This window comes from Microcaecilia unicolor, chromosome 1, assembly GCF_901765095.1.
Source record: "Microcaecilia unicolor chromosome 1, aMicUni1.1, whole genome shotgun sequence".
In the NCBI taxonomy this organism is placed as follows: Eukaryota; Metazoa; Chordata; class Amphibia; order Gymnophiona; family Siphonopidae; genus Microcaecilia; species Microcaecilia unicolor.
Window position 1 is genome coordinate 57,891,489 of NC_044031.1, and position 144,179 is coordinate 58,035,667.

The window sequence follows — 144,179 nt, forward strand, 5'->3', positions numbered from 1 at the left end:
CACACCAAGGAAGCAACAAATACAAAAGCACAAAGGGCCTTCAGGGATAGGATGTCAACTCAATAGTTTATTAATCAGACCTAACTATGATCTTCCTGTGAGACTTTTGCGCTTCACGCCTTTTTGTGAGCATTCTTTGGGTACTTAAGACCCCTGATGCAGGCGAGGTTGCCGAAACATGGACTGTGTTGGGTCTGATTAATAAGCTACTGAGTTGATACCTTAACCCTGAAGGCCCATTGTGATTTTGTGTTTGTTGTTTTTTTATAACACAGTTCAAAATCAATCCCGTTACAGGAAAGCAAAAATATGACCATGTTACTCCTTTGCTGTACCAGGAACACTGGCTTCCTATCGATATGCAGGTACGGTTCATGATACTGACCTTAATCCACAAATCATTACATACCAATCAGCCTCCTATTCTGGCCCAGTACCTTTTACCTTACTCCTTTCCTTGTTCCCTCCACTCCTAGTCTGATCAAGACCTCCTGGTAGTGCCCCCTTTAAAGGAAATCTCTTTGACTACTTATCGGAGATTGATGTTCTCGGTTGCTGGCCCTTCCCTCTGGAATAGGCTTCCAGTTAGCTTGTGAAAACCACAACCTCATGTGGAATTTTAAACACTCCTTTTCCAACAGAAGTTTTGACCTGCTTTTTGATTCCCTGATTTCTAAGACCCCCCTGGCCTTCAGTTACTTGGTTGGAGTAGCTGCCTTTCAATGCACTGTCTACCTAGTGTGCATGTTTGTTTGTTTGTTTGTTTCTCCTCTGTGTGATAAGTTGGACTCTCTCTTATTTTCTTCCTCTTTCATCTTCCACTATTCTTTCCTATCTATTATTGTAGTTCTTTTTCTGATTGAGACTTTCATGTATTTTGTATTGTAAATTGCTATGATGATTTCCTCCTTAGTGGTATATCAAATAATGAACCTAAACCTGTAAGACCGTCCAAGTGAACCTGAACCTGTCTGGCCATCCAAACAATAAAAAATATTCAGGTGCTATCAGAACAAATCAATAGATCCTCATACACAGGAGTTCAGCCAGCACTCTTCGATGCACTGGCCACAACAGCTCACAGGTCCAGGATCTAAAAGCCACTTTTTTTGACAATTTTTTTTATCGCAACCTGGTCATGGTCATCAAAGATGAGTTAATTTGCTTCCAAAAACATTTCTTCACTTAAGCACCCCTTTACTAAGGGGCAGTAAAATTTGTAATTACCACAGCTTAACACAGGATGTTGCCATGGGCTAATGGAACTTTTAATGCAGCAACCATAGGGGTTGTTCCCGAGATTTCTTTACACAGGTCCCATGTTAAAAGGTCCATTAGTGTGCGGTAAGTTGTTTGAAAGTAACGTGGAAGCAGTTAGTGCCTCCTATTCAGGAGGGGGGAACTGATCCGACATTAGTGGATATTAGTGGGCTAGCACACTATGTTAACCCCAAAATGCCTTCCACACCGCTTCTCCACACACGCTCCACCCTCTACCACAAAAGCACTTAATTTGTGGTTTACCCGGTGTAACTACCAAATTATCACACAGCCCCCCTGTGTGCTAGCATACCAAGCGTTAAACTGAGCATTAAGGGGCCCTTTTACTAAAATGCGCTATAATTTGCAGTTACTGTGGCTTAACATAGGATTTTACCGCTCAGTAGTTGCAGTTGTTACCCGATACCTTTTGGGTGCGTTCCCACGTTTTTTTTTTATTGCAGGTCATGTGTTAATGTTCCCATTAGCGCATCATATCTGCTGAGAGTTAACGCGGGACCACTTATTGCCACCTATTAGCTTGCAAAGGTAAGCCTGGTTAATCAAAAAATGTATTGTTAGTCCAACAAAAAAAGGTATCATCTTATTTTATTTTCTATGTTTTGTTTTATTTCTATTTATTACCAGTAATGCATGGCAAATCTATATGCTCGACTACCCTGATCATATGAGCCTTTCTTTGCTCTCTCTCTCTCTCTCTCTGCTCTTCTTGCACAAGACACAGAGGACATCCAGCTGCAATACAAACATCATCCTTCCTACAAAACAAACAGAAGAGCAGCAGGTCTGAAATGCTTTCTTTTATTGGTTTGTATCTCACTGCCAACTTCACCTGGCATATCCATATCCATGTGGCCTTCTGCCACTGACTGCCATTGCTTTTGAACTGTAGCTCACAATAGAAACAAAAGAGCAGCATGTGTAAAAACGCTTTCTGTTATTAGTTTGTATCATGCTTCCAATTTTACTTGGCACATTTGTGCAAACTTGTGCCAGTGGCTGCTGCCACCACCGGCACCGCACATGAGACTACCTCACCTGTAAGATACTACTACTACTACTACTAACTAGCATTTCTAAAGCGCTACTAGGGTACGCAGCGCTGTACAATTTAAACATAGGACAGTCCCTGCTCAAAGAGCTTACAATCTAAAAGACAAGAGAACAATCTAAAGACAAGTGAACAATCTAGAGGACGAGTGAACAGTTAGTCTGATAGGGTGGATATATTTGGGGCATTCTATATATCTTGAGCGGTTAGGCGCCGAAGGCAGCATTGAAGAGGTGAGTTTTAAGCAGAGATTTGAACATGGGTAGGGAGGGGGCATGGCGTATGGGTAAAGGAAGATTGTTCCAGGCATAGGGTGAGGCAAGGCAGAATGAGCGGAGCCTGGAGTTGGCAGTAGTGGAGAAGGGTACTGAGAGAAGGGCTTTGTCCTGTGAGCGGAGGTTGCGGGCGGGAACATAGGGGGAGATGAGGGTGGAGAGGTAGTGAGGAGCCGCAGATTGAGTGCATTTGTAGGTAAGGAGGAGGAGCTTGAATTGTATGCGATATCTGATCGGAAGCCAATGAAGTGATTTGAGGAGAGGGGTGATATGAGTATATCGGTTTTGGCGGAATATAAGACGTGCAGCAGCGTTCTGAACGGATTGAAGGGGGGATAGGTGGCCGAGTGGGAGGCCGGTGAGGAGTAAGTTGCAGTAATCAAGGCGAGAGGTAATGAGAGCGTGGACGAGAGTTCTGGTGGTATGCTCAGAGAGGAAAGGGCGAATTTTGCTGATGTTGAAGAGGAAGAAGCGACAGGTCTTGGCAGTCTGTTGGATATGCGCAGAGAAGGAGAGGGAGGAGTCGAAGATGACTCCGAGGTTGCGGGCAGATGGGACAGGGAGGATGAGGGTGTTATCAACAGAGATAGAGAGTGGAGGAAGAGGAGAAGTGGGTTTAGGAGGAAAGACGAGGAGCTCGGTCTTGGTGAAAGTAAAAGCTGCTAATGGAAGAAGAGGTGTAGCTTAATGGGCTAATGCAGTGGGCTGAGAACCAGGGGAACAGAGTTCAATTCCCACTACAGTTCCCAGTGATCCTGGGCAAGTCATTTAATCCTCTATTGCCCTAGGTACAAAACTTGGATTGTGAGCTCACTAGGGACAGAGAAAGTACCTGTATGCAGTGTTGTGCTAGTTACTCTTCAAAAGTAATTAATTACAGTTACTTATCAGCTTCAAGTAAGTAATTAAAGTACTCATTTAGACAAGTAAGCTCTTTTGAGTGGGGACTGTCTTCTTCATGTTCAATTGTAAAGCGCTGCGTACGACTGGTAGCGCTATAGAAGTGATTTATAGTAGTAGTTTATAGTAGACAAGTAATTGGTTACTGATTACAGTTACCTGCTTACTTTAACTAATTGCTTTTCCTTTACCAGTACCATATCCAAGAATACTTAACGGTAAAAACTTTATGGTACATGAAGAGGTAAAATATGCATCTTATACACAACCTTAGTGTGAATATTGCATGACTTCTTCTCTTGATGCTTATTTCAAGGAGGTTGACCAACTTATGCCAACCACATCTTCTTTCATGTCATGTTGTGCTAGTTACTCTTCAAAAGTAATTAATTACAGTTATAGGGATGGTGAATAAATAGTTAACTACTTCATTGATTACTGCAAGAAAGTAATTAACTACAGTAAATAATTACTAGTAACTCAATATCGCATAACACTGCCTGTGTGTAATGTGTAAACAGCTTTGATTGTACCACAAAAAGGTATTGTATCAAAAATCTAATAAAAGATAAAAATCCTTGATGCGAGAACTAAATAACTTTAGTAGATTATCTGGGTTCAAGATCAATTATGACAAATCAGAATTAATGGAAATAACATATGCAAGGGGAACTGGATCCTGGGACCAGGGATTTTCCCTTCCGGCATGCTCGGGAGCACTTTAAGTATCTTGGGATTTATCTCACTCGTGGTATTTCCCAACTATATAATAACAACTATGTTCCCCTGTTCAAGCACCTCCTTAGAGACCTGGAGGATTGGCATGGTAGATGGTTGTCATGGTGGGGCCGCATAGGAATGAATATTTTACCAAGACTACTATTTTTATTTCAAACCCTCCCAATCTCAATTCCCAGGTCTGAGCTGGAGCATTTACAGCATGATATATCGGGGTTTATATGGGGGGAGGGGGGAACCGAGACTACATACAACAGCGATTTGGAGATTGGTTGAAGTGGGAGGACAGGGAGCCCAATTAAAGCTGATTTCGGCCTGAAGCCAGGAGACGCTCTCAGTAGTAGCAAATATGGATCAGGAATATGTAAGGGAATATGTTCTGGGGGCAGCTTTGTGGGCCTCCTTGTCCTCCAGGGCCTATGGTCAGCTCACAGATAACTCATTTGTGCAGCATCTTCTGGGATTTGGGAGGTCAGGACAATCTTCTTCATACGCACACGTTAGTTCAGAGCCCAGGTTCAATGCAGGATTTGAGCATCCTGTATTTAAAAGATGGGCAACCCAAGGTCTCATATGCTTCAGGGACTTTATAGATGTGGGTGAGTTGAGATCTTTTGAGGAAGTACGAGAAAAATATCCTATTCCTGAATCTGAGTTTTTTTTTACTACCTACAGGTTAAGCACAATATATCACAAAAGGAATGGTTGAGGGAGGACCCAGATGATTTTGAACATTTTGAAAACGTCTGGGCCTCTCTATCTTGTATAAGTTTATTAGGGGGCTAAATTCCAGAAATTTATATATATGAAACAATGGGAACAAGACTTTGCAGGGGAACTTATTGAGCATGAGTGGAAAGCTATATGTAGAGAAGTTAAAAAGGCTTCAATATGTGTACTTGTGAAAGAAAATGCATATAAAATATTAACACGATGGTACTACACCCCTGTAAAGCTACACACAATGTTTCCTACATCTTCCAGTATTTGCTGGCGCTGTGGTATAGAAAGGGGAACTTTTCTTCACATATGGTGGTCCTGTGATTGGCTCCAATCCTTTTGGAAGATTGTGGTTGATAGAATTGCTACACATACGGGCAAACCTTTCTCTAATGACCCAAAATGGTGTTTATTGGGTTTGGGAACCAGAAGGGGCCTGAAGTGGCACAGACGCTTTAAAAGAATGTGCTTAGCGGCGGCCAAGATGGTCATTGCTAACCATTGGAAGCGGTCAGAGGGGCCGACCGAAGCTGATTGGCTATTGAAGTTATCTGTGATTGGAGAGCTGAAAAGACTTACAGATAAGAGATTGGGACTTTATGATCAGACTTCCAACCTATGGACACGTTTTGTAGCTCTAACCCAACATTCCTAAGGACTACTACTACTTAGCATTTCTATAGCGCTACTACAAATGGGGATGGGTGGGAGTGGAAGGGAGGGAGGAGGGATCATTGTTATGGGAGAGATGGTTTAATAACCTCAGCTTATTGCATATAAGTGAGTTGGATTAAATATGCTAAGTTGTAATGAGCATATACTGTTTGTAAATTTTCCATATATTCAATAAAAAAAATTTAACGTAAAAAAAAAAAAAGATAAAACTCCAGTGCTCTTTAACAAGTTTTGTAAAGCAGTAATGGACCTTTAAGAGGACATGGGGATAGTAGGGAAAGCAGAGAGCAAGGAGGTTAATGTGAAAGGTTGGCAGCCCTATGGGGCAGGGCTGCCCAACTATTAGACAAGACTAGGTGGTAGCAAAAAAGTTTAACATTTAAAAACATAGGGGTTGATATTCAACGTGATTTAACTGGGTAGGAGAAACTGCTACCCAGTTAAATTGCCTTTGCAGGGTATGAGGGAGTGATGTAGGGGCAGGAAATACTCCCTCACTGGTGCAGTTCAACCCCCTTTCAGCAGATGGCGCTAGTCTGCCAAGGCAGAGGCTGAGGCTGATTCAGTTCAGCCACTTTTTGGCAGGTGGCACTAGACTGAACCTGAATCAGAGGGGCGGGGAACAAGTCAGGAGGAAGCTAAAAGCCCTGAGGTTACACAGTTTGGGGAGGCCCCGATACAGAGGTTTCCAGGAGGCAGCTCCAGGACTGAAGAGGACTCCGCTGTAAGCTAAGCTGCAGTACTGTAGGAAAGGATCAGGGAAGTCATGTGGATCAGAGTGTATGTGGCAAGACTATGAAGGTAGGAGAGAACCTTGAATTCTATGTAGAAAATACTTGTTTTGATGCAAGTCCAGAGGAAACCCAGGAAGAGGTTAATGGACGCTGTGTTGGGCTAGGCTGGGAGTCAGCCCTAGAGAGGGAGTGATTACAGTGATATCTGAGGAACCAAAGAGAAAATAGAGACTGCAATTGTGCTGGACTAAAACCTGTAAAGTAACAGGGGCATACATATTTCATTTTTCTTGCAACCCCTGTGTGTCTGACTGAGTTTGTGCCTAATCCAAGCCACACCCTTGACCACATTATCACTCAGGGCTGACATTTAGTGGCACTTAACTGAATAGTGCTGCTGAATATTTTTTTATTTAGATTTTGCTCACACCTTTTTCAGGAGTAGCTGAAGATGAGTTATATTCAGGCACACTGGGTATTTCCCCGTCCCTGGAGGGCTCACAATCTAAGTTTGTACCTGAGGCAATGGCAGGTTAAGTGACTTGCCCAAGATCACAAGGAACAGTAATGGGACTTGAACCAGCCACCTCTTGATTGCAAGACCAGTGCTCTAACCACTAGGCCACTCCTCCATGCCTTGCTGTGGGGTCCTTTTACTAAGCTGCAGTATAAGGGAACCGGCACTAGTGTCAGCATGTGTTTTTGATGTGCGCTGAGGCCCACCTTTACTGCAGCAGGTAAAAGGCCGTCTTTTTTCCCCTGAAAAGAAATTGCCAAGCGATAAGTGAACCACTTACTGCGCGGCCATTTCGGGAAGGAGCACTTACCGCTACCTATTGAGGTGCGGTAAGGGCTCCCGCACTAACCCGGCGGTAACTGGTCAGCAATTATCACTGGGTAAGCACTGGCGCCACAAAACTAGAAAATATTTTTGTAGCGCTGGGGGCGGGAACTACCGCTGGGCGCCTGCGGTAGCCTGGTGGTTTTTCTGGATTGGCTCACGACAAGCCTATCGCCACATGCCAACCCTTTAGTAAAAGGGCCCCTAGCTTCCTAAGCCAAAACGGGCCATGTTGTGGGCGGTCCAAGGGTGAAGTCAGGGTGGAGTAGGCACTTTTGCAGTTGAGTGGCCATATTCAGCATTTAACCGCATGAGATCACCAGACAAATTGGACCACATAAAACATAGTCCTATCTTTGTCCAGTTTAATCTATCCAGTTAAGGGCTGAATATTGGCCTTAACTGGATAAGGGCCGTCTCTCTGCACATACCCAGATATTCAATGCTTGTGCTTGGACATGGCCCAACATTGAATATTAGGGCATAAAACCAGTGTCGGCTAAAAAAAAAAAACACTAACCACCACCAGCTAAATTTTTACCTTATAATGAATTGGGAGTGGGGCAGATTAGGGGCATGAAAGTTAATGGGGGAGGGGGGTATAAGGCTGAAGGATCACCTATGGTACCCAATAGCATTGCACCAGCCCTATCTTGGGAAAATATAGGCAACTACATGGCTAGATTGTAATGGTAGAATTGACTAGAAGCTGGATCTGTCTGGCAAGCTGTAAAAGTTGTAATTGACTATTGGATTTAGTGAAAATGTAGGCATTCACATAGCCAGCAGTCTGTGCTTGGGATTTCGAAGGCCGCATGTTGCTACCTATTTAGATTGTTGCTGTAGCCTGTGTTTAGGTTTGGGAAAGGTAGATTCTGGAGGGAGGTTAGGGGCCTTAATGTGCTTTAACTTCAAAATTTAACACTCAGTAAGTGGAAAGGCCATGCACTATCTGTTGGGGTATGCCCAACAAAATGTCCTCTACAGTTACCAAACAGAAAAGTTTTTTACTACATGTTTTTTTCACAATTAGTATGAATGCACTTACCATCTCTTCATGAAGAGACGGTAAGTGCACTCATGTGACAGCATATGGTATGTACCCTGCAGTAACTGCAATTTGCAGTTGACATGCAGTTATATGCAAATTAGCACACACTGACATGCCAGGTCAGTAACTGTTACGATGCTTGTATGCTAACAGTGCATGCTAATTTGAGCTTTAACTACTTAGTGCACTTTAGTAAAAAGATGGCCGTGTGACGAACTTGTACACTCTTCTTTGTACTTGACTGTCTTGGGTAGAAGAAAGACAAAAAGACAGCCCTGGAAAAGGACCAGTCTTGCAAGTGGCAGGCAGCTGGAAGGTATCTTTATCGACGTGGACAGAAAAACTGGGCAGACTGTATGGGCTAGAAGTTCTTTGTCCACCATATTTGATCATATATGAGGCTAATATGCAACTCAGAATATCTCGTTAAAGATATCTTGATGTTCAAATAGTATAGTCAGGCCAATGAAAATCATAGTCTAAAGTGGACTGAACAAGATAATCTGGTTAAGTTTAAGGCAATAATTTTTTTAACCACACATCACTGGTTATCTTTCACCAGATAGCATTGAACATCAACAGTGTCCATTTAAAAGACAATCATGTTTCTGGCATGACTGACTCCTCCCCCAAGTTGTATCTGAGTTGTATGGATATAACTGACAAGGCGCCCTTAAGTTCAAAGGAAAGATCCGTCCTGTTAACTCCCAATATTAATATGATAAACCTTTTGAATATTGAACCCTATGCTACTTTCTGAAGTATCTGTACTGGCTAGTGACCAACACTATTTGGATGGGGATCTTGTCCCTGGTGTGGTCAGTTCATCTTGGACTAGTTTCTCCATCCCTTCACAACTTCCTTATCTCTGGTGCTATCCTTTATGTATCCTACAACTTGTCCAATGGACCCCTTACCATCATCTTGGTACAGGCAGAGTACCAGCAGTCTGGAAACAGGACATTTTAAGGCTCATTTTCAAAGCACTTAGCCTCCCAAAGTTCCATAGAAACCTATGGAACTTAGCCTCCCAAAGTGCTTTGAAAATATGCCTCTATATGTCCCATCCTAAAAAAAAAAAAGACATCCCAGACCCCCTTACTCCCTCTAATTACTGACCTATTTTGAATTTATGCTTTTTATCCAAGACACAGAAAAAGTTGTATTTTCACAACTCTTTATCACATGTAGAGCATAAGCCTATCTTCCATCCTCGTCAGGCAGGTGTTAGAACTAACCACAGAAACTATAGTAACCACTCTCCTTACTGATCGCCATTCTTCTTTAAACGAGGGCCAGATTGTTGCTCTTGTCTCTTTGGATCTGTCTTAAACTTTCGTTTGACTTGGTTGATCACTCTCTTCTCTTATTCCATCTCACTGAGATTGACCTGGGGGATAAAGTACTTACATGGTTTTAATCTTTCCTTAGAGACCGGTCATTCTCTGATTTTCATCTTCATCAAGTTCCACTCCAACTCCTCTGGTCTGCCGGGTTCCACAAGGATAATTTTTATCTCCCTTGTTATCTAACATCTTTCTGAGCCCCCTGGCCATGCTTATACAGGATTTGAGTATTAAGCTTCTCTTTTATGCTGATGATATAATTTTCTTCTATCCCATTTGCCTCTACACACTGATTTAAGATCCCTTCAAGGCTGTTTACTGCTAGTGGTGAATTATGGCTTGTTGGCTTACACGTAAGCTTCTCCAACCCTATTTGTCTCGTCATCTTTTTAAATTCCCTGTCAAACTCATGAACTCTTCTCAATATTTAGGTAGAGAGATGTGGTAGCCGTGTTAGTCCACTTTTAAAGGTAATCAATAGAAATAAAATAAAATAAGATGATACCTTTTTTATTCGACTAACAATACATTTTTGATTAGCTTTCGAAGGAAGCCCTTCTTCATCATATCAGAAATAAGCAAATGTTGGTAAAGAACAGTATATATAAGTGAAACATCAAAACATTTCAGTGACAGTCTCACAGGATGAGGGTGTGGTGGGTTAGGTGAGAGACAGGGAGATGAAATGAGATTGAAGGGGGGCAGACTCAAAAAAGATGTCAGGAAGTATTTTTTCATGGAGAGGGTGGTGGATGCTTGGAATGCCCTCCCGCGGGAGGTGGTGGAGATGAAAACGGTAACAGAATTCAAACATGCGTGGGATATGCATAAAGGAATCCTGTGCAGCAGGAATGGATCCTCAGAAGCTTAGCTGAAATTGGGTGGCGGAGCAGGTGGGAGGAAGAGGGGTTGGTGGTTGGGAGGCTAGGATAGGGGAGGGCAGACTTATACGGTCTGTACCAGAGCCGGTGATGGGAGACGGGACTGGTGGTTGGGAGGCGGGAAATACTGCTGGGCAGACTTATACGGTCTGTGCCCTGAAAAAGACAGGTACAAATTCAAGATATGAGTTTATCTTGGGCAGACTAGATGGACCATGCAGGTCTTTTTCTGCCGTCATCTACTATGTTACTATGTTACTATGTAAGGTGACAAAGCAGTAGAATTTTATGGTTTATAATAGGCTAGAAAACCCAGATCTTTGTTAAGGCCTTTATGGTGGGTGTCAAAATATTTAATCATTCTGACTTCAAAGGTCTTACGTTCCTGTATTGTCTTAAAGTTTCCTTTTAGTATTCTCACTATATAATCATCGATACAGTGTTCTGGTTTTGTAAAGTCCTGCCCCACAGAGGTGACATCCTGGTTGGCACTGGCATTTTTCATATGATGTCTATGTAAATTAATCTCTTCTTTAGCATCTGGCTTGTTTCTCCAGTATAGCACCCTTGGTCACCCTTTTTACATTGAATGAAATGTTTTATTTTATTTCTAATGATTACCAATATTTAGATATAATTGTAGATTTTGAACTCTCATTCTAGAGGCAGATTTTGGCTGCCATGAAAACTGAGTGTTCTGCCCTACGTCATATCCATTCACTTTGTGGTATTCTGAACACTTCTGCCCTCCATACCTTGGTTCATGCTTTTCTAATGTCACGAATTTATCATTGTAATACTATATACACTGGGGTGGCTCAATACCAACTTAGGTGCTTACAAACCTCACAAAATACCGCAGCACATCTTCTATGTGGTGCAAGATGTTTTGACTATTCTTCCCCCTTGTTATTTCGTCTACATTGGCATCCTGTTCATGTTCGATTTCAATTCAAAATCCTTTGCCTGACCCACAGAGCTTATTAGTCAGGAACCTCCTACACTATCCCTTACACTCCTATAAGGTCTCTGCAGTCATAAGTATTGCCATACTGGGAAAGACCAAAGGTCCATCGAGCTCACTGCAGAGGCAGCGCTGGAGCCATAGGCAGGAACAACACCCCCGGCGCCCTTTGGATGCTCACTGCTTGGTACTACCCCTGCTGTGTTGTGCTCACCTTGAGGGGCTCTTTTACAAAGGCACACTGAAAAATGGCCTGCGGTAGTGTAGACGCGTGTTTTGGGCGCGCTCAGAATAATTTTTCAGCGCACCTGTAAAAAATGCCTTTTTAAATTTTTTACCAAAAATGGACATGAAAATTGCCGCACATCCATTTTGGGTCTGAGACCTTACCGCCAGCCATTGACCTAGCGTTAAGGTCTCACACAGTAACCGGGCGGTAATGGTCTATGCGTGTAAAATGCCAATTACCACCTGTGCACCAGAAAATAAAAATATTTTCTGGCGCATGTAGCGAATGCGTGTCAAAAATGAAATTACCGCAAGGGCCATGTGGTAGCTGGGCGGTAACTCAAAGTTGACGTGCATTGGGCACGCGTAGGCACTTACGCAGCTTAGTAAAAGGGCCCCTGAATCTACTAAGCACGCTGCATTTTTCTTTCTAGCCCCATGATTATAGAATTATTTCTTCCCCCCTCTGTGTAGAAAGGTCCTTTCATAAATTTAAGGCCTCTCTAAAGACTCACTTTTTTCAGTCAGTTTTTAAACTAATGCTCTCATGTCTGTGTACTTCGTTCTCTGGGGTACTCTCCCCTCCCCTGAGTGTTACTTGTTAGTATGGCTGAATGTTTCTGTCCTATTTAAATATCTTTAAATTTTAATTTTGTAAACCGCCTTGGCCTGCTAGTCAGATTAGGTGGTATATCAAGCTTACATAATAAACATAAATAGCTTAAAGTTAATTTTAAAAATATATTATCTTTGGGGGAGGGGAGGAGTGTGATCAGTACCATTGGGAGCATTGTTTTTTTTTTTTATTTGGGGGGGGGGGGTGTGTAACTAAACTACTAGACCAATGCAAAAAATATGCCAGCGGTTTGTTTTTAAATGCTACTCTGTCACTGTGTGAGCCAATTGCACACTGACAGGGTGGCATTTAAGGTGGCAGTAATTTGCATCCTCACTTAGGGGCATGTTTACTAAGCTGCATTAGTGCCTTGGCGTGCGTTAGATGCAGGTGCGTTAAAGCTGGCATCTACGCGCGTTAAGTCACACATTAATGCCAGGGGAGGAGAAAGGGGCATTTTGTAGGCATGTCTACAAGAGGGTATTATCGCAGATGCGCGTAGGTGCATAACGCGGGTACTACCGTGTGAGGGCTTATTGCCATAAATATAGGTGGTGTTAAGGGATTTTTCACCATTAATGCGCATCAGAAACAGAAATTGCACAACTCAATGCCTCCACCTACATACCCCATCAGCCTATAAAGACACATTAACACCCATCAATCATTTCTTTCAAGGTGGCGCTCTGTGTAGCTGAAGTGTCAACAGCAGTACTACTACTACTACTACTTAACATTTCTAGAGCGCTACTAGGGTTACGCAGCGCTGTACAATTTAACAAAGAGAGACAGTCCCTGCTCAAAGAGCTTACAATCTAATAGACAAGTGAACGGTCGGTCCGATAGGGGCAGTCAAATTGGGGCAGTCTGGATTCACTGAACGGTAAGGGTTAGGTGCCGAACGCAGCATTGAAGAGGTGGGCTTTAAGCAAAGACTTGAAGACGGGCAGGGAGGGGGCTTGGCGTAAGGGTTCAGGAAGGTTGTTCCAAGCATAGGGTGAGGCGAGGCAGAATGAGCGGAGCCTGGAGTTGGCGGTGGTGGAGAAGGGTACTGAGAGGAGGGATTTATCCTGTGAACGGAGGTTACGGGCGGTTACAGTAGCAGCATTTGTTGGAGTGTTGGGGGCTCAGGCCCCAGCACAGATTCCACCACCCATTCCAGCACAGGTACAGGGGATTCCACTGCAACTGGGACAGCAGCAGCAGCGCCGGCGCCATAGGCAGAAACAACACCCCCCCGGTGCCCATGCATTTTCCCTGTCCGCACATTGCAGTGAGGGATGCGTGAGGACCATGTGGTCGCCCTGTACCAGTTGAGCTCAGCAGCTATAATGGAGTTATATGAATATCTAAGGGCCAACCCATTACAGACAGGTCCCATCCGATACCTGGTCTGACTAAGCTGTTGAGCTTCTTACCTTGCATGGCCTCCGGCAGTTTCTAAAAATCTGTGGCTGCAGTTGGTGGCGTCGGCCACTCCTCTGTCTCTCGCTGTATCCACCAGGTACTGCATGCCACGGTGCGCCGGCTTAGGGACTACATTCGTTTTCCTAGTATTAGGCAACAGTGGGAGGCTCTGGGTGACCAGTTTCAGAACATCGCAGGCCTATCACACGTGATGGGAGCAACAGATTGCTCACATATGGCCCTTGTACCACCCAGTGAAAGGGAAGCGATATATAGGAACCGCAAGCGCTTTCATTCCCTAAATGGTGTGTGATGCAAATATGCAAACCCTGAATGTGGTAGCCAGGTTCCCAGGGTTCACCCAAGATTCCTATATCCTGCGTCACTTGGTCCTGTTCCAGCAGTTCAAGTAGGGCAGGTATGCCACGGTTGGCTAATAGGTAAGTGGAACGATGATGTTTTTCAAACAAGTAGTCCTGTTATGATTTATGTACTCAGTCTGTCATGCCTGTCACGATCACTGCCCCTCCCCCCCCCCCCCCCCCCCCCCCCGATCATTGCCGCTGCTGAAATACCTTGGCTGGCGGGAATCCCAGGCCCCACCAGCAGACATCTTCTTCCTCCAGCGCTGACTGCCTGCCCCTGCGGCTGCTTTTCCTCTCAGGGCATGCTCTGTTTCAAAACCGGCGCTGTTCACAGAATTGTCTTTATAATATTTTCTATTCCGGTTTGTTCCCCATAAAGTATCTTTGAATGCAACTACTAAAAGCTTCTGAGTGAATTACTCCTTTATATATTTATAAAGTTTGATATACTGCTCTCCTTACAATGTGAGCCACAGCAGTTTACAATGCTACTTGTATCAATAGTAAGCTCCCTAGGACTGGGACCAAAGGGTGCACACACACAATAGGCTGTGACCCAGTACATAATGCAACCAAACGAAGGTCGCAATGGACCGTGCTCTGAAGTGAAAGAATTGTCATCATGTCAACATCTGGATTGTTTCGCAAAATGGGATCTATAATGCATCATCAGTTTCAAGCTCTCTCTTTCACCATGAAGGCAATGAGTGGGACTCCAGCAGTTTCATATTAGATTGGCATCAAGAATCAGCAGGCAAGAAAAATAGACACGGAAAGCAGTTTCTCTTTTCATCTGAGCTTGCAGTACAGCCTCGTCAGGGCACAGAATTGTGAAACTGTAGAAACTTTTAAGGCTTTGGCAAAGACGCTACACAAACACTTTTTAATGATCATAATCCCTTCCTATCCTGCACTTCTTCCAGATCAGGAGATAAATAGTGATTATGAATGAAGAGAGCTATTGTTTATTGGGACAGATATACTAAGGAGATTCTTGTGATTAGTGATTATGAAAAAAAAAATGGTATGCATTCTGGGGCCAATGCAGAAAGACTCGCCATGGAGCTGCGCGTGGATGTCTGAGCACTTAGCTTCTACTGCAAGAGTAATATTGTGGCATGCCAGAAGCTGGTTGTATGCAAATTTTATAAGAACAAAAGAATAGCTGGACTGGATCAGACCAATGGTCCATCTAGCCCAGTATCCTATTTCCAACAGTGGCCAATCCAGCTCACAAGTACCTGGCAGAAACCCAAACAGTAGCAATATTCCCTGATTGGCAAAGGTGAGGGGGGGGGGGGGAGGGGAGTATGTCACATGCATGTGCACAAGGTTTCGCAATAAGCATGGCTTCTTGTGCGCATGCCCAAACAAAAACTGAAAGTATCCACATACATCAGCGCTTTTTCTTCTGCGTCTACATATGAGCCTTGCAAAAATGTGTATAAGCAATTTTTGTGAGGCTCATATTTAGGTGCAGAAGAACAAGCACTAATATGTACTTTCTCTTTTGGTTTTGTTCTGACACATGCACACGTTTGCTATTTTCCATCTGTCTTTAAACCTTACAGGGGAGTCCTCCCACTTGCAAAACACAACAAAACCGGCAGTTAAATCTGAAAGACTGACAATAAATTCTTTCCATAAAACCTTCTACTTCACCCTGGACCTTAGCAGAAAAATTCTTGCATTGTGCCTGCGTCAGAAATGAGCGGCATACTCTCTGCATTGCAGGGAATACTTAAATCAGCATACATTTTAATACAGTGTGCGGCTGTGTTTTCCACAGCAGTTAACACCCATGCACAAGTCCTCTCTGCACTGCTCGGCATGTACAACCCGCTGTAATCCCACGGCTAAACCTGTAGTTGCTTTCTGCATTGGCCCATCTGTGACTTAAGTCACAGACTTATGCTGAAACCACTAAGGCATGCCAAGGCAGCTTTGTACTAATATGATATTTAGTCACACGCATAAAATTAAAGATAACCATTTATTTCATGGAATATGCAGATAAGGGTAACTCAGCACCACTGAATCTCACATGTTAAAGATATCTGAAGTCAAAACAAAAAAGGGAGAACCTCTACGTCAGGAAGACCAAACAGGAAAAAGTAGAGGCTGACCAATGGACGAATCCAACACTGGAGATTTTATGGAGAAACTAGTAAAAAAAGCCCCGTTTCTGATGCAAATGAAAAGGGGGCTAGCAAGGTTTTCTTCAGAGTGTGCATGTGGGAGTGTGTGTGTCCCTGCCCTCTGCCCTCTCTCCCTTCCCCTGTGCTGTCTGTCCCCTCTGCTTTCTGAACCCTCCCAGTCGAGTCCTTCAGTGTTAAGTTTCCTGCTGTGCTGTGTTTGTGTTACAGAGAAAGTGAGGGCGTCTGCCCTCTCTCCCCTCCCCCCTTCACTGTTACAGAGAGAGCTGTGCTGTGTTTTCCTTCACTATTTGTGTTACAGAGAGAGCGATGGCGGGGCAGACACTCATGGGGAAACCGGATATCTCTGCCACTTCACACTTCCGGCTGGAGGCTTCATTTAGAACGTTGGTGGTGCCTTTTATATATAGAGATACTTTATTGATATTGAGGGACCCAATTGTCCGTCTTTCGATGTATCACAATAACATCAGGGGTCAAATGAATAATTCGTCGCAAAGAACCTATATTCGAAATCAGCAAATAATAAACCGAAGAACTGTAATTCAGTCAGACTGATCAAAAGACATATGCCGCTTATGTTGGGCATCTATCCATCCCTGTCCACCTCCAAGCAGTGCTGCTCTTTGTTTCCCCTTTATGCACTCCTCAACAGTCAACAAACTTAACACAGACCACAAAAGCAGTTGCTTTACAAGATGTCTGGATATCTGCAGCTGAGATAACAACATAAAGTTAACCAGATAGTAGCAGAACCGGGTCCTCTACTTCTGAACTCGCTGCTGTAACCATTGGGCTACCCCGCTGCTCTGCATGAACATCTGTGTGACCATTTTATAAGATGGACGTTCTTGTGCTGCAACATAAGCATCATATCCCTAGATTTTCCTGTTCATAACTTAGGCATTTCAGTTTGTAAAATGGATGTTCATGCTGGATATTTCCAGCACATGTAACTCATAATGTGTTTGCACCTATAACTTTCTCCTTGGTGCAAAAGAAAACCAAGTAAACTGTAGAAAATTCTAGTTGAGAAAGGGAAATGGGACTTGATACATTGCCTTTCTGTGGTATTTTGCAATTACATTCAAAGCGGTTTACATATATACTGGTACTTATTTTGTACCTGGGGTAATGGAGGGTTAAGTGTCTTGCCCACAGTCACAAGGAGCTGCAGTGGGAATCAAACCCAGTTCCCCAGGATCAAAGTCTGCCGCACTAACCACTAGGCTACTCCTCCACATCTCTAAATCACTCTATTTGTTGAAATGGGCTGGCCTAACCATTAGGGTAGCATCTTCTGGGGGGGGGGGGGGGGGGGAGGAGGAGGAGAGCAGCAAACAGCAGTCACAGTCAAAGTAAAACAATAGAGATTTACTGCCACACAAACTCAAAGAACCATCAATTCATACTTCTACCTCCATGAAGAGTAGGTATTTTTCAAATAGCCCATTCACCTGGGTAAACAGCTTTTGGAAACTGACCTCACTTGTGTGTGTGATATACACACACACTTATCTCTCTGTGTGTGATTGTGATATACACACACACAAAACAAAGTTTAACTCTGAAAAGAAAGATGTCTTGGGTGGGGGGGGGGGGGGCAGATCAGAGGCCTGAAATTTAACTGATTTGGGGGGGGGGGGTGGAGAGAGGAAGCTGAAGGTTCACCTAGAGCACCCCATACCCTAGCAGTGGCCCCATCACTGAAACATCAACCAGTGGAGGAAAAAAAATCATGCTTCAACTTCTCTGTAACAATGGTACTCTCATCCACATCCATAGCCAAACATCCGTTTTGAGATTCCTCATGCAGAGGCACTTGCTGAACTAAATATTTTGTCAGGAATCTTCCAGAAATGTTAACAAAGCTATTTTTGTTTGTTTTGTTTTTAAGAATTTCCATTCCAAAGTGAAGCTCTGAAAGTTTGTTTGTATATGTAGCCCAAGGAATTAAGTGATTATGCATTCACAGAATTTTGTTCATAATTAAAAAATCAGTTCTGTAATTCCCCAGATGGCAGGCAGGGCCTTGGTGGAACACAGGCTCTGTGGCACCAATGACTTTAGGGGTGTAGAATTTAAGATGGCAGGTTGTGAGCCAAGGCAGCTGTCCTTCAGCAAAGAGGACCTCTTGCAGTCTTTCTTGCACTGCATTTAATGGTACACAGTTGGATCCTGTTCAGGGGCGTAGCCAGACACCCAAGTTTGGGTGGGCCTGGACCCAAGGTGGGTGGGCAGCACTCCGCCTTGTCCTACAAGTGATTTGGTTTCTCCCTCTCTCGCCTGCATGCCATATGGTCTTTTAAACATCCCCTCTCCCCCGTATACCTTTTAAATAGCAGCCCACCCCAGCCCACCCTTGGCTACGCCACTGCTGTGGCTCAAATTCAGGTTGAAGTTAAACAGATATTAACTGATGCTTTATTTATGGATAATATTAATGATAAAATCTACAATGTTCTTTTTGAGGAACATTCTGTTAGTCCTGTTTTTTTCATTGTGCCCAAGATTCATAAATATCTGAAGAACTTACCAAGCCATCCAAAAGTGGTGAATGTAGGCTCTGCATTAGAATCGTTATTGAAATGTTGATGGGTACTCATCAACCCTGGATGTAGGAGGGTAGAAGTCCCTCTGCATCCCTTCTTTCCACACACAAAGAAGAAGGGAAAACTGGGCTATTATTGTGAATTCCAGCGAAGGGGCCCAGCCCACGAACTCTATGGTGGCTCAAAGTAGTTCTTATTTTAGACTCTTCAGCATTAATACGGGTACTATCCAAATCTCAACGAGTTCAGGATTCTTAGCAATTAGTTATGATGGACATTTCATCCCTCAGTAACTACTTTTCTAAAATCCGGATTTAGTTCACACTTTTTCAGTAGTAGCTGAAGGTGAGGTACATTCAGGTGCACTAGCTATTTCCCTGTCCCTGGAGAGCTTACAATCAAAGGGGTCCTTTTACTATGGGCTTCTTAGCATTTATAGTGCATGCTAATTCCACTAGCACACAAGCTAAGCTTTAGTACAAGGGCTCCTAAATTTGCACCTGAGGCAATGGACTGTTAAGTGACTTGCTTAATATCACAAGGAACAGTAGTAGGATCTGAACTAGGTTTCCCTGGTTGTCAGCCCAGTGGTCTAAGCACTAGGCTACTCCTCCATTGCATTATGTCTCTAATGTTGAAAGAGATTCATCTACACATCGTAATACTGAAAACGTATTAAATTATGGACTCAGTTTAAATTTGGAGTAGATCATCTGAGTTTTGGTAGAATTTTTGATTTGGATTAATCAGCAGGATTATAATTTAAAGTCTGCAGCTCATACAACATTCAATAATATAGCACATTTGCATATTGATATTTCTAAATTGCCACATGGCTTTTGTATATGCTTCTGAAGTATATGGATAGAAATAGTCTGCTGCATTATACCAGCTTCCAACCTCAAACACTGTGAAAATTGACCTGTGAGAGATTTTTTGAGACGGAGTCATTTTTGTATACAGTGGATGATTTTGAATATTGTGGTATCTCCCGTTGGGGTGCCCCTTTCTGGCCCTAGGGATAAGGCTTTTACCCTCTGCTCTGGGGAGCCTTCCCCCACCTTTTAGGCTGCCCACAATGAGACACAAACTAAGACCAGTCAGTAAGAGGCAGGATCTTTAATATGTCTAAACTAAACAGAATCTAACAAACATAAGTATTGCCAATACTGGGACAGACCAAAGGTCCATCAAGCCCAGCATCCTGTTTCCAACAGTGGCCAATCCAGGTCACAAGTACCTGGCAAGATCCCAAAAAAGCTCAATACATTTTATGCTGCTTATCCTAGAAATAAGCAGTGGATTTTCCCCAAGTCTATTTTAATAATGACTTATGGACTTTTCTTTTAGGAAGCTAGCCAAACCTTTTATAAACCCCGCTAAGCTAACTGCTTTTACTACATTCTCTGGCAACGAATTCCGGAGTTTATTACATGTTGAGTGAAGAAATATTTTCTCTGATTCATTTTAAATTTACTACTTTGTAGCTTCATTGCGTGCCCCCTAATCCTAGTATTTTTGGAAAGAGTTAACAATTGCTATATGTCTACCCGTTCTATTCGACTCATTATTTTATAGACCTCTTATCATATCTCCCCTCAGCTGTCTCTTATCCAAGCTGAACAGCCCTAGCCATTTTAGCCTTTTCTCATAGGGAAGTCATCCCATCCCCTTTATCATTTTCGTCGCACTTCTCTATACCTTTTCTAATTCCACTATATATTTTTTTGAGATCCTGTAACCGGAATTGAACACACTATTCGATATGCGGTTGCACCATGGAGTGATACAAAGGCATTATAATGACCTCATTTTTGTTTTCCATTCCTTTCCTATTAATACCTAACATTCTATTTGCTTTCTTGGCCGCCGTCACACATTGAGCAGAGGGTTTCAATGTATCATCAATGATGACACGTAGATCCCTTTCCTGGTCGATGACTCCTAATGTGGAACCTTGCATTACGTAGCTATAGTTCAGGTTCCGCTTTCCCACATGCATCACTTTGCACTTGCTCACATTAAACATCACCTGCCATTTGGATGCCCAGTCTCCCAGTCTCGTAAGGTCCTCTTGTAATTTTTCACAATCCTCTTGTGATTTAACAACTTTCAATAATTTCAGCAAATTTTGTTACCTCACTAGTTACTCTCATCTCTAGATCATTAATAAATACTAGTAAAAAAGCCCCGTTTCTGATGCAAATGAAACGGGGGCTAGCAATGTTTTCTTCTGTGTGCATGTGGGAGTGTGTGTGTCCCTGCCCTCTGGCCTCTCTCCCCTCCCCCCTCTGAGTCCTTCACTGTTACAGAGCCAGTGATTTGATTTCATGCTCTGCTGTTTTCCTTCACTGACTGTGTTACAGAGAGGGCGGGGCAGACACATAGGGAAACCGGATATCTCGCCCCCTTCACACTTCCGGCTGGAGGCTTCATAGAACGTTGGTGTTGCTTTTTATATAGAGAGATGTGAAAAAGCAACAGTCCCAGCACAGACCCCTAGGGAACCCCACTATCTACCCTTCTCCATTCAGAATACTGACCGTGTAGCCCTACTCTCTGTTTTCTATCCTTTAACCAGTTTTTAATCCACAATAGGACACTACCCCCTATCCTGTGACTCTCCAATTTCCTCTAGAGTCTTTCATGAGGTACTTTGTCAAATGCCTTTTGAAAATCCAGATACACAATTTCTCTCTCTCCAGCTCTCTTAAATAAGATTCAAGGAGAACTAAAGCTACTCAAAGTGTAAGAAACTGATGATAACTATTAGGAATTACAAATAAACATGATTTTTAAGCTTGAATTTGTTTTTTTATAACCCCCATGGCCTAGTGAACAAAAATGTTTTCAAGGCTTTTCAAAATAAAAAGTAATTATTCAACGAGCGGAGTTTGGAAGAAAGATTATTCAAATACTAAACTGTAGCAAAAAAACAGCTTTAAACCATACACCCTTAGCAGAAGGAAGAGCTAACAACAAATAATTACAACTCCTAGAAGTCGTCCTAAATTTTAACAGATTCACCAACCATCTTCAATGCAAGTACCATCCAGAAACTTAAACACTAAACAAAGTATTTTAAAGCCAACCCAAGCCTTCACAGGCAACCAGTGCAGGACATTCAACAAAGGAGTTATGTGATCCCAATGAGTGATGTTGTTATAAAGGATATGAAGCAAAGGCCCCATTGCTTGCTTGCTTGTAAAGTAAGCTGTGTTTAAAGCTATGCTGTATAAGACCAGTAGGAAAACCTGGCCTGGATTGTGTGTTTGAGCAAGGTCAGGCAGAAGTTTAAGTAAGAGGTTGCAGGAATATGTGGAATGTACTTTTATGACCAAGCACCAGAAAAGATATTCAAAGCTGATGAGTCAGAGAAAATGAATGAAATCTCTATAAACCTAGAAGAAGTAATAGCGCAATTTGACAAATTGAAGAGTAGCAAATCACCTGGACCGGATGGTATTCATCCCAGAGTAATAATAGAATTGAAAAAAGAACTTGCAGAACTATTCTTACTAATATGTAATTTATCTTTAAAATCAAGCATGGTACTGGAAGATTGGAGGGTGGCCAATGTAACGCCGATTTTTTTTAAAAAGGTTCCAGAGGTGATCTGGGAAATTATAGACTGGTGAGCCTGACGTCAATGCCGGGCAAAATGGTAGAGACTATAAAGAACAAAATTACAGAGCATATTCAAAAACATGGATTAATGAGACAAAGCCAACATGGATTTAGTGAAGGGAAATCTTGCCTCACCAATCTGTTACATTTCTTTGAAGGGGTGAACAAACATGTGGATAGAGATGAGCTGGTCGATATTGTGTTTCTGGATATTCAAAAGGCATTTGACAAAGTACCTCATGAAAGACTCCTGAGGCAATTATTTTATTTATCACATTTGTACCGCAATGTGGCTTACATCAAACCATAGAGGCAATCGCCAATCCAGTAAATATACAAATACAATATAATGTAGTGATCAGGAAGCATCAAAAGAACAGGGTATACAGGGAAAAAGGAGGGAAGGGTAAGAGTGTCCAAAATGGTCCATTAATTTGCTGAATTGCAGGATGTAGGGACATATGTTGGAACCTTGGGGTAGGCCTTTCCGAATAAGCTGGTCTTGCGTGATTTCCTGAAATTAAGATGATTAGAAAGTCATGGAATATGAGGTAATGTCCTATTGTGGATAAAAACTGGTTAAAAGATAGAAAACACACAGTAGGGTTAAATGGTCAGTATTCTCAATGGACAAGGGTAGATAGTGGGCTTCCCCAGGGGTCTGTGCTGGAACTGCTGCTTTTTAACATATTATAAATGATCTAGAGATGGGAATAACTAGTGAGATAATTAAATTTGCTGATGACACAAACCAGCTCACGACACAAAAGGCACATGGGCGTCCCCATGAAAGAAGGTCAGCCAAATCCAATAATCAAAACTGGGCCGTAAGGGCGTCCTCAACGCGAGGACGCCCATCTATGGTCGGCCCCACAGGGGGCGTGTTATGGGCGGTGTTACATGATGTGCGGCCCAGCATAAAACAGCTTGCGAAATGGTTTCACAAGGGTCGGAACATGGGCGTTTTTAATTAGACCTGAAATAAAAGTGATCAGAGTAAGGTGGAAGTCGTCTTTAGACCCATTAGCAATTTTGTGGAGTTGGAGCATGGCGAGATCGTTGTTGGGAGAGAAAGCTGAATTGTTGTTTGCAGAGAAAGCTGAGAGTTTGTTGAGTACCTGCTACCTTTGTCAGTGTGCTGTGGTCGGAACGTTTTCAGCCTCACCTGCCTCATTTGTGTTTTACCTTTTCACCTTTCCCTACCTACCCCTTCTAGCCCCCAAACCCAGACACCACTACTCCTTCCTCTATCTCCCCCATTCCCTCCCCCTATCCCTCTCCATTCACTGTCCCCAAGTTCATATTTCATTCCCTTACCTGTTTGTAGTCTCTGTTTGTCTCTTTGCCCTGTGTACTGCTGCACCGTGTTTGTGAAGACTGCTTGGAGAGTGATTGGCCAGAGGGTGTGGCAGGAGTGCTTGCTTTGTGTGACTACATTGTTTGTTGGTGGTGGAAGAGTGAGTGTCAGCTTCTGTTTGTTGCTGCTGTGTTTGACCAAGATGGTATGGAAAGGTGAGCACTGGTGTCACTGCATTGCACCTGTAGTGTGGGGAAATGGAGGCACTAAATGTACAGGTGTCTTACATGTTGGAGGAAGAGGGGAGGCACCGCAGGAGGTACTCACACCCCAGAGTTTTCACGCCCCGCAGCAGTTTCCTAGACCTCACTGACCTGCAGTGTCTCACTAGGTACCGCTTTGATAGGGCTGCCATTCAGCACCTTTGTGACCAGCTCCAACTCCTCCTGCAGCCCGGGACCCGTAGGAACAACCCCATCCCTGTGCACCTAAAGATCACTGCTTCTCTCTCTTTTCTGGCCAGTCTGTCCTAGCTGTAAACACAGGTCTCACCCAGCCTTCCATTTTTAACTGCCTCACCCAGTTCCTTGATGCCTTCCTTACCCACACCTCTGAGTACATCACCTTTCCCACCACCCCCTAGGCCCTGCAGAACGACATGACTGACTTCTATGCTGTAGCTCACTTCCCCTCGGTCATAGCGCCATTGACTGCACACATGTCGCACTCAGACCCCCCCCCCCCCCCCCCCCCGGGCACGAGAGGCCACTTATAGGAACAGGAAAGCATTCCACTCCATGAATATGCAAGTTGTGTGTGACGCCCAGGGGGAGATTCTAGACGTCTGTGCCCGATACCCAGGTTCCACTCATGACGTCTATATATTGCAGCATTCAGGAATCTTCCGCAGGTTTGACCAAGGGGGAGATCACCGGCAGATGGCTCCTAGGTAAGTGCAGCATGGATCTGCCCAAACTATACCTCCTCCAACAGGCAGCCCTCAGCACTGTCTCCCTCCAGCTCACTCCACAACCCACTATTCCCCCTAACCTCCATAAGGTACCCGCTCCAAACACTACACACTCATCTTTCTCATCCTGCTTCTCTCCAAAGGTGACAGAGGCTACCCACAGTGGAGTTGCCTCATGATCCCCATAGTGCACCCACAAAGAAGGTCAGAGGAGAACTACAACAGTAGACATCGGACCACCCGTGGCATCATCGAGCGCACCTTTGGACAACATAACCCATGGATTGCCCAAAGAACAAATCAGTTGGTATTGGAGGAGATCAGACCTAAGCTTTGATATGTCAGATGCAACATGCAAAGAGAAAGACTGGAGAAAGACAACATGCTTGGCAATGTTGAATGCCAACAAAAAAAGGAAGACCAGTATTTGACAAAGTACCTCATGAAAGACTCCAGAGGAAATTGGAGAGTCATGGGATAGGAGGTAGTGTTCCATTGTGGATTAAAAACTAAATGTTAAATAGTAGTAGTAGTTAAAAGATAGGGTTAAATGGTCAGTATTCTCAATGGCGATGGGCAGTGGCTTAGCCAGACCTGACTTTTTGGGTGGGCACTATGTATATAGGTATGAATAGTGTTTCTTGGGATACTACAAAATAATGCCTTAGAATGCTGCCCTGCATCAATATAAACCACATACATACTTAATAGAAAAAACAATATTTGTAAATATAGTTACATTATGCCATATCAAACATGACCAGACATAAGTCTACAATAATGGCAAACATCTCAACGCACATGACAGGATCCTGCATTACAATTACAGCAATGAGTATAACAATGTATTCAAATTCTCGTAGCATCTCAATAATGGCAACAAAATCCCGTCACTGCCAGTACTTTGAGAAGTAACACTAAATCCTGCAAGGAGGCTTCTTAGAGCCTATATTGCAAACCATAACACCAGTAGTTCTAATAACAGTACCTTTAAAAAAAGCAGCAGTGAATATACACAACATTGAGGAACACTTTGAAGAATAAAATTACAGTGATCTAAGTGTGAAATATCTAGGGACTAGGGAATGTATTAGCAAACAAAAGGAAACTGTATAAAAAAATGTACGAACCAGACAGATTTGTTTCAATGTAAAAAAAAATTTCTTAACTATTGAGGAAATACGGCTCACTAAAGTCAAACAGGTTATCAATAGAAATCAAACAAAATAAAACATGGAAAAGAAAATAAGATGATATCTTTTTTTATTGGACATAACTTAATACATTTCTTGATTAGAAATGTATTATTATGTCCAATAAAAAAGGTATCATCTTATTTTCTTTTCCATGTTTTATTTTGTTTGATTTCTATTGATAACCTTTAAGAATGGACTAACATGGCTACCACACCTCTCTACTTAAAGTCAAACAGTAATCAATTACTACTTCAAGAATCCTGATTGTATTCTTAAGTGGGATCTGCACACCATGAATTATTGGAGAGGCAGATAGATCAGGAGAACCCATTAAAGTGAAAAGTAGAATACCAGTCTTATTCTACTTTTCACTTTAATGGGTTTCCCCGATCTATCTGCTTCTCCAATAATTCATGGTGTGCAGGTCCCATTTAAGACTACAATCAGGATTCTTGAAGTAGTAATTAATTGATGAACAATCAGAATCCATTTCTATATTGAGCTCAAAGGGTGGCAACATATCATTTCTGGATAAATGGGCATTTGGAACACCTTATTCCATGACAAAATCTGTGGATTGAAAGAGTCTTCATTCTGTTCCAGTTCCAAAGAAAAAGTGTCCGCAATATGATTTTCCAGCTGGAAGCTAATTTACTTAGTGGGAACCATTGAAACAATGTAAATGCTGCCATCTAGTGGCAGGAAATGTAGTAGAAACATGGAAAAGACTGAAAAAATGTAGGCAGATAAAGACCATATTGCCTATCCAATCTGCCCATCCATGCCATCTACTCACCCTATCACTCCCTTAGAGATCTCTCCATCTAGAGCTATTAGTGTTCCAAGCTTTCTTGAATTCACACACTGTTTTTGTCTCAAATTTACCACCCTTTCCGTGAAGTAGTATTTTCTCAGGTTACTTCTGAGTCTATCCCCTTTCACCTTCATCCCATGCCCCCTCGTTCTAGAGCTTCCTTTCAATTGAAAGAGACTCGCCTCCTGTGCATTTATGCCATGTAGGTATTTAAATGTCTCTATCATATCTCCCCTCTCCCGCCTTTCTTCCAAAGTATACATATTGAGATATTACAAAACTGAGATTGGACCAAATTACAAGGACACATACAAACTTTTCCAACTCGTGAATAAACTACTAAATACTACACCAGTCACGAATAACAGCACAGACACACCAGAGGCTGAAAGCCTCGTGAAATACTTCAAAGAGAAAATAGTACAACTACGACTCAAAATACCTGCCAGCCCCATCGAATACGCTACACTTCTAGACTGCCAAGACCCAAACCCTGGAACATACCCAGCAGATAGGATCTGGATTGAATTTGAGACAATATCGGAAGATCTTATCTCCCAAACACTTAAAAAATTCACCAAATCTCATTGCAAATTAGATATATGCCCCAATACCCTTATGAAATTGGCACCCCAACACTTCATCACAGACCTAACGAAACACGTGAATTTTATGTTACAAAATGGACTCTTCCCAAAGGAAAAAGGAAACATTCTACTCACCCCCATACCCAAAGATGCAAAGAAAAACGCAAGCGAAATAACCAACTATAGACCAGTTGCATCCATCCCCTTAATAACCAAAATAACAGAAGGAATGGTAACCAAACAACTCACAGAATATCTAAACAAATTCTCATTACTACACGATTCCCAATCAGGATTTCGATCTAATCACAGCACTGAAACAGTATTAGCTACGCTCGTGACGAAATTCAAACAAACGATTGCAACTGGCAAGAATATACTACTTCTACAATTCGACATGTCAAGCGCCTTCGATATGGTTGATCATGGAATCCTACTACACATCCTTGAGTACTTCGGCATCGGAGGCAATGTTCTCAATGGTTTAAAGGATTCCTAACCACACGCTCATATCAGGTGACATCAAAGTCAAGTACATCAACTGCATGGACACCTGAATGTGGAGTTCCACAAGGATGTCCCCTTTCACCGACTATATTCAACCTAATGATGACACCTCTAGCCAAACTACTATCCAACCAAAACCTCAATCCTTACATTTATGCTGATGATGTAACGATCTACATCCCATTCAATCAAGACCTAAAAGAAATTTCCAACATCAACCAAAGCCTACACATCATGCACTCCTGGGCAGATGCCTTTCGGTTAAAACTCAACGCAGAAAAAACCCAATGCCTAGTACTTACCTCTCAACACAATACGAGCAAATTCACCACCATCAACACACCAAAATTAAACCTACCCATCTCGGAAACCTTGAAATTTCTCGGAGTTACCATTGACCGGCACCTAACGCTTGAGAACCACGCGAAAAACACAACCAAAAAGATGTTCCAATCAATGTGGAAATTGAAAAGAGTACGACCATTCTTCCCGAGGACAGTCTTCTGTAATCTGGTACAATCGTTAGTACTCAGCCACCTAGATTACTGCAACTCACTCTACGCTGGCTGCAAAGAGCAAATACTCAAAAAACTCCAAACAGCCCAAAACACGGCAGCCAGACTCATATTTGGAAAACCAAAATATGAGAGTGCAAAACCCTTACTAGAGAAGCTACACTGGCTCCCAATCAAAGAACGCATCACGTTCAAAGTATGCACACTAGTACATAAGATCATCCATGACGACGCTCCAGCCTATATGTCAGACCTGATAGACCTACCACCCAGGAATGCTAAAAACATCTTCTTGCACATTCCTCAATCTCCATTTCCCCAGTTGTAAAGGTCTAAAGTACAAACTAATGCACACATCAACCTTTTCTTATATGGGTGCACAACTCTGGAACGAACTGCCACGCAACCTGAAAGCGGTTTACTGTCACGTCTCTGGCCGTGACCACTCTCAGACCTACCTTGTTTCTGGGGGTCAGCTTTCTAGCTGGCTCCTGCTTCTTCTGTCTGTCCTTTCTGAGCTAGCTCTGGCTCTCTGTGCTGGCTGCATCCAGCAGCATGACACTAATTGCCTCACTATACTGCACCTGTGGGTGTTGCCTGGGTTAGCTCTCTCTCTCTCTCTCACCCAGATGATCAAAAGCCCTGCGCTGTTCCAAACAGCGCCCTAAAAATAGCGCTGGGACAGCGCAGGGCTTTTCTGCATCGATGATCAAAGATAATGCATGCAAATCTAAGCAGTGCTATTATCTTTGATTATCATGTTGAAGTGCGGGAGAATTGCGCCCGAGCATGCGCTCAGCACAATCCTCCCGCACTTCTTTGACAGGTCTGGGCTGTCAAAAGCCCAAAACTGTCAAAGTGACCTGCCGATCCCCCAACAAAGAGGCCGCCGCCGCAGCTGGCGGCCAAACCGACTCCCACCCAGCGATGGGGGGGGAGGGGCTGGAGTTCCGGTGGACCTCCGGTCCCCCCGACGACCCCCCCCATGTTCACGGAGGGCTGGAGATCCGGTGGTTCTCCAGCCCCCCCCCACGAACCCCCAGAGGACTTGGTTGCCGGCTTATCCCATCTGCGACGGGGGGGGGAGGGGGGCTGGAAGATCGGTGGGTCTCCAGCTCCCCAAACCCCCAGAAATCGTTGTGATCCATCGACGGGGGGGGGGGGGGCCTAGAGGTCCACCGGACCTCCAGCCCACCCCAACTCCTCCCCCCCCCCGGAGTTCTCCACAAATCCCTGGTGGTCCGTGGTGACACGTAACCCCACCCTCCTCCCTCCCTCCCGGTCCCCCTACCTTTGTTGGAGGAGGGACGCAGCCTGCATGCCTCCCTCCTCTTCCTTTCGACACCGCTTCAAAATGGCAGCGCCCAGCCCTGCCCATTGCATCCTGGGATGCGCTGGGCGGGGCTACATACCATATAAGGGAGCGATTCCCTTACATGGTATGTAGCCCCGCCCAGCGCATCCCAGGATGCAATGGGCGGGACTGTGCGCCGCCATTTTGAAGCGGCGTCAAAAGGAAGAGGAGGGAGGCATGCAGGCTGCGTCCCTCCTCCAACAAAAGGTAAGGGGGCCGGGAGGGAGGGAAGAGGTTGGGTTTACGTGTCACCACGGACCACCAGGGATTTGTTGAGAATGCGGGGGGGGGGGGGGGGTTGGGGGGGGCCTCCAGCCCCACCCCCTTGTCGATAGATTACAGCCCTTGGCCGGAGGCGGCCACAAGGATTTCTTGGGGTTTGGGGGGCTGGAGGCCCACCGAACCTCCAGCCCCCCCCCCCCAGCGCTGGTGGGAGGGTGGGACGCTTGGCCGGAGGCGGCCACGAAGATTTCAGGGGGGTTCGGGGGAGGACGGAGGTCCACCGGACCTCCAGTCCCGTATGCTGTTGCCTTGGGGGGGAACGGGGGCCTGCCAGCATGCAACTGCTTGCTGGACAGGGCTCACCATTCCTCCCCAATGATCCGCAAAATCTAATGCCAGCTCGGAGCTGGCGTTGATTTTGCTGCGGCCAGCGACCCAATCTTTGGCGCGCTGGTCGCTGATCATTGGGGATGAATGCGTTAAGCGCCAATTAGCATGCATTTGCAAGCTAATTGCGCTAGAAGCCCTGTTTAGCATGCATTTGCATGCTACTTGCACTGAGAGCCCTCGAGTGCGCTGTTTCAGGCGCTCGAGGGCTCTGATCATGGGTCGGCTGCAAACTCTGGCGCTAGTATGGCGTTAACAGCCTCTAGCGCCAGAGTTTGCTTTTGATCATGAGGGCCTAAGAGAGAGAAAGAGCCCTCAGCAGACCTTGGTGTATTGCATTTCCATGAAAATAGTCATTATAAATGAGTTGAAAGGTTGCTGTGTTAAAGCTAGCTTGCAGGATTCAGTCAGCTGTCACTGTCAGCTAGAGGTTTTCCTTAGGCACAGATCTTTGAGAAGCAGAGGAAAAGGTGAAAATGCAGAATGCCTCAAGTTGGGCTATCCAGATCTCCAAACGTTTAGCTGGTACATGCTGGCGTTCATAAAAATCAAAGGACCAATATTCAGAAAATGCCAAGCTCCTACATTTGTGCTCCTATATTAGGCTTATAAATTTGTGCCCTATTTTCAGCCCAAAATTCATCTTAAATTTAGCTGGTCAATATTCAAAATGATTTAACTGGCCACTGATCAGTTAATTTACTTGTATGAGGCGATCCATTCATTTTCAGCAGCACTTAACCAGTTATCACCAAAGAAAATTAAGCCGTGAAAACTGGCTATTTTGACCAGGAGGGTGTGTGTGTGTGTGTGTGTGTGTGTGTTCTGGGCGTGGATTCAACACTTAACTGACCAGGGTAACCACATAAATCACAGTCTTATCTTTATGTGCTAACTCATAGCTGCTTAAGTTCTGAATGTCGACTTAACCAGCTATATGTTAGCCAGCTCCGCATAAACCGAATATTCAGTGCTGAAGCCTAGACATGGCCTAACATTGACTATCCAGGAATACCATCAGTGGCAGTCAGCAAAATACTCACAGCCACCGGCTGAATATTGACCCCTAGGAACTTAAAAGTTATGCTCGTAAATTTAGGCCTGCTGGGAGACCTTTGCACACTTAGGGAGACCTTTGTGCACTTGGTGAGAGTGAACCTAGCAGGTAGTGAGGAGGTTGCCCAGTGCTGACATGGCCTTACCGCTCAGCTATTTCCAGGCACATGCCCAAAGGGGCAGGTCCCACCCATTTGGAGCAACTGAGGAGCTTGTTATTCTGGCTTCCTCACCTATGGGGAAATGTAAAGGTGGGAAGAGCTCAGTTGTTAAGCCAGGTACTGTTAAGGGACCAACATGTTCAACAGATAGAATTGTTTCCCAGTTACAACTGTGAGTAGTTCTCTCTCTCTTGAAGCTTCCCTTTCACGGGGGTGGGGGAGAACCCCTCCCCTACAACCAGTTGAAATAAGGAAGATGAGTGTTCCTAATCAGACTCAAGATTCCTCCTGATACAGCATCTACAGGGGGGTCCACTCCTCCCTTATCTTTAAATTCTAGCCATGAGGTATAATTACATGAACATATTTATTTAGATTTTGCTCACACCTTTTTCAGTAGTAGCTCAAGGTGAGTTACATTCAGGTACACTGGGTGTTTCCCTGTCTCTGGAGGGCTCACAATCTAAGTTTGTACCTTAAGTGACTTGCCCAAGTTCACAAGGAGCAGCAGTGGGATTTGAACTGGCCACCTCTGGATTGCAAGACCAGTGCTCTAACCACTAGGCCACTCCTCCACTCACAATCTCCAGTTTCTGTTGCTTTAATGGTTTCTACCGACTCAGAATTATTTGAGGATTTATCTCTTAGGGAAGGTATTACAGTTAATATAGTTTGGAAGGAATTTGATGTTACTCTGTGGTCTATTTTTTCCAAATTATTTCAGAAATGTATTTTCTTCTTTTGTATATTAGACACCTGTCCTCCTTATGTGATGGAAATGGCCTCACTAGCATTTCATGCTAATGTATATTCATGGATTGGGCATCAATTATCATATGTAATTTTTTCCTAACAGTTTGTCAGAAATTGTTATTACACCAATACCGAAAGATCTTAATCAATCTAAACAATTGCCCGTCTGTTTACTAAGCCGCGCAGCAATGCTGGCAGCCCATTCAACGTGAATGGGCTGTGCGGCATTACCGCACCAGCAGCCGCTAGCATGGCTTAGTAAACAGGGGCCTTGGTTTCTAACCATTGGCTGGTGGCCTCTATTCCATTAAATGTTTTACAAAATTAATGGAGGGTATGGTGACTAGACAACAAAGCAGATCAGTAGTAGATGCACACAAGCTTTATTAATAAAATTGCATATAAAATATATATTGCCCGACACAGGCCATGTTTCACCCAGCAGGGCTGCGTCAGGGGCTACAAAAAATAAAACATAAAGATGACTAAAATAACAAATAAAGAGATACATTAAAAACAATATCAGCTGAGAATACAATACCATGACAAAGAAGCAACTTAAAATGCCCTTATAGGTTTACAGAAAAGTGTAAATACGAAACATCTATAAATGATTTATATAAAATCATTTGAAATGCATATCCAACAGATAACACACATATATACATATACATTATTTTTTGTTACATTTGTATCCCACATTTTCCCACCTATTTGCAAGCTCAATGTGGCTTACATAATACCGAGAAGGCGTGTGCCAGGTCTGGTAAAAGAAACAAATACTACTACTACTACTATTTAGCATTTCTATAGCGCTACAAGGCGTACGCAGCGCTGCACAAACATAGAAGAAAGACAGTCCCTGCTCAAAGAGCTTACAATCTAATAGACAAAGAATAAATAAAGTAAGCAAATCAAATCAATTAATGTGAACAGGAAGGAAGAGAGGAGGGTAGGTGGAGGCGAGTGGTTACAAGTGGTTACGAATCTTGCATGGAATCTTGTCACTCTTTAGGATTCCAGAATCTTGCTATTCTTTGGGGTTCTACATGGAATGTTGATACTCCTTGAGATTACTACTACTACTATTTAGCATTTCTATAGCGCTACAAGGCATACGCAGCGCTGCACAAACATAGAAGAAAGACAGTCCCTACTCAAAGAGCTTACAATCTAATAGACAAAAAATAAAGTAAGCAAATCAAATCAATTAATGTGTACAGGAAGGAGGAGAGGAGGGTAGGTGGAGGCGAGTGGTTACGAGTCAAAAGCAATGTTAAACAGGTGGGCTTTCAGTCTAGATTTAAAGGTGGCCAACGATGGGGCAAGACGTAGGGGCTCAGGGAGTTTATTCCAGGCGTAGGGTGCAGCGAGACAGAAGGCGCGAAGTCTGGAGTTGGCAGTAGTGGAGAAGGGAACAGATAAGAAGGATTTATCCATGGAGCGGAGTGCACGGGAAGGGGTGTAGGGAAGGACGAGTGTGGAGAGATACTGGGGAGCAGCAGAGTGAGTACATTTATAGGTTAGTAGAAGAAGTTTGAACAGGATGCGAAAACGGATAGGGAGCCAGTGAAGGGTCTTGAGGAGGGGGGTAGTATGAGTAAAGCGACCCTGGCGGAAGATGAGACGGGCAGCAGAGTTTTGAACCGACTGGAGAGGGGAGAGGTGACTAAGTGGGAGGCCAGCAAGAAGCAGATTGCAGTAGTCTAAACGAGAGGTGACAAGGGTGTGGATGAGGGTTTTGTCTTTATAATGTTTATAATATTTTCTATTCCGGTTTGTTCCCCATAAAGTATCTTTGAATGCAACTACTAAAAGCTTCTGAGTGAATTACTCCTTTATATATTTATAAAGTTTGATATACTGTGTTTCAAATACAGAGGGGGTCGAGGAGAGTGAAGGTTATAAAGTGTCCATTACGAGATTTGTTTTTGCTTTGTTGCAGAGTGTGGGTATTTATGTTGGGTCGGTGGCATATGCATTTTTGAACAAGTAGGTTTTTAGTGATTTCCTGAAGTTTAGATGGTCGTATGCTGTTTTCACAGCTTTTGGCAGTGCGCTCCATAGTTGTATGCTTATATAGGAGAGGCTGGATGCATAGGTTGCTTTGTATTTAAGTCCTTTGCAGTTTGGATAATGGAGGTTTAGGTATGTTCCAGATGATCTAGTTGTATTTCTGGATGGGAGGTCTATAAGGTCTGTCATGTATCCTGGGACTTGGCCGTAGATGATTTTGTGGACCAGGGTACAGATTTTGAAAGTAGTACGTTCTTTGATTGGAAGCCAGTGCATTTTTCTCAGAGGGGTTTGGAACTGTCGAATTGCGATTTGCCAAATATAAGCCTGGCTGCTGTGTTTTGAGCTGTCTGGAGTTTCTTAGAGAGTTGTTCTTTGCATCCAGCATAGATTGCATTGCAGTACTCTGCGTGACTCAGTACCATTGATTGTATTAGGTTGCGGAATATTTCCCTTGGGAAGAAAGGTTTTACATGTTTAAGTTTCCACAATGAATGGAACATTTTTTGTTGTGGAGTTCACTTGGTTCTCGAATGTGAGGTTGTGGTCAATTGTGACGCCGAGTATTTTCAGGCTGTCTGAAATGGGGAGGGTGTGCTCTGGGGTGATTAAGGTTGTGGGTTTGTACATGTTATGTTGAGATGAGACAATGTGTTTTTTCAGTATTCAGTTTCAGTTGGAAGGAGTTTGCCCATGAATCCATGGTATTCAGACCGAGCTTGATTTTGTTGTTGATTTCTGTTAGGTCACGTCTGAAGGGAATGTAAATTGTGACATCGTCTGCGTAGATGAACGGGTTGAGGCCTTGCTTTGCTAAGGACTTGGCTAGTGGAATCATGATTATGTTGAAGAGTATTGATGATAGTGGTGATCCTTGAGGTACTCCACAGGCTGCTTTCCATGGTGGTGATATGTTAGAGTTTGCTTTGACTTGGTAAGTTCTAGTGGTTAGAAAACCTTTGATCCATTTGAGTATTTGTCCACCAATTCCGAAGTAGTCTAAAACTCTTAATCAGTGCTTTTTTTGTAGAAAAAAAGGTGCCGGTACTCATTATGGGCGGGGTCACCACACATGGCTCCACCCCTATGATAGCCACACCCACATTAACCACACCCCCTATACCAGCCATGGCGCATATAAACAGACATCATTGAAAATATTATAGTACTATAGGAGAAAAAAATAAAGTGATTTTTTTCATTATAAATAATCTCTGTAAGCTCTTACAGCTCCAGTATACCCAGTGCAAAATAAGACAGCCAATGTAAATTCTCAAATTGGACATAATTACAAACACTAAAATGAAAATAAAATGATTTTTTTCTACCTTTGTTGTCTGGTGACTGTTTTTCTTTCCATATTGGTCCCAGTCTGTGATTCTGCTTTCTTTTCTTTTCGCTTAACTCTTCTGTGCCATTTGTCATTTTGTCTCCTTTTTCTTTGCTTTCTTCAATATTTTTCAGGCTCTCTCTCTGTCCAGATTTAATTCATTCTTACTATCCATTCTTTAATTTCCTTCATCTACCTGTGGCTTTTCATCTTTTCCTCACCCTTGTTCTCCCCATGCCCCTTCCTCTTATTCTCCAGTCTTTCTCTATTCCCCTTTTCCATCCAGCAGCTCTGCTTTCTCTCCCCATCCTTCCAGTGTCTCCCCTATTTCTTTCTGCATTCTTCCATCCAGCATCTTCCCTCTCTCTCTCCCCATCCTTCCATCTGTTTCCCCCCTCTCTCTCCCCATCCTTCCATCTGTTTTCCCCCTCTCTCTCCCCATCCTTCCATCTGTTTTCCCTCTCTTTCCCCAATCCTTCCATCTGTTTTTCCCTCTCTCCCCAATCCTTCCATCTGTTTTTCCCTCTCTCCCCATCCTTCCATCTGTATTTCCCTCTCTCCCCATCCTTCCATCTGTTGTTTTCCCTCTCTCCCCAATCCTTCCCTCTGTTGTTTTCCCTTTCTCTCTCTCCCCAATCCTTCCGTTTTCCCTCTCTCTCTATCCCCATCCTTCCATCTGTTTTCCCCTCTCTCCCCAATCCTTCCATCTGTTTTTCCCTCTCTCTCCCCATCCTTCCATCTGTTTTTCCCTCTCTCCCCAATCCTTCCCTCTGTTGGATTCCCTCTCCCTGCCAAGTTTGGCGCGAACGGCGCGAAGACGCAACGCACGCGGCACCAGCCCCTATTTCCGGCCGCTGCTGCTTTCTCCTGTTGTTGAGCAGCAGCGGCCGCTACACAAGAAAAAGAAGATTAAAAAAAATTGAAACCTGGCTGAAACGCGGCACCCCGGCACTGTAGACAGCCATTAGGCATTGGCTGTTGCCCCGCAACCGCTCCTCCTCTTGCCTTACGTCACTGCCCCTGGAGGAAGACCCCGGAGGAGCGCAGTGACGTAGAGGCAAGAGGAGGAGCGGCTGCGGGGCAACAGCCAATGCCTAATGGCTGTCTACAGTGCCAGGGTGCCGCGTTTCAGCCAGGTTTGAATTTTTTTTAAATCTTTTTCTTTGTGTAGCGGCCGCTGCTGCTCAACAGGAGAAGCAGCAGCGGCCGGAAATGGGGGCTGGCACTGCGTGCGGGACATGGACTCACGGGGCGGGGGGAGCAAAAAAAAAAAGGTGCCGGTACGCCGTACCGTTGCGTACCGGCACAAAAAAAGCACTGCTCTTAATAGTATATTGTGGTTTACCATGTCGAATGCACTCGACATGTCAAATTGTAAGAGAAGTATACTTTTACCTGTAGCTATTTCTTGCTTGAAATTGGCTAGGAGGGTGACTAGTACAGTTTTGGTACTATGGAGGGGACGGAATCCCGATTGTGCCTCGTGTAATATAGAGAATTTGTCCAAGTAGTCAGTAATCTGTTTGGTCACCATGCTCTCCATTAGTTTAATTACTAGTGGTATGGATGCGACTGGGCGGTAGTTGGCAAGTTTGGTTGCCTTTTTCTTGGTGTCTTTAGGGATTGGGGTGAGTAGGATGTTGCTTTATTCCTCAGGGAAATGACCTTGCTGGAGTACGTAGTTTAGGTGGGATGTGAGGTCTGTTATGAGGCGGTTGGGGCGGATTTTAGTAGGTAACTGGGGCAGGTGTCTAATTTGCAGTGGGTGCTGGAGAATCTTTTGATTGCCTGGGTGACTGTATCCACGGTGAGGGGCACGAAGTTTAACCAGGTTTGGTCAGCTGGGTATTCTCCAGGGTTTGGATGCAGGTTATTGATGATGTTTTCGATGTCAGTGTTGTTCTGAGGTAGCATTTTGCGTAGGTTAGTGATTTTTTCATTGAAATATTTAGCGAGTCTGTCAGCAGATGGGATGTCTGTGTTGGTTGCGGTGACTGCTGAAGTGTCTAGTAGTTTGTTCACAAGTTGGTATAATTTCTTCATGTCTTTGTAGTCCGGCCCTATTTTGGTTTTGTAGTATGTCCTTTTGGTTTGTCTTATAGCGTATTTGTATCTTCTTTGTGTCTGTTTCCATGCATTGAGTGTATGTTCATCTTTTGTTTTTTTCCATGCTCGTTCGAGTTTCCTGGTTTGTGTTTTTAGTTTTTTCAGGTCATCGTTAAACCATGGTATGGTGTTATGCATACATGAGATTCTTGTTCGTAGGGGTTCTACTTTGTCTAATACGTTTCTTCATCTTTCATCCCATTTTGTGAGATAGTTTGTGGAGTCTGTTTGTGCAGACCATTCGTTATTGTAAATCTGTGACCAGAATGTTTCCGGGTCTATTTGGCCTCTGGTGCTGTAGGTTGTGTGTGGTAGGAGCCCTTCTTCCGCCATTTTAATGATAAGTTTAGTTTGTGGTGATCGGTCCATGGTGTTTCTGACCATTTAATATCTGTTATTATTAGGTTCTGGTCTGTTGGTAGTTTGTATGAGATGAGGTCCAGGGTATGCCCTTTGACATGGGTAGGTTGCATTTGTGGCGCATTCTCGTGCAGTAGTGGAGACCCATAGGTAAAGATTAATGTCTCCTAGTATTAGTATGTTGGAGTTGGTTGTGCATGTGTTTGAGATGAAGTCAGTGAAGATGGTCTGGCACTCATTCCAGTTTCCTGGTGGTCTATAAAACAGGACGGAGTTCAGGTGATCACTTAGGGTTTTGCTGCGGATTCTAATTGAGGCAATTTGAAGTTGTGGTGTTATGGACTAGGCAACTGTATCAATGATAAACTGGGATCGATAATGATATGCCTCCGCCTCTCTTTTCCTTTCTCGTCCAGTGAACGATCTTATAGCCTGGGGGGGCAGAGATCAAGGATTATGGGGTCCTTTTGGTCCTGGATCCATGTTTCATTGGTGAAGAGTAGGTCGAGGTTTTCTGATGTGATCCAATCTGTTAGTAGTGTTGTTTTGTTTACTGCGGATCTGGCGTTGATGTAGCCGATTTGGATTTTTTGGTATGTGTCAGCTATGATTGGTGTTATGTGAATTTTTTTTAGTTGTCGTTTTTTTGTTGTTGTGAATTTATTATGGAGGTTCTTTCCCTTCTGTTGAGGTTGTCCGCGTGTTGTTTTTCTATCTTTGTTTTGGTTGATGTTGGTTTGATAAGGCAGGGTGTGTTTGGGGGTGATGTAGTATGGGGATGATGTTGCTTTCTGTGAATGGGGTAGCTTGAGTTAGGTGGATCAGTGGTAAGGAGTAAATTACTAGATATAATTTGAAGGTATTCATTTTGGTGATAGGTCAGTTTGGGCGTCTGGTGGCCGCGTACTGTACGATGCTTGATAGGGCTTGGATCTAGATTTTTTTTTGGATGTAGATGATTTAATCACCGTCAGGTGTTCAGAAGTATTTACTCGGAGCACAGAATCTTCATGATTTAGGGAACTGTAATGGTGGCTGAGGTAGTTTACTCACAGTTAGTGGGTAGAGCCCTGTATTTTGTAATTTACTCACAGTTGGATGTTCAGAAGAGTTGCAACAGGGTGCAGGGTTCCGTGGTTCTGTGTGGCCTTTTTTAGATGTAGGTATCTGGAGAGGTGTTGTAGTGTAGGCAGGCAGTGTTCCTGCTGGTTTGAGGTAGCTTCGCTGCTGTTAATCCCGATGGCTCCGCCACTTTGGGTGGTTCTCTCTTCGATCCGGCGAGCGGGAACCCAATGCACTTCCAATAGCAGGCGGACCCATGCGGCTCCCGTCCCGTAGCGACAATGGATTGCTCTCCGACTGCACTGGAGATTGTGCGGGTCGGAGCGCCATTCGGTCGTGTTTGCGTTGATTCGGAGCTCCGTAGACGCGTCCTCTCAGTCGGGAGCGTTGTTCCCCGTCCGGCTCAGGCCCCATCCCTCCGGGACGTCCATAACCGGCTCTGGTCCCGTTCTGCTGGACGTTCTGGGTTAGGCCGAGGCTATGTTCGTCACCTGGTCTCCTATCTGGTGTGCAGAAAGTTTACCATATAGGTAAGCTATATCCAAATAAATAAATCTTATACATCCAATACAAATAAATAAATAATATAAAATAGATATCCAACAAATACAATCCATAGTAAAGGACATAAAACATAAGAATGTATAGATATAAAAATAATTAATGTAACATCTCTCAAATACATATAGAAATACATAAATAGCAAATCATCTCTCTTGGATATATAAAAAAAAAAGATAATCTCTCTTAGGTAAGAACAAAAACTAGCATATAGACATAGATAGGACACCCACTTACTTGTGATTCTTACTATGAAATCCTTCTAAGAAGTGTGTTCCAACAATGGTTACTGAATGTTTTCATGGTAGACAGTACACTGAAATCTGCTGCTCAGTGTGTGATGGCGGCCAAAAAAAGCAAACAGGATGCTTGGAATTATTAGAAAAGGGATGGTAAATAAGACCAAGAATACTGTAATACCTCTATCACACCATGGTACAACCTCACCTTGAATACTGCATTCAGTTCTGGTTGTCATATCTCAAAAAAGATACAGCAGTATTAGAAAAGGTTCAAAGATAAAGGTGGTGGAACTCCTCCCTTAGGAGGAAAGGCTAAAGAGCTTAGGGCTCTTCAGCTTGGAAAAGAGACAGCTGAGGGGAGATGTGACTGAGGTCTACAAAGTCCTGAGCAGTGTAGAACGAGTACTACTACTACTATTTAGCATTTCTATAGCGCTACAAGGCGTACGCAGCGCTGCACAAACATAGAAGAAAGACAGTCCCTGCTCAAAGAGCTTACAATCTAATAGACAAAAAAAAAAGTAATCAAATCAATTAATGTGTACAGGAAGGAGGAGAGGAGGGTAGGTGAAGGCGAGTGGTTACAAGTGGTTACGAGTCAAAAGCAATGTTAAAGAGGTGGGCTTTCAGTCTAGATTTAAAGGTGGCCAAGGATGGGGCAAGACGTAGGGGCTCAGGAAGTTTATTCCAGGCGTAGGGTGCAGTGAGACAGAAGGCGCGAAGTCTGGAGTTGGCAGTAGTGGAGAAGGGAACAGATAAGAAGGATTTATCCATGGAGTGGAGTGCACGGGAAGGGGTGTAGGGAAGGATGAGTGTAAGAGATACTGGGGAGCACCAGATGTGAGTACATTTATAGGTTAGTAGAAGAAGTTTGAACAGGATGCGAAAACGGATAGGGAGCCAGTGAAGCGACTTGAGGAGAGGGTAGTATGAGTAAAGCGACCCTGGCGGCTGACGAGACGGGCAGCAGAGTTTGAACCGATTGGAGAGGGGAGAGGTGACTAAGTGGGAGGCCAGCAAGAAGCAGATTGCAGTAGTCTAAACGAGAGGTGACAAGCGTGTGGATGAGTAGAAATGAATCGGTTTTACTCTTTCAAAAGTACAAAGACTAAGGGACACAATGAAATTACATGGAAACACTTTTTAAAACAAATAGGAGGAAATATTTTTTTCACTCAACAAACAGTTAAGCTCGGACTGGTTGCCAGAGGATGTGGTAACTGCAGTTAGTGTATCTGGACGTTAAAAAAAAAAAAGTTTGGACAAGTTCCTGGAGGAAAAGTCCATAGTTCGCTATTGAGACAGACATAGGGATGCCACTGCTGCCCTGGGACTAGTAGCACCGAATGTTTTTAGTATTTGCATTTCTGCCAGGTACTTGTTATCTAGATTGGCTACTGTTGGTCAATCTAGTCCAGAATGCCGTTTCCATTGGTCCAACCCAGTATGGCTATTCTTGTGTTCTTATTTACTATACCCTGGTTATGGGGAAGTTAAGAAACAGCCCACAGTGTGGATGGAAAACAAACAACACTTTCTGGAGAGCAGATGGGGCAGGGCTTCCTTGGCAAAACTATGTGCACGTTTTGTTACACTATCACGAAAATTCTATAAAAATTTACTGCAATCAATCAATAAATATAATATGCATACCAGAGTACACAGCCACAAAGGAAGCTATCCGGTCCTCTGGGTGAGGAGAGGAGTACTGCACAGAAAGACGGGCATGTTGCTAAACGGGGAAAGGAGACAGAGGCAAGGTACATTTCGTAGCAGATAATGGATAGAAAGGTATGCTGAAAGGGAAGAGTACACATAGAAAATAATTGGGAAGAAAAAAGAAGGGATTAAAAAAAAGGTGACGTCACTCATCCCCAAAGAAAAGGAAGGCGTCAGTCAAAAGTTGTCCTGATTAGAGACACTAAATCAAAACACCAGATAAGCACGCAAATCAGTGCCGAATCCTCAGCAGTCCTCCTCTCTCCCACCGTAAACACTAGAGAAAATACTTCTTAGCCTGAGACCGCCACGTGAAACAGCCCAACGGATCACGTTCCCACAAGTTTGGCTTGACTTGTTTTTTCCCAAGGAGGAGATGCCCGTAAATAACTCAACTTCACCCATCCCAACATTTCTCGGGAGCATTTTGAACAGATGAAGTTTCATGACCTGACCACCACCACCAGGCGACGGCCTGACATCACAAGCTGAAGCGGTCTACGTTCACTCGGTCCAAGGAGGATTAAATTCTCCGCCATGCAGCTTCACCATCTTGGTAAGTCCAAGATAATGTAAGCGATACGGCGACATGCTCCGCCTACTGGCTCTAGCTCACGTAATCGGCCAGATACGCTCATGCCCTCGCCTGTCATTAAACCTCCTTGGTTTGAGCCTTGGAGCTTGCCGTAAGGAGGAGCGCAGGTAGTTCTGACAGTCACAGCGCGGTGTGCTTCGGCCTCGTGGGTTGGGTAGTATGTAGATTGCATGTATGTTTTTGTCTTCACCACGCTTGCGGTGGGAGAGGGTTTCTCTGATCCGGTCGCGCATGGCCAATGGGGCTTCCTCTCTCAGCAGGGACACCCTCTGTTCAGGGTGTGTGTGACGTGTTTGTTTATCCAGAAGCAGTAAACGTGTGATTGATTTGTGGGTAGAATTGCTGACAGGGGCTGGTGGCACCTTTGAGGCAAAGACCACTCTATTTTCATGCATAATGACTTATTTCCTGAGGCGTACTTTATGCATCTGAAGAACTGGACTCTTCTCCTGGAAAGCTCTTAATCCATAAGGTGCCACCAGCCTCTAGTTTTGCTACGGCAGTCTAATATGGCTGTCCTTCTGTTTTTTTTTGTTTAACTTAATAATGTGAGGAATTCAAAGGCTGTAAGTTCTAATGTTACAGTAAATGAAATAGGAATTAACATTTTTTCCCCATTGCCATCCCTGTATCTCCTTGTACTTTGACTCCAGGTGTATTGAGGAAGTCCCGTGCTGGTTGAAAGTTAGAAGTAAAACCTTCACTGTGTCTGTCACCAGAGGATTGCCACAGCAGGCCAAGGCTGATTGTCCTCATAGGAGCCAGCTCTGTGGGTGCTTGAGCACCCGCAATATTGAACAAACTCATTGACAGTGTCCAGGGAGAGGTAATTTGCAGTTCTTTTAAGCACTGGCGGTATGATAAAAAACCTCAGTATGTGTACTTTGGAAGAAAGGCTGGAGAGGGGTGATATGACAGAGAGATTTAAATACCTTCATGGCATAAATGCACAGGAGGCGAGTCTCTAAATTGAAATGAAGTTTTGGAATGAGGGGGCATAGGATGAAGGTGAAAGACTACAGACTGAGGAGTAACCTAAGGAAATACTTTAGGAAAAGGGTGGTGATTACATGGAACAGCCTCCTGGTGGAAGTAATGGAGAAAGACAATTGTGTCTGAATTCAAGAAAGCTTGGTACATGGGATCTGTAAGGAGAGAAGGAGGTTTCATAGACAGTATGGGTGGCCCAGACTGGATAGGCCATGTGGTCTTTACCTTCATTTTCTGTTTCACGCTAGCATAGGATTGGCTTTTGCATTTTTAGACTAATTTTAAGACTGATCAAGATTTTCTTAGACTGAGCTTTGGTATGGTGGAAAAAAACAAGACATTAAATAGGTGTTGTGATTGTGGTGGTAGTCTATTGAATTTTCTCCATGTGTAGATTCCTTGTTCAGAGATTTTGTATCATGACAGGTAGTATAGGACCCTAAGATGAATGAGTACCTTATTTCTGAAATATTTTTATTTCCAGGGTTTGCCTTCATGAATACTTTTGAGGAACATGTCCACGATTCTTTTTGCTTGTGTTGTCCGAGTGAGAGATTGGACTTACGCTCTCGGCTTCCACGGATTTTCATCCAAACAAGGACTTTATAGAATGCAGGAAAAGGTTGAAGATTTTGTCTTCTACTCTGGCACGATGTCCAGATCGAGGCACAGCAAAAGGACGTGACCTCAGTATACAGTAAGCATACCATTACTGTGTTGAGTGAATTTACTGCTTTGAAAATTAAAGGACATTGTATTTGCTTCTTGTACCGTTGTTGGCATGCAGACATTCCTGGACGATGTAAGGAGCCATTCAGTTCATGAAGTAGGGAGGGGATGTTTGAAAACTAGATGACCCATTTTCAGTGTGATCCTATATAGTGGATCTGAAGAATAAACGTTGCCATTGGCCATCTTGCAACTTGCTTGTGGTGTCTTTCACCCGCTTTGTTGTTTTATTGACACTCTGTGAAAGTTTTTGGTTTCCTCTTTTTGATTTTAAAATAAGCACCACTGTGAATCAGGAAGTCTGGTGGTACTCTTGATTGTAGAAGTCGAGGTGGTCTTTCACAGGTTCTGGGAGATGCATAGATAATTCCTCTCTCTCACCACCATGCTTTACAGAGCCTTCATTCTCCCAGATACCTACAGTTACTGTATATATTCTACAATTCAGTGCTTTATTTTCAGAAGCTAAGGGAGCCTAAAGAAGATTTGAATATGAAAAGAGTGAAAATTAATGAGCGATGAATGCCAGCTAAAATTGCTTTCGTCTTCTCCTGTTTAAGGAAGTCCTTTTAGAAAGCTTGCTTGGTAGTTACACTTGTGAGTAGTTACACTTGTGAATAGTGCACTGTATGTAAGTAACAGCTTTAAAAGAACTACTACTTGCATGTGAATGTTTGTGGCATGCACCAGTTTTTAAAGGGTCATGTTCTAGGAGGTCTTGAAAGCTTCTGCCTGATATTTTGCGCTATTTAACTGACGGAAGCTGACTGGTTAAATAGTGCTTAACCGATTATCTGCCAGTATTCAGCGTGGGATAACCAGCTATCCTCTGCTGAATATCTGCAGTTAGCAGTTGGCGGATAACTGGTTATATCACACGATATAACCGGCTATCGGCTGATTTTGAAACCGGGTTTGGCTGCATCAACCTCTGTATATCTCTGTCTGTTTTAAGGATAACTGGCTATGTGTGAATATTGATGTAACCGGTTATCTCGGTAAATAAATGTAGGTTGCAAAATCACTGTTTGTGTTCAAAACTCACAGGTACTTTGTCACTGGAGGGCTTGCAATTTAAGGGTCTTATTGTGCGTGGATGTTGGCTTCTACTGTGGCATGTAGAAAGCTAAGTCTGTGCAAATTTTATGCATGCAGAACTTGTGTGCAAATTGAGGGGAGGCTGCCAGATGCATGTGTAGAAGGGTTTCAAAAGCTCAGCTCCTTGTGCATATTTCAGAACAAAAATGGAAGCGTTTGCACATGTTGGCACCTGATCTGTATATAAATATGAGCCTTGCAAAAATTTGTAGCACATAAAAATTTTGCAAAGCTGAAATGCGCAAAAGGATAGGTGCTAATGTGTGCTGATACTTTTGTTTTTGTTCCAACATGTGCACAATCTCTCTTACCTCCCATCAGTGTTTTAAACTTGCAGGCCACTTCTCCTGGCTGCTGATGAAGATAACTGTCAGGATTTAATGTCGGGTTTGAAGATTTAACTTTCTGCGAATCCTTCTACACTGACCTGGACTTGTCAGAAAATTTCTTACCTTGGGCATGCAACAGAAACCACTATCCCCATCTCTGCCTGCTGTAGAACAGAGTCCGTTCCTCTATCCACATGTTCGGTATTTAAGCAAAATAAAGTGTGACCCATTTTCACTATTCATGGGCATTTTTGCTTAGTCACAGCCATGCATGGTGTAGTGCAATTGTAAATAAAAATTTGTTCCCATGAGGATGAAGATACTCACAGAGTTGTGCGTGAGTATTGTTACGCCAAAACAAAAAGTGTATAAAATACATTTATAAAATGCACAATACAGTAAGTGAACTGTTCTTTACAAGAAGGATACACAAAATGATGAGTTTATGGTGTTAGCCAAAGTGAACAGGGTCACACAGGAACCTAACCCCCTTTTCCCCATAGGATCAATGGTTCCGTGCTCATGGGGCTTTCTAGGAACATAACCCCAGTGAATAATGGACTTATGACTATGTAATACAGTCTATGGCCACGTCTTCTGAGTGAGTTAATGCTTATGCTCAACCCCTCTGTGCATTTCTCAGCCGTTAACACTCGCGTTCAACTGTGTGGTTAGGTTTGCTGTGTCTTTCTGCATTAGACCCTAAGTTTTTGTACCTGGGGCAGTGGAAGGTTAAGTGACTAGTCCAGGATCACAAGGAACCATAGTGGGACTTGAACCCAGTTCCCTGGTTCTCAGCTCACTGGACTAACCATTGGGCTAATCCTCCATGGGTGTATGGAGAAGTAGTTTAGTGGTTAGAGCAGGGATGCCTGGTTTAACTCCTGCTGCTCTTGTTATGATCTTAGGCAAGTAATTTAACTCTCCATTGCCTCAGGTACAAACTTACCCCCTCCCCCCCTTTACAAAGTTGTGCTAGTGGCTGCTGGTCTGTGTCGGCATTGTCGCATGGCAGCCACTAGTGCGGCTTTGTAAAAGGAGGGGGGGTTAGATTGTAATCTGTACTGTGGAAAAAGATGTGAGCTAAATCCAAATAAATAAATTAAAGTAAAAAATAAAGTGTAAAGTAATGAAATGATTACTTATAAGAAAGTATGGAATAATATCTGTTGACGCCCCTTTTTAGGGTGTATTGATGATTGACTTTGAGAGGGTGGAGCTCTTGGCTTGAGGACTGTCCAGTGCCGACATCCATTTTTTCTGGTTGCGTTTCTTATGATGCAGTCTTTGTTTTTCTAACACCTGGCTCCTGCTATATTCTGAAGGACAGAAAGCTTCCTGCATCTGGGTGATTTGACTAACATCTAATGACATGCAATTTGGTTGGCCTCGCTGCTAGAGGAATTTTGTACAAGACCATAGCGAGGGCAGTACAGAACAGAACACTAGCCACGTAACTTTGGATATTTTCTCTGTATAAAATTGTGCATATTCAGCTGATTTATGCATTAAGTAAAACAGCTGAATATTATATGCATTTCTATTTCGCTTTATCCCAGAAATAGTGACAAGATTACAAAAAGTCTAGGAAACTTAAAATAAATGCACAAAGCATAATAAGCATATACACAGTTGTCCCCCATTTAAGTCCCAATCTTACAGCTGACAAGGTTCAAACCATAACAAAAATTCATATTATTCGGTCAGGCACTTGGATGTCAGAATTCCATATAGTCCTCTGTCTTTTAATCACATCTAACAGAGACTTCCTGAATGAAAACAGCATGTCCCAGGTTCTTTTATAATGAAATGTAGAAGCCGTATAAGGTAGGTCCACACTTTGTCCCACTGGTATGCATGTCCTCTTATTAGAAAACTAGCCGTTATGCCCGTTAAAACAGGCGAGATTCCAGCTACCCTCCTCGCCAGGTCGTCGCCGGCCCGGGCCCTCTCTTCGCGATTCAACTTACAGCGCCAAAACCGCAGCAGGCAGATCAGCTGAGCTGCCGTCGGCCTTCCTTCTCTGCTTGTGTCCCGCCCTCGTGTGACGTAACGTCGGCAAGGGCGGGACAGAGGCAGGGAAGGAAGGCCGATGGCAGCTCAGCTGATCTGCCTGCTGCATTTTCGGCGCTGTAAGTTGAATTGCGAAGAGAGGGGCCTGGGCCGGGTGGAGGGGGGCGGGTGGCGGTGACTCCGGTTGGGGGGGAGCGGTAGCGACCTTGGCGGTTCCCTCCTCCCTCCCCTTCGCGCAGTTTCCTCTCTGTCCCGCCCCATCATCATGTATTGACACGGGGGTGGACAGAGAGGGAAGTCTTTACTGCGCATTTGCGGGTGAGTACGGTCACTTGCAATTTATATGTTTGATTCAATCATCCGGGTACAGGATGGACTGACATCACCAATTGTGTCTTTGAACTTCTTTGGGGTCTACCATTTATTCAGCCAATTCATTTTGGTAGCTAGGGTAATATTAGATTCTCACCTCACTTTCACTCCCAAATTTCTAATATGTACGAAACGGGGTTCTTCATTCTGCGTCACCTTTGCTCAATCTGTCGCTATTTCAGTGTTGATATTTTTCACTCTCGTATTCTTTTGTTCGATCTTGATTAGATTACTGTAATATAATTTATTTAGGTTGTACTTGATTCAATATAAAAAGACTCCAATCTGTGCAAATATGGCTATCCGACGGCTGTGCCCACGCCCAGCGTCGGGATCGTGCCTCCTCATTACTTCAAAAGTTTCACTGGTTACCTATTCAACAACGGATAATTTTCAAACTTCTTACTCTTACTTTCAAAGCACATAGGGTGGGTCTTCCTCATTTGTATTCACTTACTACTCAGTATTCTCCCGTCTGTTTACTTCGTTCTGTAAATGATCACCGCCTTGTTCTACCAGGTCCAAAGCTCGCTCTGTTGGAATGACTAGAAATTGCGCTTTCTTTTTTGCTGCCCTTTTTTTTTGGAATTCACTCTCCCTGCACATTCATGCAGAGCCACCTTTTAAGGCATTTAAAGCTGCACTAAAGACTTGGCTTTTTACTCAAGCCTTCGTTATTACCTAGCTTGTTCCCACGGGATTGGACTCTGTTGCTGTTGCTTTTAGGTTCTAATTAAAAACTTTTACTCTTCTCTTACTCATCGCTTCCCTTCCTTAGTTTGCTTTATTTTTATCTGCTGGATGTACACCTTTTCTTATCAAAATTGTAGTTATTTTCCATTTTAATATTGATTTTAATTATTGTAAACCACTGAGACCTGCTAGTTAGCATTAGTGGTATAGCAAATTTTAAATAAACTATAAACTACATGTAAACTGGGGCAGTCCCAAGTAAGATTTTAAATACTAAGCATAACCAGGGAAGCCCGGTTCAAATCCCATTGCTGCTCCTTGTGACCTTTGGCAATTCGCTTAACCCTCCGTTGTCTTGGGTACAAACTTTATCCCCCAGTTTACAAAGCTGCGTGGCATTTATGACACAGCCCGTTCAAAGTGAATGGGCTGTGTTGGCAGTACCTCACTGCCAGCTAGTAGTGTGGCTTTGTAAACGGGGATTAGATTGTAAGCCCTCTGGGGACAGGGAGATAAACTAGAGGGGCATAATCGAAGGGGACGCCTAAGTTGTACTGAAGACGTCCTCGCAAAACGTCCTGGTGGAGGGGCGGGAAAACCCATATTATCGAAATAAGATGGACGTCCATCTTTCATTTTGATAATACGGTCGGGGACGCCCAAATCTTGACATTTAGGTCATCCTAAAAAAAAAAAATCCTTAGAGATGGTCGTCCCTAGACTTGGTCGTTCTGATTTTCGGTGATAATGGAAACTAAGGACGCCCATCTCAGAAACAACCAAATGCAAGCCCTTTGGTCGTGGGAGGAGCCAGCATTCATAGTGCACCGGTCCCCCTGACTTGCCAGGACACCAACCGGGCACCCTAGGGGGCACTGCAGTGGACTTCATAAATTGCTCCCAGGTACATAGCTCCCTTACCTTGTGTGCTGAGCCCCCCAACCCCCCCAAACCCCACTACCCTCCACTGTACACCACTACCATAACCCTTACGGGTGAATGGGGGGGTACCTAGATGTGGGTACAGTGAGTTTCGGTGGGTTTTGGAGGGCTCACATTTACCACCACAAGTGTAATGATGGGGGAGGATGGGCTGGGTCCGCTTGCCTGAAGTGCACTGCACCTACTAAAACTGCTCCAGGGACCTGCATACTGCTGTGATGGACCTGAGTATGACATTTGAGGCTGGCACAAAAGATTTTTAAAGAGTTTTTTTGAGGGTGTTAGTGACCAATGGTAAGGGGAGGTGATCTCCAATTCTCTTCAGTGGTCATCTGGTCAGTTCGGGCACCTTTTTGTGCCTTGGTTGTAAGAAAAAGAGGACCAGGTAAAGTCGTCCAAATGCTCATCAGGGACGCCCTTTTTTTTCATTATGGGTTGAGGACGCCCATGTGTTAGGCACGCCCAAGTCCCGCCTTCGCTATGCCTCCGACACGCCCCCGTGAACTTTGGTCGTCCCCGCGGCGGAAAGCAGATGGGGATGCCCAAAATCCCTGTGAGGACGCCCATCTTTCGATTTGTATCGAAAGATGGGCATCCTTCTCTTTCGAAAATAAGCCTGCTAGTGTGCCTAAATGTAATTTGTCTTGAGTTACTACTGAGAAAGTGTGAACTAAATCCAAATAAATAAATAAATAAATTTAAATAAGTGTGAGTGTATTATATTATTATTATTATTTTTTATCTTCATGTAACAAATAAGTGCAAGAAAAGCAGTTTTTCTAGATGCGTTTATTACTATAATATATATTATTCTGTAATCATATTGATAGTGTACACCACTTTTTCAGGATAATCCTGTGTTTTTTGTACCTAGTGGTGAAGTAATGGATGTCACTTTTTATAATTTATTCTCTGTTTTTCCACGGAAATGACGTCTATGTTTTGAGAAATATGCATAATTTTTTCTTGTCCAGCGGTCTTACATATTCTAATACGAAGTATTCGTCCCAATCAGTTTGGAACTATAAGAATCATAAGAGAGATTTATCTCGGTAAGATATACAGGTTTCAACATCACTGTAGTTCACCTTTGATTTTTCCTCTCTCTCACATAAGATATATATTGAACATATGTTGAGGTAGAGCACATTCACTTTATATGGAATGTGCATATTCACACACTATTAAGAATAAACACCTTCACTTCACACTTTACACTCACTCTTTTTATATCAATATAAGCACAATGTCTATTGTATCCATATAGCAATATAAGCACACTCCCCATTGCATGGATATACCAGCACTGAGTCATGTTTTCACTGGACACACGTATTCCAATTAGCATTATCACGTATGTATGGTCCACCTGAAAGTATTTATCTTTATTTACTTCAGTGAAAGTATGATCTCCGTTATCTTTTTAATTTGTATATTTTATAATTTTATATAATTTTTAGTTTGCATTTGTTCAAGATATGTGTTTTTTTTAAATTTATTGGATTCTGTTATGTTTGTAATACCTATTATGTATGTGTTTTAGACCCCTGAGGCAGACGCTGGTGAGTGCCAAAACACGGCCCATGTTGGATCATTTTCAATAAAGACCGTGCCATCATTCCACTTCTGGAGACCCTTTTGTGCTTTGCTTTTTTGTTGTTAAACTCTAAAAAGTCTAATACACCACATATAGCACTCTCCCTTGATCCAACTCTCTGGTTACCCAGTCAAATTAAATTAATCAGATTTGCAGTATCACAGCTGGTAGTGCTGGTGTGTGCTTGTTTTCTCTTTCTTTTCCGAACCATTTATCGAGGCTTTCTTCAGCTCATAGCAGTAGGACACCATTGCCTGCAGAACATCAGAGAAGCACAGAGCTGTTGGAGAGTGGGATGACGTGCTTGTCGCTTTTAAATGCTGATATTTTTGTCAACAGATATTAGGGAAATATAGACCTAAAAGGAAGGACAGGAGTAAGCACAGAGGATTTTTAGTTGCAAAGAAGTTAAAGGGGAGCATAAGTGATTGTGTTCTGTGGTATTGTAACAGGAAGGAAATAGTCATACTAGATAGGTCTTGTGGTTTTCTGTGGGCATTTGATGTCTTGGTACCCACTCTCCTAATTTCTTCTCTTTTTTTTTAAGGGTTTGCATTATATGATGATACTGTCCAGTCTCCAGTTTGGTCTAGGCATGTTTTGAAATGCTGCCTTAAATTTGTTCTCTCCCGATACAGCAAGTCTCATTGCTGGCCTCCCTGGAAGGCTGTAGGTTCTAGCACGGTTGTCTTTTCCTGTGATGGAGACTTGAAGTTTTTCTCTTTCAGTTTTCACACTTGTGGAGATGTCACCTTCATGAGTATCTGCTCCAGCAGCTTCCCCCGTCACCATGGCTTTTGCTTCCTGGAGGGCACTGCGCTGGGAATTCCGAGCTTCTTATGACAGCATCTGTGTGGGTTTGGCATCCAGACCATATGCCTTTCTCGAGTTTGGTTTGACCATACTTTTACGTTCTGCATTTATTAAGCTGAAATTTGGCAAATGCGTAGGGAAGTGACTATTTGCTGTTAATACACTTCAGTAAAGCTTCATCCTGTATTTTTAATTTTTCTGACAAAAACAAGTTAGGTTTCTTTTTAACTTGACAGGTGATCATCTACAAAAGGTTATGGTCTCACAGACTCACAGTGTTTGGAGATCATGCTAGTGATATCTGTGAGGAAAATGTCCTGCTGATGTTAAACCCAGTGCCAGGTTAGGAATGATGGTTTTACCTGGTGTGTGCAGTCTGTCAGTGCTCTTTGTAAGATGAGTTGGTGGTCTTTGTCCATGTCACTGAAACTGCTAATACGACTAGCACGGCTGCCACTTGACAGTGGCGTGTCCTGGGATTTGTGATGGTTCTGTTTATTGAGAAGTAGCACACTGAAGCTCATCTTTGTACCATTTGTGCTGTATTTCTTCTGGGATTAGGTGGAGAGTCTTTCAGTTTTTAATGTTGTTGGTCTGCTGTCTACACTACTACCAGATTTTATTGCTGTATTTGAAATGTATTTATATTCGGCCAATCCACCCTCCTTAGCAGATTACAATAAATTATACATAATCAATAGGCAAACAAAACCAAACAGAAACATCTATTAAAAGCTCATTCTTAACAGAAAGAATGTAGGGACCCTTTACCAAGCTTCGGCCAAAAGGGTGTCAGTGTGTGTTTTTGCCATGCGCCTAGAGCCCTTTTTACCACAGCTGGTAAAAGTGTAGTCTTTCTTTTCTGAGGGAATGGCCGTTCAGCAAGTTAAAGCATTTGCCTCACAGCCATTTTGATGGGGGGGGGGGGGGGGCCTTTGGGTGGCGGTAAGGGATCCTCTGCTAATCCGGCGGTAACCGGGCAGCGTATGGCCCTGCCTGATTACCACCGGGACCCCCCTGGTGCTACAAAAAATTATTTTTGTATTGCCGGATATGACAGCATACTGGGGGTGGGAAGTATCGCTGGGCTGCTGCGGTAGCCTGGGCGGTATTTCCTAGTTAGCGAGCAGTACCGCCGCTTTGCAAAAGGGGCCCTTAGCTTGCTTGTGTTTGTAGGTCAGGCTTTGATTTATCCCTTTTACCCAACTTTTTCATAAGGCCTCCAGAAACCATTTAGTGAATTAGAATGCCAGCAGAGGGCGCTACAGTTAAAAAAAAAAAGATTTCTTCCTTTCTGTAGTGTAACAGTGGAATTTACTTTTGAAATACGGGGGTGTGTGTGTGTGTGGGGGGGCGGGGGGAAATAAGTATTGTGCTGGTAGGGTGAACTCAAGTTATGTCAGCTTCACAGACTATTAAAGCAGTCCAGACGTTGCCACGTATCCGCCTGAAGTATTAAAAGACTAAAGTCTAGGAGGAAGTGATGTCACGGATCTGAATTGCTGCTGAATCTGTAGCTTTGACATATCCCTGATTCTTTTAGCTATATCGCATACATCCAATCCTGAGCATTATATTATATTCAATCAGGTCGGCATCTGATCTGACTGGGGCCAACCCTGTTTGGTGCGGGAGCTATGTCTGCTGCTAGGAAGGAAAGTGAACGCCAATCTACAAGGCAGGCGGGTAAGGGCCCGAGGCGCCACATGTTGCCACTGACTCACGGCTCACATTCTGATTCTGCCATAGTCCCTTACTGAGGCAGGTACTGCTTCTGCTAAACGGGGGATCTCAAAAGAACTAACTAAATGCCTGGAGGAGATTCGGGAAGAGATCAAATCGTCCAAGGAGGAGATTCTAGAAAGAATGGATGTCCTATATGTTGATTTTATGTGAGCTGGGAGGCAAGAGGTGGAGGACGTGGAGGCTCATGTGGACGAGCATGCAGATCAGCTGAATGGGGCAGATTCCTGGCTATTGAAGCTTTTTGATTATTTAGAGGAGTTGGCAATATAATGTGGATGATTTAGAGAACTGGGGGAGAAGGAACAACCTCCATTTTCATGGTGTCCCAGAGGTGGGAGATAGATAATGGAGGATGTGGTTTTGTGGTTGTAAGTCGCTATGTGGTAGCCTGCTTGGGACAGAAGAAATAGCGTTTGCTACTAAAGAACAGGTTTTGCAGCGGGCCAGACAGGTTCCACATATCGATTATAACGGTGGCCCCAGGTTAAAGTGTTCCAGGATCTATCCCAGCTGACGTCTCAGCGACATGTAATGAAACCGGCTTTGGACATTTTAACCAAAAAACAAGATACCTTATCGTTAGTCTTTCCTTTTGCCCTCTGCTTACAGTGGGGGGAAGCTTCATTGGCTCCGACTCCTTTCTGAAGTTGGAAGGTACTAAATGGAGAGGGCTTTACGTCTGTGTATCACCCGCCAGTGCATTTGACTCTTACTACAAGGGCTAAATTCCAGAAGTGGAAGCGTGTACCCAGCAAGTCTAAAAACGCCCCGACAGTCACCTGAAGAGACTGATTTGTTTGTAGTTTTTAGGTAGGTTGCTTCTTGGGACTTTATGTTTACGATTTTACTTTGAGACCTATGCTGTGTATCTGAGTTGTACTTTAATCAATCAGTTATTGTGCACGAGATGTTTGATGGGGTTTGACTAAGTTGGGGGGGGCGGGGGTTAGTGTGAGTGTAGGGGGAGGAGGGATGTGTATGTGATGGCGGGGAGGGGGTGGGGTTGTGGATTGCTGGATGTTTCATTCAGGGTGGGATGTTTGTGTGGAGCAGTGGGGATGTGCGGGGGGTGGGGGGTCTTGGGTGGTGCTTCGGGTTTGTTGGGTCTCTTTCTCCTGTTGTCCTAGGTAGGGGACTCTTTGTGTCCTTGTCTAGTGATGAGTGATGGATAGGGGGTGGTTTTGGTGGGAGGTGGGGGATAGGGTGAGAGGGAACTGTTTTTTCCATTGTTTGTATTATGTTGTTTTCTGTCTGGTGTGTACTTCTGTTGGGTGGGTGGTTGTGGGGCAGCTTGGAGGTAGGTTGGTGGGGTTGGAGGGGGGGAGGGTTTTTTTCATCTCTCTCTCCTTCTCCGTCCAACTTATGCGCAGCAAATTGGTGTCAGGCTTCAATTGGCTCGTTTAGTTTTGGGATTGTATACTAAATGAGTGTGGACTTAAGGTTCTTGACCTATAATGTCAAGGGTCTTAATTCTCCTCAGAAGCGTCAAAAGTTATTTAAGGAATTGTTGTCTGATAAACCGCACGTGGTATTTTTACAGGAGACTCGCTTTAAAAGGGAGCATGAAAAATACTTGTTCCATTGTCAGTACCCATATGTCTACTTTGCTTCTGCGGCAGATGATTCGAAGAAGCGTGGAGTTGCAATTTTATTTCATTCTTTGTTGCAGGTTCAGGTGATGAAAGTTAAGCGCAGTGGTGTGCTGGAGCCTATTGTTAAATTTTTAAAGCTCTTGCGAGCTGGTTGTTCTGGCAGGCGAGCTGGCTCCTAGGGGTGGCGCAACCCGCCGGTAAGTGAGGTAAGCATGGCAGGAGCGGCGCCACAAACCATTCTTACCTCACCTCCCGCCGCTCTGGGGGTTTTAAATCTTTGATTACCTCCGTCACAGCAGCCGCAGTGAAAGCCCATCTCTAATCTTCCCTTCGTTCCCGTCAGTGTCCCGCCTTCTTCTGACGTCACTTCCTCTTTCCACGAGGGCGGGACACTGACAGGAAACGAAGGGAAGGCTAGAGACGGGCTTTCACTGTGGCTGCTGCGACGGAGGTAAATCAAAGATTTAAACCCCCCAGGGCGGCGGGAGCAAAAAGAGGGATGTTGGGGGGAGAAGAGGGCGGGCAGGTGGACATGGGGAGCGGGAGGGCAGGGGAGAGAGGAGCATCAAAGCCATCGATTGATATGGATGGGAAGGCAGGGCCCAGGGAGAGAAGAGAAATTGCTGGACATGGAGGGGAGGGCAGGGGAGAGAGGAGAGTTGCTGGATATGGATGGATGGTTGGGGCAGGGGAGAGAGGGAATTGCTGGATATGAATGGAGGGCAGGGGAGAGGACAGTTGCCTGAACATAGGTGGATGGAAGGGAGGGCAGGGGAGAGAGGAGGGTTGCTGGACATGGATGGATGAAGGGGAGGGCAGGGGAGAGAGGAGAGTTTCAGGACATGGATGGAGGGGAGGGCAGGAGAAATTCTGGACATGGATGGAGGGAAGGGGAAGATAGGAAGGAGATGCACATGGATGGAGGGGAAGGGAGAGAGAGAAGAAATGCTGGACATGGATGGAGGGAGGGAAGAGAGAGGAAATGAGATGAACTTGATTGGAGGGGAGAAAGGAGAAATGCTGGACATGGAGGGAAGAGAGAGGAAGGAGATGAGATGAGGGAAAAGGAAGAGAGAGGAGAAACTGCACATGGATGGAGAAAATAGGAAGAAGCTGGATCCACTGGACAGTCCAGTCTGCGGAGAACAGAAATGAAGAAGAAAGGAGGAAAGAAAAGAAATAAATGGAAAGGAAGCCCTGGAAACGGAGTCAAGGGAACAGATAAGAGAGCAGCAGAATCAGATACTGGGCCAGTATGATCAGAAAAACAAAGTCACCAGACAACAAAGTGGAAAAAATTATTTTCATTTAGTGTTTGGAATATGTCCACTTTGAGAATTTACATCTGCTATCATATTTTGCAGTGTATAGTACATAAGTACATAAGTAATGCCATACTGGGAAAAGACCAAGGGTCCATCGAGCCCAGTATCCTGTCCACGACAGCGGACAATCCAGGCCAAGGGCACCTGGCAAACTTCCCAAATGTACAAACATTCTATACATGTTATTCCTGGAATTGTGGATTTTTCCCAAGTCCATGTAGTAGCGGTTTATGGACTTGTCCTTTATGAAACCGTCCAACCCCTTTTTAAACTCTGCTAAGCTAACCGCATGTTTCTTTCTGTTTTTCTGGTATTGTGCTGCATGCAGAGTCTAACTTCTTAGGATTTTCAGGTTAATTTTTGAAGAATTTGAATAGGGGCTATCTCTGTTCTGTATATATGACTGCAAGGCCAAGTGTCTGAATAGGGATCTGTTTGTTAGGTTCTGAGATTTTGATAATACATTGTTTTTCAGAGTTGGCAAGACTGTCTGTTCTCTTAATTCCTGGTCTGTATGCTAATTTGGTTTGTGTCATTTTGGGTATACTGCAGAGATTTTGTTTTCCTGGTAAAGGGCTTCTAAAACAGACATCATGTTATGAGACTCAGGTTCTCAACGTTCAAAGTTTATATTTATTTACTTATGGCATTTATCCCACATTAAGGGAGCATTACATTTTTTTTCCTGGAGAAAGTAATGCATTGCCGCCCCCCCCAGGCTCTCTCCCTGGCTATAGCCAGCTCTGCAATTTTGGGGGAGGGGGGGCGCAGAGGTGGACCAGGGAGAGAGAGCCTGTTGTTAAACATTTACCAGCACACCACTGGTTAAGCGTGACCCTGCTGGTAGGCTCTTGCTTCTGCATGTTTTATTGAATAGTCAAAGGGATATAGGAAATCAACAGACCGTAATACATTATTGCATTATGATAGTTTCCATCCCCGCACCTTAAAAAATAGCATTCCAGTGGGGCAATTTCTTAGGATTCGTAGACTCTGCTCTGATAAGAAAGTGTTTATAGAACAGGCAGAGGATATGAAGAACCGCTACTTAGAAAGGGGTTACCCTGACAAGATTGTGCGGAAGGCTTATAAAAGCATTTAATGCTCATAGGGACTGGCTTTTGAATCCCTCTGATGCTCAAAAAGTTACACATAATCCGATAACAGGTGTCTTGCCTAATGAACCTGGAATTTTTGAAATAAAAAAAATAATAAGCATTGGCAGATACTAGGTATTTCCTCGGGTTTTGAATGTAGACCTAGGTTTGCATATTTGCGGTCTAGTAATTTAGGAGACAGTTTGAGTAATAGGAAATCTGTCCTACCAAATGACACTGGGCATTTCAAATGTGCGGGGTGCGTTATTGCCGTTATGCTCTGGAGACCAAAAGTATAAATGTACCTAATCAGTCTAACTACTGATTGCAACTCGGACATGGTCATATACGGTATCACCTGTCCGTGTGGCAAATGGTACATAGGGCAGACTGTCAAAAAGATTAAGCACCGCTTGGCCCAACACCTAAGTAACATCAGATTATCAAAATGGATACACCGTTGGTAGAACATTGGGTGTCTCAGAATCATTCCATTTCTGAGTTACGGTTTTGTGGTGTTGATACAGTTTGATAAAAAGTATTCTGGCAATATTCTGCAAAGAATGATGAACAAGGAACAGAGATTAATATATGAATGGGGTACGGTCTCTCCACGTGGGCTCAACAAGGAAGTAGAGTGGGCTGGGCTGTGAGCTCTGGTCACTGATTGGTCACATATAGCTCCTCCTGCTCTTGATAAATATGGGCAAGCGCCAGCGTTTTAGCAGATTTCGGCGCCATTTTTTCCAGGTCCCTTGAGTGAGGGCGATTCTGTGTAAGCAGCCGGTAATAAGACAAAGGAATAGGAATTTGTACTATCCAGTAGTTATAATACAAAAGAGTAACGCTATATCGTAGTGGGGTGCTGTATCTGCTTTTATTTTATTTTTATTGTAGTTAAATCCCTGAAGACGCCAGGTGGCGAAACGCAGTGCAAGCGTTGGGTTTAATCATTATGGTTATGTCTGGTGCTGATTGTTAAAATTTGGCCATTACGGAAGGTGTAGTAGTGAGCCTATAGGAGAATACCCAAGGAAGAACTGTGACACTAGTAATTGGAAATGATTATGGAATTGTAAAAACTATCACTTGATACCAGCTGTGAAGCTAGAAGAAAAGTTGTTTGATCGGATATGAAAAGAAACCATTATTATGGACACCCGGGAGGGAGTGGAAACACATGAAAAGGATCTGAGGAAGCTAGAAGAATGGTCTAAGGTTTGGCAATTTAAAATTCAAGTGCGAAGAAATGCAAAGTGATGCACTTAGGGAATAGAAATCCTCGGGAGACGTACGTGTTAGCGGGGAGAATCTGATAGGTACGGACGGGAGAGGGATCTTGGGGTGATAGTATCTGAGGATCTGAAGGCGACGAAACAGTGTGACAAGGCGGTGGCCGTAGCTAGAAGGTTGTTAGGCTGTATAGAGAGAGGTGTGACCAGCAGAAGAAAGGAGGTGTTGAAGCCCCTGTATAAGTCGTTGGTGAGGCCCCACCTAGAGTATTGTGTTCAGTTTTGGAGGCCGTACCTTGCGAAGGATGTAAAAAGAATTGTAAGCAGTGCAAAGAAAGCTACGGAATGGTAAGGGATTTGCGTTACAAGACGTATGAGGAGAGACTTGATGACCTGAACATGTACACTCTGGAAGAAAGGAGAAACAGGGGTGATATGATACAGACGTTCAAATATTTGAAAAGTATTAATTCCGCAAACGAACATTTTCGGAGATGCGAAGGAGGTAGAACGAGAGGACATGAAATGAGATTGAAGGGGGGCAGACTCAAGAAAAATGTCAGGAAGTATTTTTTCACAGAGAGAGTAGTGGATGCTTGGAATGCCGTCCCGCGAGAGGTGGTGGAAATGAAAACGGTAACGGAATTCAAACACGCGTGGGACAAACATAAAGGAATCCTGTTCAGAAGGAATGAATCCTAAGGAGCTTAGCCGAGATTAGGTGGCAGAGCCGGTGGCGGGGATAGTGCGGGGCGACTTATACGGTCGGTGCTGGGGGCTGGTGGTTGGGAGGCGGGGATAGTGCTGGGGCAGACTTACACGGTCTGTGCCCTGAAAAGGACAGGTACAAATCAAGGTAAGGTATACACAAAAAGTAGCACATATGAGTTTATCTTGTTGGGCAGACTGGATGGACCATGCAGGTCTTTTTCTGCCGTCATCTACTATGTTACTATGAACCTGAGGCTCCCTGAAAGTGATAAGTGACTTTTATGTTAAGTGTAATTGCAAATTGGTAAGAAAAGTGATAATGCAACTGTGTTGCTAAATACCTTAGCATATTAGTAAGCAACCAACTATAAGTTGTTAACTTGCTACGGGGAGTGATATCCTAGGATATATCATGTGATCTCCTTCAGTTTAAAACAGAGATAATGAGTTTTGTCATGAGAAGTATGTATGTGGTATGAAAGTGAGTGAACGCAGCTAAGAGCACACTGTTTGATATGATAAAACTATAAAGTGGGATTTATAAGAAGAATAAATTGATGCAAATTTGGAAACGCATTTGCTTGATTTATATTATATTATTAATGGTAGTGACTGGATTGAAATATAGGAACTCAGATTAATTACTTAACTATTCATATTCCCTGGGGATATCCTGAAAACCAGACTGGCTGGGTGTGTCCAGAAGATCGAGTTGAGAACCACTGGTCTATCTTGATTGTATTGCAATTTGTTTGTCCTTTATTTATTTATTAATTATTTGTTACATTTGTACCCCGCACTTTCCCACTCATGGCAGGTTCAATGCGGCTTACATAGTAGTAGAATTACAAGTGCTAGGCAGACTATACGGTCTGTGCCGAGCTGGTGGTGGGAGGCGGGGATAGTGCTGGGCAGACTTATACAGTCTGTGCCCAGCAAAGGACAGGTACAAATCAAGGTAAGGTATACACAAAAGTAGCACATATGAGTTTATCTTGTTGGGCAGACTGGATGGACCGTGCAGGTCTTTTTCTGCCGTCATCTACTATGTAATTACAAGGTATAATGCAAAGATACTTGCTAGCCCAAAGTGTCGGAACAGCTTGTTATGAAATGGGGTCGCCCCGCGCTTCCCTGCTTCTGAGTCTAACTGGTGTATTTGTGGCTTGTTTATCAGATGGCACAATTCAAAAGGTGAAAGAGCATTTTAATGGTGCTAGCTGCTCTCAGCCAAAGGAGGATGTCCAGCAAGAGCAGTTGTCTCCAGCCCCTGTTATCCTGCACCTGGAAGATGTGGCAGAGGCGAATGGTGTGGCAAATGGACACATAGCAGCGCACCTGGAGTCAGGTAGACACATGGAGGTTTCTTGTGTTCCACCGAAACCATTTGGGAATGTTTTATAGCCACAGTTTCCAAGTCTGTCTTCAGCTAGTCGGGTTGTCAGGATATCTAGATTGAATATGTGTGTGGTTATATTGGCAACCCTCCTGCCTTAGTTACAGGCAGATGTTTCTCCTGTGTTTGGATTGTGGATATCCTGAAAATCCAGCAGGCTGTGTTGTTCAGACAAGTCTGCTCAAGAAGACAAACTGCTGTCACGCCCTCTTGTCATTTGCACGTTTTTTTTTTTAAAGCTTTGGATGTGCATTTCCCGGCTTTGTAAAATCAGACCTTAGATCTTTTATGCAAGACAAAATTTGCAGTGCCGATTATGCACATCTAAAATACAAATACAGCTTCTAGAATAAGCACAGTAGTGTTATAGGATTGGAAAGTAATCCTGGATGCCACAGCTGCACTGTATAGATGCATTGCCGTTTACTTTCTAGCATTTCTTATGACTCACAAAAACTTTTTAAGGGTCTTGCATTTGATAAGCTGCTTGTGATACAGCCAAGGTGGTTTACATATTATATACAGGCACATCTCTGTCCTAGTGGGCTCAGTCTAGGTTCCTGTACCTGGGGCAGTGGAGGGTTAGGTGACCTTGTTCAGGGTCACAAGGATCTGCAGTAGGAATTGAACCCAGTTCCCCTGGCTCTCAGTTCACTGCGCTCACCTTTAGGCTACTGCTCCACTCCTCTTAACTGCCAGACTGGGTTATACCAGGGGCATAGCTAGACCTCGACAGGAGGGGGGGGACAGAGCCCAAGGGGGGGGGCACATTTTGGCCCACCACCACTTCTGCCCCCCCCCCCCCCGACCGCCACTTCTGCTGCCGCCGCCACCCCCCCCCCCCCGCCGCTGGAAGGTACCTTGGCTGGCGGGGGTCCCCAACCCCCGCCAGGTAAAGCGTTTGTCCTGCGCTGGTCTCATATTGCCTGGCGCCCTGTCCTGTTTTCAGCGCTGTGCACACTCGTTGCCAGAGAATATGGTAAAGGTTAGCTTAGCAGGGTTTAAAAAAGGTTTGGACGGCTTCCTAAAGGAAAAGTCCATAGACCATTATTAAAATGGACTTGGGAAAAATCCTCTGCCTATTTCTGGGATAAGCAGCATAAAATGTTTTGTACTTTTTTGGGCTCTTGCCAGGTATTTGTGACCTGGTTTGGCCACTGTTGGAAACAAGATGCTGGTCTGTCCCAGTATGGCAATACTTATGTACTTATGTACTTTTTGTTCTGATAAACATTATTTAGGGCTACAGTGATCCTGGAATCACATCCCTGACTCTTATGTTAGTCTGTGGACCATACATTTGTTTTATTCATTTTGAACCCAGTTACACAGTTTGCCTTCAGTATGCCTGATGGCTGTCAGCTTTGTAAGCTGTGTGCCATGTGAGAAGACCTTGTTTTGTTGATTTCTTTTACATTTTATAGATGATTTCAACTCATGTCCCCTAGCTCCTAGTTTTTGAGACAGAGAATAATAGCTCCCTGTTTTCTGTTTTGCAAATGATTTTATATGTTTATCTTATGTCTCTTTTTGTACATTGAAGAGTTTCTAGTGGCCTTCTGGCAGTGCTTGCCTACTTGTGTATATCTGCACAGTGTATTCAGAAACAATCTTTTTTTTTTTTTTTTTTTACACACTTCCTGCAAACTTGAGAATAGAATATAGATCTGGGGAAATGTTGATTCTGGAGCTCATTGCCTGTCTGCTTCCTGTAGAACACATCCTAAAATCATCTTCCAGACCAAGTATGCTGTAGAACCTGTGAAGCTTGATGGTTAAATTTGTAGGGTGACCTTTATCATGAGTGGTGCCCGAATATGAGGCTAGGCAACCAAATATTGCTCACTGGGACCCTTCATGTGACTTAATACCACAGAAGAGTTTAAGTGATTTAGAACAGGGTATTTTACCTCAGATGTACATAAGTGGTCACATACTGGGACAGACCAAAGGTCCATCAAGCCCGGTATCCTGTTTCCAATAGTGGCCAATCCAGGTCACAAGTACCTGGCAAGATGCCAAAACAGTATAATATATTTTATGCTGCTTATCCCAGAAGTAAGCAGCGGGTTTTCCCCAAGTCCATTTTAATAATGGCTTATGGACTTTTTTTTTAGGAAGCAGTCCAAACCTTTTTTAAACCCCACTAAGCTAACTGATTTTACCACATTCTCTGGCAACAAATTCCAGAGTTTAATTACACGTTGATTGAAGAAATATTTTCTCTGATTCGTTTAAAATTTACTACTTTGTAGCTTCATTGTGTGCCCCCTAGTCCTAGTATTTTTGGAAAGAGTAAAGAAGCGATTCACGTCTACCTGTTCCACTCCACTCATTATTTTATATACCTCTATCATATCTCCCCACTCCACTCATTATTTTACATACCTCTATCATATCTCCCCTCAGCTGTCTTTTCTCCAAGCTGAAGAGCCGAAGCCATTTCAACCTGTTTAACCCTGGTTTTTGGAGGTTTGGTTCATTATCAAATCAGGAAGGAGAGAGAGAGAGCATGTAAAAGTAAAATGAATTAAAAGTAAAGTAATACAGTTTATGTGCATTGTTCTGAGCTTGCACACCTCTCATCTCTGCCCCATTTGTGGTACCTCCCCTGCATCCTCAGACAGTCTCTCCAGAGTTGATGTCTCTTGCCCAAATGCCAGGCCAATATTCTTCCAGTTGTGTTCTCTTTAGGTGGCAGAACTTGTGTGCTGTGTAGTTTGAACCCATGCTAAGGGCATCTAATGGAGTGAATGATAACTAGGAACAGAATTCTACTTCAGGGTAGTCTCACTTTTAGAAAGTGAAACTTAGAAAAAAGGGGTTAACATTTGAAAGGCTAATATTTTTATCCACAGTACCACACTTGCAGCAAGACTTCTGCAGAGTTCTGTCAATGCAGGTTACACCAGAGGCAGATTGCATGCAGACCAAGGACAATTGAGAATATCTGATGCCAAAGGATATAAGGCAATGTTGGGGGCCATTGTTTGACAGTCGAATCTGGCTGCTCTTACTTCATTGTAGTACGTACTGTTGTTCCTAGGAGAGAGAGCTTTTCAGTCCTCTGGAAAATACCCTGCCTAGTCCACAGACTTTACTCTTTTGAATATCAATGTCTGCTGCTTTGCTTTTATGAAAGTAAGCACATATTAATTTTTAGTAGTCTCACTGAATGAGGCATTTTCTTTTTGCATACTGCTCTGCTGGCTCCCAGTGCCAGAGAAAATATTAATTGCTTATGCGTGGAAGAGTAGTCTAATGGTTAGAGAAGCGTGTTGAGAACCAGGAAACTCAGCGTTCACATCGTGCTTCTCCCACGAAAGTCCTTGTGACCTAGGGCAAGTCGGTTCACCCTCCATTGCCTTAGATGCAGACTTAGGGCCAGATTTACTAGCATGTGTTAATGTGAGTTCTCCGAGGACAAGCAGGCTGCTTGTTCTCACATGTGGGTCGACGTCCGCATTGGTCCAGGAAACGGCAAATTTTTCCCAGCAAAAATAAAAAGTTTTGGCAGAATCTTCTAGCGCGCACCGCGCATGCACGGACAACTTCCCACCCGTCACGTGAGTGTACCTCTTCAGTTTTCTTTTCTCCGCATTGAGGTGTGGTTTTTTTCTGCGCTCCTTTCAGGCCCAGGAAAGAGTCTTCGCAAGTATTCGCTATTTTCTCCTAATTTTTTCGTTATTTTATTATCATTAAAAAAAAAAATTCCCCTAGTGTATTTTTAGTTTTGTTTCCTTTTAAAGTTTCCCTTGTTTTTTCGACGCGGCCGGGTTTTTTGTGCCCTTATTTTTTGTCCCTTATTTTTTGTGCCGTTTTTCTTTTAACAGGCACAGTCGTGTCTTTTGATTTCGCCGAAGCCATTTTCACTTCCATGTCACTTCCATGCCAGTGGCTTTAAACTTTGTACTCAGTGCAACCGGACCATCTCAGGTACCGATACCCATGCCTGGTGTATCCAGTGCCTTGGGCCCGACCATAGCCCAACCGCTTGTAGTCTGTGTCTTCATATGAAGAAACGGACCCAAGTGTCTCGAGAAGCCCGAGAAAAGCTTTTTGGGGCATAAATAGACATAAATAGATTTGCAGAACCATGCGCTGGAGTTGCTAAAAAGCAGAGATAGCTGCCCTGACCTAATATGTAGTTTCCTGTATGTGGTGTCACAAATATGCATATAACAATAGTATACAATAATATGCACAATATACATAGAATGGTTAGGAAACTGCATAAAGATTTTACTTCCCTTAAAGACAAATTGTGCTCGTGTTCAAGCTTCACATACTCTGCTTTCACCCGAATCCATTCTCACAAAGTCAAAGCTTCTGGCCGAGTTTCGCATCGCATCATCAGAAAGGGAATCTGCAACCAACATAAAAGTTATCAGCATATCTAACACACAGGCAGGAGAATTTGTGAGAATGGATTCGGGTGAAAGGAGAGTATATGAAGTTTGAACACGAGCACAATTTATCCTTAAGGGAAGTAAAATTTTTTTGCAGTTTCCTAACCATTCTATGTACCGTATTTTTCGGACTATAAGACGCACCGGACCATAAGACGCACCTAGGTTTTAGAGGAGGGAAATAGGAAAAAAAAATTTTCCTTTTTCCCTCCTCTAAAACCTAGGTGCTCCGGTGCGTCTTGTCCGAGTTCGGGATCGCCCTCCCCTACTCACGTCACGCGATGTTCTCTGGTGGTCTAGTGACGTCGGGGCAGGAAAGAGCCCCCTCTTTCCTGCCCAGCGCGCTGCTCTCCGTCCTCCTGTATGTTGCCTGACGGTCTCGGCGAGATTCAAAATGGCCGCCAAGACTTCAATTCTCGGCGGCCATTTTGAATCTCGCCTAGACCGTCAGGCAGCATACAGGAGGACGGAGAGCAGTGCGCTGGGCAGGAAAGAGGGGGCTCTTTCCTGCCCCGACGTCACTAGACCACCAGGGAACATCGCGTGACGTGAGTAGGGGAGGGCGATCCCGAAATCGGACCTCGCTACCTTCGGACTATAAGACGCACCCCCCATTTTCCTCCCAAATTTGGGGGGGAAAAGTGCGTCTTATAGTCCGAAAAATACGGTATATTGTGCATATTATTGTATACTATTGTTATATGCATATTTGTGACACTACATACAGGAACCTACATATTAGGTCAGGGCAGCTATCTCTGCTGTTTAGCAACTCCAGCGCATGGTTCTGCAAATCTGTTTATGTCTAGGTGCATCTCCTAGTCCTTGAGTAATTTAGTAGGCAAAGTGTTATGTATATTGAATATTTAAAATATTGTTCCAAATGTGTATACATAGACTTTTTGTAAACATATACAGTAATACCTCGGTTTTCGTTGATTTTTTTGTGAAAAATTTGTCTTGGATTTCATTGGTGTGCCCACGTAACCTTGCTGCTAATTTTGCGAAAACGCGTTCTCCTACTCAGTGTGGTGTTTTCTCGTTGTGTGAGCATCACCCCGTGTGTCTAGCCAAACAATTCCATTGCTTTCCAGTGTTTTATTCATATGGAAATAATTGCCTCGGTTTTCGTCAGTTTCAGATTTCGCAGATTGTTTTTGGACGGATTATCGATGAAAACCGAGGTATCACTGTATGTACTTAGAGCTCGGGGACAAAATTAACTAACATTTACTATTGGAGCAGCCAGGTTTGGCTTTGTTGTATGCACATACATTATTTAAGGAGGCGGAACACTTAATGTGCTATGATGGTTCCATCTGTGACACTGCCACATATTCCCTTGGGGATATAATGGTTGGAATGGGTATGGACTGAGAACATTTATAGTATCTCTGTGGGAGGTTAGGTAGTGTTGAATTTGAGTTGACTGATTGGGTAAGATCTGAGTATAGTTTTGAATATAAGTTAGACTCAGGTAGTTATTTAAGTTTCTTCCAGAAATTTAGCGTATAGTTAAAATTTAATGCCAAGAAGTGTAGAGTAATGCACTTGGGGTGCGGAAACCCAAAAGAAAGATACCGGATAGGAGGGGAGAGATTAGTAAGCTCGACTCAGGAGAGAGACCTTGGGGTGTTGGTGTTGGAGGATCTGAAGGTGAAGAAACAATTCGACAAGGCGACGGCCGTGGCCAGAAGGATGCTAGGCTACGTAGAGAGGGGCATAACCAGCAGAAGAAAGGAGGTGTTGATGCCCCTCTACAAATCGTTGGTGAGGCCACACTTGGAGTATTGTGTTCAGTTTTGGAGGCCGTATCTTGCTAAAGATGTAAAAAGACTGGAAGCGGTGCAAAGAAAAGCTACGAAAATGGTATGGGATTTGCGTTGCAAACCGTACGAGGAGAGTTGCCGACCTGAATATGTATACCTTGGAGGAAAGGAGAAACAGGGGTGACATGATACAGATGTTCAAATATTTGAAAGGTATTAATCCGCAAATGAACCTTTTCCGGAGACGGGAAGGAGGTAGAACTAGAGGGCATGAATTGAGGTTGAAGGGGGACAGACTCAGGACTAATGTCAGGAAGTATTTTTTCACAGAGTGGGTGGTGGATATGTGGAATGCCCTCCCGCGGGAGGTGGTGGAGATGAAAACGGTAATGGAATTCAAACATGCATGGGATAAACACAAGGAATCCTGTTTAGAAGGAATGGTTCCATGGAATCTTAGTGGAGATTGGGTGGCGACGCCAGTAATTGGAAACAAAACGGGAGCTGGGCAGACTTCTACGGTCTATGCCCTGATCATGACTGAATAGATAGGGATGGGCTGGAGTGTAAATTTTAAGGGGCTTTGATGTTAGCTTCAGAACTTAGTACAAGAACAGTACTGGGCAGATTTTTACGGTTTGTGCCCTGAGAAAGGCAAGGACAAATCAAACTCGGGTTTCAAGTACCATGTAAAATGAGTTTATCTTGTTGGGCAGACTGGATGGACCGTACGGGTCTTTATCTGCCGTCATTTACTATGTTACTATGTTAATTCGCACTGGGAGCAGTGAGGCATTGAGTGGGTCTCCACCTGCCTCGAGGCCTACTGTTATGCAGGCCCCCCGGGACTGACCTTCGTTGGACCCTGCCCCGAGGAGACGTGAGGATTCCACGTCCTCCTCATTGGTACCGAGGAGTCTCAATGATGGGCGTAGAGCAAAGGCAAAGAAGTGGTACCGGGAGCTCCAGGGCGTCGAGAGAGTCAGCACTCGAGAAGCGTTGGCGCAGAGAGGATCGCTCCCCCTCGATTCAGGAGGTGCTGATGCGTCGGTCTCCTAGCAGCTCGGTACCTGCTCCCAAGCCTCCACAAATTCTGACACCGCTCGACCCTGCAGCCTTCTTCGATGGAGGGTCTCGATGAGTGCATCCGGGCCTTGTTTCCAGAACTTCTGGAGGGACTGCTACGTCAGTCAGCTTCGGTGTCAGGGGTGCTTGCACCTTCTGTACCATCTGCTGCAGCGGTGTCTGGCCCTTCTCCTGCGGCAGACTAGCGTCAGATGCCATGCTCCTGCATTGGGGAACAGGTCTCCTGTATGCGTATCCTCCCATACCTCTAGTAGGGAAGACTTTGCTGAAACTCAAACAAGACTGTGGAACTATTATTCTGATTGCTCCCTTCTGGCCACGTCAGATTTGGTTCCATCTTCTTCTGGAGTTGTCCTCCGAAGAACCGTGGAGTGTTTTCCAACCCTCATCACCCAGAACGAAGGATCGCTTCTACATCCCAGCCTCCAGTCTCTGGCTCTCACAGCCTGGATGTTGAGAGCTTAGAATTTCATCTTTGGGTCTTTCAGAGGGTGTCTCCCGAGTCTTACTTGCTTCCAGAAAAGATTCCACGAAGAGGTGTTACTCTTTCAAATGGAGGAGGTTTGCCGTCTGGTGTGACAGCAAGGCCCTAGATCCTTTTTCTTGTCCTGCTTGAATACCTCCTACACTTATCAGAGTCTGGTCTCAAGACCAACTCCATAAGGGTTCATCTTAGTGCAATTAGTGCTTATCATCATCGTTAGAGGGTAAGCCTATCTCTGGACAGCCTTTAGTTGTTCGCTTCATGGGAGGTTTGCTTTTGTCAAAGCCCCAGGTCAAACCTCCACCAGTGTTATGGGATCTCAAAGTATTCCTTACCCAGCTGATGAAAGCTCCTTTTGAGCCACTGAATTCCTGCCTTCTGAAGTACTTGACCTGGAAGGTCATTTTCTTGGTGGCTGTTACTTCAGCTCGTAGAGTCAGTGAGCTCCAAGTCCTGGTTGTCCATGCTCCTTATATTAAATTTCATCATAACAGAGTAGTCCTCCGCACTCATCCTATATTCTTTCCGAAGGTGGTGTCGGAGTTCCATCTGAACCAATCAATTGTCCTGCCAACATTTTTTCCCCGTCCACACACCTGCCCTGGTGAGGACAAGTTGCACACCTTGGACTGTAAGAGAGCCTTTTACGTGGAGCGGACGAAGCCCTTCAGACAGTCCGCCCAGTTGTTTGTTTCTTTTGATCCCAACAGGAGGGGAGTCACCATCGGAAAATGCACAATCTCCAATTGGCTAGCAGATTACATTTCCTTCACTTATGCCCAAGTTGGGCTGACTCTGGAGGGCCATGTCACGGCTCACAATGTTAGAGCCATGGCTGCGTCAGTGGCTCACTTAAAGTCAGCCTCCATTGAAGAGATATGCAAAGCTGCAACGTTGTCATCAGTCCACACATTCACATCTGACTACTGCCTTCAGCAGGATACCCGACGTGACAGTCGGTTTGGGCAGTCAGTGCTACAGAATCTGTTCGGGGTTTAGGATCCAACTCCACCCCCCCTAGTCCCATTTTTGTTCTGTTCTGTTCCAGGCTGCACTCTCAGTTAGTTGTTTATGGTTTCAGGTCAATCTATGTTATGTCCTCGCCGTTGCGAGTCTCAATTGACCAATGTTCATTGTTTTGAGTGAGCCTGGTTGCTAGGGATACCCCACATGTGAGAACAAGCAGCCTGCTTGTCCTCAGAGAAAGCGAAGATACTTACCTGTAGCAGGTATTCTCCGAAGACAGCAGGCTGATTGTTCTCACAAACCCGCCCACCTCCCCTTTGGAGTTGTTGTTAGTTTGTTTCTATGCTTTTTTATTAAACTGAAGAAGCACACTCATGCGACGGGCAGGAAGTCGTCCGCGCACGCGTGGTGCGCGCTGTTAGCGTGCCAGAAGACTGGCAAAACTCTTTATTTTTGCTGGGAAAAATTTGCCATTTCCTGGGCCGACACGGACATCGACCCCACGTGTGAGAACAATCAGCCTGCTTTCCTCGGAGAATACCTGCTACAGGTAAGTATCTTCGCTTTATGTACTTAGGGAGCAGTTCTGTAACTGGTCACCACCTTCTAGATGCCCCAGGGTCGAACAGCGAGAGCTATTGTATAATGGCACTTGGGTGCCAGATTTTGTTATTACAGCGGTTCCCAGACACTGGGTTGGGATCCCAAATAGGGCCATGACATCAGAAACTGGGCAGTTCCCCCTCCTCTGCACCTCTTGTGACTTATGCCCAGTAGTGGCTTTTGAATCGGTGAATGTTCACAGGCGCTGCCTCCTTCTCCTGTTAGACTGGAAACCCATGCAGAGTACTGTGGTCTTTGAGCGCACAGTAACACAGGGTCCTGTGCTGACTGCTGCTACTGTTGTCAACATCACTGCTGCTGCTGCCACCGTCTTCATGTTTCAGATAAAGGTGGAAGGGAGGGGGAAGAAGTGCATGAGAAAGGGGAGGGGATAGCAGGTCTGCTGTTTTGTTTTCATCATCTGGGATTACATGGCTTTTTAAGTGTAAAATGGGGTCATTTGGATAACAATTTGGGAAGCGCTGTGCTATGGAAAGCTAATGCAACCCGGTATTTGGCATGTCTTAGGTTTGGACACCTGCAGTTACACTGGTGATAAAAGAAATTTTTAATGGAAGGTGATTTAAGTTTTATATTTGCTTTTTTTTTTTTTTTTGTAATTTTCTTATACTTTTATGACAATGTATTTCTACTTGTCTTTTTGACAACTTTGTAAGCCTCATTGAATTCGAGAGGTATATGTGGGGTATACGTGCCAAAGTAAGCAAGTACAGTACTTGAATGTAGCAAGGGCCTGCGTAACTAACAGTATTCTGTACGTTGCATGTGTCAGCCCTTTACACTTACATGCTTTGCCACGAATACACACCCTTACAGAATAGCGCTTAGGTATTATTCTTCCACTTACTCGTGTAAGTGTACACTCACCTGCACAAAGTGACACTGTTTTCTACACTCGTGTTCTTCAGTGGTGTGTAAATGTGGGTGCCCTGCTATAGAATTGCCCTTTTACCGACCGATATTCAGCCGGCGGCGGTCAGCGTTTTTATGCCCCTCACTGGTTGTATTCCCGGATATTCAGTGCTAGGCCATGTCCGGGCGCTTGCATTTAATATCCGGTTTTGGGTTGGCCACTAAAGCTTATGCTGTGAAGTGCAATATTCAGCCCTTAACCGAATAAGCTGAACCACTTAAAGGTAGGACCGCAATTTATGCTGCCTAATCTAAACGGTTATCTTATGCGGTCAAGGCTGAATATCGGCACTTAACCGCATAAGTACCAACTCCTCCCCCAGGACATCCACAGGTTAGCCGGCTTCGGTTAAGTGTCGCTGAATATCAGCAGTTAGCCACAGAGAAGCGATTTAATTGTTTAGAATATTAACCAGTTGGTAAATAGGCTCCACTGGCAGTTCTGGGGTTTGCATTGGAACACGCATTAGTAAATCTAGCTGTAAGATAATGTGCCCTGTCACTAGGGCACATAGCAATTACACCTGAATTTGTAACTTGTGCTTGCATTTGGAAAGGCAGATGGAAGTAAGTGTCCTGTCCTTTGGGGATTGTTTCATTGTACAACATGGTAGTCTATCAAAGTGAGCTGAGTGTGCATGTGCAAACAAGAATGTTCACTGGAGCCTTTTTTTAAAATTGTCTAAAGCCCCCAGTTACAGAATGCAGTCCGTGTCTGCTTTGGGGATCCTGTCTCTGATTCTTAACATCATGTGCGCTGCCTTGAACCTGATTCGAGGAGTTCACCTGGCAGAGCGTTCCTTTCAGGTAACTTGATTTCCCTTCTTTTCTTGGCAGTTTTTACCTTTTTGGGGGAGGGCGGGGGAGGTGAGCAGAATGGTGAAGGTGGCAGAGGCACCGAATCTCGGGCTGGTATTGTGGTTAGTCATCAAGACTTCTGATCACTGTTGCTTTTTCTAGCAGTGCACTGCTTCACCTGCACATCTTTTGTCCCCTAGCTTGCTTGCTGTGGCTGTGCATAATATTTTAATCTCACATTAGAATTTTGCCTTCACTACAGTGATTTTTGCAATTAGTTTTATATCATCTTGCCTGCAGATTTCTGCATTTTAATTTCTAGTGGAAGCCATGATCCTGAGGAAAAGCAGCTGACTTATTTGACCTGCCTGAACTGGCTAAGGGAACACAGCAGACTTGCTAGTGGGCAAAAGCTTTCAGTAATTCTGTATATCTTGAGCTCCAATGTTATCTTGTGGTTTGGCTGTGCAGTTTCTTTCTTTTTAAGGTGTCCATGAAAATTATGCACTTGCTTACCAGGCCAACTTTTCAGCAACTATATTATGCAAATGAGGCCCTGCAGTGAGTCTCAGGCTATTCCTATTGCTTACTTGACACATTTTATTCCCTGCAGCTTTGCAAAGCCTTCTCACAAAGGCAGGGGCGTAGCTACTGGGGCCACGGGGGCATGGGCCCCCGTAGATTTGGCCATGCCCCCCCCTCCCGCCGCCGCCAACCCTCCCCCACCACCTTTGGGTACCTTTGCTGACAGGGGTCCCCAACCCCCGCCAGTCGAAATCCTCGTCAGCTCCGGGCTCTGGCACGGCCGCGTTGCTGATCTGCAGTGCAAGGATTCTGTTTCTGTGAGTTTGATGTCCTGCACGTGCAGGACGTCAGACTCACAGAAACAGAATCCTTGCACTGCAGATCAGCAATGCGGCTGCGCCAGAGACCAGCGCTGAAGAGGACTTCGGCTGGCGGGGGTTGGGGACCCCCGCCAGCAAAGGTACCCGACGGTGGCGGGGGAGGGTTGGCAGCGGGGGGAAGGGGGGGGGTGTCAAAAGTGGCAGGGGGGTCGGAAGCATTGAGGGGGGCTGAAATGTGCCCCCTCACCTCGGGCTCTGGACCCCCCCCTCCTGCGGAAGTCTGGCTACGCCCCTGCAAAAAGGGCCTGATTTTCAAAACTTCTTCTCTAGAGGCAAGAGCCCACACACATAGTTCAAGAACAGCACTGAAAACTAGCTTCCCAATGAAAATTTTATTCATGCTAGCAAAGCGAAAGTAAGGGGGAGGAACGTGACTGACGCATGTGCACAAGAGCTGTGCTTACCGAGAAACTCCTCTGCGCATGAGCCAGACAAAACAGGAAGTGCAAGCGCACATTGGAACCCTTCCACTGTGCCATGAATTTATAAGCCCTCTCCTCAAATGTTTGCAGCCTAAATAGGCTCACACCAAAGCATAGGAAAACAGGTGTTGATGCCTGACCTCACCCCTGGTTTTTCTCAGACTTGCAGGCATGTTTTTTTCTCACTGTCAGCACTACAGGCTGCACTGGCTTCTATGTCCTTTCAAAAGAAGCCAGAAACTGGCAATTTAATGTGAAAAATACAGAAGAAATCCTCTCCTCAAAATCCAAACACCATCCCTGTCCTGGTGGTGTGTTTTCTAGTTTAAGGCCAGCATTAGTTTCTCCGCTGTCTTCTGAGCATTTGACGTAAATACCTAATCACCTCATTTGAATCATTTCAATTCATTTAAATACAATTTGCGCTGATGTTCGATGCACATGCTCATGCACACTGGAGCTTTTTGTGCATCCTGTGCACATTAATATATGTGCAGTTCCAGTTCTAATCGCACCTAGCACCGGCATTAGGTATTGTTCATTGGGGCCAAAGAGACTTGCTCATTGGGGCCATTTTACTAAGGTGTGCTAACAGATTTAACACGCGCTAATGAATTAATGTGTGTTAAGTACTGAGTAAAAGGACACCATTGTCTCGATATTTGTTTTTCTAAAAGCATGGATGAACCAAAAGTAGCAGTCTTCCAACATGATCATAAAACCTTATTCATAACTCAGGCATTTTCTCTTAGGTGGGATCGTCTGGAAAGTGGTGAAAAATCCTGACAAAATGTACGTTTTAACTGTGTGAAATCACAAAAGGGAAATTTAAGAATCTGATCATTGGCATTAGAGAGTGACACAGTAATCATTACTGCGGTAATACCGCGGTTTCCGTGTTAATGGTGAAAAATTTAAATTAGGTGGTGGTACAGTGGTAACGGTAAGATGTTACATGGTAGTGTTGTTGGGAGCGAGGACCACCATTGCTTTTATCCTCCCTAGCCTACCTTAACTCGCCATGGTGGTCTAGTGGCTTCTTTGGGGTAGGAAAGAAACGCATTCTTTCCTGTCCGCTGCCACTGCTTTGCCCGATACGGGCCGCCTCTTCAAAATGGCCACCGCTTGAAGTCTTGGCAGCTATTTTAAAGAAGCAGCGGTATCGGGCAGGCCACGGTAGCGGGCAGGAAAGAATGCGTTTCTTTCCTACCTCAAAGAGACTACTCAAGGAGGATAGATTGAGACAGGAGATGGCATGAGCCTATCTAGTCCATTATGTGGGCTGAAGCTAGTAGCTGGATCTTGCCACTATTTTAGCTCGCCCAAAACGATAGCAAACACTATTGAAAACAATAGCAAATTATTATTAGAAATAAGGGACTGCCTATGCCTGGTTCATCAGTAAAAAGTCTAAAGCTGTTCCAGTTGGATAGGCACAGTGCCTTAACAGGTGGAAGATAAAAGACTTTTTTTTTAACTTATTTGACAGACTCTCTATTTTATACTCCTTTTTCTACACTGTTCTATAGAATAGAGTAATATGCGGCCAAATTTAAGTGAGGATATCCTGATAGGTTCATCTTAACTGTTGTAGTCTGGCTTGGGAAGCCTGGTGTTATAAAGGTGGAGTATATTGTAATTAAATGGAAGTAAAGTTAAACACTCCTTTCATTGAGGCACATGGAATCACATCTTCACCTCATCTGTTTTGTAGAAGTTTACATTTTAGATACACAAATGGATTATTCTGTTTTGAGCATGTTTCAGGGACAAGTGGTTTTATAAGTCAAAATAATAAAAATAAATATTTTGTTTCATTCAGATCTTTCCTTTGTTTAAACATACAATCTTTTTCTTTAGATTTATGCAATTTTATTTTGGTTGATTTATTTTAACTATACTGGGGTCAATTGTTAAAGCTTTGAGCAGGGAGATGTGGGGAAGAAAATTAAGACCACAGGGATGGTGAGGGAATGGAGTCAGAAAGTCTACTTGACTGCGGAGATGGGGCGGGGACAGGAAAAATTTGGTTGCGGGGAGGTAATGAGGACGAATTTTTTTCCCCACGTCACTCTGTAATTGGCATCTTTTTTTGCTTATGGGTGGAGGAACAATTGATAAGGAAATAATATTGGCAGTGAGGAAAGGGAGACCAATTCAGCATTAGCGCACAAAAGTTTAAGGGGCGCAAGCTCCCCCCATGCTGAACCCAGAATACTCCTGTATTTTCCTTATGGAAAGGTAAACCTGGCTTCTAATCTGCATACAATGCTTGATGGACTTGATAAACACACTCTCCTTCTGGATGTGCATAGTAAGAGGGATGCTATCGTGCTTCCCAGGTGATCTAAAGATTCATGGTTAACTTTATGGCTTTTGCAGAAGCAAAGCACAATAATAAACTGTTTTACCATAGATCAGTCTTGCAATCATTGGCAATCATTTAAACATTTTTGGTAGAGCAGACGTGAACGCAGAGGCTCATCTGCTTCTGGCAATTCAGAAGCAAAATATTAAAAAACTTTTGTTAGGTTTCATTTCATTTGTGTATCACTAAGATTTTTCTCCTTCTAAAAACTGCAATGTTTCTATTTCTAAGATACTTAGGTTAATATTTTGGGCTTGATTGCCTTCAGACTGCCTATATTGTAATTAGAGAAAAGGTCTTATTTTGTGGAAATGTTTGTTTTCCCTTTGTTAAATGAATTTGTGAAATGTAATGTTTGACCCTTAGTAAAACCTTAGTTTTGTAACCACATTGGGGCTTTTATTATAGATTTTGGCAAAATATAAATTTCCAGATTAGATTACATTGCTGACTGCACTCACTGTGCATATTTCCCACAAGCACCAGTACAAGTGAATGCGGTGTACTGCAAGTGGGACGTAGGTACATTCTGCTGGCTGGCATACTGCTTTCAGCTCTGATGCTGGCTACCAGCAGACATTTGTCTCAGGACTAGTTTGTTTTGTTTGTTTTGCAGGAGGATCATGAGGGTGCAGGAAATGTCATTGCATTTCTCATTGCTTTTGTAGCCTGTATTATGCAGGTAAGTGGACATGGCGTTGACTGAAAAATACTTTCCTGAGCACCAGTGCAGTGCTTATCTTGAATGTAAAAGTAATAAGGTAATTTGGATTCCTTGTTAGAAATCGCAGATCTACAGTCTGACTGTAAACAGTGTAATATAACATAGAGCCAAGTGCTGCCCATTGCCAAGTGGAAGGTCCCCAGCTCAAACTTCAAGTCAGGCCTTCTGTTCCCTGGATCGTCTGGGACTGGGGATGCTGTAAAGCAGCGCTTAGAGCTGCAAAAGTGGAGAGGGAGTCCAGGGCAGTTGTTTAATGGTGAAACCTAATGGTCAGATTCAGGACTCTGGAAGGAACCCTTCTTCATTGCCTCTGGCCAGGGGTTCTCAACCCAGTCCTTGGGGCATATCCAGCCAGTCAGGTTTTCAGGATACCCACAATAAACATGCATGGATAAATTTGTATGCACTACTTCCACTGTATGCAAATCTATGTCATGCATATTCATTGTGGGTATCCTGAAAATCTGACTGGCTGGGTATGTCCCAAGGACAGGGTTGAGAACCTTTGCCCTCAGCCAAGGACACTTCAGGGGAGGGGCAGCATATAAAATAGGGGACACAATCCCTGAGTAATAACAAATGAGAGCTCATGGTGCCAGAATCCTGTCTTGTACGTCAACTTATCTGAAATATTCTTTAACACAGGTAATGATTGAAAGGCCACTTAGGCACATTGCAGCATTTGCCCTCCCCCAGCCTTTTATTTCATAACTCTTCTACAACAGGACCGGTCGCAATCCCAAATGGGGTCACAAAACCCTCGTTTTGGATCGTGACCTGGGTGGGCCCATTATAAGAAGTCATTGATCCATGCCTCCTGGGAGGGAAGGAGTGGGGGTCGCGTGCTGTTCTACTGCTTTGGAAAAAGACACCCCCAATATACAGTAGTGTAACCTAGCATTTCTTTGCATATTTTGACCAGATTAGCCTTCTTTCATTTTTCACTGACCTGATGAAGGAAACCTAGATCTCAGAAGCTAGTCACTGATATTTTAAGGCAACTCCAATAAAAGACAATCACTTGCAGCCTGTTTGTTGACCTTGTATTTATATATGATGTAAATATGAAAAGTATATCACAATATATATAGAGATAGGGAATATACAAAATATAAATATATCTCTTAATAATTCAACACAAATTCAAGATATCTATAAATAATAATTCTTACATACCTGCTATTGTGGTTTACATTGACCACCATCAATTTTTCTTTTTTCCTTTTATCAATTATTATATATATAAATTTTATGAAAAGTGCTCAGTTCGCCCATCAGTCATATTTAAAGTGACTGGCTGAGTAGAGAACCATCATCGTACTTTGGCGCTCTCAAATGTTGGGAGACTTAATTAGCTTTTTAATATATCGTTTGATTTGGTGATATTGCATGAGGAACTACACACTGGACTGAGTTAGAAGCGACAATCGACACATTGACCACGCGGTAGCCAGGCGGTAACTCTGAATTGACATGTGTCGGGCACATATAGTTGCCTACGCATCTTAGTAAAAGGATCCTGTGACGACCAACAAATATTCTGAGTGCTAATGCTAAATTGTTTCCCCTGCCCATATGATTTCCTTACCATTTGCCGCACCCCCCCCCCTCACCAAAGTAAGCAGACCTACATATGGTTAAAATTCTTAAAGGCACACTGTCAGGGTTAGTTAAAGGGTCATATACATAGTAACATAGTAGATGACGGCAGAAAAAGACCTGCATGGTCCATCCAGTCTGCCCAACAAGATAAACTCATATGTGTATACCTTACCTTGATTTGTACCTGCCTTTTTCAGGGCACAGACCGTACAAGTCTGCCCAGCAGTATCTCCCGCCTCCCAACCACCAGTCCCGCCTCCCATCACCGGCTCTGGCACAAACCGTATAAGTCTGCCCTCCACTATCCTCGCCTCCCAACCACCAACCTCTCTTCCCCCACCTGCTCCGCCACCCAATTTTGGCAAAGCTTCTGAGGATCCATTCCTACTGCACAGGATTCCTTTATGCATATCCCACGCATGTTTGAATTCCGTTACCGTTTTCATCTCCACCACCTCCCGCGGGAGGGCATTCCAAGCATCCACCACCCTCTCCGTGAAAAATTACTTCCTGACATCTTTTTTGAGTCTGCATATGTTCACAACTGTGGTGCCACAGCCTCAACAAGCATCTTAGAGCATCATCCTGCTGAGTCTGGCTTTGTACTTCTCTTTGTGTGTCTGTTCTACTCTGGAGTTAGAAACTAATATCAGACGACAGGCATCCATCCCAGTAGAGCACCTTAGGCTTCAAAGCTTTCACTTTCTCATTAGGAGGAATAGTCTGAAGGTTAGAAGGAGCTGCAAGGCATAACTAAATAGGCGGTAGCAAATACATAACAAAGGTTTAATTTGAAGATCCTTGCTCAGTCTCAAATTGCCAAGCTTGACTGTGTCCCTTTAACATCACCTCAAAGTAACCATCTGTTTAATTAAAAGAAGACACTGCCGGGCAGATAAACTGTTGAATGGAAACAGTCAGTCTCTCCTGATGGAAGAGAGGTAAAAGCCACTTTTGCCCCAGGGGGCCACAGGTTGCCCACCCCTGTATTCCCTATTGGTTCAGGCACAAGGCACACCATACCAGGTTTTCATGGAAGCTGCAATCTGTGGCTGAGGACAGTCATGGTAATTGCTGGGAATTAACACAAAAGGAGGAAAAGTTGTAAAACTAGGGGAAGGAAGAATCCATTTAGCAGAGTGAAGCCCCACCGCATCTTAAGTCCAGGTTTTAACTGATCTGGAAACTCTGACCAGCTAATCACGGGAGGGGTTAAGGCTTGTCCCCTCCTTAATCACCTATGCCCCACCCATAAGAAGTGAAATTGAAAGGGGATAGATACCAGGCTGCATGACAGCTGCAGGTATTATGGACATAACAGAGCAGTAAGCAGCTCCCAGGAGTAGCCTAGTGGTCAGTGCAGTGGACTGTGAACAAGGGGATCTAGGTCTAAATCCCACCCAGCCTAGTACATTTGTGGTGGAAATTTGTGAGCCCTCCAAAACCATCAAATTACATACTATCCCTAAATGGAGTACTGGGTTCCATTCCCACTGCAGCTCCTTGTGACTCTGGGCAAGTCACTTAACCCTCCATTGTCCCAGGTACAAATATGTACCTGTATATAATGTGTAAACCGCTTTGAATGTAGTTGGAAAAACCACAGAAAGGCGGTATATAAGGCCCATTCTCTTTCCCTAAATATAGGAGACACCTGCAAGGCGTAGAGTTCAGGGCTGCTGAGGGACACAGCCAGGCCCGGGGCAGGACTGGACCGCTGTGTGCACACACCCGCCCTGCAACTTTCTGTCTCCGAATCACTGCTGTGCTGCTCCCTTGCTCTGATCTCTCCTTCTCCAGTGCTCCTGAGTGCCGCCCAGGACCCAGATGATTGCATTAATGTGATGTCGTGCTAATGTAATCATCTGGATCCTGGGCGGCACGCAGGAAAAGGAGAAGACAGACCCGGATGCAGGCAGGAAGAAGCTTACCGGTGCTGGGCTCAAGCCTGCCCCCCTCCCCCCTTGGAGGCCGGGCCTATGGAATTTTGCCTCCCCCCTCGGTAGCCCTGGTACAGTTAGGTACAATAGATTTTATTCTGTTCCTGGAGGGCTTACAATTCAAAATAAAGGAGTTATGGTGGGAATTGTACCTGGGTGCCGTTGAGGCATATTTTCAAAGCACTTTGGGAGGCTAAGTTCCATAGGTTTCTATGGAACTTTGGGAGGCTAAGTGCTTTGAAAATGAGCTTGATTGTCTAACGTCCACTGCACTGAACACTAGACTGCCCCTCTGACCTGCAGGGATGTCTGTGTGGTCATTTCTTTCAAAATGATGCCAGACAGACGTTCTTGTGTCTGTTTTTTTGGTGTCTATAAGTTGGACATGTCAAGTTTGGAAAAATGGCTTTTCTTTTTAGGCAACATCTGTGCAAAAACGTCCATCTTTGAACCATTTTCAAAAGGGAAACCCAGATGTTTTTCCTGTTCGAAAATGGCTCTAAGATGGACATTTTTTTGGACATAGCTAAATGTCCCAATTCTGACTTGGGTATTTTTTTAAATGCCCCTCTATATCTTAAACTGGTTCAGTTAGAGATTTCTGCTGTTGTTGGGTCCTCTCTATTCCAGCTTATTGGTTGATGTGTAAAGCAGAGGGCAGCCTGTGTGTGTTTAGTGTTTGGTTTAGATGGATGCCGCTAACAAATGTTTTTCTGCTTGTTTCAGTGTTATGTGTACCTGTTCTACACCTCGGCAAGGAAGCTGAGGAGCTTTGGACTGTGGCTCTTCATTTGCCTGTGCAATATTTACTTGCATGGACTGAGGAGCCTCTGGCAAATAGTCTTCCACATTGGAGTGGCTTCGCTTTCTGTATCTCAGACGCTGACCAGAAGGCTTAGGGAGAAGCAGCTGGACTGTGGAGTTTAAACATGAAGATCCACTCTCTTCTATCACATATTTTCTTCAAAAATCAATTTATTTTAAAATTAGATAATCATTTGGAGAAATGAACCGTTAAAAAAAAAGTGGCATAACGCTATGATGCAGATGCTACTCCTGTACTTCTTGTGCCATGTTTTGCTCAGTTAACAGCATGGATTTCTTAGCTCTTCTGTATTCAAGATTAATTTGATGACGAGCTCTGGTTTATCCCTTCAGCTGGTGCTCCCATGGTTGGTTGTATGATGTGATCCTTGAGGAAACTTTACAATTCCATGCTGTGCCATAGGAAGGATTCCTTGACTACTGGAGAAGGCTCAAGTGTCCATTGAAAAGCTGCATTAATGGCCCAGATCAGCACTGTTTGAACCAAAGTCTGACATGGAGATTTGTTTTGGTTTTCTAACCAAATGCCTCTCTAATTGTAGCTGGTGGTGGTGGTATCCCACAGCCTGATTCTGGTATATGAAGAAAAAAGGACATAGCTGGATAGGCTTCACGATAAACAAACAAAAAAAAAAGCAAACCCTGCAATTTGATTAGCCATGTTTGTAATTTACAAAGTTTGTCCTCCTCCATGAGGGTGGCATGTGGCACAGGGATTCACCTTGGTATTCCCACAAATCAAAATGAGTGGTTTTCCTTGAACTTAATCCATGCCTATAATTCTAGGCCATAAAGAAAATGTGTTACAATCTTTTCAATATATCAAGCACTTATTTTTTTAAAAACCTTTTCCAAATTTGGTGGAGTCTCTGCACTGGTAGTGACATTTTGGAGTTCACTATCAGAAAGCCTTGTTTTCTGAAGCTGGACTTCAGGTGCCTAGTGCTGATCCCTGATATGGAGCAGTGATGTCTTGATTAGAGCACCAGGCTGACAACCAGAGAAGCCTGGTTCAAATCCTGCTGCTGCTCCTTGTGATCTTAACCCTCTTTGAGAACACGTGCTTCAGATAAATGAACTCATTTCTTGTGTGTATGTGTTCGTGTATGCTAAAGTTCTAAATATTATCAGTTCAATACCCAACACTCTTTAAATCTCAGTGGGTAACGGTACAAATGCCTTTCTAAACCTCAGCGATGACTTTTTTCATTTAGACAGCTCAGCCTATAATTCACCTGCATCCTCTTTGGTTTAGTGTTTGTAATGAATTATCAGTATATTGTCAACTCTATTGTATATCATTTCCAATTAAAACACATTGCTTCAAATATCCATATTTAAGAAGGATTAGAATCCAAACTTACCTTGTTGAAATCAACTAAACCTGCCACCAACATGGGACATGTTTCGCCATTGCCTGCGTCAGGGAGCGGTCCTAGTTCTAGTGTGGTTTATTTGCCTTCATCACCAGCCTATTGCAAAACGTGGCCCATGTTGGTGGCAGGTGTGGTTGATTTCAACACGAGAAGATAAGTTTGGATTCTAATCCTTCTTAAATATGGATATTTGAAGCAATGTGTTTTAATTGGAGATGATATACAATAGAGTTGGGAAAATATTGATAAGTCATAGCAAACACTGAACCCATGAGGAGGCAGGCAAATTATAGACTGAGCTGTCTATATGAAAAAAGTCATCGCTGAGGTTTAGAAAGGCATTTGTGCTGTTACCCATTGAGATTTAAAGAGTGTTGGGTATTGAATTGATACACTTCAAAGCCTCTACAATCTTAATGTTGATGGACATTTAAAGGGAGTATTCTAAATATTTACATGTGTAACTGGTGCGGAAATGTTATCACCTGCTTTATAGAATTACACCCTTTCTCACCCATGTGTCCTAAAACCAGTTTGGTTTCCAGGATTTCCACAGTGAGCAAACTTGAGATATTTCAAATACATTGCTTCCTTCGTACGGGAGTGCATCACTTTCCTATTTATTGTGGATCAAATTTGGGAAGCTATGCTCAGAATATTTGATATGGATATCCTATTGAGAAAGAAGAGATTGTAATGGTACCCCAAGAAGCTATGAATCCAGTAAGACCTAATCAGAAATAGGTGCCATAATTCCATGGAAGGATCCCCAGTCATCTGTGCTGATTAACTAAAGTAAATCTGAGCAGGCACACTGATACATACGATGCAAAAAAAAAAAGAATCAGAGTATGCAATGCAGTGTTTTGGTTCTAATTGTTGGAGGTTTCAGAAGGAAATATATTTTTATTGTTTTCCTTATTGGTGCTTTGTTTTTTTTTTGTTTATGCCATGTGATCTGGATGTCATTAATTGAGGCTGTAGTGCTGCAGCAGTGGGCATATTCCCACTATTGATAGACATACCATGGTGATGTCCTTTAGCCAAGTGGCAAGGGAACATTTTTCATATGACTCTCTTAACATCACTCTTAGTTTTTTTTAATCATATTTTGTTAAGCCACCATGTTCATGGCTGCTGAGTCTGATCATTGACTACCTAGTACAAATCTTCCATTTTCTGGTACTGAGTGTTAAATTAGGTTCTACAAAGTTACAAGGACCAAACTGGGATACTTGCACCTTTATTTCTGATAGTGGGAAAGAGGCAATATTATAATGCTAATTTAAGTTCATGCTCTTTTTGAGTACCAAACGATTAACGGCCCTGTTTACAAAGCTGCACTATAGGTGCAAGTAGCATTTTTAGCGTGCATGCTAACGCTAGAGACATCCATATGGGTGTCTCTAGCGTTAGTACGTGCTAATTTTTAGCATGCGCTGAAAAACGCTAACGTGCCTTTAGTAAACAGGGCCCTAAATTTCTCAACCCCACTGCAATGAACTGCTTTGTATGTTTTAAGTAACTAGTGTTCATATGCATTCAGGTTGACATTTTAAAAAAATATTTATAAGCTGTTTACTTTAAAATCTAATATGTGAATAAATACATTCTGGAGTACACATATCCCAGGAACAGCTGGAAGTCCATTGACCACAACACAATATCGCTGGTCCATGCCAATGACAGGAAAGTAAAGAGTGGCTGATTTTGATCCTGAAGGGTTTTCTGAGGCTTTTTCTTTCATTTCCTAAAGTTAAAGATGATTCATATCTGTAGGAGTATTTAATTTTTCCTGTTTTGTTATTAACAGTACTCTAGTCCTAGATGATGTAGTGACTGACACCAGTAACATACAGTGCATTGGCTGGGCTGCTGTGATGTGAATTTTAATGTGAGCTCTTTTGATATCAGTATTAACAGAAATATTTTAAAATAATTTATTAGACTAAAGCAAGCAAAACTAATAGCACTAGGGCAAATAAAATTGCAAGTTCTGCCTTCAGCTGGGGATTTTTCCTTGAGTGAGGTTTCTCAAGTTGTGACTATAGGTAATAAAATCCCTGAGAATAGGGGGAAAATGGCATTCTTTCATTGAGTAGATCCCTGCCTGCTCTTTCACAAGTGACACTTACAGTCAAGTCTTAGATCAGTTTCTCAGACTATCACTGGACCTCATAGGAGGCCCACTTTCATTTCTGATGTGCAAATCATCCCTGAGGTTTAACATTTGTGTTAGATCATCTATCTCCCATTCTGGTCATATAGACACATTCGGTCCTTAATACAATTACTCTGTCTATAGGGCATAATGTAAAGAAGTGTAAAAATAGATAACACACAATGGAGGCAATTGTATAATAGGTTGCCACCATTTAATAACATGGGTAGTGAGCCAATTTCTATAAGGACAGTTATAGAATATTAGTGTAAATGCTACTTCATAGTGCCTAAATTTAGGCATGAATTAGCGGAATAGCGGATTTAGAAAATGTCCAAAAAGGAGCAATCAAAATGATAAAGGGGTTGGAACACCTGTCATATAAGGAATGACTAAAGAGGTTAGGACTCTCCAGCTTGGAAAAAAAGCTGCTGACGGGGGATATGATTGTGCTCTACAAAACCCTAAGTGGTGTAGAACAAGTAGAAGTGAATCGATTTTTTTTTTACTCTTTTAAAAAGTAAAAAGACTAGGGGACACTCAATAAAATTATATGGAAATACTTTTAAAACAAATAGGAAGAAATATTTTTTCACTCGCCGAATATTTAATCTCTGGAACTTGTTGCTGGAAGATGAGGTAATGGCGGTTAGCGTATCTGGGTTTAAAAGAGGTTTGGACAAGTTCCTGGAGGAAAAGTCCATAGTCTGTTATTGAGATGTACATGGGGGAAGCCACTGCTTACCCAGGCATTGGTAGCATGAAATGTTGCTACTATTTGGGTTTCTGCCAGGTACTTGTGACCTGGATTGGCCACTCCTGGAAGCAGGATACTGGGCTAGATGGACCATTGACAATTTTTATGATCATTTACAACAGATCTATGGCTTGTGCAAATGTTTATACCTTAAATGTTACATTTACATGCACAGCTTACAGTATTTTGTAAATTACCTATGTAAATGTCAGGTCCACCTATGCTCTACCCAAGTGAACACCCCGATAACAGTTATGCGCTATGCAAGTTGAATGTTTAATCATAGAATAGCATTAGATGTTGCCATTTACACGGGTTAAATATGCACTTATCTTTGTGGATGGTAGTATTCTTATAATCTTGTATATGTAATCAGTGTGTAAATTTAAATAACCTGTTATAGAATGAGGGGGATTGTAGCAAAGGCAAAAAAGGAAGCCTGGGATTCTAATGAAAGCATAGCAGCAAATGGCTGCTGCTTTAAACCCTGATACTGGAGCTGCTATCTATAGTTGAAGCAGTTTGATGTTGACTTCTCTGCCTATTTCATACGAACATAAATGCATAAGAATTGCAATACTGGGTCAGACCAAAGGTCATTTAAGCCCAATATCGTACAGTGGCCAATGCAGGCCACAAATACCTGTCAGAATCCTCCCAAAAGAGAGAGATTTCCATGCTTCTTATCCCCAGAGATAAGCGGTGGATTTCCTCAAGTGTATCTTAATAATGGTTTATGAACTTTTCCTTCAGGAGTCATCTAAATCTTTTTAAGATCCAACTATCCCAACTGAGTTTACCACATCTGGTAATAAATTCTAGAACTTTTACATTGCATGAAAACAATTTTTTGATTTGTTTTAAATGTACTTTTATTGTGTGCCTCTTAATCTTTGTACTTCTTTAACTCATTCCACTCAACTCATACGTTATAGACCTCTGTCATATTTCCCCTCAGCTGTGTCTGCTTCAGTCTGAAAAGTCCTAACCTCCTTTAGCCTTTCATCATAGGGGAGTTTATCCTTCTTACAGCTTCAGTGGAATGACGCTTCAGGCACTGGGCAGAATCGTGTCCTAAGATCCTTGGAACAATAATTTAAAGGTAGCTTACCACAAATATCTATTTTTTGATGCCCTTGAAAGATGGTGGTTGATAGCACTGGAGGTCAAAGTTCTCTTTTTAGCTTCAGGAAAGGCATAACACAGGTAGTGGCAGTTTCAAGTTTTTCTGCACCCTGGTCTTCCAGTGTGCTTTATTTCCGCTCTGATAGGATCCATCTCTAAGTGGTAGAAGATAATTGAATCTCCATGTATGGGAAATCTTTGGCTTCTTTGCCAATACTACCAGCTAGAGTGCCCAGTTGTGACAGAGTTTTAGCAAACTGCACACCTATCCACTGAACATTGGACCTTCAAATGAGCTACTGAATGGCTTTCAAAGTGTAATGACTTTTGTGCCTCTCAGGGCAGCATTTGAACTAGTGATCGGCTGTGTACCCCTATGTCATTTCAATGAACCACCCAGTTCACCAAATTCTTTTTGTTTTTCATTTAGAAGCTAAAAAATTGCGTCGGCTCTCCCTTTTTAAGAATTTGGTTTGTTACTCTTGAGGGATCACTGTCTGTCTTTGTGACTTGCAACTTATTTGCACATAAATATTACCTCTGGGTATTACTAGTGCAGTTTTGCATACTAAAAATGAAAAAGAAGAAAATGTTAAAATGCTGAACTGGTTTAATTATAAATATCAGTTGGGCAACGCACAGAATTTTTAACCAAAGATCTTTATTAGACTTTTGTCTAAGTGTGATGTTTGTACTTTCAGTTATAATTATGTAAATATATGTACAAAATGTGATGTTTGTGTGCTAATTGTACATGTCTTTAAATATGGATAAAAAGTAAACTTGTAAGTTTTCAGAATTAAAATGTGTATTATCATTAACTTCTAGATTCAAGTACAATACCAGGGTATAACTTTTTATAGAAAATGTGGAGGATGCCTTGAATAACCTCCAAGAGGAGAGGATGGCACAAAAATTGTAATGAAATTCAAACAAGTAGGGAAAGCATGCAGAGCATGGCTTATGGGATTTCTTTCCAACCGCTGTATGTGTAGGGGTGTGGGTCATTTGCAGGGAGGGTAGTGTTTTTTTTTTATTTTTTTGGGGGGGAGTAGGTGCAATTTGCAGAGTGATAGAGAAGTTTGTGAGGGTGTAGATTTTAGGGGAGTTTGTGAGGGTGTAGATTTTAGGGGTAGGGCAGTTGTGGGGGTCTTTTATGGTGTTGAGGCTGTTGTGTGGTGGGTGAGTTGCTTAGAATATATTTTGAGGCAGTTTATGGGGTGTGGCAGTGGTGGGGTAGTTGTGTGGAGTGTTGTGTGTGAGTGTGTGTGTGTGTGGGGTGAGTCAGTTACAGAAGATAGATTTTGGGGGTTTGGGCGATTTTGGGTAATGGGGGAGATATGGAGGAATAATTTTCTTATTGCTGAAGGGTGGAAGATTACTTCTGGGTAGTGAGGAAGTTTGCAGGGCACTGTGGCAGTTAACAGGGAATGGGTTTTAGGGGTGGGAGAAGTTTGCAGGGATGGTGGAGCAGTTGGGGTAGATTTTAGGGTTGGGGCAGTTTGAGGGATTGGGAGAATAGAAAACAAGAGAGGATCTGTTTGAAAGGATTAAGCCTCTAACTGCTATGTTTTACTGAATGTACATTCTGTGCTACAGCAGCTGTAACTCCACCTATAGAAATACATTGGGCCATTTGATGAGGGAGATGGAGGCTTATTTCTCTGGAACTCCTAGTCTGATTTGGCTCTTTTTTTTTAAACTTAATATGTCTTACTGTTTTTTTTTTCACACATGCCAAGTTTCATCTCGTTCAAATTGCCACAACTTTGTATTTATTTATTAGGATTTATTTTCCGCCTTTTTGAAGGCATTCACACAAGGCGGTGTACAGTAATGTTCCAAAATCTTTATTACAAACTTCAAATTATATATTAAAATATTATGGAAGTATAAAATCACATTATTATAGTACTGCTTTCCACACGACCTAAACATATATCACCACTGTCCTATAGATTGTATCAAATACTACCCACACCCCTGCTCCTAGACGGGATTGATACAGATCATGAAAAAAATAATGTATGTATCTCAACAGTCCTTCAACAATTTTTTTTCAAATAAAATGTCCACGTTGCTCCGCACCATGTTGACCCAGTGCGAGGATTAGGTATCCGGAACATACTCCATAATCTGTATGCTGAACAAGTGAGTCCACTTGAACAGTTGAATCCACAGAAGTAAAAATATTCAAAAATAACAGTAATCATGGCATAGTATGCTACGTACAATGTCAACACAATACACATTAAAACATCTTAATAGGGTGTAAGCAGATATAGAGTAGCATATAAACAGATGATTTTATTTATTTTATTTATTTGTTACATTTGTATCCCACCTTTTCCCACTTATTAGTAGACTGAAAGTGGCTTGCATAGATCCGGAGAGGTGGTTACAGACTCTGGTGTAAACAAATACAGTATAGGGGTACAATTACAGTGACAAGTACAGTAAAGAAGTATCAGTAAATAGGTTGGGGTGATTCAGACAAAATGTTAGGGTGTGATCATGCATCGGGGTTGAAAATTGTCCGTTTCCTGATTAAAATGCCATATTTCATTATTCAATGTTTGTCAGATATTGTGGGGTATGCCTTCTTAGTCAGGTGAGTTTTAGGTTTGTTTTTTTCAGAATTCTAGATGATTATTCGTAGATTTCAGGCATTTTGGTAGAGAATTCCAGAGCTGTGTGCATATGTAAGAGAAACTTGATGCGTATATTGATTTATACTTCAGGCTTTTACAACTTGGGAAGTGAAGAGTTAAGTACGTTCTGGCTGATTCAATTGTGTTTCTAATTGGTAAGTCAATTAGTTCAGACATACAGCTCAAATTGATGCTCGTTGGGCGTTCGTAGGCGCCTACGTGGTTTAGTAAAAGGGCCCCTTAATATGTAATGGTACAAGGGTTCATTAGGTAGGTATTTGGTTTATTTGGTTTTGTGCTACTCTTTTTAGAATTTTTTTTATTATAACTGCGCCTATTTGTGGACGTTATACCCTTTCTATATTGTGGTTTATTTTGCCTGACATTTTTGTTTTTGTTTTTTCTTTTTATTAATACCTAAAATATACAACCTTGTGTGAATCTCTTCATACATCCCAATAAATAAATAATGTTGTTTATTTTGGCAAATTACTGTATAAAGTTCTCTTTATGTAAAATTTGAAATTCTATAAATAAAAAATAAGAAAAAAACAATACAGAAAAAAATGAATCCAGGAACAATAATTCACTATCTGTTCAGAACCATATGCTTAAATAAAAGAAAAAGTGTGATTTTCAGCTTGTAATGAAAAGCAGAGGGCCCTGTTTACTAAGCAATGCTAAGGGTGCATTAGTGTTTTTAGTGCATGCTAATGATTAGCACACGCTAAATGCTAAGTCACCCATAGGAACATGGGTGACTCTAGCATTTAGTGCATGCTAAAAATGCTAGTGTGGCTTAGTAAACAGGGCCCTAAGTCATGGATCTCCCATATCTTTAATACTTTAAGAATCAAGAAACAATGCAAGAAAAAAGTCTATTATAAGTATAAACCCAATGCTCTTCCTTCACTGCTGGTAAAGAAGCTTCTTGAGACCTTAACGCCCTTTTAGGGACATAACACCACAAACAATACTCCAGGTAAGCTGATCCTAGACTATCTAGGGGGAAGTTATCAATGTGAGCTACTGTTAAATTGGGTTATTTTATCACAAGTTGGATTATTTTACCACAAGTCAGGTTATTTTAGTACAGGGTCTTATTGCATAAAGTGGGATTCTGTGTTAAAATAACCTGACTTATAGCTTACATTGATAATTTTCCCTTAATAGTCTTACAAGCAAGACTCAAAAGTTTGAATTGAGCCCTACAGTGAACTGGTATCCAGTGGAGAGCCTAATATGTTCTCATAGGGATGCATCAGCAAATTCTGGGCCACTTGCAAGTACTATAGTAATTTGGCTGGAAGAGTTGCATACAGTGAACTACAATAGTCCATATATGGGAGATAATTGCATGAATAAATCATACCCAAATGGGGCAGATTATATAAAGGTTTGAGGCCTCAAATAATTCAAGCATGACAGAAAACATACTTTGATGACATCAAAAGTGATTCTCAAATTTCAGGCAGGGTAGCACATTATCATTAACAGTGATCTGTAAAGAATCAGATATAAAAACAGAGAAAAATACAAGACTGCTCTTGTCTGAATTAAGGTTTAGTTTGTTTATTATTTACTATTCCCAAATTGCATTTAAGGTTGAATTTATATTTTATGATATCACTAAAATATCAGATATTGCTCCTAAAGCAGCACAGAACGTGATACCATTGCAAAAGAAATTATTTTATGCCAAGTTTTCTAATATCTCGCTGTGGTTTTACATACAAATTAAAAATCAGAGGAAGCAAAATTGCTCCCGAGGAGGGGGGCATTGCATGGTGTGGAGGGGCATTTTTGATGTGATGCCCAAGTCCACATGTGATTTGCAGAAATGTCTTTAAATCTCATCCCGAACATAGTAATTTTCGAACCGGAAAAACGTCTATTTTTTGGTTTTGAAAATTACTATTGTCCCGATGTTTTGTGCTCAGTATGTATATCTTTAGGAATCATTAGAAAAAAAAAGTCCTAGAGAAAATCGCACAAAAACAAGCCATAGGGATGGCTATGTGGCACCATTCCTGTTAAACTGGCCACACAGAAATCCCAGCAGAGCAGAGGGGCAGCCTAGTGGTCAGTGCAGTGGACTTCACATAAAGGGACCCAGATGCAAATCCCACCTAGCACCCTTATTTTATATAGTCAGCTCTCCATGAACACCTAAATGTCTACCTAACTGTACACCCCTACAAAAACCCAGAGGTCTGCAGGTGTCTCCTAGCTATAGGTACAGTTATTTTGTAGGTTTTGGAAGGGTCACAATTTCCACCACAAGTGTACTAGTTACAGTGAGATATGACCACTAACCTATTCCATTACAAGCTCTAATGGGAATGGCCATAATATCTGAAGCTGTCACAGAGCCTGGTATGTATTGTCACTGTTGCATCTTTGGGGAATGGGAGGGGGAGTCAGTGACCACTGGGGATTAATGGTGGGAGGATCATGCCTTAATCCCTCCAGTGACCAGCTGGTTAGTTAGGGTACCTTTTTGTAAATTAGTTGTGTTTGAAACAGGTCCAGATAAAAACATTTCAATTTGTGCCCTAGACAATTTTATTTTGTTCCATTATTGCTGAAAAATGTCCACATTCTGACCCTACCCAAGTCCCACCCCAAGCATACCCCCAACACGCCTCCTAGCGATTTAGATGAACTGCAGAGAAAAAGTCTCAAATTTGAGTTTCGAAAATCACAAAGTGGATGTATTCCAATGAAGACCATCCATCTGCCACCATGGGCTGCTTTTGGGATGGTTTTCTCTTTTGTAAATGAGCTCCACAGTGTTTGGTAATCCCCTTAAAATGACTTGCTAGATCCTGTCCTTCTGAGAAGAATCAAACCAAGCATTGAATCCTGCAACAAAAAGCAGTGATCAATGGTCTCAAATGCTGACGACAAATGGAATAATATACAGAAAGATAAACTGCCACTGTTAGCACAACAGAGGAGGTCCAGTGTTCTATTGCCTACTCAGAAATTGAGTTGCCTTGCCTCCAGAAGGTGGTTTTCATCAATATAGGGCTGTTCTTGGTTCAAAACAGCTCACTTGATTAAAGTGACAGAAATGATGTTTCTGCAACTGTTCTCAGTTTTCTTGGTTGGGGATGAATCCAGACAAGGCATTTTTTTTTAAACAGGAGTCTGTTCTAGAGAATGACACGGGGACAATGTTTGTCTCCGTCTCCGCCCCGTCCCCGTGGGTTCTGGCTCCATCCCCGCCCCTCCCTGCAGGTTCTATCCCCCACCCCGTGGGCTCTGTCCTCATCTGCAGAAACCTTGAACACATGATTTTATATTTAAATCTTTTTATTAAAATATAAAAAGGAACAATAGGCTGTGCAACTGTTGTGAATAAATTACAAATAGAGAACAATAATAACAATGAGCAGCTATAATATCCCTCCTTCCCACCACCACCCTCTACCCTTCCAACCCCAACAATAGGTGATTTCTACTACACCAAGGATTCCTAATTCACACTGTTAAAATGTACAGGGGTATAAAATACAACCCATTCTATATGCTCTAGAGGGGAAAAATATGCCCTATAAAGCACTGTTATGTTTTTTTAATCTGTGGATAAATAAGAAATCATCAACAATCTCAGGATTCAATCTAGCTCTCCTGTCTTCCACAGTCCTTCCTGGAATAGAAGTTGTCTTCTTAGAAGATGTGCTGGCAGCAGGAAGTACAGGATCTCCCACGCAAATTTTGCTAGTTGTGGCCAGTATGTTTGTTTTTCCAAAAAATCAAAATATCTTTGTAGGCATCACTTAAACATAAATAACAGTCCAGTTCATTAACAGGCTTCAAAGTAGAAAATGACACGGGGACAAAGTTTGTCCCCTGTCCCCGCCCCTGTGGGATCTGTCTCCGCCCCGTCCCCATCCCCACGGTTACTGCGGTTCCCCATCCCCGTGTCATTCTCTAGTCTGATCACAGCTTGTTTCAAACATCATCACACCAAACCTTCCTCTAGGGAAGGGCTCACAATGGATTGTAAGTCAATCAATCACTAACCAAACTGGGCCAGGATCTATCGAATGCCTAGGGGCGTTCAGTTAAGAAAGGCTAGTCAAAATATATTCATCACTCAAAGGTTGAAAAGAAGATGGAACTATAAAATCAAACATGCAAATTTTCTGAAATCTTAATGACCTTGTTATAAAAATATATAGAATTTCATAAGTTCCTTGTCATGGCAACAAATGAGTAGATTTTGACTTGGAAGGGGAGTATTTTAGAAAATTTTAAGAGCTTGCCCTGTTAGATTCTCTGCATTTGCAATATGATTGTAAATGGTATGCCTAAGTTTATACTTTCTATCACCATGTGATCTGGACCATTGATTCTCAAACTCATTCTGGAGGATCACCAGCCAGTCAGGTTTTCAGGAAATTCACAATGAATGTTCCTGAGAGAGTTGCACGCCTACTATGTCCATTATATGCAAATCTCTTTCATACATATTCATTAGGAATATCTTGAAAATGCAATGAGCTGGTGGTCCCCAAGACAGGTCAGAGACCACTGAACTAGAATGTTGCCAACATCTTTCAGAGCATCTTTTTTTTTTTCCTGGTCCTGTACTAATTTTTCCATTAGTGTGCAGGACCAGCAAAAATATTAACAAGGAAACACCACCTCCTATTTAGGAGGTGGTGCATGTTCCCGTGATAAGTTCACGTTAACCAGTTAGTGCATGGTAATTTGAGCGCACTAGCAGGATAACATTTCCACATCCATTCCCCATCCACGCTGCACTCCCTGCAAAAAATAAACAGAAAAATATAAATAGGACACAATTACCACATGCAAACGGGGATATTACTGCAGGAAACTTCAGCGTGTCCTGCATTAAGCTGTTTTCGGTATGCTAAGCCCGCTTTAGGACTTAGTGCAACATTTTAAAAGGGCCCCTTAGCCCTCTGGGGGCAGGGAAATACTTGGTATACCTGAGCTACAACAGAAAACAGTGTGAGCTAAATCCAAAATAATAAATAAAAGAAATGGGGTCAGCTGGGCAGGCTAAATAAACAAGATGAACTTTTAAAAATATCACTAGTGCAGGAATGGCAGGGAAACAAACATGACTCTATATAAGCTGCTATTTGGGAAGGTTAATGTGACCTGATAATGAGAGTGTGTGTTACATGAACATTGAGGTGCTATAGAATATGTTAAGGGGAAAGCCACAGTAATGGCCTCGTTTCTGTTTTACACACGTGAACCAGCATCTTAAAATGAGTCTCTGTATTTGCTTTTGTTGTGCTGCTCTTGACTGATTTGATGGTTTCCTTTTCTGGCAGAGCATTGTTGGTAATTAGTTGCTTTTGATGAACTGCTGTTTTTGTGGCAGAAAGCAACAGTTGCTTATCTCATTAGAGCTGCAATCTGGAGGCAATATTTCTTAGCTTTGTAGATGATTTGATTTCGAAGCAGACAGCTCTAGGCATACATTTTCCTGTATTAATTACAGAACCACAAATAATTTGGTCTTCCATTGTTCTCTTGACTTAGGCATGACGTAAGAATAGTATGATGCACAGGGCTATTTAACCTCTGTCTGCTTTGATTTGATTGATGCCAAGGAGTAGGGGGCTAACCAATCTGTCTCTGTGTACAGTGCTATGTAGAGGGAAGGGGGAGGGATTTTGGATTTAGTTAATGTTTTTTTCAGTACTAACTCAAGGTAAGTTACATTCAGTTATATTAGGCATCTGTCCTCAGAGGGCTTATAGTTCAACCACTGATATTCAGCACACAGTGGTCAGCAGTTTATAAAACTCCGACCACTATAGCTGAAAAAAAGATAGTCAACGCTAATTTTCAGATGCTGGCAGGTGCTGAATATCCAGAATCAGCTCTGATAGTTGGTGCTATCTGCTGTCCCAACTTCATGCAGTTAGCAGTCTGGATATCACCACTAACCAGATATTCTTTGACTGCATCCACAGACTGCCCCAACCCTACCCAGATAATATTTCCTCTGGTTGCCTTGGTACTAAGATCATAGCATAAGAACACTAGTAAAAAAAAAGGCCCATTTCTGACACAAATGAAACGGGCGCTAGCAAGGTTTTCCTCGGAGTGTGTATGTTTGCGAGAGTGTATGTGAGAGTGACTGTGTGTGAGAGAGAGAGTGTGCGAGTGTGTGTGTGTGTGTGAGACAGAGAGAGTGAGTCTGGGTGCGAGTGTGTCTGTGAGAGAGAGAGAGTGTGTGTGTGAGAGAATGAGAGTGTGTGCAAGTGCATATGTGAGACACAGTGTGTGTGAGAGAGAGAGAGAGTGTGTTTCACACAGATACAGTGTGTGTGAGAGAGAGAGTGTTTGTGAGACACAGACTCTGTGAGACTGAGTGTATGAGACCAAGAGAGTGTGTGAGTGACTGTGTGATACATAGAGAGTGAATGTGATACAGTGTGAGACATAGAGTGTGTGAGAGACAGTGTTTGAGAGTGAGAGAGAGAAAGACATTGACTGTGAGAGAGAGAGAGAGAGAGAGAGAGTGTGTGTGACAGAGATACCTCCTTCCCCTCTGGTGTCAGTCCCCTAGGAACGCCACTGCCTGGTAGAAACTCAAATAGTAGCAACATTTTATGCTACCAATCCCAGGGCAAGCAGTGCCTTCCCCCATGTCTATCTCAATAACAGACTATGGACTTTTCCTCCAGGAACTTGTTCAAACCTTTTTTAAACCCAGATACACCAACCGCCATTACCACATCTTCAGGCAGATTGTAATAGAAAGGAACTACAAATGGTGACAGGAATGAGAAAAGGAGGTAGGCAAGGTAGCAGGAGTAAAAACACAATTCCTGAGATTACTGCACTAGGAAAGCCTTAGAGAATAAATGGGCCTGAAGTGAGGCCCTGAACTGCAGGTAAGCCAGCTCTGAATGTAAAGATAATGGGGGGTGCATTCCACAGTATGGGGGCTACACAAGAGAAAGCAGAGTGGCAAGTAGACTCCCCAGACCCATAAGACAAACAGAGGGAATAGCCAGGTGATGGTCCAGCTATTCTCTCTGTCGTGCGTGTCCAAAATAACTCCCCTGTTTACTAAGCCATGTGGCAATGCCAACACAGTTCATTCAAAGTGAATGGGCTGTGTCAGCATTAGCGCATGGCAGCCGCTAGCGCAGCTTAGTAAACGGGGCGGGGTAAATGTTTTTCCAAATATCATTAACAGTACCTGTACCTCTAGTCTATCTGATCTGTGACCACTAGAGGGAGCCAGCATACAAGTTAAGTTCATCTTCGAAAACGGGTGAAAAGACTTGGATCATTTAGATTCCATAGACAGATTTTGCTCAAAGCTTCACAGAAATTGGAAAGCTAAATGTAATAGTATTAATTTTTTTTCTATTATTATTATTATTATTTCATAATCAGTGTGCAGTCCTTCAATATTAAGCAGATTGCACCCTGCCCTTTATTAGCTTGGAAGTGACCAAGACAAAGTACTCTAGTATGCCTTGTCTTGATCCCTTTCTCTCGGATATTCATGCCTTTGACTTCCAGCTTCTGTGGTTTGGAAAAGGATAAATCATCTTTATGAAAATGCAGAATACATAGTTCTTCAAAATTCACCTTGCAAAGGAATTCAGGGGTCCTTTTACCAAGCTGTGGGGAAAAAGGGCCCTGCAGTAGCAGCAGGGGCCATTTTTTCTGCGTTCCAGGGCCATTTTTTCCACAGCGGGTGAAAAGCACCCCCAAAAAAGGCCATGAGACAAGATAACTCTTACTGCTTGGCCATGTGGCGGGGAGCACTTACTGCCATCCAATGAGGTGGTGGTAAGGGCTCCTGCAATAACTTGGTGATAACTGGGCACCTCAAGGCGATGCCCTATTACCACTGGGTTAGTGCCATGCTATAAAAACTTTTTTCCCGGTGCACCAGAAATGGTGCACACTTGAGCCGGAACTACTGCTGGAGGCTGCATTGAATTGGCGGTAGTCCCGAGTTAACGTGCAGTAAGCCTACATTGGACTTACCGATGCTTTGTAAAAGGGCCCCTTGTGCATAGTAAACATAATTGCGTGGTAGGCTTACTCCTGAAAAGACATAGGGGTCCTTTTACTCTGCTGTGGCAAGAAGTGGCCTTAGCAGGGGCGTAGCCAGACTTGCTTGGGAGGGGGGTCCACAGCTTGTGGGGAGGGGGCACATTTTAGCCCCCCCCGCCGCCGCCCCCTCCCGCCACCATTGTCGCCCTCCCCATCTCTGCCGACCCCCCTCCCGCCGCGAACCCTCCCCCGCCTACCTTCCGTTTTGCTGGCGGGGGACCCCACTCCCCGCCAGCCGATGTCCTCTCCCGTAGAACGCAGCGGCACTGTCTGGCAGAGAAAAGTCTTCCTTGCATGCTGACGTCCTGCACGTTGTACGTGCAGGATGTCAGCATGCAAGGAAGAAGACTTTTCTCTGCCAGTGCCGCTGCGTTCTACGGGAGAGGACATCGGCTGGCAGGGAGTGGGGTCCCCCGCCAGCAAAACAGAAGGTAGGCGGCGGCGGGGGCGGGTTCGCCGGGAGGGGGGTCCCCACTGAAATCTACGGGGGCCCAGGCCCCCTCAGGACCCACGTAGCTACGCCACTGGGCCTTAGTGCACCCCTTCGTGGTCTTTCCCTTGTGCTAAGGCCACTTTTTGCTGCGGCCAGAAAATGGCTGAGTTTTCATTTTCGATTTCATGGCCATGTGCTTATGTTGCCATTAGCGCTTGGCCATTAACAAAACTGAGTGCGTGAGCCCTTACTGCCACCTATTTTGTAGGCATTAAAGGCTCACGGACAAATCCTTTGCTACTCCGTGGTACGTAGCCCCACTAACTGATTAGCACAGACACACCCACTTTCCACCCCCAGACATGCCTCCTCAGCAATAAAATAAATGTTACTTTTTAGCACACCGATAGCATGTGAACATGTGAAAAGTACCATGGGATGCCTCAGCGCACCCTGCAGTACGCCATTTTAGGCTGCGATAAGCATGGTAAAAGCTATGTAAGCAGCTTGGTAAAAGAATTCCATAGTGACAGTGGGGGCAGTGCACAGTTTATTACAGTGCTGACCTCCAAAAAGCAAAATTTATTTTCAGCCTATTAAACTATACATGCAGTTATATTTACATCCCAGGGAAAGAAAACGGTACAGCTAGATTAGGGCTTCTGATTCCAGTTGTTTATAATCTGTAAATTTAGACTGTTATTTTCCAGCCAGGTCTTGGTGGGTACTGAATGAGACTAGGAGGCTACTGCTGTTTTTGCATTGCAGATAGGGCTGCATTTCTGAAGCAGGCTGAGAAAACTGTAAGGCTATGCATAGCTTTTCTGCATGCTGTTTAGATTCTTTAATTTGTAATTTTTCAGTTTGCATTTCTTATCTTTTCATTACTTTTTATTCTTTAATTTCTTTTAGGGTCCATTTTGATTAAAATTTGTAATCGTAATTAATTGCACGATTAATGGTATGTTATTTACTTATTTTTGTTCCCACTGCAGCTCCTTGTGACTCTGGCCAATGGAGGGTTAAAGGGTCCTTTTACCAAGCTGCAGGAAAAAGAACCCTGTGCTAATAGCGGGGCTCGTTTTCCCCATGCGCCAGGGCCCTTTTTAGTGCAACAGGTAAAAAAGCCCCCAGACACACATGGCCATGCAGCAAAAGAACTCTTACCGCATGGCCATGAGGCAGGGAACCCTTACTGCCACCCATTCTGGTGGTGATAAGGGCTCCTGTGCTAACCAGGCAGCATGCAGCGATGCCTGATTACCACCAGGTTATCTCCTCACAAACCTTTTCTGGGGAGTTTTCTCCCCCCCCCCCCGGAAATGGCACGCGCTCGGGACGGGACTACCGCCAGCGACCTCGTTGGGCCTGCGGTAGTCTCTGAAAAGCGAGCGGTAAGCCTGTGTTGGGCTTACCACCGCTCTGTTAAAGGGACCCTAAGGGACTTGTCTAGAGTCACAAGGAGCTGCAGTGGGAACAGAACTAAGGGGCCCTTTTACTAAGCCACAGTAGGTGCTAGCGTGTGGCAAAAAGCACTGCCGCAGGATGTGCTGAGGCATCCCACGGTAGTGTGCCGATTGCCGTGCGTTAATCCTGTGCTAAATCTTTTAAAAAATTGTTTTTTAGTGTGGGAAGTGTGGTTATGGGCAGAGAGTAGGCGTGCCCTGAGCTAATTGGGTAGCCTGGGTACACTGCTGTAGTACTACTACTACTTATCATTTCTATAGCGCTACTAGATGTATGCAGCACTTGAACATGAAGAGACAGTCCCCACTCAACAGAGCTTACAATCTAATTAGGACAGACAAACAGGACAAATGCCTGATTAGCGTGGGATTAGCATGGGAGCCCTTACTGCCTAGTAAATAGGTGGCAGGAAGTGCTCCTGCGCTAATGGCCATGCGCTAATTGGGAAATTAGCGTATGGCTATTACAGGAATAAAGACAAATGAGGTCATTTTACTGCTGCCCTATAAGTGGCCTCAGTGAGTGGGAAACTCGTGCTAAAAGTAGAGTGGGCCATTTTTTAGTGCGATGTAGTAAAAGGGCTCCTAAATAAATACCTTAAATTGCATGATTAAAATTTGAATCAAAATGCAGCCCTAGTTTATTTTTAAAATTTATAGACTGCTTTATCTAACGATTCTAGTTGCAAACAGTATTTCTAGGTACAGTTTTTGGTTGATTGAATTCTGGTTAAAAGTTACTATATATAAAGTACAAATGCGAGGCTTGCTTTAACCTGCTGGTCCTAAGTCATTGGACATTAGTGTCTGCAACTAAGATACCTGTGAATGGCGCTTTAAGTAAACCAAACATGCTGATTTCTTATTTACTCTTGGAAATGTGCTCTTGTTCAGGATACCGAGAAACAGGCTCTTAAGGGTTAATCTCTTCCTGCCTGTTTGTTTTATTGGAACTAACAAGAAATGCCTGGATAGAACAGGCATCCATAAAGTTCTTAATGTGATATTGTACCTTAATACTTACCCTACTATATGGTGCTACTTACTATAAAAATAAATATATATTAATGGCTCAGGGCCACTTTATGAATTTTAGGGAAAACATTTTTTTATTGATGATAAACATATATTGTCACAACAATAGCCCAGGATACACACAGTGTCACCCCAAGACTTCCATTCGCATAATAACATAACAGCATTCATCATCAACTTTTTGTTTAACATTTCCTCCCTTGTCCCCTCCCCGCCTTCCCTTATATCTCCCAACCGAATCTTGTGTTCTTATAGATTCGTTGGAATCTTTCCTGTTTTTTCCACAGGTAAAGCTAGTGTTGTAGAGTCCCCCCATCCCTACTTCTTCACCCATCCCACCCTTTCCCTTCCCTTTACTTTACACAGAGTCTGACACCTTTCTTATTCATCTAACTTATATCAAAAAGGAGCAAGTTTAAGCGACACCACCTAGGCCGTTATCTCTCTCAAGCTAATGTGTGTGCATCCAATTATGTCCCCTTATCACTTCAAGAATGTGATGGTTTCTCAGTCATACGTGTCTATCGAAATCCCTCATTATCAATCTGGTGACTTGTTTAAAAGGTGGAATATTTATCTTCAGCCTCATTGAGTAGGGTGTCATATTAATCCCTTTGTCAAACCACTCTTCCCCAAGATCATGTGTATAGCCTAAGATACTAGCGATTTCAGAAGTTTAATAAATAACTTCTCCCTCGGGGTGTTAGGGTCTCCCACAATGGTTCCCACTGCGCCCTGAACCTCTGGCCCGGTAGACTATCTATCTCTCGTATTCCGCATCGGTCAACTCGCATTTGTTTAAGCATTTGACCCCGCCACACTTGCAGGGGAGGCTCCTCCATCCCCCTCCAAAATTGCAAAATTGTGTTAATGCAATAGTACATTCCAATGCATAAGAACGCCTTGAGCCCCTCCGGAGGTATTGTTGTGTACCTAAAGTTGTTGAATAATATTTGTGGATCTTGAATGAATGTGCAACTCCAAATCCGATCTATCTCTTGCCCTACCCGTTGCCAAAATTTTTGTACATACTTACAACCCCAAAACATATGTCCTAATGTAGCCATTTCAGAATTACATTTCGGACAGTTCCCATTTTCTGCAAATCCAGCTTTAAATGCTCTACTCGGAGATATATGAGTTCTAAGGAGCCACTTGTATAACCTCTCTCTCTGCGGAATTGACAGCCTTTGTCTGTATAAGGAGTTTAGGTACGTTTTACAGGTCTCAGGGGAAATTGTACAGTCTAAATCCTGTGACCACCCTCGCGCCAACCTCTTGTAATCTAGCTCGGCCGTTGAATCTTTGAGCTGCTGATGATGGAACTTCAAAGGGACAGCAAGCTGAGCTCTAAGGGTGAAATCTTCCGCTAAGACTTCCACCACATCCTCCGTTAAATCTTTCCAATCTAGAGAGGCCCAGTAATGTCTTAATTGATAATATGCAAAGTGGTTATTCCCCGAGATCTTATACTTTTGTTGGAGCTCAGGATAGGAATATATTTTCCCTTCTTCTGTCACAATATGCGCTAAGTACACCATTCCCTGTTTTCCCCATTTGTAAAATATTCCACCTCCCTGCCCAGGTAAAAAGGCCGGGTTGTTACGGATCGACAACCAAGGTGATACTCGGGCCGAGAAGTGGCGCCTTCTACATGTCCATCTCCAGGTCTCCCTGAGCGCTCGTAGCAACGGATGTATCTTAAAAGCGTCCAGAGGCAAAGCAATCCCGGTATGCAGTAATGTACTAAAATGCATCCCTGGGATCCTGGTGGTCTCCACAGGTGTTACTGAGAAATCCGAAGTCCCTCGGTACCAGTCGTTTATATGTCTCATCGAACAGGCAACCGTCAGGAACTTAATATTCAAAAGGCCCATACCTCCCGCGTCCCTTGGTGTTGTAAGTTGCTCATATGTTAATCTTGGTTTTTTCCCTTGCCACAAGTACCCCTGTATTATTTTAATGAGTAATTTGTCGTCCCTAGATTTTAGGAAGAGGGGCAGTTGTTGGAATACATAGAGCCATCTGGGAGCTACCATCATATTAAAAAGCGCAACCCTTCCCCAAATTGTTAGTGGTAATTCCTGCCACATGGTCAATTTGCTTTTAGTCATTTCCATGAGGGGGTTTACATTATCCTTATATAACGAGGTATAGTTATTAGAAATCATCACCCCCAGATACTTTAATTTAGGGCCTACCCATGTGATAGGGAACTCTCCCTGCCATTTTACTTTAACCGTTGCATCAAGGGCCATTGCTCCCGATTTATCATAATTCAGGGAGAATCCTGATAGATTGCCATATTCCTGAATCACCTCCAGTGCAGTTTGTAATGAGCGCTGGGGATCAGTAAGCAACATAAGGATATCATCCGCATAAGCTAGGACCTTCACCTCATGCTCTCCCAAGTGTACTCCACCTATCCCAATATCCGAATTTAACATCCTAATCAGGGGTTCCAGAGTCAAATCAAATAGCAATGGGGAGAGGGGACAACCCTGACGTGTTCCTCTTTCTACAGAAAACCTTGCCGTTGACCCACCATTGACCACAACCTGTGCATTCATATCGTTGTAAAGGGCCTGTATTGCTCGCAGCATCCCATTAGGCAATTTCATCCATTCTAGTAATTCAAACAGAAAGTCCCAACTAACCCTATCAAATGCCTTAGCGGCATCTAAGCTGACCATTAACCCAGGGATTTTCTGATGTCTGCATTGGGCCATGGACAATAATGCTTTCCTCACATGCAATACTGACTGTCTCCCTGGTATGAACCCTACCTGCGCTGGCCCAATGATCCTGGGAAGGTACATTTTAAGACGTTCAGCCAGAATCTTTGCCAGCAATTTGATGTCTACATTAATTAATGAGATAGGTCTGTATGACTCCGGTTCCTCTGCTGCTTTCCCAGGCTTTAATAGTAAAGATATACTCGCGGTATTCTCATGCAATGGGAACTTCCCATCTGAGACAACCGCCTGGTGGTATGCATATAGAGGCCCCAACAAGGAGAGTTGCAGAATTTTATAGAACTCTCCCGAGTATCCATCTACCCCAGGTGCCGAATAGGACTTTAAGCCCTTAATCGCGGTTTGCAGCTCCTTCAGCTGTATCGGGGAATCTAGCATAGCTATCTCTTCTTCTTCAAGTTGTGGCATTCCGGACCTCTGCAAAAATTCCCCTATGGCACCCCTCCCCCCCAATTGCTCTCTCTTATATAAGTGCATAAAGTGTTCTTGCAAGGTTTTCTGAATATCTGCTAATTTGTTAGTGATACGTCCCTTATTATCCCGAATTACTGGGATCGTCCGATTACCGCCCCTCCCCCTAACCATCCTTGCTAAGAGTCCCCCTGCCCTATTGCCAAATCTGTTGAACTTATATTTCTGAAAGGTCTGATTTCTAAGTAAATTCTCATGTAATAATGAGTTGATGGAAGCTTGTATTGCTAAGTATCTATCTTTATTAACTTCTGTTGATTGTGCCAAATATCGGCATCTTGCCCTCACCAGCTGTTTGTTTAAACTAATTAAACTACGCGCAGACCTCTTCCTTCTAGCCGCAACATATGCGATCAGATCTCCTCGCAAAACCGCCTTTCCTGTGCACCAAAACAGTTGTGGATTGGATTGGTGTGCTTTATTGAAATGAGCGAACTCCTCCCATCGGGCCTTTAAAAATTTTTGAAATGATTTGTCATTGGCTAAATAACTCGGGAATCTCCAACGTTTAGCTGCCACCGATCTACTGGGGTCATTTAATTCAACCCATACGGGACTATGGTCAGAAATTAATATCTCTTCCATTTTGGAATTGATGACCTGAGAAAACAGTGATTCGGACATGAATATATAGTCTATCCTTCCCCACGTACCGTGAGCTCTCGATCTATGCGAGTACTCTTTGGTTTCTGGGTGTAAGTTCCTCCAGGACTTTATGAATTTTATAAAAATACAGTGTGAAGAAACAATGGGGGTCTTTTACTAAAGATTAGCTTGAGTTATATGCAGCAGGGCCCATAGGAATAAAATAGGACCTGCTGCAGATAATTTGAGCTAACCTTTAGTAAAACACCCCCACTGTGTTTTAAGTCTGTAAAATGTATTAGATAGTTTCTTGTCTTAAATATGTCGAGAGAGAGAGAGAGAGAGAGAGAGAGAGAGAGAGAGAGAGAGAGATCTCTTTGCTGAAGCTCTGTGAACAGATATATGCCCTGATCTCCCCAGGTACTTTCTAGGAAATATGCAAGTATTTAGTTAGTGTTACAATTGATCCACGTTTCAGTTACCTGTTATTGTTTGCCAATTGCACTATTTTGTTCCACTGTTCAATATTTTTTATGAGAATAAACATTCGCCTTGTTTGTCTGGACTAACAAAGAATCCTAGTGGTTTGTGTGTTGGGTCTGTGAGTGCTTTCTGGGAACTGTGGGACCACTGGGAGTGTGGCACCAGTAACCTAGAAATCACTAGGGATAATTGGAGAGCAGGAGACTCGCCCAGAGGTGGTTGTGACCCAGTTGATGGGAGGTAGGTACTAGTGTAGAGCACAAGCAGCAGGTGCAGGCAGACCTGAGCTGTGCTGGGGCTAGAACCTCTAAGTGGCCTTGGGGGTAATCATTTTTCAAGAATTAACAAATACCAGGGCCATATGATTATACTAAGAAATTTACTAGTGTGTAGTTACTAGTAGAGGAGTGTTACTAGTATAATTTAAATTTGCTTTTATGATACCTTGTGGGATTATTAAAATATTTTTTTTTGTTTTCCACATGGCGAAGGCGCAAGCGGAAGAACAAATGGCTAGAAATGTAAGAAGGGGAGACAAAAACTTCTTCAGGTATATTAGTGAAAGGAGAAAGACAAAAAAGGGAATTGTAAGACTAAAAGATACAGTGAAACGCTATGTAGATAATGATGAAGAAAAAGCCAATTTGCTAAATAGATACTTTTGTTCTGTTTTCACTGAAGAAAATCCTGGAGAAGGACCGCGAGGGACTGGCAAAAGTACACCTGAGAATGGAGTGGATAAAGCACCGTTCACGGAAGAGAGTGTGTATCAACAACTTGGAAAGCTAAAGGTGGACAAAGCCATGGGACCGGACGGGATCCACCCCAGAATACTGAGGGAGCTCAGAGAGGTTCTGGCGGGTCCTCTTAAAGATTTGTTTAATAAATCCTTGGAGACGGGAGAGGTTCCGAGGGACTGGAGAACGGCGGAGGTGGTCCCTCTTCACAAAAGTGGTGATAGGGAAGAAGCTGGAAACTACAGGCCGATAAGCCTCACTTCGGTTATTGGAAAAGTAATGGAAACGATGCTGAAGGAAAGGATAGTGAATTTCCTGGAAGCCAATAAGTTGCAAGATCCGAGACAACATGGTTTCACCAAAGGGAAATCATGCCAAACGAATCTCATTGAATTCTTTGACTGGGTGACAGGAGAATTAAATCAAGGACGTGCTATGGACGTAATCTACTTAGATTTCAGCAAGGCTTTTGACACGGTTCCCACAGGAGGCTCTTGAATAAACTAGATGGGCTGAAGATAGGACCCGAAGTGGTAAACTGGATTAGGAACTGGTTGACGGGCAGACCCCAGAGGGTGGTGGTGAATGGAGTTCGTTCGGAGGAGGGAAAGGTGAGTAGTGGAGTGCCTCAGGGATCGGTGCTGGGGCCGATTCTGTTCAATATATTTGTGAGTGACATTACCGAAGGGTTACAAGGTAAAGTTTGCCTCTTTGCGGATGACACCAAGATTTGCAACAGAGTGGACACCCCGGAGGGAGTGGAAAACATGAAAAAAGATCTGAAGAAGCTGGAAAAATGGTCTAACGTTTGGCAATTAAAATTCAATGCGAAGAAATGCAAAGTGATGCACTTAGGGAGTAGAAATCCAAGGAAGATGTATGTGTTAGGCGGGGGGAGTCTGATAGGCACGGACGGGGAGAGGGATCTTGGGGTGATAGTATCTGAGGACCTGAAGGCGACGAAACAGTGCGAAAAGGCGGTGGCCGTAGCTAGAAGATTGCTAGGCTGTATAGAGAGAGAGGTGTGACCAGCAGAAAAAAGGAGGTTTTAATGCCCCTGTATAAGACGTTGGTGAGGCCCCACCTGGAGTATTGTGTTCAGTTTTGGAGGCCGTACCTTGCGAAGGATGTTAAAAAAATGGAAGCGGTGCAAAGAAAAGCTACGAGAATGGTATGGGATTTGGATTCCAAGACGTATGAAGAGAGACTTGCTGACCTGAACATGTATACCCTGGAGGAAAGGAGGAACAGGGGTGATATGATACAGATGTTCAAATACTTGAAAGGTATTAATCCGCAAACAAATCTTTTCCAGAGATAGGAAGGCGGTAGAACGAGAGGTCATGAAATGAGATTGAAGGGGGGGCAGACTCAGAAAAGATGTCAGGAAGTATTTTTTCATGGAGAGGGTGGTGGATGCTTGGAATGCCCTCCCGCGGGAGGTGGTGGAGACGAAAACGGTAACGGAATTCAAACATGCATGGGATATGCATAAAGGAATCCTGTGCAGAAGGAATGGATCCTCAGAACCTTAGCTAAAATTGGGTGGCAGAGCAGGTGGGGGGAAGAGGGGTTGGTGGTTGGGAGGTGTGGATAGTGGAGGGCAGACTTATACGGGGTCTGTGCCAGAGCCGGTGATGGGAGACGGGACTGGTGGTTGGGAGGCGGGGAATACTGCTGGGCAGACTTATACGGTCTGTGCCCTGAAAAAGACAGGTACAAATCAAGGTAAGGTATACACATATGAGTTTATCTTGGGCAGACTTGATGGACCGTGTAGGTCTTTTTCTGCCGTCATCTACTATGTTACTATGTTACATGATTTATGGCACTGCTGTAATTGCAGTTGTATTGCCTTTTCCTTTCTGCTTCTTATCTTTCTTGCACATAACATTTCAGATGCCAGAGTTCAGAGGAAGGTGACAAAGATGGAAGAGGATTTGTGTCATAAGAAATATGAGAAGAGACTGGAGGACCTGAATATATATACATTAGAGAAAGGAGAGAGAGAGAGGCGATATGATACAGACATTTACGTACTTGAAATGTATTAATTTACAAACAAACCTCTTCCAGAGACGTAGAGGTGGTAGAGCTAGAGGGCATGAATAGAGGTCGCAGGGAGGTAGACTTAGAAGTAACACCAGGAAATACTTTTTCACAGAGAAGGTAGTGGATGCCTGGAGCACCTTTCCAGGAGAGGTGGTAGAGTCAAAAATGGTGAGCAAATTCTAAAACGCATGGGAACACAACATGGCTGCTGAGGTGTGGTGTTGGGCAAGAGTAGTAGGAACTAAGGCCAAAGCTGGATAGACTTCTACAGTCTGTGTCCCGCAGTGGCAAAAGACAGAAAGAAAATTCGCCAAATGCAGCCTGGGGTAACTAAGGCTAATGCCAGACAGACTTCTGTGGTCTGTGACCTGCAAATAGCAACCTACAGATGAAATTCGGCAAAACCAGTGTTGTAGATTTATTGTCACGTGCTGTGAATATGGGTGCTATGCGGCTCGGGAGGTAGGGGGGGACTTCTTGACTGGTAAGCTGAATACTGTCTGCAATACTTGGGGATGATATGTGGTTATAACCAAGATGCCATCATGTTTGGCTATCTATATGGCTGGTATGGTGGAGATTTGACAACCATGTATTTTTTGCATGGGTGACTAGAGCCTGCGCTTAGTGGCAAGCACGATTCTGGCCACTTTTGTTGGGCAGACTTAATGGACCGTGCGGGTCTTATCTGCCGTCATTTACTGTGTTATTTTGGGATCAGTGACTCAATTCTATGGGGAGCCTCAAACAGGGTGGGGGCTTATTTTTCAACCTCAGCCTATAATTATCTGGCATCATGCAGAAATAAAGGTTGGCAAAAGAGTGGCAGGTGATAACCTTTTTTTTTTTTTTTTTTAATTTATAGACTGTAAGTTTGATATGAAGAAACAAATGCACAGGTCTGCAGTCAGCAACAGGAGACATAAGCATACATTAACCAATGTTTGCTATTTAAAAACGTTATCAGCTCCTGAGCCTGCTGCTTCTTCCATCCATTCAAATCAAACAACACTATGAAAAGATTTTGCAGCCGAGCTGTGAATGATCTGCCCAGGTTAATATTTTGACTAAGGTCACTTTCAATGTGCAGTAACTGTAAAACTGTCAGTCTCTCCTGATCCACGATCTCAGCCAGTTTCATACATACTGAAAATGAGCTCTCATAGATAGCTGTGCCAACAGGGAACGTATGTACCAGTTTCAAAAAAAAAAAAAAAGTAGTAAAATTTGCATTGAAAAGATGTTGCAGCAGCTGCTCCCACAGTTGACAGAGTGATATCTGGCTTTGTTAAGTCCACTTATGTCAGCTCCATCTCTGTTTGAGCACGCTTTGTACTGATTGAAAAAGCATTTACTTGCATATTTACTGAGTAGCCCATCAATGCCCTCCAAACCACATTTCAGCATTCCATTTCTACTTTTAGCTATTTCCATTAGCGGAGGTGAACACCTGCAATGACATTTTCCTCACAGTGTAGTGGCGTAGCCAGATCTGAGATTTTGGGTGGGCCCAAAGTAAGATGGGTGGGCACGCACTAAGTGAGATTAAATAAAAATAATAAAGCACGACGTGAACAGGTTGCAGCAGCTCATAGTTCACTCTGGCTCTCTCTCTCTCTCTTGCAATAATTGGTTAATGTTCTGATAGAAGGTATTGGCATCTACTCACTCGAACAAGTAATCAACAAGTTCTAGACAGCAGTTTATTTTTTATTTATGCAATTTATTTCAATTGAGAGCACAGCATGCTTAGGCCAATTTAATAAACATTCTTCCTGTTGATTAGGGACCAATATGTTGCCACAGCAGGCAGGCAAGCAATGAAGTGTCTGAATCTCATTCACAATCACTAGATGTCCCCTTATAATCTCTACTTTTTCTTCCTGATGCACTTACGTTTCTGCAACCGGTTTTTGATTTGAGCTGGGGCTCTGCAAAGCTTGCTGTGACCCTTGCACCAACAATTGTTCTAATATCCTTGATGTGATATATTCTTGACTGGGTTTGACATTTACTGCTGAGAACGTCTCCAGGAGAGCTCCCAAATTTTAGAAAAAGAAAAGGTACAGGAGCAGAACAGTGCTTTCAAAAAGGATCGTAGCCACAGGAATCAATCTTGTTGAAAAACTATGGCCTCCAAAAGATTACGGGACCTATTTATTGTACTTTGCTGCATTAACGATTATTGCAGTAATTATTGCATGCTAACAGTGCCATACAACCAGGTAAGTACATAAGTATTGCCATACTGGGAAAGACCAAAGGTCCATCAAGCCCAGCATCCTGTTTCCAACAGTGGCCAATCCAGGTCACAAATACCTGGCAAGATCCCAAAAAGTACAAAACATTTTATACTGCTTATCCCAGAAATAGTGGATTTTCCCCAAGTCCATAGCACCCTAGCAGTTAATGAGTGTCATTTCTATATTAAGAACTAACATAGAAAAGGGAGGAAAATGGGTGAGGACTGGGCCCTCAGTTAACATGGAGGTAGTTGTGTGTTACTTGTTAACAGGGCCGTAGCAAGATATGTGTGGGTGGTGGGCACAAGGGAAGCTGGGGCATGAAGGTCGCGCCCCTTCCATTGACTTCCCTTGCAAAGTGGGCGGGACAGGGGCATGTCAGCAGCGTTTGAGGCATGTTGCACAGGGTGTGCGCTGGACTGGCTACACTCCTTTTGTTACCATAGCCTATAACATGGCATAATTAATGCCAGCTGGTCAGGTACTACTAACTGCATGGCATTATCACAGTGCAGATTATGGCATTTTAAAAAGTATATTTTTCTGTGCATTAACCAAATGGGAGACTGCTACAAACGCTCTTAACTGTTAATGCTGAACTTTTAGTAGGTAGCGTTCATTAATTTTAACAACTAATATGTGGTAACTTCAAAATCATAGGGGCCCTTTTGCTAAGCTGTGCAGGCACCTACACGCGCCCAACACACGCCAATTTGCAATTACTGCCCGTCTATCTCATGGCCCTGGCGGTAATTTCATTTTTTACACGTGTCTACTAATTTTATTTTCTGGCGTGTGGCGCTAACTGGGCAGTAAAAGGCATTCTACGTGCATAGCTCATTACCACCTGGTTAACGTGTGAGACCTTATCGCTAAGTCAGTGGGTGGCAGTAAGGTCTCAGACCCAAAATGGCAGTGCGCCAATTTTCATTTTGTCACACATCCATTTTCGGCCAAAATGTAAAAAAAGCTGAAAAATGGATCTGCGCGCGTCCAAAACATGCGCTTACACTAGCACAGGCCATTTTTCAGAGCACCTTAGTAAAAGGACCCCATAATGCGCTTCAGTAAATAGGATTCTAAATGATCAGCATAAATCTACTCCAGGCAGAAATACCCACCAAAAACTTACTGGTTTCTTTTGGAGAATGTGGATTTCACTATCATGCACACTGTGAACTTATGCAAAACCTTGGAACTCAGAACCTGTGTGCTGATGGCCACTGGTGTTATAGCCAGAATTCAATGCCAGGCCATGGCTGGGTGAAAGCAGCTGGTTAAGTGCGATATTTGGCATTTAACCTGCAATGAAGAACCGCATAAAGATAGTACTGCATTTTATGTGGACCTATTTATACAGTTATCATAGATGGTTAAGGGCCAACTCTCTCCCTAGAATGCCTCTAAAATAGCTAGTTTCGACTTGGTCACTAACTGGGCACTTTCAACAGCTCTATCCAGTTAAGTGCTGCTGAAAATGCTTGGTTAGCCCTGGACAGATGATTTAAATGGCCAGGAGATTATTTTGAATATCAGGGCCTATACGAATCTGCTGGACCAAAACATCACTTCCAATCAGAACTCACACAGAAACAACCTTATCTATGAAGAGCCAACACTGCAAATATTACAAGAGGTACTAGAACACCAACATACCTCCTACAGTAAAAATCAAGCATAGTAACATAATTGTTCTGTCTGTTTACCTGTCTTATCTAGGTTGTAAGCTCTTTGAGCAGGGACTGTCTTTTTGTGTTTGGTGTACAGCGCTGCGTATGCCTTGTAGCACTATAGAAATGATAAGTAGTAGTAGTAGTAGTAGTAGTAGTAGTAGTAGTAGATGAAGACCTGAACAGTCCATCCAGTCTGCCCAACAAGATAAATTCATTTTACATGGTATGTGATACTTTATATATATACCCGAGTTTGATTTGTCCTTGCCTTTCTCAGGGCACAGACCGTAGAAGGCTGCCCAGTACTGTCCTTGTACTAAAAGTTCTGAAGCTAACGTCAAAGCCCCTTAAAATTTATACTCCAGCACATCCCTATCTATTCAGTTACAATCGGCGTAGACCGAAGAAGTCTGTCCAGCACTGGTTTCGTTTCCCAACTACCGGCGTCGCCACACAATCTCTGCTAAGATTCCATAGATCCGTTCCTTCTAAACAGGATTCCTTTGTGTTTATCTCATGCATGCTTGAATTCCATTACCATTTTCATTTCCATCACCTCCTGCGGGAGGGCATTCCACTTATCTACCACCCTTTCCGTGAAAAAATACTTCCTGACATTACTCCTGAGTCTGCCCCCCTTCAGCCTCAATTCATGTCCTCTAGTTCTACCACTTTCCTGTCTCCGGAAAAGATTCGTTTGCGGATTAATATCTTTCAAATATTTGAACATCTGTATCTTGTCACCCCTGTTTCTCCTTTCCACCAAGATGACTACAGATTCCCTACAGTACACTCTCCCATCTATGGTTTGCCTCAACCTGCAGGAGCAGCAGAGGTGGCCTGGGGTGCTTCTATAACCCAGTTTTCCTGGCAGTGGAATCCCTCTCTCCTGTGCAGTTGACAGAACAGCTGTTTGAACTGCATGGTGTTCTGTAAGGAAGGCACACACATATGTCAAACAGCTGATTGACTCCAGCAGGAGAGAGGCAGCATTCAGAACAGCTGCTGGTGCCACTTTTCTGTCATTTAGAGTTGAAACACTAAAAAGGGAAAGAGGTGAGGAAGTTGGGGCAGAGTAGCAAGCCATTTTTTCTGACAACATCCATGTGAGCAGTAAAAGGGTACTTTGAAGACAGCAGGGAGTCTTTGCCTGAATGGGGTCTAGCTGTCTCCCATTCTTGTAACTCTGGAACGAATAGTAATATATCAACACTGAATAAACTCTAGGGAATTATGTGCATTAAAAAAAAAAATCAAAATTATGCACTGAAGTAATACAGTCTATTAAACAGAACATTATTTGCAGAACTCTGGAAATATATGCAGGTACATTAACACATACATTCATGAACAGATATTTTTATTGTGTTACAATGTGTGTATCAAATTTATTTATTTGGATTTTGCTCACATCTTTTTCAGTAGTAGCTCAAGGTGAGTTACATTCAGATACACTAGGTATTTCCCTGTTCCTGGAGGGCTCACAATCTAGATTGCAAGCTCTTTGAGCAGGGACTGTCTTTCTTCTATGTTTGTGCAGCGCTGCGTACGCCTTGTAGCGCTATAGAAATGCTAAATAGTAGTAGTAGTAGTAACTGAGGCAATGGAGGGTTAAGTGACTTGCCCAAGATCACAAGGAGCAGCAAAGGGATTTGAACTGGGCACCCCTAAATATCGTTAGGAGTCACCGACCAGGAAAAGGATCTAGGTGTCATCGTTGATGATACGTTGAAACCCTCTGCTCAGTGTGCAGCGGCGATGAAGAAAGCAAATAGAATGTTAGGTATTATTAGGAAAGGAATGGAAAACAAAAATGAGGCCATTATAATGCCTTTGTATCGCTCCATGGTGTGACCGCACCTCAAATACTATGTGCAATTCTGCTCCATGCATCTCAAAAAGGATAAAGTGGAATTAGAAAAGGTACAGAGAAGGGCGATGGAAATGATAAAGAGGATGTGTGATTTCACTATCAGGAAAGGCTAAAGTGGCTAGGGCTTTTCAGTTTGGAGAAAAGATGGCTGAGGGGAGATATGATAGAGGTCTATAAAATAATGAGTGGAGTGGAACGAGTAGACATGAATCGCTTGTTTACTCTTTCCAAAAATACTAGGACTAGGGGCATGCAATGAAGCGACAAAGTAGTAAATTTAAAACAAATTTGAGAAAATATTTCTTCACACAACGTGTAATTATACTCTGAAATTCTTTGCCAGAGAATGTGATAAAAGCAGTTAGCTTAGTGGGGTTTAAAAAAGGTTTGGCTAGCTTCCTAAAAGTTCATAAGCCATTATTAAGATGGACTTGGGAAAAATCCACTGCTTATTTGTAGGATAAGCAGCATAAAACGTATTGTACTGTATTGGGATCTTGCCAGGTACTTGTAACCTGGATTGACCACAGTTGGAAACAGGATGCTGGACTTGATGGACCTTCGGTCCGTCCCAGTATGGCAACATTGATGTACGTATGTACTACTCATCTTGTCCCATCTCTATATCTCATTTGCATTTGCTCCCTTGGCTACATATTATGATGTTTCATTGAGAGTTAGCTTTATATCAATGTTATTTGAATTTTCTAATGCATGCCTATTAGGTGTTTCATTGGTGTTATGCTGATGAGCTGATGTGGTCCCTCTTCTCAAAAGCAGGAACAGGGAAAAAGTGGGAACCTATAGGCCGGTATGCCTCACGTCAGTGGTAGGAAAAATAATGGAGTCACTGTTGAAGGAAAAAATAGTTAACTTTCTAGAAGCCAATGGGTTGCAGGATCTGAGGCAATCTGATTGATTTCTTTGACTGGGTGACTGAAGAACTGGATAAAGGACATACGTTACTTGGATTTCAGCAAAGTCTTTGATACGGTTCCTCACAGAAGACTCATGAATAAGCTGGGAGGGCTGAACTTAGAACCCAAAGTGGTGAACTGGATTGGAAACTGGTTGATCGACAGGTGACAGAGGGTGGTGGTAAATGGAATCCACTCAGAGGAAAGGAAGGTGAGTAGTGGAGTGACACAGGGGTCGATACTGGGACTGATTCTGTTTAATATATTTGTGAGAGACATTGCTGAAGGATTAGAAGGAAAAGTTTGCCTTTTTCTGATCACACGAAGATTGTCAATAGAGTGGATACCCTGGAGGGAGCAGAAATCATGAGAAGAGATCTCCAAAAACTAGAGGGATGGTCAAAAGTCTGGCAATTAAAATATAATGCAAAGATGTGCAGAGTGATGCACTTGGGGTGCAGAAATCCAAAGGAGATGTACCATATGGGAGGAGAGGGAACTTGGGGTAATGGTGTCTGAGGATCTCATGGTGTCAAAACAATACGACAAGGCAGTGGCCATGGCCAGAAGGATGCTAAGCTGCATAGAGAGGGGTATCACCAGCAGAAGAAAGGAGGTGTTGATGCTCCTGTACAAATCATTGGTCAGACCCTACTTGGAGAATTGTGTTCAATTTTGGAGGCCACATCTTGCTAAGGATATAAAGAGACTTGAAGCAGTTCAGAGAAAAGTGACGAAAATGGTATGGGATTTGTGTCACAAGACGTATGAGGAAAGACTTGAGGACCTGAAGATGTATACATTGGAGGAAAAGGAGAGACCGTGGTGATATGATATAGACATTCAAATATTTGAAAGGTATTAATATACAAACAAACCTTTTTCAGAGATGGGAAGCTGGTAGAACTAGAGGACATCAATTGAGGTTGGCGGGGGGGGGGGGGGGGGGGGACTCAACAATAATGTCAGAAATTACTTTTTCATGGAGAGGGCGGTAGATACCTGGAATGCCCTCCTGTAGGAGGTGGTGGAGATGAAAACTGTAATGGAATTCAAAAATGCACGAGATAAACACAAAGGAATCCTATATAGAAGGCATGGAACCAACAAGCTTAGTGGTGATTAGATGGCAACAGCAGTAATTGGGAAGCAAAGCCAGTTCTGGGCAAACTTCTATGGTCTGTGCCCTGATCATGGCTGGACAGATTTAACCTCAGTAGCTGGAGAACAAGGCCAGTGCTGGGCAGACATCTATAGTTTGTGCCCTGAAAATTGCAAGGACAAATCAAGATCAAGTATACATATGTAGTATCAAATCATACCTTTTGCCATGAATTTTTCTTGTTGGGCAGACAGGATTGACTGTATAGGTCTTTATGTGAAATCAATTGCATAGTAATGTTCTGTTGCAGCTGTAATCACTGGATACTGGTAGCATTTGTGTCGTGCAATAAATTATAGCAGTCTATTCAAGTTAGCACTAAGGCATGGATCAATGTGGTATGAGTGAATGAATAGAATTATTTTATAGACACTTACCACATTGTCACTGAAATGCTTTGATGTTTCCATGCATATCTCCCTGTCTCTCACCTATCCACCCCCATCTTGTTAGACTGTCATTGAAATACTTTGATGTTTCACTTATATATACTGTCATCTACCAGCATTTGCTTATTTCCGATCTGACAAAGAAGGGCAACCTTTGAAAGCTAATCAAGAAATGTATTAAGTTATGTCCAATAAAAAAGGTTTCATCTTATTTTCTTTTCCATGTTTAATTTTGTTTTACTTCTATTGATTACCACATTATAAATCTGTGCGCAGAAGTTGAGTTCACAATCTAAAAATACTCCTAATACCTTGATATAAAATTAAAAAAGGGCATAATTGAGCCAAGAAGATGTATAGTAGCAGATAGGGGGTGATACTCCTGTTTGGAGAACATCAAGATCATTTTATTGGATATTTGTTCTGAAGTATCTGTTTCTTTTCATCTCTTTTTTCCATTAAACATGCTGTAAGGTTTACCCATTTGCTCTGCAATGTAAGCGTTGCTCACTTAATTTTGATGTGGTTCATCTTTTTTTATGTGGTTCAGAGCCATTATTTATCGTACGATTCCCTCACAGTGTTTTAACATATTAGCAATGTTTATGTACTTGGCTTCTCATGTATTGAAGGTTATTAACGATGCTTCCTTTTATGTGTCCTTTTCCTGGGATGCGTTTCACTGTTTTTTAATTAAATTTGTTCTGATACCCTTAGCACTGTTTTTTTAATTGATGAGTTGTAAGTCTTTCACATTTCTCTCCTCCTTTATATCTCTCATTCATAATCTTTGGTACATCATGCACATTCATTTTTCATTTAGTACCTCATCTCTTTTAGCTAGGATGTAATCCATGTAATCCCTTTTTGTTGCTTCAGACCTCTTTTAGCAATTCAGTCTTTGAAGACAGACTTATTTGTGACTGCTATTTTTACAACACAATGCTTTTAAGAGGTTAGTTTTTTTTGTGTGCACATCAACATATACATGCACTGTTTATGTGTTTGTTTCCATCATATTTTATCTCCATAGTTACTGGTGGTATCTTTACATTAACTCAGTGTTTTAAATTAGCCTTTTAAGATTTTTTTGTTTCTGATAGTGAGATTAATTTTTTATGTCACTCTTTACTTGTTTAATTTATTATTTTTTATCACTTGTTCCTAACAATATGATTTTAAATTTCATATGAGTTTTTAACATTTTTTAATGTTTATTGATATAATACCGTGTTTTGTAATTATGTTGTTCGGTTATTTATATTTAGATTCCTGAAGCAGGCACGTTTGTGCTGAAACATGGTACTGTGTCAATGCATCATTAAGAGTCATCAATAAAAGCTTAAATTTCATATTGGGTGTTGCTTGGTCTGTGTTTGAAGTGTCTGGATCCATTTCCCACTCCTGTTTCCTCCTGTTTGGGGAACATCACTTCAGTAAATCTCTCGTATCTTCAAATTATGTACCTTTATCTTTCAAATAGTAAATGGCACAGCTCCGGACTATATGGTACCATTAATAATCTTACCTCAAAGAAACACTAAATATGAGGCAAGAAACTATCTCAGACTACACCTCCCAAATTGCAAAAAAGTGATCTACAAAACTGTCCAATCTGCAGACTTCACTTACCTAGGAGGAACTCCTTACCACCCAAAATAAGAAATATACAGGAATATACTAGATTCTGCAAAATCCTTAAATCGTTCCTATTCAAACAAACCCTCACAAAGAACAGCCATATCTCAAACAATTATTACCTGAATTGGTTATTACTCTATTTACCATTAACTTTCTCTTTGCTTCATGTACAATTTCTCATTCATAATAGATTTTCTAAATGTTAAACATCCATAGCTATCCCAATATGTTTATGATATTGTATTGCAAAATTGGATGACCAGAGTTTGATCAAGGGAGAGCGCTAGATGTGGTGTACTTACATTTAAGCAAAGCCTTTGACATGATTTCACATAGGCAACCGATAAATAAACTAAGTGCCCTTGGCATAGGCCCTAAAGTGACTGACTGGGATGGGAACTGGTTGAGTGGAAGGGAAATGAAACTCACTCTGAGGAAAGAGGTGTTACCAGTGGTGTGCCACAAGGTTTGGTTCTTAGGCTATTTTTCTAACATTTTTGTAAGCAATATTACTGAAGGGCTGTTTGGTAAGCTTTGCCTCTTTGTGGATGATACCAAAATCTGCAATAGGTAGACACCCCTGATGGTGTGGATAACATGAGGGAGGACCTAGTGAAGCTTCAACAATGGTCCGGAATTTGGCAGCTAAAATAAAATGTAGGGTTATGCATTTGAGCTGCAAAAACCCGAGGAAATGGTTAAGTTTAGGAGGTGATGAACGTTTGTGCATGAAAGGAGTGGGACTTGGGTGTGATTGTATGTGATGATCTTAAAGTGGCCAAACAGGTAGAAAAGGTGACATCAAAAGCAAGAAGGATGCTTGGGTGCATAGGGAGAAGAATGGCCAGTAGGAAAAAGGAGGTGATGCCCCTCTATAAAACTCTGGTGAGACCTCATTTAGACTACACCTTCAAAAAGATATATACAGGATGGAGTTGGTCCAGAGGGCAGCTTCTAAAATGATCAGTGGTCATCATAAAGTGTATGGGGACAGACTTAAAGATCTCAATATGTATATATATATTTTGTTACATTTGTACCCTGTGCTTTCCCACTCATGGCAGGCTCAATGTGGCTTACATGGGGCAATGGAGGGTTAAGTGACTTGCCCAGAGTCATGAGGAGCTGCCTGTGCCTGAAGTGGGAATTGAACTCAGTTCCTCAGTACCAAAGTCCACCACCCTAACCACTAGGCCACTCCTCCACTCTATTTTGGAAGAAACAAGACAAAGGGCTCTTTAATTGAAGGAACTCGATTGTGTCAGTATTTGCACATGTCAAATCTGAATAGCCCTTCTAAAATGACAGCATTCATGTCATAAAGAGATAGTTGACACTTCTATCACTGTTTTATTTGTTATTTTGATATATTATAGTCCTTATCTGTAAATAGCAGCATTTACAAAATTGGACAGTGGAGCTGCTGCTATGTGTTTATTTAGATTTTCTTCACACCTTTTTCAGTAGTAGTGAGTTACATTGGAGATTCCTCTGTTGCAGGAGAGCTCACAATCTAAGTTTGTACCTGAAACTGTGGAGGGTTAAGTGACTTGCCCACAATCACAAGTAGCAGTTGTGGGATTTGAAGCAGCCACCTCTGGATTGCAAGATTGGTGCGCTAACCACTAGGCCACTCCTCATCCTAAACAGGGGTCAGCCAAGGTTTAAAGAGGTACTTCAAGCAACTTTCTATTAAAGTGTGGAAAAAACAAAAGGCTATTCTTTAATGATGGGCTACTTTCTGTGGCAGATAAAAGGACTCTTAGTGAGAAATTCAGACACTATATTTCTAGTCATATAAACTAGAAGGTGAAAGTGCCAAACGGAATCAGATAAATTCAAAACCAAAAGTGACAACAGTGGGAAAAATAAAATAAACCATTTCAGCAATAAAATTGCAACAACAATGCAGAAGGGGAGACTAGGCAAAAAGAATTGAGATGAGACAACTTAACTGGACTCTTGACTCAGCCAGAAGTACCCTGTATAGAATAACGCTGAGTGCAAATTTTTTCTGGTGCAGAGTTTTGATTGTAATATACTGATCAATAAATCTTCTCAAGCAACTGGATTGTCCTCTTCATTTTTGGAGTCCGTGGTCAATTTCCCACTTTCCCCTTTTATCTGCTTCTTCTCGTGGGATCTCAGAGTTCTCTGCCCAGGCGGATTTCTGCTGGAACTTTCGGTTTGATAGCTAGTGCATGCTTATTCATGTATTAAATGCATTTTGTGCTAGGGGGTGGGAACTAAATGGGGCATGGATAGTATACTGCAGTTAGTATGGGGTATACACTATGGACTAGATTCTATGTATCATGCATACAAAAATTGGCACCGAAGCAAAATACGCCTAGGCGTAGTCTATAAATTACAACTAAATTTAGGTGTGCTTTATAGAATAAGCCTATATTTCCACGCGGTTTATAAAATACACCAAGCACCCATCTGTGTGACTAAATTTAGTCACAGGCAGTTACACCAAGTAAAACTTTGTGTAAATGCCAACACCTAATTTATGCGCAGACTGTGTGTATTCTATAACCAAGCACATAGTTTTAGAAATGCCCATGACTCGCCCATTCCACGCCCGTGGCCATACCTCCTTTTCAACTATGGAACTTAGAATTTACGCCCATCACATTATGGAATATTTAGACAGTTCTGTGCATAAATTCTAATTAATGCCAATTAGTGTCAATAATTGCTTAAGTGGCAATTATGGGCACTGATTGGCTTGCTAAGGTAAAGCCCCTAGTGGCGAGCTGATGTTACTACAATTTTTGTTGGTATATATCACTGTGTCTGAGGTTTCCTGCTAGAACCAGCCACTTTGGGGTTTCAAAAGAATAGAAGTAGGAAAAGGCTTCAGTTGTAGTGTCAGGCAATTTGGTGCTCAAAACCTTTACTTTTCACACTTACTTTCTCACAAACACTCAGTCCAGTAAAGCTGAGCTACAATCAGGCTCTCTCTAGCCTTTCAAACTTAAATTTTCCTCTCAATCTCCTCTCACAAACACACAGAGCCCCTGCCACACATGTCTGAACTTATGTGTCTTCAGCCCCTCTGAACATTGCTGCCAAGCCATTCTCTTGACAACAGTGTCTCGACTGGTGTCATGCGCCCCTTCCTAGCCAATCAGCTTTCATTTCACAAAAGTTAGAATCAACAGCATGGAACTCAGATTTTATAGTTATGATCTCCATTTTGAAACTGTGATTTCCCATAGGTTTTAATGGAGAAATCACATTTTCCAAAAGACACAGTAAATTACACAGAATTTACACCAAAATATCCCAGACACCCATGCCATATCAAACACAATCTAGACCATGTTTTAAAATGTAAAAATCACGCTTCATTGCTGCTTTACACTTGTGCACTTGCAGATACCGACAGAATCGTAAAACTCGCATTTTTGGTGATGCTAGACCCTCCGCACCCAAACCATTGAAAATAACCATTTAAACTATTTAAGGAATCTTACCACCTGGGCCTTCCACCAGGGGACCCTTAGACCCTCCCACCACAAAAAATAATTTTTTAAAATAATCCCCAGAGGCCCATAGCTACAGACCTCAAAAGACAGCCCATAGAAATTAAAATAAAAGAGATCCAAGGTCAGGAGACCTACTGCCTCCAGAAGTTCTCCTTAGGCTGTTCCTGTACTGTGTTTCAGCCTGAATAGCCCTCCGACACCACTGGTGCTAAACCGCGATCACCAGCAGTAGCCTGCTAGGTTCACATGAAATTTAGGCCCCAGCTTTACTTTGGGCCTACTGTAGCTCGAAGCAGCTCTAGCGTGCATGTGCTGGATCCACTGGACCTGGCACCAGGCCCAAAGCCAGCCATTTTCCTGCCAGACTGCCTTCCCTGGAGCTCATTCCATGGTCCAGTGGCAATGCGGCTAGATGCATCCAAGCGCCGTCGGATCCCCAAAACTGGCCACTGACCACCAGGGAAAGTGGGAATTGGGTCCGGATGGAATGGCATGAAGATAATCAGGACCTCCAGCCTCCCCCAAAACAGCACAGACCCTGATCTGGGTCCCAACAAAGTGGGGTAGGACTGGATCAGCCCTGAAATGGCCCCAAACACCCTGGGCCATATTGAGACCACCAGCAGCCTCCCAGGGCTTAGGTAAGCCCTTCTTTAAACTTTTTAAACTTTAATTTAAAAAACTTAGTTTTTAAACCCTTTACATTAACTAATTAAGTTGCGTGCACAAATCCAGAATATGACTGGATTTGCGCTTGCAATTTAAGTTGCGCTATATAGAATCCACGGGTATATGCTGTCGAGCAGTTGGTGTAGGTTCAGTCATAGGAACCAGCTCTGTGGGTGTTGTGAGTGCTTGAGTACCCCCAATATTGAACAAATTCATTGACTGTGTCCAGGGAGAGATTGAGTTTAGCACCCCTAATAATTTTTAAAAGTTGTCTCCTATTGGTTCATTTAGCTGCCTTTGCTCTTACTGTGCCTTAAGTTTTGCAGTTAAGAAGTGATAAGTACAAAACATAACACTTTAATTGTATATTCTATTAATTGCTGTACACTGTTCTGAACTTCCAAGATGGAGTAATACAAAATGTAAGATTTTTGTAAAAGGTGTGAATGAATACAAAAAAAATCTTGTGGATATTCATTTTATTTAACCTGAAAACTGGATGGGCTAAGGTGTTCTGCAGGGCTGTATCAAGAAACACTGATTTGAAGCAGCCATAGCTGCTAACTGCTGACCCAAGTCTGCAATAAATGCATAAGCAATATTATAAAGAAATATCTTCTTGGATCCAGCTTGTGACCAACTCTTGCCAGAAACAGACGAAAATGATATGGCCTAAACTATGGTTTCAAAATTAAACCTCAGGGCTACCTTTTATTATTGTGTGTATTGCTACATGAAACAAATTGCCAGCCCAACATATTGTGTTTCCACCCAATGGCAACTTGAAATTTTTGATTTGAAAACAAGTGTATGGGCGGTAAGATTCAGCAGCCTTTTGCTGTCATTTAATGCACACTGGATGTGATCATCAACTGGCTGGTGCTAACATTCTCCTGAATTTCTTACTTATGTATATTATAGGTCACCAGATGTCTAGAAAAAAAAAACATTAAGCAGCCAAATGTTTTATTTATTTATTTATATTGCTGTAAAAAAAAAAAAGACAAAAAAACTTGGTTTAACATATTACTTACTGTTTTTCTAGGGTTCTCCTCCATAATAGTCTCTTGGTATACTGCTGTTCAGTGCTTTTTTTGTAGGAGAAAAGGTACCGGTGCTCATTATGGGCGGGGTCACCACCTATGCCTCTGCTCCTATGATAGCCACATCCATGTTAGCTACACCCCTTATACCAACCATGGCGCATATAAACAGGCATCATTGAAAATATTATACCAGTATAGGAGAAAAAAATAACTTGAATTTTTTCATTATAAATAATTTCTGTAAGATGTTACAGCTCCAGTATACCCAGTGCAAAATAAGATAACAGATGTAAATTGTCAAACACTAAAATGAAAATAAAATGATTTTTTCTACCTTTGTTGTCTGGTGACTTTGTTTTTCTGATCATGTCGGTCCCAGTCTCTGATTCTGCTGCTCTCTATCTGTTCCCTTAACTCCATTTCCAGGGATTCCTTTCCATTTATTTCTTTACTTTGCTCCTTTCTTCTTCATTTCTTGCTCTACATTCATAGGTAAAAGCTGGGTCCTCCACAGACTTGACTGGAGGAGGTCTGTGGATCCAGTTTTTGCTGTTTTTCTCCATCCATGTGCAGTTTTTCTCCTCTTTTCCATTTCCCTCATCTCCGTCAGTATGCATCTCCTTCCTCTCTCTTCCCTGTCATCCATCCATGTCCAGCATTTTGCCTTTCTCCTCCCCTCCATCCATGTTCACCTCACTTCCTCTCTCTTCCCTCTCCTCCATCAATGTCCAGCATTTCAACTCTCTCCCCTCCATCCGTGTCCAGAATTTCTTGTCTCTCCTAAATCCATGTGCATCTCCTCCTCTGTCTTCTCTCCCCTCCATCTATGTACAGCATTTCTCCTCTCCCCCTCCCCTCCATCCATGTTCATCTCTCTTTCCTCCTCTCCATCCTTGTCCAGCATTTCAACTCCATGTTCACCGATTCTCCTCTGCCCTCCCCTCCATGTCCAGCGCTTCTCCTTTGCCCCCTATCCTCCCCCTCCTTTCCATGTCCAGTGACTCGCCCCAGCCTCCACCTGCCTTCGAGATCGTTTCAACCCCAGCCCCACCTGCCCGCCCTCAGCTCCCCAAGTTTCCGTTCTGCCCCCTGCGTTGAAATCTTCTATTTAACCGAAGTCGCAGCGGTGAACCTCCTCGTCGCTTCCCTTCCCTCTCAGTTTCCCGCCCTCGTGGAAAGGAAATTACATCAGAGGAAGGCGGGACACTGAGAGGGAAAGGAAGCAAGGAGGCGAGCCTGCCTGCTTGTTGCTTTCACCGCCGGTTCGCCTCTGCGACTTTGGGCAAATAGAAGATTTCAATGCGGGGGACAGAACAGAAAGTCGGGGAGCTGAGGGTGGGCAGGTGAGCTGGCCCTCAAAAAAAAGGTGCCGGTACGCTGTACCGGTGCATACCGGCATAAAAAAAAGCACTGCTGCTGTTAATTGGTGGCCATTAGCAGAAGAAATTATCTATTTGAGTGTGTTTCACCTGTCTCAAACAAATCTATAGGGGTTAGATCAGTACAGATAGTCTGTAGGCCTGGAACACATTCTTACACTTATAATCCCTCTGCCCCACCTCTGGGCTTGCTGTTCCTGTATAGATTACTCAATAAACATTAATAATAATCCTCAATAAAGTCACACTGAGGTAATCTTGCTGATTGGATTAAATATGAACAGATGCGCTATGTTAAGGGATACCAACCAATCTATATGACTTCCATTCAATGCAATACTTGTTGTGTCTTAGTCCTAAGGCAGACCATCTGGAGGCTTTGAGCTCACCCCATCTGTCTTCAGCTTTCTGCTATGAAAGAAGAGCTCAACAAACTCAAACAGGAATTGATTGCAATTAAAGGAGTTTCTATGAATACACAACTCACAGCCACAGAGAATAAAGCAACCCAAGAGTAGATAGGTCATAGTCAGTAAAGGTAAATTAAAACCTTTGACACAGAGACATTCTCCCTACCAAGTGTTGCCCCTATATAATTCTTTTGCTGCATTGGAGCATTAAGATGCTCTGAAAATACAAACTGAGGTGTTGCCAGAGACCAAGAAGGTAACTCAGTCCAAGAGACCACCAAAGTAACTGACAAATCAACTCAAAATAGAAAATTATTGCTGCTAGGGAACTCCATTATTAGAGGCATTAACTTGGGAACACAGTCCCAACCAAGTGAAATATCTTCCAGGATCCTCAGCCAGCAGAAATACTAACCAAATACTGAATGTAATCAGAGAAAAGAGTAAGGATTCGAACACCGATTATGATCCAGCTGGGGCAAATGAACTGGCCAACAGTAGCACCCTTGAAGCACAGGGCTTTCCAGAAGCTGAGGGCGGGGCTAAAGTCTTTGCTTCAGACTGTAGCTTTGTCCAAAGTACTAGCTACTTACTACTACTACTACTTAACATTTCTAAAGCGCTACTAGGGTTACGTAGCGCTGTACAATTTACATAGAGGGACAGTCCCTGCTCAAAGAGCTTACAATCTAGAAGACAAGTGAACGGTCAAATTGGGGCAGTCTGGATTTACTGAACGGTAAGAGTTAGGTGCCGAACGCAGCAATGAAGAGGTGGGTTTTAAGCAGAGACTGGAAGATGGGCAGGGAGGGGGCTTGGCGTATGGGCTCAGGAAGGTTGTTCCAAGCATAGGGTGAGGCGAGGCAGAATGAGCGGAGCCTGGAGTTGGCGGTGGTGGAGAAGGGTACAGAGAGGAGGGATTTGTCCTGTGAACTGAGGTTTCGGGCGGGAACGTAAGGGGAGATGAGGGTAGAAAGGTAGTGAGGAGCAGCAGACTGAGTGCATTTGTAGGTAAGAAGGAGAAGCTTGAATTGAATGCGGTATCTGATTGGAAGCCAGTGAAGTGACCTGAGGAGAGGGGTGATATGAGTATATCGGTTCTGGCGGAATATAAGACGTGTGGCAGAGTTCTGAACAGACTGAAGGGGGGATAGATGGCTAAGTGGGAGGCCGTTGAGGAGTAAGTTGCAGTAGTCAAGGTGAGAGGTAATGAGAGCGTGGACGAGAGTTCGGGTGGTGTGTTCAGAGAGGAAAGGGCGAATTTTGCTGATGTTAAAGAGGAAGAAGCGACAGGTCTTGGCTATCTGCTGGATATGCACAGAGAAGGAGAGGGAGGAGTCAAAGATGACTCCGAGGTTGCGGGCAGATGAGACGGGGAGGATGAGGGTGTTATCAACTGAGATAGAAAGTGGAGGAAGAGGAGAAGTGGGTTTTGGTGGAAAGACAATGAGCTCGGTCTTGGACATGTTCAGTTTCAGGTGGCGGTTGGACATCCAGGCAGCAATGTCGGATAAGCAGGCTGATACCTTTGCCTGGGTCTCCGCGGTGATGTCTGGTGTGGAGAGATACAGCTGGGTGTCATCAGCATAGAGATGATACTGGAAACCATGAGATGAGATCAGGGAGCCCAGGGAGGAGGTATAGATTGAGAAGAGAAGGGGTCCAAGGACAGATCCCTGGGGAACACCAACAGATAGGGGGATGGGGGTGGAGGAAGATCCATGAGACTGAACTCTGAAGGTGCGGTGGGAGAGATAGGAGGAGAACCAGGAGATGACAGAGCCCTGGAACCCAAATGAGGACAGTGTGGCAAGAAGTAAGTCATGATTGATAGTGTCAAAAGCGGCGGATAGATAGAGGAGGATGAGGATGGAGTAGTGGCCTCTGGATTGGCAAGGAACAGGTCATTACAGACTTTAGAGAGTGCTGTTTCTGTCGAGTGTAGAGGGCGAAAACCGGATTGAAGTGGATCGAGGATGGCATGAGAGGAGAGAAAATCAAGGCAGCGGCTGTGAACGGCACGCTCAAGTATTTTGGAGAGGAAGGGTAGGAGAGAGATGGGGCGGTAGTTGGAGGGACAGGTAGGGTCAAGTGATGGTTTTTTGAGGAGAGGTGTTACTACGGCGTGCTTGAAGGTGTCAGGGACAGTTGCAGTAGAGAGAGAGAGAGAGAGGTTGAGGATATGACAGATGGAGGGGGTGACAGTATGAGAGATGATGTTAAGTAAGTTGGTGGGGATGGGATCAGAGGAGCAGGTGGTGCATTTCGAGGAGGAAAGAAGGCGAGCGGTTTCCTCCTTGGTGATGACAGGAAAGGAGGAGAAAGAGGCCTGGGTTGGTTGGTTGAGGGCGAGGGTTGAAGGGTGAAGAGGAGGAGATGACTTGGTAGTGAACTCAAGGTTGATCTTTTGCACCTTGTCGCGGAAGTAATCAGCCAGTGATTGAGGAGAGAGCGAGGGGGAGGGATGGGAGCGGAGGGCACTTTGAGGAGGGAGTTAAGGGTGGCGAAGAGACGACGGGGGTTGGAGCTGGAAAAGGAGAGGGAAGACAATATATTACAAAGAAGTTCAATAAGTGAATCAAAGCCTGGTATCAACAAGGAAGTTTTTAGATACATAAGAGGATGGGGCAATATATGGAAAAACAGAAAGCTATACTATAATAAGCTACATCTTTCTGTGGCAGGAAAAAGGATCCTTGAGAAAAAATTCAGACAGCATGGCGCTCATTTTCAAAAGAGAAAAACATCTCAAAAGTGGCACAAAGCGTCAGATGGATGTTTTTCTCACAAAAACATCTTAAGTCATGATTTTTGACTCTCAGAATTGGGACGTTTTACTCTGCAGTTTGTCTAAATCACAAAGGGGCATGTTGGAGGTATGTTTTGGGTGGGACTTCAGCAGGCTTGAAATCTGGACTTTCAGTGATAATGAAACAGAAAAAGGGTCCAGGCAAAAAAGAAGAATGTTTTTCTCTTGATCACAACTGTCAGAAAAAGATGCCCCAACTAACCAGCTGACCACTGGAAGGATTAAGGCCTGACCCCCCATTAATCCTCCAGTAGTCACTGACCCCCCCTCCCACCTCCCCCAAAGAGGTGACAAGACGGCTCCAGATATTATGGCTATTCCTAAGAAAGCAGCAAGCAAGCGGATGGAGTAGCCTAGTGGTAAGTGCAGTGGACAATGAACAATGGGACCCAGGTTCAATTCCCACTTTAACTCTTTAATTTCAATACAAATATGTGAACCCTTCTAGAACATAGAAATACCTCCTGTACCTAAATATCTAAGTGAGCTGTTGTAGTGGTGGACCTTTAAGTACAGTAGGTTCTCTGTTCCTGGAGAGCTCACAATGCAATCTGAAGGGGTTTAGATGGGATTCGTACCTGGGTCTCTTTAAGTGAAGTCCACTGGAATGACCACTAGGCTGCCCCTCTGCATTGCTGGGATGTCTGTGTGGCATTCCTATGACTTGTTATTCCCTGGGACATTTTTTGAAAATGGTGTTTACAGATGGACATGTTGAGCATGAAACATCTAGCTGAAAGTCATAATTGAACCAGAAATGTAGATGTTTTTCTGGTTCAATTATGGCTGTGAGCTAGATATTTTTTTGAGACGTATTTGGCAAAATGTCTCAATTTGGACTTATTGAAAATTGAAAATGCCCTTCTGTTTCTAGGTATTTAAACCAGGGGGGAGAGTAACAATAGGAAGAAGAGGAATTCTCACGTCACCTCCAGCAAAAGTATAACAGTGGTGGGGAAGATAAAGTTAATACTAAAAGCCATCTAAGCAGCTTGTTCATTAGCAACAAAAGGAAAGCAATGAGCACAAATGCTCGCAGTGTAAGTAAAAAGGTTCAGGGTTTGAAAGCCCTGATGTTTGAGCCAGACTTGAAAATTGTTGCTATCACAGAGACATGGTTCAACAATTCCTATGAATGGGACGCAACCATACCAGAGAATAATCTTTTTAGGAAGGATGGGGAAGACTGAAGGGGTAGAGGAGTGATGATTTATATGAAACACAATATTAAAGCAGCTGAAACACAGGGAGCCTGGGGAAAACCGTATGAGGAGAGACTTGCTGTCCTGAACATGTATACCTTAGAGGAAAGGAGAAACAGGGGTGATATGATACAGATGTTCAAATATTTGAAAGGTATTAATCCGCAAATGAACCTTTTCTGGAGATGGGAAGGCAGTAGAACTAGAGGACATGAATTGAGGTTGAAGGGGGGCAGACTCAAGACTAATGTCAGGAAGTATTTTTTCATGGAGAGGGTGGTGAATATGTGGAATGCCCTCCTGTGGGAGGTGGTAGAGATGAAAACAGTAATAGAATTCAAACATGGATGGGATAAACACAAAGGAATCCTGTTTATAAGGAATGGTTCTGTGGAATCTTAGCGGAGATTGGGTGGCGACGCCGGTAATTGGGAAACAAAACGGGAGCTGGGCAGACTTCGGTCTACGCCCTGATTGTGACTGAATAGACAGGGATGGGCTGGAGTGTAAATTTTAAGGGGCTTCGATGTTAGCTTCAGAACTTAATACAAGAACAGTACTGGGCAGACTTCTACGGTCTGTGCCTTGAGAAAGGCAAGGACAAATCAAACTCGGGTATACATATAAAGTATCACATACCATGTAAAATGAGTTTATCTTGTTGGGCAGACTGGATGAACCGTACAGGTCTTTATCTGCCGTCATTTACTTTGTTACTATGTTACAAAAAAAAAAAAGACAATGGTTTAAGGTCTGGCAATTAAAATTTAAATCAAGGAAGTGCAGAGTTACACACCCGAGATGTAGAAATCCAATGCAGATGTACTGATAAACTGATAAGCACAGTTCAGGAGAGGGACCTTGGGTTGATAGTGTCTGAGTATCTCAAGGTGGCGAAACAATGCGACAAGGCAGTAGCCACAGCCAAAGGGATGCTAGGCTGCACAGAGAAGTATAACCAGCAGAAGAAAGGAGGTATTAATGCCCTTGTACAAGTCATTGGCAAAACCCCACTTGGAGTACTGTTTTCAGTTTTGGAGGTTATATCTTGCTAAGGATATAAAAGGACTTGAAGCAGTTCAGAGGAAAGTGACAAAAATGTCATGGGGTTTGTACAAAAAGATGTATGAGAAGAACCTTGTGGACCTGAATATGTATACCCTAGAAGAAAAGAGTAATAGGTATGGTATGATACAGATGTTTAAATACTTGAAAGATATTAATATACAAACAAATCTTTTCCAGCCACAGGGAAATCGTAGAACTAGAGGATATGAACTGAGGTTGCAGAGTGGTCAATTTAGGAGCAACATAAGGAAGTACTGTTTCACAGAGAGGATGGTGCATACCTGAAAAGTCCTCTTGGGGGAGGTAGTAGAGACAAACAGTGATAGAATTCAAAAATTCATGGGATAAAACAAAGAGGTTAGATTGAGAACAGGAGAAGGCATGACGTCAAAAAGTTGAAGCCAGCTCATCCCCGCCTCCCCCGTGCAGCCATCATCCCTGTACACCCAAAACTAAGCAAACAAACCTATCAGCTGTTGCATCTACATTGTAGTTCTTTATTGTTGGTAACATTTTTATTTGATCTCACTTATATTTTCAAACATGCCGGCTTGTGCAGCATACAGATGTACACAGAGGAAGTATCAGTTTCACTGGTTAGAGTACTAATTTGTTTTAAATCATAATGTTTGTTATTTGGAGGGGCTGGTTATAAGGACTCCCTGTATTTGTGCAGAGATGTTTTCACCTAGCAAAGGGCCACCAAAGCAGAAATTCATATTGATTAGTCACTAATCTACGGAAGAAGACATTATATCAATTTTCTCCATTTATAAAAATTGTAGGCATCCTACTAGATTCTAAGTTATCCTTTGAGTCTCATGTCAATTTGCTGACACAAAAAGTTTTCTTTACTATGTGTAACTTAAGGCGGGTACTTACATATTTTGAACAGGATCACTATCGTTTATTAGTGCAGTTTTTTTGATACTGAGTATGTTAGATTATTGCAATATTATTTATCTGGGTGTCTCCAATCAATTGATGAAGTGTTTGCAGACTATTCAGAATTGGGCTCTGCTCAATTTATTCCCTGAAAAAAATCTGATAGAATATCTTAATTCTATAGTAAGAGTCACTGGTTACCGATCTTCGCAAGAGTACAATTCAAATTTTATTGTATCATTTATAAAGTTTTATGCAGTCTAGCACCATTATATTTACTAGATCATTTTATTTTTACTAGGAAAACTAGAATTACAAAATCATTAACCTTATTTACTTTTCCTATTATTAAAAATATGAAAAGATTTAGATTGCATGACACTTTATTCTCATTTCAAGCAACTTGTCTTGAAAAAGAAGTTTTAATCTTACTGCTCTCTGCAACAAATTATTTACAATTCCAAAAAAACTATTAAAAACCTACTTGCTTCAGTAATTTGTTATTCAATCTAATACTTAAGTAGGCGTATTTCTTTTTTTTTTTTAACGTAGATTCCTGGATATGATCAGCTTCTTTTATTGTGATCCGTCTTGAACCGCGAGGTGTAGGCAGAATATAAGTTATATTGTTATGTTATGTTTATATTATGGTGTGAATACAGCACAGATGAAAACAGTTGCAGCAGGCAATAAGATGAAAATCCTAATTCTAAATATTTGAATCTGTAGTGAGCTTTGAAGTTAAAGGGTAGCCTAGTGGTTAGGGAAACTGACTTGATCCTAGGGAGCTAGATTCAATTCCCACTGTAGTTCCTTGTGACTCCGGGCAAGTCACTTAACCTTCCATTGCCCCAAGTACAAATAAGTACCTGTATATACTATGTAAACCTCTTTGAATGTAGTTGCAAAAACCACAGAGAGGTGGTATATCAAGTCCCATTTCCCTTCCCTTTCCCTATACTGATGAAATCTCAGTCTGATGAATAACAAATGGAGAATTACTTATAGCGTGCTCTGCTGAGGAAAGATTCCTACTACGACTCAGGCCCTGATGCTCAAAAGTAAAAGTGGACGCTAGAGGCCATTAGCGCTGTACTAGCACTTGCATTTACTTGCGCAGAATATTCAGAGACCCGGAGTATGGGAACAAGTGAGCATGCAGAGGAACAACGCAAGCAGCATGCTAATGTAGTCAAGTTCACGTAAATGAGGCCATTTTGTATTCTTCCCCAATGCTCAGAAAAGAATGCCAGAAACAAAACTGCCTTCTGCTGCAACCAAATAACACCAGGTTGGAGCAGGCGTTAGGCTGTTGGAAGAGAGGATTTCTCATGATTCTCCTGCTTCTCTCGTGAATCTTTCTGCAAATCTGCTGGTTTTGATTGCTTTTGGAAGCAGAAGGAAGCCTGTGCAAGCTCTTAAGCGCTGGTCATAAAGAAACAGCAGACCCAAATGAAAGCACACACATCTAAATATAAGTGTCCAAGCTAAACAAAATTTAAAATGCTTATATTTAGGCCTCAGAAAACAGACGCCAATGTGTGCTTCATGTTCAGGTTTTACCAGGGGTATGCGTACAGTAGCCGAGCTTACCGTGGAACTCTTCTGCGCATGTGGCAAGCACAATCCTTCTGCCAAAATCCCTAATGCTCAACGCTATGAGTGAGCCTATATTTGCATCTCATTAGCATTGAGCATTAGTGTGTTCTACGCTGTTCAGAACGGCGCCAGAGTTTTGAGCATTGGCATATCAGTGAATTAAAATATCCAACTGCAAACTCAAGGGAAGATAATGAGATTAGATGACATTTATTGTGCAACCTACAATGAGAGAGAGAGAGAGAGGGAGAGCAAGCTACTGTAATTTCACTGTTTACTATAGGAACAGCCAACACCAAAATAGTGTTTTTCCCAGAACCAATACCACCCTACAATCAATCTGCAAGAAGCAGATGCAAGCTGACAATGGTTTACAGTTTGTTTTCATGCTGTGAGGAATTATAGAGAGTGAAAACTACCAAATTTTGAAGAAAGGCTAAGAAGGTTAGGGCTCTTCAGCTCAGAGAAAAGAAGGCTCAGAGGAGATACGGATAGAGGTCTATAAAATCCTGAATTGAGTGGAACAGGTAAATGCGAATCAGTTGTGTACTTTTTCAAAAAGTACAAAAACAAGGGGACACTCCATGAAGTTACATAATAGCACAATTAAAAGAAATAGGAGAAACCATTTTTCACTCAGTGTTATGTTCTGGAACTCTTTGCCAGAGCAAGTGGTAAAAGCAGTTCTACTACTACTACTACTACTATTTAGCATTTCTATAGCGCTACAAGGCGTACACAGTGCTGCACAAACATAGAAGAAAGACAGTCCCTGCTCAAAGAGCTTACAATCTAATAGACAAAAAAAATAAATAAAGTAAGCAAATCAAATCAATTAATGTGACCGGGAAGGAAGAGAGGAGGGTAGGTGGAGGCGAGTGGTTACAAGTGGTTACGAGTCAAAAGCAATGTTAAAGAGGTGGGCTTTCAGTCTAGATTTAAAGGTGGCCAAGGATGGGGCAAGACGTAGGGGCTCAGGAAGTTTATTCCAGGCATAGAGTGCAGCGAGACAGAAGGCGCGAAGTCTGGAGTTGGCAGTAGTGGAGAAGGGAACAGATAAGAAGGATTTATCCATGGAGTGGAGTACACGGGAAGGGGTGTAGGGAAGGACGAGTGTGGAGAGATACTGGGGAGCAGCAGAGTGAGTACACTTATAGGTTAGTAGAAGAAGTTTGAACAGGATGCGAAAACGGATAGGGATCCAGTGAAGGGTCTTGAGGAGAGGGGTAGTATGAGTAAAGCGACCCTGGCGGAAGACGAGACGGGCAGCAGAGTTTTGAACCGACTGGAGAGGGGAGAGGTGACTAAGTGGGAGGCCAGCAAGAAGCAGATTGCAGTAGTCTAAACGAGAGGTGACAAAGGTGTGGATGAGGGTTTTGGTAGAGTGCTCGGAAAGAAAGGGGCAGATTTTACGGATGTTGTAAAGAAGGAAACGACAGGTCTTGGCAATCTGCTGGATATGAGCAGAGAAGGAGAGAGAAGAGTCAAAGATGACCCCAAGGTTTCGAGCTGAGGAGACAGGGAGAATGAGAGAGCCATCAACAGAAATAGAAAACAGGGGGAGCGGGGAGGTGGGTTTGGGGGGGAAAATGAGAAGCTCGGTTTTGGTCATATTTAATTTCAGGTGGCGTTGAGACATCCAGACAGCAATGTCAGACAAGCACGCTGAAACTTTGGTTTGATGCAAGGTGAGATATCAGGGGTAGAAAGGTAGATTTGGGAGTCATCAGCATAGAGATGGTAGGAAAAGCCATGGGATGAGATTAATGAACCCAGGGAAGAAGTGTAGATAGAAAAGAGGAGGGGACCAAGAACAGAATCCTGAGGTACGCCGACAGGCAGAGGGATAGAAGTAGAAGAGGATCCACCAGAGTGAACACTGAATGTGCGGAGGGAGAGGTAGGAAGAGAACCAGGAAAGGACAGAGCCCTGGAATCCAAGTGAGGACAGGGTATCGAGAAGTATGCTGTGATTGACAGTGTCAAAAGCAGCGGAAAGATCAAGAAGAATGAGGATGGAATATTGACCTCTGGATTTAGCCAGTAATAGGTTATTGGAGACTTTAGTAAGCGCAGTTTCGGTTGAGTGGAGAGGGCGAAAACCAGATTGTAGTGGGTCAAGAATAGCATGTGAGGAGAGAAAATCAAGGCAGCGGCGGTGAACAGCACGCTCAAGTAATTTGGAGAGAAAAGGAAGGAGGGAGATGGGTCGGTAATTAGAGGGACAAGTAGGGTCAAGTGAAGGTTTCTTAAGGAGAGGTGTGACCACAGCATGTTTAAAGGCAGCAGGGACAGTCGCAGTGGAAAGTGAGAGGTTGAGAATGTGACAGATAAAAGGAATAAGAGCAGGAGAGATGGCATTAAGAAGGTGGGTGGGAATGGGATCAGAGGAACAGGTGGTACATTTTGAGGAAGAAAGGAGAAGTGTAGTTTCCTCAATAGTAACTTCAGGAAAGGAGGAAAGGGAATGAGGGGAAGGAGAGAGAGGGGAATAGACTAGTGGAGGGAGAGGTGGTGAGGTAGAGAAAGCAAGGTTTATCTTTGAACCTTGTTGTGAAAGAATTCAGCAAGAGTCTGAGGAGATAATGAAGGGGGAGTTGGGGGAGGGGGCACCTTGAGGAGAGAGTTCAATGTGGTGAAGAGAAGTCGAGGATTAGAGCCAAAAGAGTTGGTCAGTTGGATATAATAATCCTGTTTGGCACGTAAAAGAGCAGATTGGAAGGAGGTCAGCATGAACTTAAAGTGTAAGAAATCAGCAAAGGCCTGAGATTTCCACCAGAGGCGTTCGGCGGAGCGGGTACAGGAACGTAGGTAGCAGATATTAGAAGTCAGCCAAGGTTGGGGTTTTGTATGCCTTACAGGGCGGGTCATCAAAGGTGCAAGAGTGTCTAAGGAGAGGATAGAGTATTGTTGTAAGAAGAAACAGCCTCGTTGACAGACGTGGATGGTGCCACAGTAGAGAGGAGGTTTGAAACATGGGAGGATAGAGATGAAGGGTCAATATCGTGAAGATTCCTAGATAAATTGGATAAGATAGGACGGGACTGGGAGGGAGGAGATTTAAGTGTGAAAGTTATAAGATGGTGATCAGAGGAGGGAAGATCAGAAGCAAGGAAACTAGAGGGTGAACAGTTGGAGGAGAAGATGAGATCAAGACAGTGACCATTTTGATGAGTGGGGGAGGTGGAGCATAGTTGGAGATTAAAGGAGGTTGTTAAAGTGAGTAACTTGGAAATATAAGAGTTGGAAGGATCATTAGCAGGAATATTAAAGTCACCAAGGATGAGTGAGGGGGAGGAAGAATCATGGAATTACCCCCTAATTCTATAAACTTGCGAGGTAAAATGTCGATGACTAGCATGCTAATTTGCATAGCTTAATTCGGTAATTGGCTTTTAATTGGAATTAACAGCCAATTATTGGCTATAATTGGCCTTAATTGGCATCAAATAGCAGTTACATGCATAACTGCCCTTAGTTGCTATTTTATAAGTTGAACACTCAAACTCCAAAGCGCGCAACTTCAAGGGGGATGTGGACCAGGGAAGGACATATGCGGGTTGGAGGCATGTCATACAGTTATATGTGTAGGTTTTCTTTGCTTGTTTGTTTAGCATTCAAAGTGTCTATTATAGTTTTATAGGCTAGCAGTTAAAGGACTATTCTAGAGTTTACCATAGCATCAGTAAACAGCAGAGTTTATAGTCACAGAAAACTTCAGTTTAGAGTTTAATTCCCACCAACCCACTCCTGGCTTATCTCTGGTTTATAAGCCCTTGAACCAATTAAAAGGCTAGAATATAACTAACAATTGTAGGGGGGGGGGGGGGGGGGCTTAAGTCTACAAATTCCTACTCCATTAGTAACTTAATTAAGAAATTATCAATAAGATGCAGACAGCAGTCCAGTAGTGAGATGGGGGCTATCCAGTCTTTTAAACTGAGTGTCACGTGTGCAAACTTTGGATGTATCAATTAAGGCGGTACTGGGCTGGCTTGTATGGTCTGAGTCCCACATATAGCAATCTGGTTTAGGATGGGATGTAGAGAGCTTCGACGGAAATGCCAGTAATTTGGAATGTGAGGACAGTGCCAGGCAGACTTTTACGGTCTGTGTCCCAGAAATGACAAGACGGATTGGGATAGGCTTTGACGGCAACTCCAGTAGTTGGAACATAAGGACAGAACCGGGTGGACTTCTACAGTCTATGTCCCAGAAACAACAAAGACCATGATCAAGTGTATAATATCATGTTCATTGTTGATTTAATCCAGAATTGAGAATGAATGTGACTGTTGGGCAGACTGGATGGACCATTTAGGTCTTTATCTGCCGTCACTTACTATGTACTATGTTACTATGTTAAGTATGTCTGTCTGGCAGCATTTGTATCAGGGGCTTAGCCAGAATTCGGCAGAAGGTGGGGCCAGAGCCCGAGGTGAGGGGGCACATTTTAGCCCCCCCGGCGCCGCGGACCCCCACCACCTTTGACCCCCCCGGACCCCCACCCCTTTCGACTCTCCTTCCCGCCACTGCCAACCCTCCCCCGAGTCCCCCGCCACCGCTGCCGTCAGGTACTTGTGCTGGCGGGGGTCCCCAACCTCCGCCAGCTGAAGTCCTCCTTAGCCGGTCTCCGGGCCGGCGCGTTGCTGCAGCTGATGTGGAAGCCTAGGATTCTGTTTCTTCTGTTTGAGTCGTCCTGACGTCCTGCACGTTGAACGTGGCTGGGTAATTATCAACCAGAAATCTATTTTCTAAATTTTTCATCTAGCATTATTGGTAAAAGACAAAAGCAAGGAAGTTTCTGTGTGTCGTCAGGACGACTCACACACTGCAACTCTGTTATTTTAAATGATGAACCCTCCAGAGACAGGGAAATACGTACTGTACCTGAATGTGCACCACCTCAATAGCCCTCAGGCTTGCAGGTGTCTTTAATATTTAGGTGCAGTAGGTAAATCTCTGTTTCTGGAGTGCTAACAATTTAAAGGTAAAAAATAAAAACACAAAGAGAGTTGAAGTTGGATTTTAACCTGTGTCCTCTGGGTTACAGTTCACTACACTGATCACTAGGCTACCCTTCAGACCTCCTTGCTGCTGTGTTCAGAATACCCACAACACCTGGATGTGATTGAAACAGGTCTAACTTAGGATGCCCTTCTTTTTCACTTGGACATTTTTTCTCACTCGATTATTGCTGTTGGATGCCCTAAATCTGAGCCCTCCCTAGTCCCACCCCAAACATGCCTACAACATGCCTCTTGCTATTTGGATGAACTGTAGTGTAGGAAGTCCAAATTCTGTCCTTTGAAAATCACAATTTAGACTTTTTTTTTTTAGCAGATGGCCTTTTTTTTTTACCATTTGAGATGTCCATCTGCTTTGTAAATTTTTAAAAAGAAAGTTACAAATTATGGAAAGAGTGAAAGAGATATCTATTCTTGTATTTTGTCAGCACATTTGACAGTGTGTAAATAGGAGCTTGTTGAAAAAGCTTAGGAACACAGAGAAATATGAGAATATGTGAAGGTAGATTAAAAATTGCTTAGATGGGTATCTCATCTACTTATTTATTGGGATTTATTAACTGCTTTTGTAAAGAGATTCACCCAAGGTGGTATACAGCAAGTACAACTTGACATAAAACTTACAGATTTATTAACAACATAACAACAGTGAAATGACCAAATTTTTAAAAATAATCAATGAGATATAATCCAATGTAGTATTTGTCATCCAGTATAAAAAAATGTGACAAAGAGGGGCATAATCGAAAGGGATGTCCAAGTTTTGATGAGGACGTCCTCGCAAAATGTCCTGATGCAGGGGTGGGGAAACCCGTATTATCGAAACAAGATGGATGTCCATCTTTTGTTTCAATAATATGGTCAGGGACACCCAAATCTTGAAATTTTGGCCATCCCTAGACTTGGTCGTTTCTGATTTTCGCCGATAATGGAAACCAAGGACGCCCATCTCAGAAACGGCCAAATGCAAGCCCTTTGGTCATGGGAGGAGCCAGCATTTGTAGTGCACTGGTCCCCCTGACATGCCAGGACACCAACCAGGCACCCTAAGGGGCACTGCAGTGGACTTCAGAAATTTCTCCCAGGTACATAGCTCCCTTGCCTTGTGTGCTGAGCCCCCCAACCCCCCCAAAACCCACTATCCACAACTGTACACCACTACCATAGCCCTTACAGGTGAAGGGGGGCACCTAGATGTGGGAACAGTGGGTTTGTGGTGGGTTTTGGAGAGCTCGCTGTTCCCTCCACAAATGTAACAGGTAGGGGGGGTATGGGCCTGGGTCCGCCTATCTGAAGTACACTGCAGTACCCACTAAAACTGCTCCAGGGACCTGCATGCGCTGTCATGGACCTGAGTATGACATCTAAGGCTGGCATAGAGGCTGGCACGACATATTTTGAAAGATGTTTTTTGAGGGTGGGAGGGGGTTAGTGACCACTGGGGGAGTAATGGGAGGTCATCCCCATTTCCCTCCAGTGGTCATCTGGTCATTTCAGGCACCTTTTTGTGCCTTGGTCGTGAGAAAAACACGACCAGGTAAAGTCGTCCAAGTGCTCGTCAGGGACATCCTTTTATTTTCCATTATGGGTCGAGGACATCCTAGTGTTAGGCACGCCCAAGTCCTGCCTTCGCTACACCTCCGATACGCCCCCTTGAACTTTGGCCGTCCCTGCGACGGAAAGCAGTTGGGGACGTCCAAAATCGGCTTTTGATTATACCGATTTGGATGACCCTGTGAGAAGGACGTCCATCTTCCGATTTGTGTTGAAAGATGGGTGTCCTTCTCTTTGTAAAATGAGCCCGAAAGGGTGCTATATTGGAGAAACAAGCCAGATGCTGAAGAAGAGATTTAATTTACATACATATCATATGAAAAATGCCAGTGCCAACCAGGATGTTACTACTGTGGGACAGCACTTTACAAAACCAGAACACTGTACCAATGATTTTATGGTGAGAATACTGAAAGGAAACTTTAAAACAATACAGGAATGCAAGACCTTTGAAGTCAAAATGATTAAATATTTTGACACCCACCAGACAGGACTTAACAAAGATCTGGGTTTTCTAGCCCATTATAAACCATGAAATTCCACTGCTTTGTCACCCTCTGATTACCATACATATTTCCCTGTCCCTCATCCTCTCAGCCCTCCCTGTCTCTTACCTAACCCACCCCTCCCTCGTCCTTTCAGACTGTCACTGAAATACTTTGATGTTTCACTTATATATGCTGTTAAAATTTGCTTATTTCTGATCTGACGAAGAAGGGCTGCCTTCGAAAGCTAATCAAAAAATGTATTGTTAGTCCAATAAAAAATGAATCATCTTATTTTGTTTTCTATGTTTAATTTATTCTATTTCTATTGATTACCTTTAAAAGTGGACTAACATGGCTACCACATCTCTGCACTGTTTATAGAATACGTCAAGTGCCCATCCACACAGCTAAATTTACTCACATGCAGTTACATCAAGTACAACTTGGTGTAAATGCTGACACCTAAATTAGGCATGGGCCGGGTGTATTCTGTTTGCATACTTTTATTAAGAGATTTATCAAATGCAAAGAAAGGAGATCACAACTTAAAATATAACAAGATAAACAATTAAGAATGGCTTCAATAATAATCAGCACATACAAATGCATCACCATGTATAGTATTTAGGAAAAGAGAATATGTGAGAAATACATAATTCAACATTGATACTCAATTTGAGTTTGAAGATAAAAAGAATCCAGAGGAGTCCAGATCTTAGAGGCCGTTTTAACCCTATAATGTTTATAGGCTAATAAGGTTTCATATTTTCTGATTATGCATATATACCTCCACCATTCATTAAAGCACAGATTAGAGTTATTTTTCCAATTACAAATTATAAGATAAATGGCTACAGCTAACATCGTATCAAATAGTTTCAATTTGGAGATTGGGAGATCAACATCAGGGTGAGAGGAGTCCAGAATTACAATTTTGTAAGTAATGGTGAGGTTCATAGGTAAATGGAATATAAGGAGAATACGAGACCATATTAAATTCCAATAAGCTCTTACATTTTTACAGTAGAAAAATCATGTGAGTCAAGTCACCATTATTAGCAAGACATGACCAGCAATTCGAGGAAGTTGATTTCTTGGTAATCTTAGCCAAACATGAAGGGTGTCCAATAAGCATGATGCATAATAAAAAAAGGAGGATTGAGATATGGCTGCAGGTTTTGAAGGATGAAGAGTTTTAGTCCAGAAAGCACACCAATCAAAGTTAGATGATGATATGTCAAGTTCATGCTCCCAGGCTAATTCTGTTGGAGTTTCATTTGTATTATTCGCTTCTTGTAGTTTTTTGTAGATTGTTGAGGCTATTTTTTCCCCCTAAGATTTTGCTTTGACAAAGGGAAAAAATGTAGAAGATGTTGGAGAGAGGGAGTTGGATGCTTGGAATGAGGAGATATAAGATGAGATACATTTCCATAACTCAGAGTCTGTAACAGAGATGTGGTATAGTAAAGAGATAGCATGCACAGACAACAAATTACCAGATAAATATAACTGAAACAATGACCATTTACCCTTCTTTTTCCACTCATATTCATGATGTGATAATGTAGTAGGTTAAAAATTGAATTATACCATAATGGCATATCTTCTAAAGTAGCAGTCTTAAGATTAAGACCTGTTTAAACTCATTAATAATACAAGCCGAAGCCTTTAATAAACGGAGAGATCTAGTATAAGGGTACTTATCCATAAAAGGGAGAAGATGAAGTGGACAAGGATGAATCAGAGAGGCTTCAAATGAGAGCCATCTAGGAGTATCATGAGATGTATATTTTTGGAAACAAAATAGAGATTGTGCCAATCTAAAGGCCATATGATATTTTTTGAAATCAGGGATGTTATGACCTCCCTTATCTTTAGCTAGTTTGAGTTTGTTGAGAGCTATACGGGGAGGTTTTTGCTTCCACATAAATTTGTTTAACAAGGAATCAATACTTTTATATAAGGAGTTTGTAAAGGGAAGGGGGGGGGGGGGGTCATACTAAAGATCTAATTTAATTTGGGAGCTAGAACCATCTTAATAGCTTCATTTCTGCCCCACCAGGTGAGATATAGAGGGGACCACGTATTTAGAATTGATGTGGTTAAGGAGACAATTGGGCTCATTTTTGAAAGAGAAGGACGTCCATCTTTTGACATAAATTGGGAGATGGACATCCTTCTCCCAGGGACGTCCAAATCGGTATAATCAAAACCCGATTTAGGACGTCTCCAACTGCACTCCGTCGCAAAGATGGCCAAAGTTCAAAGGGGCGTGTCGGAGGTGTAGCGAAGGTGGGACTTGGGCGTGCCTAACACTTGGACGTCTTTGACCCATAATTGAAAAAAACAAGGACGTCCCTGATGGACACTTGGACATTTTCACCCGGACCTGTTTTTCTTACGACTAAGGCACAAAAAGGTGCCTGAAATGACCAGATGACCACTGGAGGGAATTGGGGATGACCTCCCGGTACTCCCCCAGTGGTTACAAGAGGAGCTTTTAATTTAGCTCTCTGCAGGATGGTTAAAGTTAATGGGTAGCGCAAAAGTTTTTTTTTTTGTTACATTTGTACCCCGCGCGTTTCCACTCATGGCAGGCTCAATGTGGCTTACATATTGTATACAGGTACTTATTTGTACCTGGGGCAATGGATTGATAATCATTGGTCTCGGAGATTTTGGTTTACCAGCTTAAAAGATGGCGCCCTGTGCACCCATTCATTTTCAATTCACTGAGCAGGATCAAGATCAAGAATCTTAGTAAGCAGTCGTGCAAGGAATTTGCTTGGGTCTGAACCTTCAGATCCTTCATTCAGACCAATTAAGCGAATATTATTTCTTCTGGATCTGTTATTTAGATCTTCCAAATCTTTTTTCAAAATATCAATTTCTTTAGTTTTTTTTTTTTGCAAACTTATGATCATTGTTCTCGTGGACTTCATATTTGTTTTCTAAAGGTTTCTGTCCGAGCGTCTATCGCAGTAAGGTGAGTTTTAATATCAGATATTTCTTCTTTTATATCCGAAAGAGTTTTGATTGTCTTGTAAGAGATTTTTAATAGAGTGGAGCTCTCACATAATAATGTTTAGTGAAATTTCTGATTCCGGTTCCGTCGCCATCTTGGTGGGTGAGCGAGGATCATGTTTATGTCGTTTTGATGCTGCAAGTGGAATAGTGCACGGAATTGTCTTGGAATGTCGACCAGCCATAAGAGCCAGAGATAGATGTTGTATATTTAATAGCTAAGGACGATGAAGGAGTCCTAAGAGAAGGTAAACTCAGGATTCTTGCAGAGAGATGAAGGGAGCTGTGAGATCAGGCTGCCATGCTTCTCGAGGCTCACCAGCGCCCCCTGGACCGGGTGTATTCTATAGCAACGTGCATATATAATGCTGAGTAGCTGAGCAACGAGTACAGATAAGTTTAGCTATTAAAAGGTATACACTAATATAATGTGAAAAATTTGAAAAAATAGAGTTAAAATGAATAAATTAAGGCGGAAGGAGGTTTTTTTGCCTGTGATGAGATTGTAAGTTCCTTGATATATAAAGCTTATTGCCACATCAAGTAGGAGCTTTCTTTTTGAGGCTTTTTCTTCCACATTCTCCATTTTTACTTTAAGCTAGACAAGAGTTTGATGTATGTAGTCTGACATTAGAAGCTATAACAAAGTTGTGATTCTCTGAAGCGGATTATATAGTTGTATGTGTTTCTCCTTCCCCATAGATCCTAGAGAAAGGGAAACAGGACTTGATATACCACCTTTCTGAGGTTTTTGCAACTACATTCAAAGCGGTTTACATATATTCAGATACTTATTTTGTACCAGGAGCAATGGAGGGTTAAGTGACTTGCCCAGAGTCACGAGGAGCTGCGGTGGGAATTGAACTCAGTTCCCCAGGATCAAAGTCCACTGCACTAACCATTAGGCTACTCCTCCACTCATTTGGGGCTTAGAGCTGGGTACCCACACAGTACAGCTTTATGTCTCCTCTTTACTGGAACTCCTCTTGGGGAGGAAACACGTGACTCCTCCCTTGAATCATTTTTTTTTACGTTTCTCTGAAAGTTTAAGCTTCAATGCTGTTGGGCCATGTTCTCAGAAAAGATCACCCCTTTTTCAGATTTGATTGGCAGCTTTCTGAAGCAGGGGCCCAGAAAGTTCTTCCTGGAACTGCAGCCTGCTATACAATACGAAAGAATAAAAAATGGTAGTACTTTACTTTTTACTTTTGCTTTTACATAATTTAATTTCTCGCTTCACCAAGCAGCCTGAAGCTAGTTACAATGAATTAATCTCTAATACAAGACAGACACTTGAACTTAAATTAATGAACCCAACCCCGACACATTCTGATTCTTTTCAAAAGAGATTCAATGGAAAACGTTTTCATAAAACTAAATTTATAGATAGGGTTTAAATGTAGGAAAAGACACAATTTTTCTATACTAAGAGGTTCAAATAACATAACTGGACTGGCAAATCTGAAGGTTCTAACATGAGTTGACTGTAACTTAACCTTACTAGGGTTCTTGTTGAGAAGATTGTAAATTTCTACAGTGTGGATAAGATGTTAGTACTTCTTTTAGGTTCATGGGACCTTCTACTGATAAAATATAAATTATGAAAAGAATTTTAAAAGTAATGCTCTGCTCTACTGGCAACCAGTGCAATTCAGTCAACAGTCATATCATCATGCATCTTTTTTCCTAGTAACAATTTTGCAGCTGTAATTTGAATACATTGCAATCAATGTAATTGATATGTTGGGAGACCACAATAGATTGAATTGCAATAGTCTATTCAAGAAAAAAACAAGTGCATGAAGTAAGACTGTCAAAACTTTCTGATCTAGCACAGCACATAATTGTCAGAGAAAAAGTAATGTAGTAATGAGATTTGAACATCATCAACAAGAATCCTTTTTATTTAAGTGCATTAAGCACTTTACATGCAGTTAATCCTTGGAAGCAGGTATCGTGCAACTACATTAAAGGTTTTGTGGTAATTTACCTGTAACAGTGCATTAAACCTCATGTTACTTAAAGTTTCTGAATTTATCTGTCAGGTGATGGGGCATGGGCAGAGATTAGGCATTAAAAAATTAGCCAGCTAGAGTGTCACACTTACTATACGCTAACTGGCTAACTCACAGCTAATACGGAAGTACATAGCATTTCCTAATTAGGTGGTGGTAAGTGCTTCCTCATTAATTGGGAGCAAGTATTAGGTTTTAATCTGAATGTTAATACACTATCCTGCTTATAATCGAATGAGAAAAACGCCTATATTGTGACCCAAATCGGGAGATAGACGTTTATCTCACAAAAACGAATAAAGCGGTATAATCGAAAGCCGAATTTGGACGTTTTCAACTGCACTCCGTCGCGGATGCGGACAAAGTTGATGGGGGCGTGTCAAAGGCATGGTGAAGGCGGAACTGGGGCGTGGTTATCGGCCAATCAGAGATAGGCACCTTTCGCCGATAATGGAAAAAAAGTATGCGTTTTTAGCGAGAATTTAGGGCACTTTTCCTGGACCCTGTTTTTCCACGAATATGGCCCCAAAAAGTGCCCTAAATGACCAGATGACCACTGGAGGGAATCGGGGATGACCTCCCCTGACCACTGGAGGAGTGGTCACAAACCCCCCTCTCACCACAAAATATGCCGTTTAACAACTTTTTATTTTCACCCTCAAATGTCATACCCACCTCCCTGGCAGCAGTATGCAGGTCCCTGGAGCAGTTGTTAG

The 144,179-nt window shown here is 43.0% G+C and overlaps 1 protein-coding gene across 1 annotated transcript; it reads left to right on the top strand.

Annotated features, from left to right (window-relative positions):
- The first annotated feature begins 43,722 nt into the window (after window positions 1-43,722).
- Window positions 43,723-116,450, top strand: SEC22C (SEC22 homolog C, vesicle trafficking protein). The gene is given in 9 exon segments (XM_030197699.1): window positions 43,723-43,764; window positions 43,766-43,905; window positions 51,710-51,791; window positions 51,793-51,874; window positions 60,675-60,845; window positions 71,832-71,950; window positions 76,253-76,318; window positions 116,031-116,106; window positions 116,420-116,450. Coding segments are annotated over 9 exon segments (786 nt in total). The 3' UTR covers window positions 116,428-116,450.
- Window positions 116,451-144,179: the final 27,729 nt, after the last annotated feature.